Below are 125,737 nucleotides of genomic sequence, written 5' to 3'. Positions count from 1 at the left end.
AGGAAAGGAAAGGAAAGGAAAGGAAAGGAAAGGAAAGGAAAGGAAAGGAAAGGAAAGGAAAAAGAAAAGAACCACATACACACATGTGCACACACACATGCACACGCACAAAACCCACCCTCTCCTGGCCACCCGCATGCACAGCTTTGTTTACTGGTCCTATAGTGTCCTTGGGAGACCCTGCCAAGAAGAAGCTCCATTCAGCTGACAACAGCCATTTCTCATTAAAACCCCAATTGAAGCAAGACCCAGAGTGGAAAATTGCAAAACAGGAAGCTTGCAAATTGCATCAAAGCAATGTTATTAGAGATGCGTGTAAAAGACCCTTTATGATGCTGGTTCTTGGGATGAGACCTCGACTTCTGTAGGGGAAAATTAGGGTTTTGTGTGCCGGGCTTCTGTGGGATCTGGCTCCTGTTCATAGAGTTACATAGATTCTGAAGAAGCGTGTGCCTACTGGCCGGAACTCCGGTTGTTTTAAGAGGTAAAAACGCTGAGTAAAGGTAGAGTGACCATGTGTCCTCATCTGCCAGCAGAAACAGTCTCATATTATGCCTGTTGTCCTAAGGTAATTATTAAGCATACCTCTTTTCCCTCTCAAAGCCTCTCTGTTTAAATAATCAATCATCATGCCATCCTAACTAAAGATCAATGTGGCTGATGAAGCAATAAACGCCTCCTATTCTCATCCGTGCTGGATTGCAGACTTGTTTGGATGGCAAAGAGAAATCTTGCCAAGTTTCAACGGTGTGCAACCACATCTATTGATTGACCTTTGGCTGGCTGGGATCTTGCATAACCCATTTCTGACTGTTTGAATGCAGACTTCCCAGCTTTGGTGTCTCAAAATCTGAAGGCAACCAATCCCAGAGAAGCAGTGACACTTTGCCTCATGAGCCACCCAGAAAACTAAACGTAGACTCTCTGCTCTTTGGTTACTTTCTCCTCTGGAATTATTATTGAGCTCTATGCTGTCCAACACGGTGGCCCCTAGCCATGGATGGCTACTGAATGCTTGACGTGGACTAGTTCAAGTCCATGTAAGTTGGAGTCAAGTTGTAATACAAAATGCACGGTGGAATTTGGAGACTTAGGACAAAAAAAGGAAAATATCTTGTTAATAATTTTTATGTAGATTACATATTTAAATATTGATATTTAGGTAAATTAGGTTAAATAAAATATATTATTAACATTAATTTCACTTGTTTCACTTTTACTTTTGTAATGCAGCTACCAGAAATTTAAAATTACCTGTGTGGCTTACATTATTTTCCTATTAGACAACACTGATCTAGCCGTTTTAATTTCTACCCAGGGAGACCCGCTAAACTGGAACAAAGAAAAAGATTCAGTTTATTTCAGACTGCTGTTTGGCAGTTTTTGTTCTCCTTGTATCAGGTGTTTACTAACACTTCCAGACTTAAGTGAGGTGACAAATATTAATTATCTACCATAGGTAGAGAACTCGAGAACTCAGTAAATGATAATGAACTTCTCCTTTCCTAGAGCAAATGTTTTAATCTCTCTTCAACGATCATAGTGTTTGCTACTTAAAGCACATCCTTCCTATATAATCAGTAAGGAAGAAGCTGCTTAGCGTGAATTCATCTTGTCAATCATTCATTCATACTCCCTTACTTCAGTCTCTATTACTAGCAGCATTTTTAGGTGATTTGTCTTATTTGTACCTATTTTTATGTGGGTGGAATGTGAAATACACATATGTTCTAAAAGTTGCTGAAATTATCAAGTCGGCTAAGCTGTGAGTGTTAAATATAATTCATAGTCAGGGTTTAGTTGGAATCTAGTGAACTGAAGAGCATAAATAAGATGTAAGTTTTATTTCAGAAAGATAATGGTGAATTTCAGAAGAAATGGGAAATCCTTTAAATTTGTACTCAGTAAAATAGGACCTGTGTAGCAGGTCCAATCAAACAGGTTATTGTCAACAGGTCAGAGATTTTGGATTTTATTCTAACTGAAATAGAAAGCCGACTTAATTTAAGAAAGGTCCAACTTATTTAAGAAGATCACTCTGGCTAGTATATAGATAATGAACAAAACATATAATTATGAAAAAGGAGAGATTGGCTAGGGGGCTATTGTAATGGTCCAGGCAGGAGATGATGACGGCTTGGAATATACACTACAATAAAAATAATTTAGGGGGGAAAAATCATGAAAAGAAAATCCCATGCTTGTGGCACCCACACACAATTGGAGATAACATTGAGTAATATTTCTTTCCAGTAATTTTTCTAGATAGAAGGCTTGGCCTGGTTGCATTTATACTTTATGTGTAATTTAGAACAGAGCTTTTAAAACTTAATTTTATAGGATTTTTTTTCATGTTATAAAATGCTCTATAAATATAACCTTTCATATCTGCGTAACATTTTGTCAACAGCTGGCTTTGGCTACACAACTATCTCCTACTAGTGGTTATTTTAGGTTGCACACAACATTATGCTATTTTAAGTTACATTAAGATTTTATTAACATATTCTCAGTGGTGAATGCCAAAAGTATAATTACTAGGCCAGAGGTGATGAACATAGAATGATTAAATGTTATGAATTAATAAAGCCAAAATTAATATATTTTACTTTTGCTACAAATGAAAGTGCTAAAGGCTGTAGTTTTGTCTAAGATATAAATAGTGTCTGTCAATGTAATGACTCTAGCTAATCAAATGAATAACTAAACTTTTATAGACACTGCATATCCAAAATCTGAATTAAGAGCCAGCAGCCACTTGAGTGATGTTTCAGGACACTAACTGACTTTATATTTGAGGCACTAGATTCAAACACCAGGAGCTAAAATCTTGACACAAGGGGCAGAAGCTTTCTCCTTTTACCTCCTACTTTCCCCTTTTCCCCTTTTATTTCCTTAAAGAGAAATTGTTAGTAGACACCAAACAACTCACAAAACTCACGTGTCTTGTTTTTTCTGATTACATCTTTTGCATTTGTTCATTGTCAGAGTATTCTGACATTTTGCAGTTGACATGTGCCTGTACCCATGACTGTTCTTGTGTACGAGGCAGAGGCTCCCTGGTTACTGCACAACAAGGTATTTTAAGAAGTTTTTTTTAATGTTTTTATTCATTTTTTAGAGAGACAGAGTGAGTGGGAGAGGAGCAGAGAGAGAGAGAGAGAGAGAGAGAGAGAGATGCAGAATCCGAAGCAGGCTCCAGGCTCTGAGCTGTCAGCACACAGACCGACACAGGGCTCGAACCCACAAGCCCTGAGATCATGACCTGAACCGAGGTTGGATGTTCAACCGACTGAGCCACCCAGGCGCCCCATTCTCACAGCAAGGTATTTAAAAGAGCTGTAAAATTTTAGGATGAGTTTTTTCTTCTATAAAAAGATGAATGATCCTGAATTGCTTACCATTTCTACCATGACAAGTGGCTGATAGTAAGCTAGCTGTTCTTTAAAAACATGAACACACATATTGTGATGAGGAATGAAACAGTAATTGCTTTTGAGGAAGTATGAGCTACATAGAGAAAATTTGAAAAAAAGATACTTGAAAATGCTCCCGAGTTACATTACATGATCTTGATGCCAAAAACAGTATAGACAATCTATTTTTTAGAAATTGATCTGCACTATTATAAATACTGAAGACTATTTTCTAATCTGTTAAAATCTTTTGGACAGAGTAGAATTTTAAACCCACATTCTAAAAAATAAAAAGTGTAGCACCTTTCAATCTGTGGTAAAAATGGATTGATAGCAGGGAAGGGAGATCCCAGCAACCTGTGCTGGTAATGAGGGGATCTGGAGACCCAGGGAATTATTCCCATTCTTTTGATCCTAAGAGTGTCCCCCCCCCCCCCCCCTGATCATCCTAATTGTCTAGACCATAAACATGAGCTAATAAGAAAGGTATGTAAAATTCAGGGTGGCCAACAATTATTTTATGCCGAACAGAACTTTAGTTAATAAATAAAAATAAAATCTATAAACATCTACCTCATTTGCATTTGAAAGAACAAACCCCTTTAATGGTCATTGTCTATGTGTAAATCTGTTACTGATTCTACTGTGATGTGAGAGTTGGCATGAAGTAAGTCCTTTTTATCAACCACAATTTCATCCGCAAAGCAACAGGAGTGCTCAACTCCAGTCATACCCATTTTCATATTCAGTTAGCATCAGTATTCTTCTGAAGAACTTTTATTTACTTAGTTATTTCTTCTTATTCATAAGTACACTGGATAAAAACAAATTTAATCTCTGCATAAGCAAAATTGGCATTAATCTACCTTTCCGTCTGATCATCGTCTTCCAACATTAGCTATAAATTGCTATAGTCTTTTCAGGCAAAAATGCTTATTTTGCTGTAATTGTTTTGTATACATTTAAGCAAAGACTACTAGAATATTAGTGCTTTAATCCCAATGTGCTTTATTTGGACGAGGACACATCTATTTCTCCTGTTTTTATAGTACAGATGAAAAAGCAGAAGTACTCTAGTGATGGAGAGTTTACCCAGGCTTCACAATGAATGGATAGCAGATATCTTAAATGGAACCCAATTGCTATGTTATTTAGACTTTCCTCATGTATAGTGCCTTTCGCAGGATTTGTAATATATTGTCTTATTTAATTGCTTTTAAGATTTAATTCTGTACAGAAGATGGACTATTGGTTCAAACACAGGCATAAAAAAAATCAGTTACGAATGGCTGTTGTCTGTTATAAAACAGCCTTTTTAATAACTTTGATTCAAGGTGTGACAAACATTATCATAAAGAGTAGGCTTATTTATAGTCCTTTATTACAGTGAGAAAGTCCTGGCATCACATTTGATTTATATGGATTTTCCTGAGCAGGAGGGAGTTGGTTTAATTGCAAAAGTTTCTATTTTAAAACACACAAGAGTTTTCTATTCTCTGGTTTTGAACATGAAGGTCTCGTTGTCTACTGCTCTTCCTGCCTATACTTGATTTTATTAAATGCTGCATAATAAGAGCAGAGATTTCAGATTAGAACGGTACAAGGGTCTCACAATGATTTGAAGAGACAGAATTGTAGCAATTTTATATCAACCCATCCTTAAACATTATAATCTTCTAAAATTTTTTTAATGTTTACTTATTGTTTAGAGAGAGAGAGAGAGAGACAGAGCATGAGCAGGGGAGCGGTAGAGAGAGAGGGAGACACCAAATCTCAAGCAGGCTCCAGGCTCTGAGCTAATAACTCAGAGCCCGATGCAGGGCTTGAACCCACGAACTGCAAGATCGTGACCTGAGCCAAAGCCAGACATTTAACCAACTGAGCCACCCACATGCCACTATAATCTTCTGTATTAAGTGATTTCATGTTTTTGAGCAAAGGCCCAACTCTAGCGCTGTCTCAGAAGAATCAAAAGAACACATTTGTATTAGGACTAAGACCTTGGCCTCATGAAACTACATCAAGCTGTATAGCTGGATTGCACATTTGAGTATACAGCACCGAGTATCCACATTTCCATCAGGAGCTATTTGCTCAAGACAGGGTGCCTGCAAATGTCCTGGGGACTGTGCATAGTGCACTGGAGGCACAAATTTCTTCTGAACGCCAGTTCTAACTCGTGAAGAAGGCTCATTTAAATGGCATCAGATAAATCAGAAACAGACTCAATCCAGTACAAAACCAGCTACAAAGACTTCTCTGCTTCATATTTATTTTTCAAAGAGATGCTGGTTTTTTGTTTTTTGGTTTTTTTTTTTTTTTTTTTTTTTGAAAATCAAAGGTCCTTCTTAATGTGAGCATCCTGCTATCCCGGCTTCCTCCCTCACGGCATCTTTACCCCAAATTTATGTCCCTGCTTTAATGTTTTCTCAGTCCTGTCATGCTTCATCACATTGCTCATTCTCTATTCATGACATCCTTTTGGACTGGAATTCCTATGGCTCCTGCTTCTCCAACTCTGAGCGGCAAATGTCTGTTCATTCTACAACTCAACCTTCAGGTAATCATGAAGGCCTTTCTAAAGCATTTTTACTCTCTATGCCTCCCTGAGAATGGATCCCTTCCTGTCTATTAACCTGCTAGGGCTGCCGTGACAAAAAGTACCCCGGCCTGAGGGCCTTAAACAACTGGAACTGATTGTCTCATGGCTCTGGAGGCAGAAGTCCAGAATCAAGGTGTCAGCAAGGCCGCCTCCCTCTGAGGTCTGTGGGGGGTAGATCTGTCCCAGGCCTCTCTCCTTGGTTTATGAATGGCCATTTTCTCCCCTGTCTCATCACAGTGCCTTCCCTCTACATGTGTCCAAATTTCCCCTTCTTATAAGATAATAGTCCTGTTGGATTAAGGTCTATCCTAATGACCTCACTTTAACTTGATTACCTCTGTAAAGACTCTATCTCTAAATAAGGTTACATTCTAGGGGTACATTTCTAAGGTTACATTCTAGTCTTAACTTGGGGTTAAGACTTCAACATATGAATTTGGGCGGATACAATTCAACCTATAATATCCTCTTTTATTCCTTTCCCCCCATTTATGTTGTAATAATTTCTTGCACTACCCTGTTTTTCTCCTACCTGACATCTCTCACAAGGTCACAAGACTTCACAGAGTGGGACCCACATTTGATTTTTCTATGTACCCGTGACCTAGTGTAATTCCTAGCACATGAGCCTGCTTACTAAAGTCGCCTGGTTGGCTTGCTGATGGAATGATAAATAAACAAAGACTCAAATGATAGTAGTAAATAGCCTCTCATTTAATTTATAGAAAAAAAAACTATGGAAATAAATGTGCGAAATTCCACATTTACCTTTTTTATAGGTCCATCTCTCTCGCCAGACTATGAAATCTTTGAGGACAGAAATCATGTTTTATTCTTGATTGTAACAGAAATCATTAATTAGTTACTTATCTAATATCCTAATAAAGCTATTCCTCCTTTTCACAAATAGAAACTAAATTTTGTTTTGGGGAGGCAATGCATCTCAGGCTGCCTTGCAGGTAAGTGAGACTATGTGATGGAGTTTTGGCCGAGATATAAGTGGAAGTATGGATGGGACTTCCAGGAAAAAAGGAGAGTAACTGGCCTATTTTTTTTTTTTCTTTTGCTGTTTCTCTTTTTCCTACCAGAATACAGAGGTGAAGCAACCGTCCTGCGACAAGGTAAATAGCACGGAGTAAGAATGACTATGCAAAAGGATAGAAAATATCTTTATGTCACCTCAATCTAGAAAGCTGTGTTCTTAGTATAAGATTCCAAATTCACATGTATATTCTCTCAGCTTGAACAAATGATTGTTGCCATTGTTGCCCTTGAAGAGTTAGCCACAACTCTACTTGCTTTAGTGCCGTCTTGCTGGCTGGCTGTTTTTAATCTCTTTCTTTGGTGTTTTGCTTTACTATATGTTTAGATATAAACATTTCTCTTGTTTATCATACTTATGACTCATTTGCCTTTTTGGAAACGGGTATGAAAGTCAGCAATGAGAGAATATTCTCACCCATTACCTCTTCAGATAATGCTTTTTTCTCCGTTATCTTGATTATTGCCCTCTGAAACTCTCATTAACGTACCTCAGACATTCCTACTGTATCTTCTATGTCTTTGAACTCTTTTTCATATTTTCTCTCTCTTCATTTCTCTACACTATATTCTGTATAGCTTCTTTAGCTATATCTTCGAACTACTTCTTTATCTGTGTCTATCTCATCTGCTGTTTATCTTGCCTTATTAATTTCAATTTATATATTCATGACTTCTAGAATTCTTGAAGATTTCTAGTAATTCTTTTGCAAATATATTTGGTTATCCTTTTTAAAATTTCTTATTCTTTTTCGTATCCTCAAGCTTTCTTTTATTTCTCAAAACATGAAATATACTTTTTTATTTTTTAAATTAAAAAAAAATTTTAATGTTTATTTTTGAGAGGGAGAGAGAGAAACAGAGCACAGGCAGGGGAGGGAAAGAGAGAGAGAGGGAGACACAGAATCCAATCCTAGCTCCGAGCTGTCAGCATAGAGCCCGAGGCGGGGCTCAAACTCATGAACCATGAGATCAAGACCTGAGCCGAAGTTGGATACTTACCCTACTGAGCCATCCAGGTGCCCTTAAATATAGTTTTAAAAAAGTTTTTAGTGATAATTCCAATATATGAAGTCTTTGCAAGTCTGAATCTACTGTTTATTGTTTCTGCTGGTTTTACTCATGGTGTCTTGGTTCCTGTTTGTCTTGTGAACTTTGACTGTAGGCTGATCATTTTTCTTGTAACAATATCTGTGGGAATTCTTATAGGCCTCAGTTGAATTTCTTCTGAGGATTTGGATTTTTTTACTTATATAATATGCTTAGGGGCACCATTAACCTGCATCCACATTAGAGTTGACCCTTCAACAATGTGTGTGGGGGAGGGTAGGGGTGCTGACTTACTGGCATGGTTGAAAATCTGTGTATAACTTTTGACTTCCCCCAAACTTAACTACTCATAGCCTACTGCTGATTGGAAGCCTTACTGGTAACACAAACACTTGATTAACACATATTTTGTATATCATATGTATATGCTGTATTCTTACAATGAAACAAGCTAAAGAAAAGAAAGGAAGAGAAAATACATTTATAGTACTGGATGTATATTTATGGAAAAAAAATCCATGTATAAGTGGACCCACATAACCTGGGTTGTCCAAGGGTCAGCTGTGTATTTATTTTTATTTTTGTCTTTTTATGTAAATTCAAGTTAGTTAACATACAATGTCATCTTGGTTTCAGGAGTAGAACCCAGTGATTCATCTCTTCCATATGATACCCAGTGCTCCTCCTAAAAGTGCCCTCCTTAATGCAGTATGAGCTATGTATTTTTGACTTGATGTTTTTTGAAACACAAAGATATCATGAGCTAGATGTCAAACCCACATGAAGTCAGGCTTGTGGTTTTAAACTCTTAGGAGAGATTACCCTCATCTCCTACCATGCACCCAAGTGAATTGTCCCTCCGAGGGACACTGCCACACTGAAGCTATAGTCCTTTGGATGCCAGCTTTATGTTGGGTGTTTTCTATTGGCTTTGGCTCCTTGTACAAACATTAAGTCTTACTTCCTGGCTCCTGCACCTCACCAAGCAGTAGCTCAAATTGTCCAGGCTTCAGTAGAAAACCTCAGAAAGAAAGATAAGTTTGGCCATCTCTTGCTCCACAGGGTCCTTGCTTTCACTTTGTCTTTTGACCCTTGAGTCGCCCTTCTTTATGTACAAGCTGATGTACCCTGTGTTTTCTCCAGCATTCTGATTGTTTCAAGTAGGGCATCATCCAAGTTTACCTATCTGTCATACTACCAGAAATAGAAATAAAAATAATTGTTTACACTGGTGAAAAATTTGAAAATAAACTGAATATCTACCATTAAAAAAATTGGAGGTACAGGGGCGCCTAGGTGGCTCAGTCGGTTAAGTGTCTGACATCAGCTCAGGTCATGATCCAATCCCAAGGTTGGTGGGTTTGAGTCCTATATCAGACTCTGTGCTGACGGCTCAGAGCCTGGAGACTGCTTCTGATTCTGTGTCTCCCTCTCTCTCTGCCCCTCCCCAGCTCACGCTCTGTCTCTCTCTCTCTCCTTCAAAAATAAATAAACATTAAAAAAAAAATGGGAGGTACATATACACCATAAATGTCATGAAGCCTCCAAATGGAATGTGGTAGATGTGTATATACTGATATATATACTGGAAATATCTCTAACATATACCTTAAATTAAAAAAAAAAAGCTAGTGCACAGTGGTATGCATAATATGATTCTGGTTATGTAGAAAATAAGAAATGTATATGCTTTTGCAAGGAAACATTTTTATTTAAATGCACAGAAAAAGATATAGATGTTTATGCTAAAATGAAAGGATATTTTATAGGTTTGTGGGGTTTTTTTACTTTTTAAAAATGAGAATATATTCTTTCACTACTTGGGTTTATTTAAAAATAAATACAGGGGCACCTGGTTTGCTCAGTCGGTTGAGCGTCCGGCTTCGGCTCAGGTCATGATCTCACGGTTTGTGGGTTTGAGCCCCACGTTGGGCTCTGTGCTGACAGCTCAGAGCCTGGAGCCTGCTTCAGATTCTGTGTCTCCTTCTCTTTCTGCCTCTCCCCAGCTTGCACTCTGTCTCTCTCTCTCTCTCTCTCTCTCTCTCTCAAAAATAAACATTAAAAAGATATGAATAAATAAAAATAAATACAAGTTCAAAGTAATAAATGGAATAAAATATCTACAGCACTTAGTACAGTACCTGACACATCATAAGAACTTAATAAATTTTCACTTATATTATTATTTTCATTTAAAAGTTAAAAATATTGGGGTGCCAGGGGGCTCAGCTGGTTAAGCGTGCAACTCTTGGTTTCTGCTCAGGTCACGATCTCATGGTTTGGGTTTGAGCCCTGCATTGGACTCCTTGCAGACAGTGAGGAGCCTGCTTGAGATTCTCCTCTCCTCTCCTCTCCTCTCCTCTCCTCTCCTCTCCTCTCCTCTCCTCTCCTCTCCTCTTCTCTCTCTCTCTCTCTCTCTCTCTCTCTCTCTCTCAAAATAAATCAATAAACTCTAAAAAAAAGTGAAATTTATTAATGAGATATAGCAGGATATAATGGTCATTTGTGATGTACTGCAAATCAGTAGCAGACCTTAAGTTTGAAAGTTTTTCTTTTGATTAAAAGTACTGATCTGCTCCCAAGCTATAGCTTATAGATCATTTACTTCACTTGCTACTTTCAGATATTAGTAAGTATTATTTTTTTAAAACAATGAGTTGTAAAATGTGATCTGTGATCAAATGAGTTTCTGAAATGCTAAGGTTACACGAAGTGCAATAGTTTTTTTCTTTGTTTTGTTAGTTGTCTGAGCTATAAAATTCTATTATGCATTGTGAGTCTCAAAAAGGGAAATCTTGTGTGACACACTCCCCAAACTTACTGAACTCCACAATTCCTTCTCTGAAGTATCTCCAGGGATTTCTCTTCCATGAAGTGCTTTTTGGAAATACTTCACTGGACCATGATACAGATTACAAATATCACAATATCCATTTACTTGCTCCAAACAAATTGTGAGGTTTCACAGTCAGGCTATCATGATGCTTAAAAATGTCCAGCGCACTCTCTTTTGTCCTTTACTTTGTCTAGAACAGATTCCAAGTATAAACATGGACTTGTTTTGTAAGGCAAGAGAACTTTCCTATCCATGCCTCATGCTTTTTTGGATTAGCATTGATTAATGGGTGGAAATATGATGCATCTAGAGCTGTTTCTTGGCAAAATAACCTAAAGCTGAACAAAAAAGGGAGGTCATGAAAAATAAGGAGAGAGGAGAATGAGACCCCTGATGTCCTTATTTCTGCTGTTACCACACACCCAAGGACCCTGCTAATTGGGAAAAATACACTGCCATATGTAATTGGATGAAAAAGTATTTCTGTACATGCTTGGACTGCATAAAAGAAACCTCTATGAGGTCAGAAGATATCAAAACAAAATATGAAATTGCTAAGCTGTAAGCTATTAGTAATGAGTGTATACATGCTGAATATCCCCTTCCTCCACTTTTTACATCTGCCAATTGTGCTACATTTTCAGAGAGCTATTGTCTTGGCATTCTTCAACCCTTTGAAAATATGTCATTCAAATTTGTAACTTTGTTCACACAGTACCAGCTAACCAAAGGGCAGGCGTGGAAAAAAAAAAGACACAGAACAAGAGCCCCGATGTCTTTGTTCTTGCTGATTGTTAGCACCTGCAGATACAGTCACCCCAAGAGCACAAACATTTGAAGAAAGACGAATGACAGAGCTGGAGATGTACAATGGGTATTTGTGATTTAGACAGAAAAGAACTGTTTCCATTCGTAACATCGAGGGTTAGCATAGTTTTGCTTCTACATTATGTTACCTGGGCTTGACTTAGATTATTCCAGATTTTGGAAGCAGGGAGTCCTTACCTTCAAGAGCTGTCTTCAAAGCAGAGAATCCTCTCCTCCTTCTAGAAGGAGAAATCTCTTTGGTCCCATCAAAAGGACTTCCTTACTCTAATCCACAGAGAAGTTGAATTGAATGGAAGCTTCTTCACTGCCTGAAATTAAACCATGACTTTTTTTCTTCTTAATTATGAAAAGCAAAAAAAATTGATGATGTTCTTGATTCTTCAAATATGAAAGTGCTAACTAAATTCATTATTTCCTGTCCCTTGCTTCTGAGTGAGCATGATGTATTGAGGACACCAAGGAGAAGGAGGTATTTGGGTTAACCTGTGGACATCCAGAAAAGTCTCACTTCTGATAAAGCTGAATTTGATCATTCAATTAATAACAAGAAACAGAACCTGGAATATGTCTGGTACTGTCCTACATTTGTTAAAATTTTTCGTCTATTCTCTCTTGCTACCCGTGACAGTGACAGTGAAAAATAGCTGTGCATTAACACAAAAGCAAAACGTAATGCAGTAATGATGCTGAAGCTTCCTGCAGTGCTGGAATTTTTAGAAGTCATGAATAATAAATTACCAGCAATGCCAAGAGAAGCTGATAGCTCTTCTCTTTGGTAGGTAAAACTCTCCATTATAAAATAATAATACACTCGGTCATATGTCACAGCCTCCAGCAATTTTCTTAAAGATATTTTACTTTAATACCAGAGTCACCAACATAGAATTCATTTTACAGACGGGAAAACTAAGACTATTCTATCAAATGATTGTTCAGAATGAATCAGAGTATTTCAACTGAGATCACCAGCTTTAAGTTAAGGCCCCCAACATATTTGTTACTATGTCAGGTACAAGTAGAAGTCATTGGTTCATGAGTTGGGGTTGGAGTGGAGATGGGATTCCATTACTCACAAACTCTGGGTCATTTGTTTCATCCATTGAATTCAAGAATAAGCAACAACATGATAAATTATTAAAAGATAGAGTGGGCCCATTTTTCCCAGTATGTGGTTGGGGGCCACAAGGGGACTAAGCAAGTGTTCTCTTAGAGGAACAGAAACAAACACAAAGCTTGCAAACAAGAAAGCAAAACACCCAAGTCCAACACCCTTGTATATCAGTTCAAGAACTCCATACTCAGTTATCAGTGTATAGGAGGGGTCCAAAGCAAGGAGGAAGTTCAGACAGGCTCTGAGATGCTTCCTTCCTCTCATTTCCCTCAATTCTACTCAGCAATTGTCCAAGAACCTGATGGCATCCTCCAAATTACAGAGTCTGTAGGAACCCAAAATGGAAATAAAATGTCCTAAGCACATCCAAAGCCCAGAACCCCCAGAAAGGGACTTCATATAGGATAGTTCTTTCCAGTGCTATCATTTGAGACTTTCCATTTGTAATATGCCTAATCAGTCTGTTAGAATAAAGACTGGCTCAAGCTCTTGCTTCTTTTCTCTGAAGAAAATTCATAAGAGGATGAATTCTGAGATACAAGTCATGTGATGTTTACTGGGACACCTCCCTTCTGGAATTTGTTCTCCCTATGGGTAATAGGAGGTGGGGAGGATTAAAACCACGATCCCAAATCAGACACTTCAGAAGCCCTTGGACTACCTGATGATTTAAGTGTCTCTGTGCTTCAAAATTCTATGGTGCTTTTTGGTTGAGCAGCATTGGTAGAATCACAACTCCTTGACCTTTCATTTTCTAAAATTTTAAGTTAATGATCCTCAAACAAATCAGAAATACATAAAACCACATAAAATAACAAATCCTGAACATTTACCTCCTTTCCTTTTTTGACAATTGACTTAGGTTCATAGCTTGTGAAATAGCTGTAAATCATCTGTCTCTTACCTTCTTCATATAGTTACAAAATTCAGTGTTCTATTCCAAGCAAGGAAGCAGATCTTGCCCTCAGTTTGACAATTGTTGAAACTGTAGGCAGACTCAATAATAATGATTTAGGACAAAAACCTTAAAACTCAAGCTGTCATAAAGAATACACAACTTAAACCTTATATAATCTATGAAACTTATTCCAATCAGATACCATAACCAAACTTCTTAAAAGGTAGAAATTCCATTTCTTCTTTTAAGTTAAGCCTCAAAAGAATTAAAGGACGGGGAAGAAGGAGGGGGAAAAATGTGTTTGAAAAAGGGCTTGATATACCCTCATAAGGTTGCTGGTCAATGCTGAGACAGAGAGAGAGAGAGAGAGAGAGAGAGAGAGAGAGAGAGGGAAATAGCCATGAATATATATTTCATTTTTCTGGATGGTAACTAACTGTACAGGCTGTCTTCTTCACTTTGTTCTTTCTCATGGAAAGAATTTCAAAACAACTTGCCAACAGGATCTCAACCACCTTGGAGTGAGGGAAATGGCATCTTCTATCCTGGAGTTCTAACAGGAAATTGCTTTGAAAGAGTTGATTGGGCTCTCTTTCACATGACACCTGATTCATATCCTTGACAGATTTAATTTTCAATGAAGGGAGAGTTCATTAATGTTTCTCTGAAATTGCCCTGTGTGTTGAGAGCCAATTCTCCTAAACTTGGCTTGCTCATCCTTGTGCAGCATCTTAAAGAAAAGTGATCCTGCCACATTAAATGGCCTTCGACAACCAGAGCCAGGAAAGTTCTCTGACACATTTGGACTCTAACTGGGGTCAGTGCCCAGCATCCTGCAGGCACTCCTGGGGATCGCAAGAAATTTTCCATCTTCTCTCTTATTTGCATTACTCCCTGGGAAGGTTCAAATTAGGCAAACGTCAATATTTTGATGCAGTGACATGATAAATTTCCACAGTTAGGACTTGGCTATTCCATTTTTGAAATGTTAGACTGCAGGGGGTAAGACAAGCAAATAAAACAAACCAAACACCACAAAGAAAACTCAATTAAGAGCCTTGAGGAGACTTTCTACAGAACAATCTCTAACAGAAACAACCCTCAACCTCAACACACTCAATGCTGAATTTGTGGCTTTCACTCCAAAATCTGGCTCTCTTCCTGATTCTTATCTTGAGAATTGCATCGCTGTTGGACCCATTTGTACAAGCAAGAACCTGAGAAGACTTTCTTGATGTCTCCCTTGCTCCCAGGCACCATGTAGAATCCTTCACTAAGTTCTGTTGCTTTTTACCTCTCAAGTGTCTCTTGAATCTGACTCCTCTCCACCTCCACTGTCTCCACCATCATTGGTCATCTGAGGAATGCTGAATTGTTTGGCCTCCTCTGTTGACTCTGACCTTCCACAATCAATTCTCATGCCACAGCTAGAATAGTCTTTTCTAAACCTGAATCCAATGACAATATAAGCCTGCTTTAGCAATCTTGATTGCTTTCCCATTACTCTCTGAAGGCCAAGATCCATAACATGGCCTGCAACGTTCTCAGTGTTCTGGCTCTGTTCACCTCTCCAGCTTGATTTGGGGCTACTTTCCTTCATATACCGTGCTTCAGTCACTCGGGCCTCCTTCCACCTCCTCAAACTGACATGCTCCCTCCTTACTGGGGGATCTCTGCAGGTGCCACGATGCCTGCTGTGTCAGCTCTTTGCTTCAGACTTCCCTTTCTACTCACCTGATTAACACTTACACATCTTTTAGATCTGAAATCAAGGGTCACTTTTTTAGAAAAGATTTTTTGATTCCCTCGGTTCAAGTCATGTTCGTTGATACAGAATGTCTTCCTTTCCCGCAGAGAACTCAGCCAATGTGCAATTTTACATTCATTTGTGTGCCTGTTTGATTACTGTTTGTGTCCTGTACCCTAATGCAAGTTCAATATGGCAGGGATTTTTCTCACTATTGTATTTTTTGTTCTATCAGGTTCAGTGAGAAATGTGCTTAAATGTTTCTAACTTGTTGTGGGTTTGCTTATTTCTCCTTTAATTCTATCATTTTTTCTTTATATATTTCATTTATTTATTTATTTATTTATTTATTTATTTATTTATTTATTGTTAACAGGTTTTTTTTAATTGTCAAATTGGTTTCCATACAACACCCAGTGCTCATCCCAGCAGGTGCCCTCCTCAATGCCCATCACCCACCCTTCCCTCCCTCCCACCCCCCATCAACCCTCAGTTTATTCTCAGTTTTTAAGAGTCTCTTATGGTTTGGCTCCCTCCATCTCTTTTTTTTTTTTTTCCTTCCCCTCCCTCATGGTCTTCTGTTAAGTTTCTCAGGATCCACATAAGAGTGAAAACATATGGTATCTGTCTTTCTCTGTACGGCTTATTTCACTTAGCATCACACTCTCCAGTTCCATCCACCTTGCTACAAATGGCCATATTTCATTCTTTCTCATTGCCAAGTAGTATTCCATTGTGTATATAAACCACGATTTCTTTATCCATTCATCAGTTGATGGACATTTAGGCTCTTTCCATAATTTGGCTATTGTTGAAAGTGCTGCTATAAACATTGGGGCACAAGTGCCCTTATGTATCAGTAGTCCTCTATCCCTTGGGTAAATTCCTAGCAGTGCTATTGCTGGGTCATAGGGTAGATCTATTTTTAATTTTTTGAGGAACCTCCACACTGTTTTCCAGAGCGACTACACCAGTTTGCATTCCCACCAACAGTGCAAAAGGGTTCCCGTTTCTTCACATCCTCTCCAGCATCTATAGTCTCCTGATTTGTTCATTTTAGCCACTGTGACTGGCGTGAGGTGGTATCTCAGTGTGGTTTTGATTTGTATTTCCCTGATGAGGAGTGGCGTTGAGCATCTTTTCATGTGCCTGTTGGCCATCTGGATGTCTTCTTTAGAGAAGTGTCTATTCATGTTTTCTGCCCATTTCTTCACTGGATCATTTGTTTTTCAGGTGTGGAGTTTGGTGAGTTCTTTATAGATTTTGGATACTAGCCCTTTGTCTAATATGTCATTGCAAATATCTTTTCCCATTCCGTTGATTGCCTTTTAGTTTTGTTGATTGTTTCCTTTGCAGTGCAGAAGCTTTTTATCTTCATGAGGTCCCAATAGTTCATTTTTTCTTTTAATTCCCTTGCCGTTGGAGATGTGTCAAGTAAGAAATTGCTGCAGCTGAGGTCAGAGAGGTTTTTTTCCTGCTTTCTCCTCTAGGGTTTTGATGGTTTCCTGTCTCACATTCAGGTCCTTTATCCATTTTGAGTTTATTATTCTGAACCTATATTATTAAACACTACAAACTTAAGACTAGTCTATTATTCTAGAGGATTAATCCTTTTGTTAGTTTTCAATGGTCCCTTTCTGCCTTACAATTTACTTTGTTTGATACTAATATGCCAATGCCAGCTTCCTTTTGGTTAGGATTTGTAGGGTGTGTCTTTCCTTATTCCTTACTTTTATTATTTCTGGGTTTTTAAAATTTATTTAAGGTGCTTCTCTTATAAGTATTATATTATTGGGTCTTGTTATTTTTAATGCAGTCTGACAATATACATTTTAAAAATTGTTTATAATTGTTAATTATATTTAAACAAATATAATTGCTGGAATACTTGGGTTTAAATTTACCATCTTACTGTTTGTTTTTCCCCCCAATTTATCCCATTTATTCTATGTTCCTTTTTTCCCCCTCTTACCTTCTTTTGGGTTAATCAAGTAGGTTTTACTACTCCAGTTTTTCACATGTTGGCAGTTACAAAATCTTTTGGCATTCTTTCAGAGGCTACTTTAGAGATTCAATATGAATCTTAACTTTATTGAAGTATAATACATAACAGTATATTTTTATCAATTTCTGTACAGTGAAAGGACATGTATAAACACTTTGACTTTACTTACCTTCCTTCTGAATATTATGCTATCATCACCATTTATTTTAATTCGACATATATTTAAAACCCCATGTTATTAGTATTGTTTTCATATAGTCAATATTTATTTAGATTTGCCTACATATGTACCTTTTCCCTTTTCTTTCATATATGTATGTGTGTATATATATATATGTATGTGTGTGTGTGTATATATATATATTTGTCATTTAGCTTCATTTTTTTTCTGCTGAAGACCTTCTTTGTGTTTTTCCTTTAATGCGAGTATCGGTGATGAATTCTTCCAGAAAAATATAGTGTTCAAGACTCTGGATCCAGCTAAAAATTTGCAAGAAACAGAGAAGAAAGGGACTTGTTGAACTGTACCACAACGTTAACAAAATCTAGACTTTGGGAAATTCTATGGGTCAAACAGGCCAGGATCTTCAAGATAGAGTCTAGGAGAAGAAAAACAGAAGGAGCTCCAGGAGATAAAAGAGACTTCCAGAACATGTCAATTTTTTTTTCTTTTTTTTAAGTGGGCAAGACTGCACTATAGTGTCTAGGGATGCATATGTGGATAATCAAAGTATAAATACAAGGAAGAGATTACAATAAAAGTATTAAAGGGTAAGGACTGCTCTTAGGGAAAGCAGTGCATTGTGATTAGGATAGCACACAAGGAGAGGTTTCTGAGTGGCCAGTCAAGTTCTATTTCTTTACAGTGATTACAAAGCTGTTAGGCTTAAAATCACGTATTAAACAATATACTTGATTTGGGTGGTTTCTGTATCTGTGTTTTATTTCATAATAAAAAGATAAAAGTAAAAATAAATTAAAAGTTAGTAAATCTTATATTCGATATTGAAAGGCAATTTTTATTTGTACTTTGTTTCTCTTGAAGGACAATTTTTATAATCCTAGTTTAGAAGGAGTATTTTGCACCTTAGAACAGTATACCAATGTCTTTGGCTTCCATAATTTTTCTTAAGAATTCAGCATTAAGTCTTGTTCTTTTTTTTTTTTTTTTTTTTAACGTTTATTTATTTTTGAGACAGAGAGAGACAGCATGAACAGGGGAGGGGCAGAGACAAAGAGGGAGACACAGAATCTGAAACAGGCTCCAGACTCTGAGCGATCAGCACAGAGCCCGATGGGGGGAGGGCTCGAACTCACGGACCGCGAGATCATGACCTGAGCCGAAGTCGGACGCTTAACCAACAGGCACCCCAAGTCTTGTTCTTTTTGAAGACCACGTGTCTTTCTTCCTCTAACTGCTTTTAACATTATCTTCGTCTTAGGTTTGCAATAGCTTCATTGTGGTGTGCCTTACCGTAGTTTACCTGTGTCTGTCTATCATGGAATTCATAGGGTTTCTTGTGTATGTGGCATAATGCCTCCCTTCAGTTTTGGAAAAATCTCTTCAAATATTGCTACTACCCATTCTTTTTCTCCTCTTTCTGGCACTACCATTCTACATTTATATATAATAATTTACAATATCCCATATATCTCTTTCCTTCTTTTGCTCTATTTTTTGCATCCCTTCTTTTTGTGGTTCAGTATGGATATTATCTACTGACCTACAGTCTGGTTCTTCATTTCTCTCTTCAGCTATGTTCAGTGTGCTCCTAGTTCACTTATTAAATTTCAATTTTATTTATTCTCTTTTTTCAGTTCTAGAATTTCCTTCTTATTTTTAAATTTGATTCCTTTAACTTTTAATTTAATCCCTTCTTGTTTTTTATTTATTTTTGAGAGAGAGAAGGAGAGAAAGAGAGACAGAGAGAGAGCGAGAGAGCGCACACAAGTGGGGGAGGGGAAGAGAGAAAGGAAGACACAATCTGAAGTAGGCTTCAGGCTCTGAGCTGTCAGCACAGAACCTGACATGGGGCTCGAACTCGTGAACCATGAGACCATGACCTGAGCCAAAGTCAGATGCTTAACCAACTGAGCTGCCCAGGCACCACCCCCCCCTTCTTATTCTTTTTTAGATTCACATATAGATTTATAGTAACCTGTTGAAATTCTCCATCTTGCTGTCAATTCTCTTTAATAAATTTCACATAGTATTTAAAATGTGTGTCTGATAACTTCCGTGTCCATATAATATCTGAATACTCTAGAAGTCTGTTTCTACCATCTTTTAATGGTTTTTTTTTTTTTTTGGTCATTATATTGTCCCATTTTTTTTATTCCAAATATTGGACATTATGGTATGAAAAATTATAGGGGTGGCTTGAGGTTCTGGATAAAGTTATCTTTCTTCATAGGGGATAATCTCTCGGTGATTAAGCTACACAAATCACCTTAATTCAACCTCAGCTGAAGCTGCTTTTTTTTGGTGAGAGCTGGTCTGTGTCTACTTTGCCTTTACTCCCAAGACTGTTGCCTTTTACATCTCCCAACTGAAAGCTGGGTGTTTCTCAGTTCCCCTCCTCCTTAGCCGGCCATGAACTCCAATTTTGTCCCATGAGATTGCTGAAAATTCTCCATAGCCACTTAGGATCTTGCCGAAGCTTCCAGGAGAAAGTAGAGCTGCATGTTAATCTGACCTCTTCCCATTTACCTTTGTTCTAGTATCTTCCCTACTAACTAACACCCTTGAAGCCTTGGCAACCCTTGTGTTCCTTCAAACACATTTCTTCTTTTATTTATTTTTTTAATCCAAGTCTTCCCAATTATTCCTTGTGAAAGGTTTTAGTCTGATAGAAACTAATCTGTCACAGTTGCAAAGAAAGTTCTGTCTTGAAATGACTGCTATTTACTGACCATGGGCTTGGAGGCCCTGCTATTTTCTCAGGGGCTCAGAGTTTTTTCTTTGTAGAACACCTCCCATTTTGTAACTAAGTATCTTTATGTTTCCTTGTTTAACATTCCCCCCCCCCCCCAGTCGTGAGCCAGGAGGCATCACATCTGTTTTGTCCAACTTGGTATCTAGCTCATAATCAGCAACTCAAAAACTATTTTTAATGAATGTGTGCAGACTTTGGGGCTAAGGATTTTATATGCGTGGTCATTTAATCCTCATCATAAGCAAGGGAGGCAGGTATTGTTATCCCCATTTTAGAGAAGAGGTAAAGGAAAATTAGACAAGCAAGCCACTTCCCAATGTTACTATATATTGGCTGTTCTGTAAAGCCTCTCTTCTCCGGCACTTAGATCATTATGTTTTTTGCAACCTGTCCATGCAGCCAGCTTTTTATTTTTTAATATGCAGGCCGTTAAAGCATCCTTCAATTCCTTCTCTTCTTTTCCTTTTCCTCCTTCTCCATATTCCGTATGTTGCTTTTTGAGACAGTAGATGCTCATAAACATTTCATTAGCAAGTGACCTGGGGGGGGGGGGGATGGTGGCATTCACCACAGCTGGGCAGGGTGTCTGTGCTCCAGTATACCAAGAGATGTCACATACTCCCCTCCCCTCATGCCTCAGGGGACGGTGTTGGGACCTGCTCTCATTCATTTAAAATAATTTTTTCAAGTTGTTTCATTTTACTTTTTTTTTACAGTAGACTTTATTTAAGAGTAGTTTTAGGTCCACGCAAAACTGAACAGAAAACACAGAGTTCTTAGTACCCCTCCCTCTCTCACACACACACACACACACACACACACACACACACGCTCACACAGAGTGGTACATTTGTTATCTTTGATGAACCCATATTGGCTCATTCATTTTTATCCCGCTGTCTGAAACCATCTGGGACTGTGTGTTTGCTCAATTTCAGCCATCTTGTGTTAGGAGCCCTCTTTTGACCTGCAGTGAAAATTTAAAAACCTCTGCTTCTTTGTCAGCATTTATTCTGTTCTTACCATGCTGCAGTGAAGTTCACTTACCCCTGAACTTTGGCCCTTCTGGCACAATTTCAGTGTTTGCATGCTCAAAACCAGGCAATTAACTTGAATACTTCATTCTTTTTTCAGCGTTTTTTTTTTTTTTTTTTGGGTTTTTTTTTTTTTGGGACAGAGAGAGACAGAGCATGAACGGGGGAGGGGCAGAGAGAGAGGGAGACACAGAATCGGAAACAGGCTCCAGGCTCCGAGCCGTCAGCCCAGAGCCCGACGCGGGGCTCGAACTCACGGACCGCGAGATCGTGACCTGGCTGAAGTCGGACGCTTAACCGACTGCGCCACCCAGGCGCCCCTGAATACTTCATTCTTAAGGGAGATTGGGTACAATCTCTAGAAGCCGTGAATGATCACACTGTCACGTTGACTCTGAAATCTTTGTGATGCCGTTCACACTCACAGTGTTCTTGCATCCTGCCCACCAGACCAGGCTCTGGCTCAGATCCTACCACATCTGTGAAGCCTGGCCTAACAAGCTCCATGCCACAAATTTTTTTTTTCTCTCTTTGGTTCCATATCCAGCATCAAACTGTCTTTGAGAAAGTCATTAAGTCCCTCTCAACTTCAGTTCACTCATTGGAAAGTGTGGCACAAAACACTTCCAGACAAATTTGTAGGTAAATTTGGATGTATCTAAATGTGCCCATGTGCAACACACAGTAGCTATGCTGTAAACACCAGGACTCCTGCTCTCCTTACCTGCCCACTTGTGTCTGGGGGGGTAGGTGCACAGTGTGAGAGACAAGACTATGAGACCATGTAAAAATGTGCCTGGACACAGGGTGCAGCAGACAGCAATACCTCTGAGACATCAAGTCCTTTCTGGGTTTGCGAAGAAAGCGGACTATGAAGGAGCTGAAGGGAAAGGAAGAGTGGGGGACAAGGGGCACCCATATTGGGCAAAGGGAAGCAGAGTGCAAAGTGATAACCCCATGCATATCTCGGGGCGGGGACTGTGCTTTCAGCTCAGGAGTCAGAGGACATGGGTAGGATTTGCCCCCATCGAGGAGAGGAAGGATTTCTGAACAGGGGGGATATAGAAGGATCCATAACTCGAGGCACAAAATGAAGCAATTGCAGGGCTATCATGGGATAAGAAGTAGACCCATTTGATAGCAGTGGGGGCCCCGGAAGGTCAGGAGGGCCCAGATAGTAAAGCACCTCGAATGTCTGGGTGAGAAGGATGGAATTTATCCTGCAATCCCTGAAAAGCTATTGGGAAACTCGGAGCTGACATGTCACGTGATGCCTGAGATACTGGCGGGAGCAACACAGACTGCGAGGGAAACAGCCTGGAGGCTGGGAAACCAGCATGAAGCTCTTGCTAAGGTCCTGTACGAGCTGATACGGCCTCACCGCAAAGACGACGGTGGGAACGGAAAGGAAAGGATTTCTGTCCAAGCACTGCCTTGTAAAAGATTTCTGTGGCCTCCACTTCTTCTGGATTTTTTTTCCCCCCATCTCCATTGTATGAGAGAGTACAGGTGTTTAAATAGGATTTTCATTGGATGAGCACTAAAAAAATCTATTTAAAATAGAAGACAATAAAATGGACCTGGTTCTGGGAGCTTTTTTGCAAAACATTGTAAGGGAGTGAATTAGAAATCCTCCTCTGCCACCACCATCCAGGAGAGATCCCTAAGATAATTATAAATGAGGTAACATCAGAGGGTAAAATATAAATCAGGTTCCATTCAGAGGGTAAAGAGCATAACAGTGACAACTCTTGTGATTTCTCTTCAAAGGTAGACAGGCTCAGCACAGGCAGAAAGAAACAAACCCTTGTTAACGAGAGGGCGCGCGTTGTTCCAAAACGGGCCAAGCGAAGGTCATGGCGGTGGGGAAATTAAGTGACCTGGTGAGAGCATCGGCTATGGCTCTGTCAGGCAAGGAGGAGACAGAAATGTTGCTGGGAGGCCCACAGGCTTCACCCCTGCTCCTGGAACCACAGCTCGCCCCTCCTTCCCTGCACTCGGTGCACAGGGACCCAACAAAGGCGTGTCAAGAAGCACCCCACCGAGGAGTCTGGGGAGGAGCACGTTGGGGTGTATCAGGAGGCAGAAAATGATCAAACTGGAATCATCACTTTTGGGAAAAGACCAACATTTCTGAGGGGAGGGGTTGGGTTATTAACGACTTGGGGGGCTCTCTGGTGAGTAGGCTGGAAGGAAGAGGGTCACACCAGGCATGTGTTGAGATCCCCTCTGTGCCAAGCCCCAGGCCCCTCCCGCTGTCATCCCACCTAATTCTCACCACCACAGGGGATGTGGGGATGCCCTCAAGCCCTGTGTTATGTACGAAAACCGTGAAGCTCAGTGACCTGCAGTAGACCATCCGGGAGCCTATGTGGCAGGGCCGGGTACACGTCCCTCCATGGATCTTTTTGTCTGCCCTGTTATGACATTTAATATTATGACACATGATAGAGGGACAGTGACTCCTCTATGCAGTCTCTGTACTTTGGGTATCGTCAGCCTCATTTGAGTCGTGTTTTTTGGTCCAAAGCAGAACACTCCTCCCCTTTCGCAGCTGCCTCTACCCAGCCCAGGACTTCTTGGGAGAAGCTCTTTGGTGTGGCCGGCAGGCCTTCAGAATTGCATGTGTCTGTTGAGAAAAAACCTGAGTGAGGAATTCAGTGGCGCTTTAGACTCCGTCCTTCGACCTGAACATAGAGAAGGGAGTCCAAAACTCTGCAACCTAGAGAGGGAAGAGCTCTGCTCCTGCAGCTAAGTCAACTGTGACTTTCCAACAAGGGAATGTCCTTTATTGAAGCGAGGGACAGAATCTCTGCTCCCCTGGTGAAACTGCCCGCTTCACTTAGAAAACCATCTCTCCCTTTCTGACATGCAGTAAGTCTCCAGAGAGGGATTGCTCCGCCCCGGACCCTGGCCCCCTCTTCTGACTGGGCCCAGGGCCTCTCCCCGTGTCCCAGCCACTCCACTGCTTCCCCCTGCCATTATGTTGCTGTCTATGTGACTTCACCCCTGCTGAAACCGTGAGCTGCTTAAGGTCAGGGATGCGTCTTCCTCCCCTCAAATTCCCCGTGTAACAAACCCTTAATAACTGTTGAGTAAACACATGAATGAAGCTGGCTAGCCCAAGCCTTTGTGCAGAGTATGAAAGTAGAGTTCCGACCTGAAGAACACAGAGGCGCAGACACTGCCCACCTCAGATTCCAGAAACTTCTTCCCTCCTTCTTTTATCCCTCAGAGTGTGATCCTTTCTCGGCCACTCCCAGCAACGATATCAGAAATAGCTTGGGAGAGCCACCTTGATCTAGGGAGTAGGTGGGTACAGAGGAGCTGAGCTCCTTGCTTTGTGTCCAGGCTTCATTCTAGGAGGCTGTGAGCGGAGAGCCTAGTCCAGGTCTCCCAGCAGGGAGGAAGAAAGGTGCGGCTTCACACTCACACTCGATTATATTTGTTTCAGGCAGTTATGGCTAAGGGTGCTCACGGCTGGGAGACAAGAGCCAGAGGATGCCTCCTTTCCATGCAGTAGCGTGCGTATCCGCGTGACCTACGTGAGTGAATAGCAGGTTTCAGAAGTACGACGTAGAGGTGGCTGGGGAAGCTGGCACGGCCCTGAGCAGACACGGCACAGGATGGGAAGGCAGAGGCTGAGGAAGGAAGGTCATCTCCCTGCAGCACTATGACAAGGTGAAGGGTAAATGAGTGCATGGGGCTGCCCGGCCCAGCCCGGCCATGCCCTGTTCAACTTTCTGCCAAGTGTCTCCTCTGTGCCATCCCCTGGGGCTTGGAGGGAGGCCAGGGCTGCTGCAGCCAGGAAGGTGGGTCGTTTGCCCACTCGGCTCCTCTCCTTTACTGATCTGCACGCTATGGTGCGGCATGGCTGGCCCAGGGTGGGGTGGATCCTCCCAGAGGTCCTAGGTACCCACGGGGAGCCCGTGGCTGCCCTTTCTCCTCTGTGTGCCCTCCCTGCTCACTCTTCACCCAAGGATTCCCTAAACCGTGTGCGAAGCAATACTTCAGAGGGAGGGTTCGTGGCCAGACAGACTCAAGGTTGAAGTTCCTCCTCTTGCACTTGGGCAAATTACTTGTTCTTTCTGGGCTCTATTTTTTTTTTTTTTCCTCATCTCTAAAATAAAGCTGCAAATCCCTGCATTGCAGGTTGCCATGATGATTAAAGCTGTGGTTCTCAACCCTGGCTACACACCAGAATTCCCCCCGGGGGCCTTAAAATGCCCATGCCTGGGCTCCACCCAGATCAATTAAATCAGAGCCCTTGGAGGGTGGGCCCAGGGGTTAGTATTTCAAAGGTCCCCAGGTGATTCATAGGTGCACCAGGCTGTGATGGCAGAGTAGAGGTAATGTATATCACCTGAAAGACATAATGCCCCCAGATATAATATGCCATTAATAAATGAGACCAATATCACTATTATTACGTGTTTATTATTGCTGCCCTTAATCCTCTGCCAAGAAAGAAAATGCGGTCGTGGGAAAGTGTGGTTATAAATCCAAGTGTAAGTAGCAGAGCACATGTAAGTGATGACCGCTAGCCTCCAGGCTGCTCAGCGCAGCGGAGAGAGTGACCAGCCGGTCAGCTGTGAAGACCCCGGTCCCTTAAAATGTGTGCATGTGCTCACTCAGCTCTCCGTGACGTGGCCCTCCATCCATCTTGGGTCTGTGCCAGTGTAAACATTTCCGGTTGAAACCCAGGGCCCTGATTTCCAGGTCCGACGGTCTCCCGGGAGGTGGCTGTCAACCTTTGCATCCCACGTTACCTCCGTTCCGCAGTAAACAGATGAGTCATAGTTGGTCTCAGCAGGTCAACCGACAAGCAGTCCTGGGTTATCCTGTCTGGTGGCTTAGGCTTTTGAGACAATGCCCTTGGTGCCTATGAGGGAGTCATAAAGTTGGGCTTGACACTCTTTAAAGTTATCTTCGTTTGCTGATTGTTTGGCTAGAGGGACTGGTGTTGAGTTCTCTCTGGCTTCTCTGGGGCCCTGCGATGGTAAGCATGATGATAAGCATAATTGGGGTGGAAGGAGGGCAAACAGCCCTTCGTTAGCTGAAGCAATGGGCCAAGCAGATTATCAGATAATTGGCATGGGCAACCCCCTAGCTCCACTTTGGATATCAGTTCCCTTCTTTTTTCTAATCTAAATATGTTCTGGGTATTGTTTGCAGAGGGCAGCCTAAAAGTTAAGGTTTCTACATATCCCATCCCTATCTGGGCAGTGTCGGGGAGTGGGTAGTAGCTTTAGTTTGAAGCCAAATATATAAATTCGTCTCCAATCTATCCATTACTTTGCTTCCAAACTGCCCAAGTCTGGGCCAGAATCATCAAAGATGAGGCATTTATGCCTCCTACCGGGATCCCCACATTCCCTCTTGCCTCACCAAACAGCCAGAATGATGCTTCCTAATCTCAGATCAGACCATTTCACTTCCCTACTTGAAACCTGTCAGTGATTTCCCCATCATTCTCTGGATCAAGCCTCACCTTCTGAGGTTCCTCCAAGCCTACACCAGAATCTGGCCACCGTCCACCTTGCCATCTCCTGTAGCTACAGGCAGGAGGAGACAGCTCCTCTCAGCTCCAGCCTCCTTTTCCTTCCAGATCTTGGAACTTGATGCTCCCACTCACCTGGAGCGCCTTCTCAGGTGTAGTTAACCCTTGAATCCTTCAGTTTTCGGTGTGAACTTCACTGCATTAGGGAAGCTTTCTCTTTCTCCTTCCAGGACATGACACCCTCACACTCTGAGTTTCTGATGCTAACACTTCTCAGGCTTTGTCGTCGCCGCCTGTCTAACCATAATTTAAGTTCCATGAAGGAGGGACTATGTCCCACCTATGTTCCATCTCTCTCTATGCATAGCACCTGGTGGGTAGATGTATTTATTTATTTTTTTAATGTTTATTTTTGAGAGACAGAGAGACAGAGCATGAGCGGGAGAGGAACAGAGAGAGAGGGAGACACAGAATCCGAAGCAGTCTCCAGGATCGAGCTGTCAGCACAGAGCCCGATGTGGGCTTGAACTCATGAACCATGAGATCATGACCTGAGCTGTAGTCGATCGCTCAACCAATTGAGCGATCCGGGCACCCCTGGTATATGTATTTAGAATGATCCCTGTAAGTACTTGCCAAAGGTAGATATTTGTGATCCTTTCAACACGTCGACTGTCGAAATTACTCAGAGACATGTTATCTTTTCACACAGCAATCAAAGGGTCAATAGCAACCTATTATGTCTAAGGGACAATGTAAGATATTTTTTAACAACTTTATTGAAATATAATTAATATACAAAAAGCAAAACCAAACCACAATGATATATATCACCTTATACTAGTTTGCATGGCTACTATAAAAAAAAATAAACAAACAAGTTTTGGCAAGGATGTGGAGAAAATGGGACCGTTGGTGGGAATGTAAAATGGCGCAGCCACTACGGAAAACAGTATGGACATTTCTCAAAACATCAAAAGCAGAACCACCATACGATCCATCAATCCCACTCTGGGTATATATCCTATTAGATGGTTTAGTTATGAGAAATACAATTTTATTAGTATGTGTTTGGTTTTTTTTTCAAAAAATTTATTCACCAGACTGTAAGTGAAGCCATCGTTAACTACTTGAAAACCTGGGCGTTATAGCTGACAATCATTTAGTGCCTACAGTGTTCCAGGCACAAAAAACCGTAAGAGGTAGATGCTGTTATGCCTCAATTTTCTGAACGAGAAAACCGAGAATGAAGCAATTTGCCCAGTGCCGTGGAGACCACATCTGAAACCCGAAGCTGCTCCTCCAGGGCGGGCACCCATCACACTGTCTCCCTGTGGAACTGCCTACCACCTTCCCAAGTTTAGGGTCTCATACATTTGTAGGAAAAAAATCATGGGCTGAGGATGTGTAATAGATTTCATTCCCCTTCCAAGAGTTGGAGCCACTGCTAAGGCCTCAGAACATAAAAGGGTGGGGCTTGATTTCTTATCTGCTTGAATTATTTCTGAAGAGTTTGCTGTATTATCAGTGACTAAATAATAGTGGCCATGAGGAGATAGAAGGGTGTTTCATTACAGAAGGTGTGTGATCTTTCATTTCCTTTAAAGGACCCAGAGCTCTGCGGCTCCCCACCTGTTTCGTGACCCAGAATTGGGCTGATCTGCAAGTGCTCTGTGACTGGGGGGTTGACAGAGCTACAAGCGCCCTCGGCAGGATCCGAGGGGGCCCACAGCGTCAGCTGTTTCCACGCTAGCCTCCTGGTCTGGAGAATTCACACACTGCTCTGCCTCTCCAGTTTGAGTCAAGAGCCCAGTGGGAATGTTTTTATAGTCCTTTCCACTTTAATTACATTTCCTGCAAGGGGCATCTGCTGGGCGTTTTCTGGTTGTGCTGGTGCCTCTCGTATGGTTAATGCCGATCCGCCACCACTGGGCAGTTAGTCGCCAATTCGTTGTTGAAGGCGATTAGGTGCTCCGGCGGCTCAGCTGCCAACAATGTTGCAATTATTACTGTTTATTGGCTGGATGTTCCTCTTCCCCATGCTTTGTAGGTCCTGTGCTCCTGAGTTACTGGAGTCATATTGACTTCCACTAATAAAATCGCCTGCTCTATCAAATCTGATGACAATTTCTGCCGTGATTAACACTTTCCCAGTGTCTTAAATCTGAGAAATATTCTACAAGGGGCTAACAAAATGCCATATATATACGTATGTATATACACGTATATATATGTATGTATACGTGTATATATACGTATGTATATATATGTATGTATATATATGTATATATATACACGTATGTATATATATAGTGTATATATATACACGTATGTATATATATAGTGTATATATATACACTATATATATATACACCTATATATATGTATGTATACGTGTATATATATGTATGTGTATATATATATATATATGTGTATATATATGTATCTCCTCTTGATAATAGCACACTTTTACAAAGTGTCAGACATCTTATATGCACTTTCTCATTTATTCTTCTCAACATCCTTATGCATACTTACTGTTATTACGCTCATTGTATAGGTAGGAACACTGAACACACAGGGTTTGCTTGTCGGTTGGTTGGTTACTTTTTTAAACTGTTTTTTTAATTCCAGTCTTTTAAAACATTGTTTTAATGTTTATTCATTTTTGAGAGAGACAGAGACAGACACAGAGTGCAAATAGGGGAGGGGCAGAGAGACAGGGAAACACCGAATCCTAAGCAGGCTCCAGGCTCTGAGCTGTCAGCCCAGAGCCCAGCGCGAGGCTGGAACCCATGAACCATGAGATCATGACCTGAGCCAAAGTCCAAACGCTTAACAGACTGAGCCACCCAGGCGCCCCACTGTTCGTTTTTAAGTAACAGTTAAATGTCACATAACCAGTAGGTAGCAGAACTGGAATACATCGAGCAACCTGAAGAGCCAACACATTCGACCACTGTGCCATGCTATTCTGTCTTACTTCTCCTAGACTGTTTTTAACGTCAGTTGTTTTATCCATTATAGTTGTAGCCATGAATACTTGATTGCTTGTTTATTAAAAATATGGTCCTGGGGCTCAGTCGGTTAAGCATCCGGCTTCGGCTCGAGTCATGATCTCACAGTATGTGAGTTTGAACCCCGTGTCGGGATCTGTGCTGACAGCTCGGAGACTGGAACCTACTTTGGATTCTGTGTCTCCCTCTCTCTCTGCCCCTCCCCTGCTTCCTCTCTCCTCTCTCTCTCTCAAAAATAAATAAACATTAAAAACATTTTAAAAATATGATCCTGAGAAATCAGGATATATTTTTCAGCATCATTCAATTTCCGTTCCACACATTCTTCCCTCACCCCCAGCACACACACACATAGGTCCGCATATACCCTCAAAAGTCTTCCAAGGTGATCTAGAAACTCTTACTTGTAAGCCTCTTAGGAAGTTACGGTGACTTTTTGAAAAGGGAGAAGTTGCTCTGATAAAATATGGAATCCCAGGGAAGGTATACACAGGGTCTAGAGAGCTGAACAGGTAGTGTTTGTCCCTTCAAATAGGTGAAAATAATGTCTGAAGCCTCTTAGGATTATTTCTTTTCCCCATGGAAACCACATGACATATTGGGTTGGATAAACATATTCTCTGCATCTCTTGGAGAAGAAGCAGTGTGGTGTTTCCCTTCTGTGACAATAACCAGGCAATTGTATGTAATATGACAAGCAGGGGACCTGGGCCAAGCCTCAGTCTCGCCCCTCACTAGTCTTGCAGCCTTGGGCACATAACGACCTGCTACAGCCTTGGTTTTTATTTTTTTAGCATGAGCCTGGCCGTACCTGTTCTCCCTCTAGACTCTTCAAAGTATCAGATAAATCAACCTGGGAAAGCTGCTAGGCATGATGGCTGCCACACACGAGGCCCTCAGGAAACGTGAACTTGTACCCCAGCGTGTTCCTGACGCTCACTCCATACACCGGGAAGTGTCCAAACACTCTTCCAGTAAGATGCGTTGTTAAAGGGAACACATCGCCAGGTCTCAGATCCCCAAACTTCCAGAGGTATAGCGGAAGTGAAGTTCCAGGCACTCCACATGGAACAGCCAAAAAACGAAATGGAAAAATAAATGATTTGAAGACGTCCAGGAAAACAAAAAAAGCATTCTCTAAGAATCATTCTCTTATTTCTGGATTTCTTTCTTTCTTCCTGGATTGGGGATGGGGGGGGTGGATAGGTTATTCTTTTTTCTTTTTTTTAAGTTAATTTAATGTTTTTACAGTTGGACTGCATAGGGTTAGAGGAGTGAGGATAATAGAGGTCAACGATCATTTGATAACTGGACAAAAGTGTAAATCATCGTAACTATTACAGAATAAAATCCACCCTCCCAGGGACAGCGACTATTATGTGGACAGAACCCAGGGAAAACACTTTAACAGCACTGTTTGCCGAATAGAATTCCTGTAACTAAATCAAAAACATTATTTTCATGGGCCGTCTACCAGGACATAGAAATAATTTTGTTATGACAGGCTCAACTTCCTAGAGATGATTTTGTGAGAAGATTTGTGAATGATCATTTTGTCTTTTAAAGATCAATGTTGATGAATACAGTGAGGAGTCAACCATACTCTTCGAGGCCTATGTGAGACTCAGACTCAACACCTACATGATCTGTGTCTTTCTCCCCCCCAGAAAGGGGAACCTCTCCTATGTGTCTGTGATATTGTAATGAAGCAAAATTTCACTTTCTGGGCCACTGCGTACTGGGTAGTATCGTCGAAGGAGCAGACTCCCTGACGTTTGGTCTTCCAGCCCTCTGCCATCTTCCTCCTCCTGGAGGCATTGAGACTCCTTCACTGCACCCATCTACAGAACCTCTGCTCCCAATATTCTGGACTTCCAAAGAAGTAATTCTTATTGTCAGTGGCTCGCAGTTCACTAGAAGAAGGTGAAAGATAATTTGGTAGCCCTGTGACTATTTAGCTTCTTGAGAAGCACTTATATTTATGAAATAAAGCAAGACTGGAGGAGGTGCTCTGTGACAGTGAAAGGGGTCCAGGATCAATGATTTTAATTAGCGGGAGCAATGCTGACGGCTAACTACAGACAGTCACTCCAGGCCCCTATAATTTCCCCGCGTAGATGTCATGGTCGATACTAAATTGTGGGTCAGGTGTCATTTTACCTTCAGGAAAAAGAAAAGAAAAGAGCATCTAAGATATCTCTGCTAGCATTCATTCATTCATTCGTTCATTCGTTCATGAAATATTAATTGAGTGTGTATCGGAGGGTAAAGGCCTGTGCCGGTTGCTATGGTGATCAGACCCAGGGTCAGGGTCAGGCAAGGGAGGCAGTGGCCAGAAGCACAACATTTAAGGGGATGCCAAAAACGTAGGAATCAAGACAAATAACACCTTAATGCAATATATTTTAAAAACTCAAAATGAATGCAAAAATCTATGATGAACAAAATATCAAAATTTCCAATAACCACCGAATCAATGAACAGTGCTTGGCCATAGCAGACCCTCCGGCAAAAGAAAAAAATCTGAAAGGAAAAGGGCAAATAAAAGGAAAAATACTGATCCTGTCTTTCTTGAAAATGTTGATATTTTGTTAATGGAAAAATCATGGATTTTTTTCACTAATTCTTTTTTTTTTTTTTTAATGTCACATTAACAACATGATTTACTTTCACTGGGGTTTGGCTCCTTCCCCTAAATTTGACATCTGACACAAGTCCCTTGTCTTACACAGTCCCAGCCCTGGTGGGGAGATGAAGATCTTTGATCACTTTAAGAAGTGATAAATGCAAGAAGAAAGGTTACGGAGAAATGTCATAGGAGATGAGGAAGAACTTATTTCCACAGTAGGGGGATGGGGTCAGCGAGGGCTTTAGACAAGGCTGTGTTGAAACAAGACCTTACCATGCTCTGACATGGTAAAGCATTAATAGAAAGAAGATCCCAGAAACCCATTCACACTTTAAAGTAAAGAAGGAAGCATTACTAGGTCAGAATCAGAGAAGGGAATCCACAGGCTATAAATGGAGAAAGTGTGCCAGGGATAGATGAAAAGTGTGTGTTTATACAGTGCAGAGCATGTCTGGGAGTCCTTCCTGTGGCCAAGGGGCCTTGTGGGGATGGATTCATTTTACGACACCTTTATATAAACAAGACCCTGTTTTCTAGCTCCGTGGATGAAGACAGAAGCCAGTGTGTGGAAACAAGTGAATAAATCGTGCCTGTGAATGGTGAAGGAGATGCCTTGCACCTCAAAGGTGTGTTCATTCACCAAGTGAATTCTTGCCTCAAGGGCTGGTTTCAGACACAGCAAGAGGCTTCTGTTGTCAAGATTGTGGTGAGGGGCCACACCAACGACAAAATTCCTGACGTGAAAAATCAAACTTTTATAAGCCACAGTTACACACACACAGAGAAGAAAGCATGAATTCAGAATCTTCTAAAAATTCATATCCAACATGGAATCAGGGCTCTTGGCTAGGGGGTTTGATTTCAAATTCTGCAATTCATCCAGAGTCCACTATCCTTTGTTTACTACTAACCGCCTTCATTTGATCAGGTTCAGAAACAGAGATTTCAGGACATTGTTTTGACCCAGTTCTCTGAATGAGCTGAGTCACCTGTGAATCTATACCAACCCAGCCCGGAAGGGGCAGACTGCTGGCAGAGAGCAGGTGCAGTATGCACTCAGTCTGCAGAGCGAAAGGGAGGGTGGAAAATAGTTAGTAGAGATCACCTGATGCACAAAAAGTCATCTAACCTGGACTGTTTTAGGGCAAACAGTGGTATGGTTACTATAAGCAGTTGAAGTAATAAATGAATAACACAAACCTACGGATTGTAGTTTTCTAAAGTTAGTTCACTGTCATGTCATATTTAATTGGGAGGGGGAGAATGAAGCCACCTGAAAATGATATCTGTGGCATTTGATGCCCCCCCAAAGATGTTCACATTCCTTTTCCAGGAGGGGCCATAGCTTTTGCCTTCACCTGGATAGATTTAACACCCATATCATGAAAGCTTTTACCTCACCCAGAGGCTCTACATTCTCAGAAAACCAAACGATCAAGTGACCAGACCAGAAAAACAATCTATTCTAAGAATGAAATAGTTGTGGCCTAAAGGTTATTTATTTTACTTTCAACAATGATAAGAAACAGGTTTTCAAAGATTCCAAGGACATGAGCATTGAAAGAATGTGGACATCACCTAGTCCATGGCTTTTCCCTAACCCCAATGGAAGCCAGCTTAAAAAGAAAGAAAAATCTGTGAAGAAAAAAAATCCTCGAGGAAAGAGAAGTCTAGAAAGTTTAGATGATTTGCTCAAAGTCACACCTACATAACGGACGGGTTTGGAATATAGCTCCTGACTCCAGCCTCCTGGTTTTTCCTGCTGTGCCTACAGGATTTGGTGACACCAAATCCAAATGGAGATATTTCCCATTATAGTGTGTGTGTGCCCACATGTTCATGGTCTTGCCCTATTTGACTAAGTACGGCCAGTGCTTCCCAACTTTTTTCATAACAGGATGCACACGCAGTGTCCATGAAGCACACTGGGTTAACACCCAGAGGCCTAGGGGCTTGGGTGTTTTGAGCCCGGCCCAGATACTCTGAGGGGTGAGAGGAATCCCTCTCTCCATACATCACTGTGGGGACACAGGTTGGGAAACTCTAGGCTCTTCAGCCCAGCTCACTAGTCCTCCAGAGAAAATCAGGAGAGGAAAAGACTTTGACCTGGTCATGTGCTAACTATGCCATCAGTGTCATTTTCTAGCACTTTTTCAGTAGCAAGGTCTAGGCAGGTGGGACAGGGCTGTGTGCTCAGCAAAGTCAGCAGAGTCTTATTGTATTAAGGCATGTAGTCATATTATTTCCACTCCACACAATTTTCTTAGCACCAGTTTGGCCCATTGCCAACTCGAAAGGCGGTGGTGAACATGGAAGGGAATGAGGTCATGAAATAAGTGTCTGATCAATGCTGCCAAAGACAGATGAACCAGGTGACAGATCAATCAGAGCATGGGGAGGCTTCATAAAGAAGGGACATCTGGACCGTCTCTTGGAAAATAAGTAGTGTTTCAACAAGCAGAGAGATTAAGAAGAGCCATCCAGCTGAAAGCAACAGACTGGACAGAGAATTTCCCCATCAGAGTGGGAAGATTCAAGCCTTGTTAAGGGAAAGGTTTGCTTTGTATTTTGCAAAGGAACAGCAGCCATTAGGAGGCATACTGAACAGACGGGGCAAGCCAGGATTATGGAATGCTTATAGTGCTATACCAGGGAGACTAGATTTTCTCCTATATTCGTTCCTAAGACAAGGTATTAGGCATTCATTGGATGCTAGGCACTGCGGTACATGTTGGGAATACAAATGCAAAATTACAGTCTTAGAAGTAAGAGAGAGATGTAAAGAAATAAAATGTTATAGGTACTAGGACTGAAACCTATATCAGAAATAACAGATAAAATTAGGGGTGGTCAACCCTATCTGGAGCTTAGGGTCACCTCCAGGGACAAGGTGGGAGGGGACATTGAAGTTTAAGGTTGACGATTTAAGAAACAGAATAGCTGGGCCAGGACCATGATTAGAGCTGCATTTTAGCAAGATTAGCCTCACTGGGTCAGATGGGACGGTTTGGTGAGAGGAGCAGTTGGAGATAAGGACCCTGGTTGGGAGGTCATTGCATGTTCTGTGAGAGAGACAATGAGGGTAACAGACGTCAGTGATGGGAAGACATCAGTGGCTTTGGCTGGTCCCAGTGTCAAAATAGATCATGCACGGCAAGCCGCTACCTGTAGTAATATCAGATTCACACAATTAACCTATGAGACCAAAGTTTGGTCTGTTTCTCCACCAGCTATGCAAGAGTACCACCAAAGTCTGATTTCATCAGGGACTCCGACTCATAACACTTTCCCCATTGCTGTAATGCTGGACTGTCATTTATCTACTCAATCCCACATAAATGAGTGTTCTTTCTAAATATACCCCTTTTAAGCCCATCTCCCGACATTTTAACTACGAACCTTTACCTAGCTCTCCACTTCTTGCTTCCAAAGTAAATAAATCTTTCCAAATAAGATTTATGGGATACAGGGTGTGATCTTCAAATATTTTAAGATTTAACCATGAGGCTGATACATTTTTTTGTGTAAACGAAACAAGCCTTTCTACCTCTGACTCCCAGGAATTTGCTATGCATTATGATAAAAAATCCAATAAATCTCTCAGCAACCCTCTATGCACCCCCATTACAATGTTATAGCTCAGAAATGAGTGTAGAGAGATACTTTCAAGAAATGACTTGGAAAGCAGAGCTCAGGGCAGAAGTGAGAGAAGCTTGGAGAAGCTGCTGAGAGTATGGACTTAGGAACAGCATTTTTCCTCCTTTATGTGTGAGAAGAAGGTCCCTTCATGGGAAGGTGAGCATACAGGCTGTATTGGAATCAGTGAGAGTGATTTGTGCCTAAAATTGTGCAATTTGCACCTAGTAGTTACTCAATAAATATTTATGGGGGCAAATTTCAGTAGGGCAGGTTTCAGATGAATATGGGAAAAGACTTTTCAACAGTTAGAGCTGTTCAACCAGGGTGATTAAAGAAGCAAATGAGCTCTCTAACCATCTTTTCCTGCAACGTCTCCTCCTCCTCCTCCTTCATTAGCAACAACAACATCACGATTACAATTACCACTGCATGGGAAAGACCCTACTGGAACTATAGGGGATGCAAAATCTCAACCGCCAAGGAAATGATAATTTACTGGGAGATGGGAGTGGGGGAGGGGAGGGACAAAAGACCACAGAACTGGAGATAATAATAGAAATCACAACAAAACACAGCGATTTCTGCTCATTTTATGACAGAGGGTCCAAAGGAAGAACGATTCCATTTGATTGAGAATCAGGAGACAAGTTTTTGGAGAAGGATGAGCAGGGTCGTATTTTAATCAAATACAGAATGGATGAGTAAAGAGAAACACAGTCCTCAGTGACATTCTGGCTGGGGCATCGGGTACAGGTAGTACAAAGCTTGCTGGGATTGAACAACAAGGTTTATTAGGGGCTCAAGTGAGGAGTGGTAGTTTTTTAAGGTTCTGTTACAATAAAATGATATTATTTAAACTGTATTTGGAAAAAATAAAAATAAAAATAAACTGTATTTGGGGAGACTCATCTGGCAGAAGTGAAAATAAAAGATTATAGGAAAAAGAGAAAAGAGGCAGGGAACCAAGTTGACAGAAGATAGTTCGGAAGTCACTACGGATGGAGAAGAGAGACCAGGTCTGAGAGAAATCATGGAGCATGAGGCTGGCACTATAATGGCCCTGAGGTCCTGAGTCTGGACAACTTTGAGTAAACTAGTTCTATTGATGGGAACGGAGCACAGAAAGGAGCAGCACAGAAAAAAAGAAAGGATAAAAAAGAGAGGAACATGCAGAATTGTTCCTTTGGAGATGCGTTGAAATGTGCACGTGCCATGCCTTTTCACGTGTGAAAAGTAAGAGAACCACTGGTTTAAGAGATTAGAGCCTGTGAATTTCTTTGAATAGAGTCAAAGATTGTTGAGTAAACACGTGAGAAACAGTCTGACCTAATTGTAGGCCTTCGTCAGCTGTTCGTTCAGATCTAAGGGCTCTCCGTGTTCTGTTTGTCCATCTAGCAATTACTTGAAAGTACCTGAACTTCCATTTTTTTACACACATGCACATGCATCATTTGAGTTTTACAAAAGCAGCCTGGCCTGGAATTTAATTTAATGTGGATCCGTCTTTAACTAACAGGGGCAAATTATGAGTAACAGAAGTATGGACTGTGGAGTCCATCCTTGGTTTGAAGCCTGGTGTCCCCACTTAGTAGCTGCGAGAAAATGAGTCAGTTGCCTAACCTTTCTGTGCCTCGGTTTCCTCACCTCTAAAAAGAAGATGAGAGCACCACCCTCCGAAGATGGGAGGCGGGATGGGAAGGGACGGTGGCTGCCAGGTATCAGGTTGACACTGGCAGTAGGAGGTGCTCCATGAAGAAGGATTCTGTCCTGCCTCCCAGCCACCCCCAGAACCCAGATCAATATCAGGCTGTAAGTCACGAGGGGGATGTGAAAGCTGCCAGTAAGCCAGGCTTGCCCAAATTGCTTACCAAGAGGAAAAGGAACTTTTACTATAGGCATAACTTTAAGGAGAAAAATTATTTTTCTTTCAGCTAATACAAATGTATTTAGCATGTGAAATATTTGCTAATTATACTCTCACTATTGTTTTAAAAAATTCAAGCAACTGAAGACCAGAAATTGAGAATACAGACTTCTGCTGACCTTGCTAGCTCAGCCACACTGCTTATCCTGTGTGGTTTCCGCTCAGAGATTAACTGTAAGAATTTCACTATATTTCACACTTTCCCATTTAAAGTGCTGTGTGTCTAAGCTAGTGCACTTAACATAGCTATTTCCTGTTTGGATTTCCATTTCTAATTAAATGCCATATAAGATATTGCGCTATTCCCTGTGTGAGCTGTAATCAATAGTTACAATTTTTGCTGTATAAATTTACGAAATGAGTGACCCACAAAGGCATCTGCTTCTAACCAGTTGTGTGACCTTAGAAAATTTACTTGTTTTCCTTGGTCTCGTGTCTTCAGCTGAGAAGATATTGTCCCTTTGTTATGAAAATTAATTGTTGGGAGGATTGAAATATGTATATGAATTTTCTAGTTCACTTCTGAATTATTATTCTGGCACGTTTTGAATGTGCCAGAACTATTCTAAGTGATTTCTGCACCCAAACTCACTTCATCTTCTCAAGGACCTTATGAGCTAGGGGCTATGACTATCCTCAGTTTAGAGAAGAGGAAACTGAGGTGTAAGGAGGTTAAGAAATTTGCATATGGTCACTTACAAGTAAAGGGGCTCCAAGTCCAGGTAACTGGTTCCAGAGGTTGGATTCATATGTTGTATGGCTTTTGTTAAATTTAGGTTCATGACAACATTTTTGGATGATTCCATATATCTTTGATCCATATATTTTTGTGAAAGAAGGCAATCTCTTTCAGTAGGGTCAAAGTGCTGATAGAAGTTTACATTTTCTTTCCATTCGTGTCTTTTCCCAGGTAATACTGCTAGACCCAAATCAAGTCAGTAAATGGCTGCCCAGCCCTGTCTCCCTACTTTACTAAATGTGCTCTCCATTTAACCAAGGCATCAGAGAAAAATAAAATCTGTCTTTTGAGTATTAAATGAATTGCTTTTCATTGCCACCTGAAGGAGCTCGCAAACCTTCTGCTTCTTGGATTCTGGATGCATAAGGAAGGTATGCCTTTCGATATTGCTGATCAGATTCCAGTTCCTCCCATTGACATATTGACTCTGTGTTTCAATATGTGTATCATCTCATTGTCCGCTGTGGGCTTTCTCTAACATGTGGACCTGAATGTAGAAAATCCAGAAGGAGCCCTCGATTTTCACACACACACACACACACACACACACACAGAGTCTTTACATGTACTTTATTGTAATTCATATGTACTTTATGCCCTTTACTTAAATAGAGGAGTTTACATCATACTAGTGCAAACAAATAAAACAGTTAAAAATGATACGACATAAACGTTTTTTCCATCAACTGAGATCTACTACCTGGTAGCTCAACACTCTACCCCCATCCTCACTAACAAAAAGTATTACAGTTTCATTGTTTTGTATAGTCCTCTCTTCGTTCTATTTTTTCCTTCCATAACTTTCCTGGGGCCTAACCTTCCTGCTCAACTCTTCACATCAGGCTGGTTCATCAAGATAGGAGAAATTCTGAAGCCAGCTGCTGAGATTGTGAATTTTCTCCCTATTCGTTTACATTTTCTCCCTATTGTCCACAACTCAAGGGAAGAACACATCTCTGTGAACAGCCCCACCTTGACAATTAGGTGGCACGTGCTAACATCCCTAAATCTCCTTCTTACCACTCCAGGCAGCTACCTCTTGTCCTACATTTGGAAACCCTGGGGGCAAGATTCAACTAGCTACATAATACCCCATCCCAGAGATTTCCTGCTTCTAATCCCGCCTTCCCCCACTCCCATCCTAAGGCCAGTGGCTGGAGGGAAAGAGATAGGATGAGAGATACGGGAGGCCCTTACCCTGGAGGTTCTCAGCACCTTGGGGTGGGAAAGGAAGGGTGCTGATGGACGACGAATGGGCAGAGTAGAGAGGGCATCACTGGAGGCGAATCAGAGAAGGGATCATGGCAGAGAGAGGCCTGGAAACTTCTCTTGGCTGTGAGGCCTACAAGAATAAGAGATCGAGAATCAGGTCCAGCTCTCCTGGATGATCAACCCTGTTTTATCCTTTGCTAACCTGCAGCGAGCTGACATATTTCTCTCCTCTCTTCCATTTCTGCTACCTTGTGGTCAGCATTTCCAATTAATATTTATTTAACACCAAGCATGGGGTAGATATCTGGAAAAGAGATTAAGAAGAAAAGATGGACCCTACCCTGGAAAACTTCTGGTGTCTTTCCCAGAGAAGCATGCTGATTCTTTGGGAGTCGCTGTGCTGGGCTGCTTGAAAACAAGTACAAAACCCATTTAGCTCAGATTCAGTCCGAACTACCTTTCAACCAGGCGAATAAAGAACACGCTAGGAATTGATGAAATTGCCAATTCTGCCAGGTACATGGACTTTGGCACACAATGGAAATATATTGGTGAAAGTTAAAAATGCCTCAAGAAGGTATGCACTTGCTGAGGGGAAAGCCGTTCGTCCCCGTGAGTGCAGCCAGCCTCTGGGGGAGTTTGGGTGCAAGACAAAGGTGAGTAGCTGCTGTGAAGGCTTCCAGCAACACGGGACTCAGTGCCGTCAGCCAGTTTCTCCTCATGGAAACCATTTTGCCATCAAAGAAAAATTACATTTTGCCCTCATTTCACGATGTGGACTTCTGCTAAATTAAATGCACTAAAAGGCTCAGAGCCAACACCTATGAAGGAGCAATCTCAGACTCCTCTGGTTTCTGCTGATCTGTGCTTCCTTGAAAACAGACACCGGGTGATGGAAAATGTGGGAAAAGTTTTAACGTTCCTGCTAAAAGGAAAAACACGTTTTCTTTCTTTATGTTGGCCAGCCGCACCTGGCAAGGCAAAGACCAGCTGGGTGAAAAGTCACTTGTGCAAAATCTAGCTGAGATGTCAGTTGAGTGCGGCAAACGGTGACTTGGAAAGAAAGAAACAAACAAACAAAACCAGGGGAAGGAGCCACCAGCTTAAAGTACAGTGCGTCTCTAGTGCCAGGGTATATACATATATTCAACTTTTTTTTTTGAATTGACAATAGGCCATCCACCTCCAGAGAGATGTTCCCAAAAAAATATATCCCCAAGTACACAATGTTACTTTATGCGATATTAATGCCTGGCACACAATGTGAGAAAACTAAAAGTAGTGAAATCCATTCTTCATAAAGGAGAACATATTTGGCCCCAAATCTTCAATGTGATACCTGTCCTGTGTCAAGATGAGTAGGGGAGATGAGAGGTGAGAGGAGATGGGGACAGCTAATAATTCCTGTACATCTTATCTCTGATTTGGCCAGGAAGGAATTTATATATCTCCTTTGCTCGATCCTGGGACATGTGTCCTCAGGTGGAGAAAGAAGTCTGGTTGTGGGTAAAGGAGGAAATTCTGTGCTTAACTTTTCCACATGGCTTTATTCAAATATTGTTGAACTTTGTTGGAAACAACTAGAAACGCAGATGCTTTCTTACAGACTCTGGCTGTCACATGTCTTGAGATTGAGGTGAAGGAAGGAGAAATGTTTCTACCTGCTCTCAGATGAGTTTGGTGACACCACAGAGTCACTGCCCCATCTCCCAGGCCAACCGGAGATGTACTGGGAGTCTGTATATAGCATTAATGAAGGCTGCAAAAGCTTTCCCTAACGTTCAGTTCCTTAGTCAACTTCTGGGCCCCTTTAAACTGTGAACAAGATGACCCTTGTTCTGAAAATCTATCGCCTCTTGCCAACACACACACATATACAAAAACATGACTGTTGGGCAAATAAATCTTTCCAGAGAAAATAGATTCCTTTCCAATTCAGTCAACTGTACTGAGCTGGAAAGGGAGAGATGTTATTTTTCCAGGACGAAGAGAAAACAAGACCTCTCCTGTTTACCCTGTCTAGCCCCTTTCAAAAGAAGGTCAGTTTAATGCCTTCGTTAAAAAAAAAAAAAAAAAAGCTCAAGTGTTGTTTATCAGAACAACAGTTTATTGGTCCCTTTCAGGCTGGGAATCACAAATTGGAACTCTGTGCCTTTTCTCTTTGAGCTAAGCTGCACATGGCAGGATTGCATTCCCTGCTGCTCTGGACATATCAAGTGTTGGGAATGGGAAAGACAGAGGATGGGGACAGAGTCTGGTGATGTGAGATTCTTTGCTGTTGGCCAGCCTATCGCCGGTGAGCCACCCAAATCACTGAGAATGAAATAATGAGTTTACGAAACGATCTCCACCTCATTCAAGGCCACACGCATATTCTGTGCTTACTTTTACCTATGTTCTCCATAATCCGTGGACCTGAATCAGCCCCTAGGGGAGTGAGAAAACACGCAGTAATGAAGCGCCTGGCTGAGGAGCATGGATGGAATTTAAATTGGACACAATGCGATGTATCCCCTGGCCTGTTGTTCAGAGCTTCCTGGAGTAAGTCTCAAGGAAGTCCCAACCATGGCTACGTTAACTTGAGACGGAATATTCCAGTTTTCAAGCCACTAAACATGAAAATAGATAGAGCATGTAGCAGATAGTGGTTGCCTAGTAAAAGTTTGGTGAATCAAGTCAAATGCATTTTTTAAAATGATAAATCTGGAAAACTAAACTTAAAAAGAATGTTGCCACAGTGTGGATGAACCTTGAGGACATTACGCTGAGTGAGATAAGCCAGTCAGAAGAAGACAGTGTTTGATTCCATTTATATGAGGTATCTGGAGCAGGCTAACTCCTAGAAACACACAGTAGAGTGATGGTTGTCTGTTGGCTGGGGGGTGGGAGGTGGGGAAGGGCGTTTTCATTGAATGTGGACAGAGTTTTGTATTTACAACACAAGAAAACTCTGGAGATTTGTTTCATAATAATGCGAATATACTTAACACTACTGAACAGTACGCTTCAAAGTGGTTAAGATAGGAAACTTCATGTTATGTGTTTTTACCACAAGTTAAAAAAAAAAAAAAAGTTCTCGACATAATTATTTCAAAAACAAGAGAATAATAGACTTAAAATGGATCTGAGAGAAGTCACCCCGTCACTCTCTCACCCAAAGCAGGGTATTCCATTAGATACTGCAGAGAAAGGTAATAATTTCATACATTTTCATGTTTCAAGTATTGTTAATACTTGTCTTATCCAGTTTGTGGTTCCCGTAAGTTTATGTAATATGTATTTCTTTCCTCTCTGTCTCATTCCAAACTAATTCCAAACAGAACAAATGGTCTGCTTGATTGCACTGGAACGTGAGTGAGCCCCACATGGAAAACTTTGCCTCCCTCCTTCCCATTGGTTTAATGGCTACTGTGGTTTGGATCTTCCTAGGTCTGGGAGGGAATAAGATCTCTTTTAGAATTAATATTCTGAACCTCGAGGAGAAGAGTCAGAAAATCCTCAGCCCCTCAAAGTGCAGCCAAAACTGCTCTGTGGGCTGGGCCAAGAGATCCTTCCAAGGCCATGTAGCCGCCAGGAGGGAAAGGGGGGAGATTTGCAAAGACCACTTGCCAGAAGTTCTATACACTTTTTTTAACGTTTATTTATTTTTGAGAGAGACAGAATGTGAGTGGGGGAGGGGCAGGGAGAGAGGGAGACAGAATCCAAAGCAGGTTCCAGGCTCTGAGCTGTCAGCACAGAGCCCAACGCAGGGCTCTAACTCATGAACTGTGAGATCATGACCTGAGCCAAAGTCAGACTCTTAACCAACTGAGCCACCCAGGTACCCCCTCTTGCCAGAACTTCTAACTACCTAATGAGTGTTCCAAAGAATCTCCATTTCTAATGGCTGAGATGGGGGAGAAATGCCATGCTGTTTGTTAGACAAACTCTTACTATCTGAGAACCATACAGAGGAACTTGTTGATTTTTAAGAGAATGTTTAAATAATGCAGGATTTAAACACTGGATGTAGACCCATTTAACGCAGTAACCACTAGTCACATGTGATTTTTTTTTTCAACGTTTTTTATTTATTTTTGGGACAGAGAGAGACAGAGCATGAACGGGGGAGGGGCAGAGAGAGAGGGAGACACAGAATCGGAAACAGGCTCCAGGCTCCGAGCCGTCAGCCCAGAGCCTGACGCGGGGCTCGAACTCACGGACTGCGAGATCGTGACCTGGCTGAAGTCGGACGCTTAACCGACTGCGCCACCCAGGCGCCCCAAGTCACATGTGATTTTTAAGCACTTGAGGTGTGGCTCATCAGAACTGAGGTTATGTTTCATGTATAAAGTACACACCAGATATTGAAAACAATACAAAAACAAAAATGTACAATATCTTATTAATAACATTCATACTGGTTACATGTTGAAATTGTATTTTGCATATATTGGGCTAAAGTGTATTATTAATACCAATTTGGCCTGTTTCTTTTTACTTTCTCAGTATGGCTACTAAAAATTTTAAACATCCTATATGGCTTGCCTTGTACTCCTATCGGACAGTGTTGATGTAGACTATTCTGTGAAATTTAGAATTATTGAAGATAAGGGTCTACAATGGTATAGAAAAAATAATAATTAATAATAATAGCCTTTATGACACATTTATTATGTGTCTGACACTTGATTTATATGATTTTATTTAACCCTAATAACATTACAAAAAGGTAATTTTTATTACTTACATTTATTGAAAGGCTAAATATCTTCCCCCAAGTTGCATGGCTCTCTAGTGGCAGAACTGGTATTTAAATTCAGGTTTTCTGGCACCAAAACACATGAGCTTTTCAGTCTGACATGATGTCTTTTAACCATTCTTTACCTCACTTAAAAAAATATGCCCAAGAGATGCCTGGGTGGCTCAGTGGGTTGAGCGGCTGACTCTTGATTTCGGTTCAAGTCATGATCTCATGGTCCGTGAGACTGAGGCCGACATTGGGCTCTGCACTGGGTGTGGAGCCTGCTTAGGATTCTCTCTTTCCCACCCTCTGCCCATCCCCCCCCCCTCAAAATAAATAAATAAACATAAAAAAATATATACCCAAGAATGTTGACATTCGGTGACTCGGAAAAAGTAGGGATATCTTCCCACTCAGTTCCTAAAAATAGCTTAAAAGTTTTGATGATCTTAAAAATCAGTGTCATCTATTCATTCGTTTATTTTTGAGAAGGTGGGAGTAGAAACGTTGGTCCTTATCAACAAAAAACTAATAGCATTTAAGTTGTAGAAAATTACAAAATAAAATTCAGTCTTTCCTAAACAGAGAAGAAAAAGGGAACTTACTTGATTGGAGAGAAGATAATATCGATTGAGTGTCTACTATTCTCATCAGGCATCCCCTGAGTTCATAATTCTTAACAGATCCAAATTGGAAAACATCATCTTTACCCCCAGACCAGCTCTTCCTCCTTCTTCATTCTGTATCTTGGGTAATGTCACCTGAATCTACCAAGTCAATTAAGCCAGAATCTTTGTTGTTTTCTCTACTCCCATTTCCTTACCCTCCTCTCAATCTTGCCAGCTCATAGGACATGGGTGTTCTTTGCTTGAGTAGTACAGATTGTGCTTTCCAATCACTGTGTTGGTCCTTACTCTCACCAGCAGGACCTAGGTCCATATCCAGCTCACACAGAGTGTAATTCACCTTTTGAAACCTTTGCAGTCAACTGGGTATAAAATTATAGCTCATTGTTATGTCAGTTTGCTGAGTTATTTATGATGTGTTAGCTTTCTGAGTGTATCTCTCTGTAAGTTGCCTGTTGACATACTTTGCCCATTTTTCTATTGAGGTCACTGTCTTTTTCTTGTTGATTTGTTTATTAGATTTCTTATTTGATTTATGTTCTATATTCTAGATGGGAATCCCTCATCCAGTTGACGCATTGTAAAGGCTCTTCTCCCATTTTGAAGTATGTTTCTAACATTATCCATGTTCCCTTTGCATAACATAAATCCTTAACTTTGATGTACTCTCTAATCAACTTTATCCCATGTTTTTTGGAAGTTTTTGCTTAAAAAGTCCTTCACTGCCTCAACACCAGATACATTTTAAAATAAATTTATCATGGATCTCAAAGATCTAACTGGAATTTTGTTGCAACTACAACAAATATGGGGAGAGTTGATATCTTTACAATTTTAAGTCCTTTGGGTCAAGAACAAGGAATGCTACTCATTCACTTGTTTTTGTTTTTGTTTTTGTTTTCTATGTCCTTTATTAGAACTCTTATGTTTTCTCAAAGAGGACTTATATAATCTTGGTTAAGTTAATTACCCAACATTTTTCAGTTGTTGATATGTGAACGGTATCTTGCCTTTTTAAAATAACATTTTATAGCTGTTTGCTGTTGGAAATGCTCTCATAATCTCATCACATACCCATCAAGTTCTTATAATTTACCTGTTGATTCTATTGGTTCTTTTCAGTAGGTAAGTATAGCACCTGAAAAAACTGATAATTTTGTTTCTTTCTTTCCAATTCCTTTATTTCTTTCTTTTATTCAGGGCTGGCCAGGATTTCCAGCATTATAGTGTTGGTTGTAATATATAGTGGGTTTTGACAATATTTCTCTTGTTCCAGTCTTAGCAGGAATGGACTTAAATTTTTTTCCATTAAGTAAAAATGGTTTTGGAATATAACCATCATCCATTTAAGGGAATTAAAGAAATCCTTTTCTACTCTTAGTTTGCTAAGAGTTTTTATCATAAATAAGTAAAGAATTTGTTGAATGCTTTTTCTGCATCAAATGAAATTATCATGAGTTTTAAAATTTTAATCTATTAATGTTCTGAATTATGTTGGCAGAATCCCTAATGACTAACCACTAATTAATCAAGCTGTATTATTTTAAAACATACTGTTGGAATCAAATAGCTGATATTTCGGAAGAGTTTTCATCTAGTTGCATAAGAGAAAAAGGCATATAGTTTTCTTTCTTTGTTTATACTGTGTTCATCTCATTTATACCAAGTTTATGAAATGAGCTTGCAGCACTTGGTTTTGTCTCTTCTGGAATAACTTACAATGCAGATAAAAATGTATTGTTCCTCAAGACTTTGATAGAACTCACCTGAAAAACCATTTGGGCCTACAGTGTTTTGAGAGGGAAAAGTTATCAATTGTCACTTAATTTCTTTAAAACTTATTAGTCTATTCAAGTTCCCTATTTCTTACTTCAGTTTTGACATGTAATATGTTTTCCATTTTCTCTAAATTTTCAAATTTTTTAGGTCATAACATTTCTAGTATTTTAATTTTTTTTGAAAATGTTAGCCGCTGCTAAAGATTTCAAACAACATAGAAAAGTTGAAAGAAGGGGCGCCTGGGTGGCTCAGTCGGTTGGGCATCCGACTTCGGCTCAGGTCACGATCTCACTGTCCGTGAGTTCGAGCCCCGCGTCGGGCTCTGTGCTGACTGCTCAGAGCCTGGAGCCTGTTTCGGATTCTGTGTCTCCCTCTCTCTCTGACCCTCCCCCATTCATGCTCTGTCTCTCTCTGTCTCAAAAATAAATAAACGTTAAAAAAAAAAAATTTAAAGTTGAAAGAAGAAACTGAAAAACCCACTTCAAACCTTATGCCCCTGAAATAATTGTAATGTAAACATCTCAATGTATATAGTTATACAGACATTTTTCTGTATGTACAGAGTTATAATATTATCATTAATAATAATAGCAAACACGTATAGTACTTGATATTATCACAACAGATACAGATAGAACAATCACATACATGTAAAGATAAAAGAATGGATGCCTGGACAGCTAAAAGATGATGGATAGATAGATAACCGATCATATATTTGTATTATAAACCCATAACGAAAAAGGCATTTTTACATTTGTTGATTACAAATGCATCCCCTCCCCATGGTTCTGTTTATCAAACACATGAATGAAAAAATGAATAAATGTGCAATGCTATGTGCAAACACTGTTAGGAACCACATACCTTTTATTTATATAATCTTCCCCAGACCCTTGCAAGAAGATAGTATCATCCCAATTTTACAGTTGAGGAAAATGAAACTGAAGATAAACAACTTGCCCAGGGTTAAAAAAGTGACAAGAAAAGGGCAGGATTCCGGCATCAGGTCTGTCCAACTCTGATACCCGCTCGCTTTCCACTGTACCTCAATGATAATCAGAATAGCCCAGAATAAGGGAAAGACAAAAATGCAGAGGGGCCAAAAGAAATACCAGGAATCTGTAGTTCCTTTTTTGAACAAGGATTTATGAAATTCCTCCTAGACATCAACCCTAGGGACCGGCTTTCAGTGGCTCCTAAACAGGACTCCCACCTTTTATCTCTACGAAGTGAACAGTGTAACCCTTAGCTCTGCTCTGGAGCGTGGGGCGGAACAAAAGGGAGACGTAAAAGAAAAGAGATGGTTCCCAAAGGCTTCCTGTGTAAAAACAGGGGGAAAAAAAGGTAGGTAACTGGAGGAGGGAAGGACAGTGCCCTACATCAACAGTGATGAGCAGAGAAAAGGGCCCTGTGGGGGACAGAAGCAAGCTGTATCCCTGTCACATCCTCTTTCTGAAATAGTACCCATTTAGGTCCACCAGTTAGGAAAAAGGCCCTCTCTGCGCTGACCACATAGAAGTTCCCCCTTCTTCCTGCTGCATGCGCTACACTGGATGCAGTGTATCAACCTGACCGGGTGGCCTTACCAGGGCAAAATTACACCACCGTCCTGCTCCGATAAGGCCGTTCCCCTCATGGCTCACTTTGTATCCGGCCACTTTAACAAGTAATTAGAACACACAGTTGGCTTTATGATATCTATTATTTAAGATGAACAGATACATCAATAAAAAGAATGATAACCCAATTCAGGGGTGGATGGGCAATTATTTTTGGTGATTTGCATATTATCAAAAGCCCCAATTGAAAATTGCAGATTTCTTAACATTATTTTTTAAAAATTTTTTAACGTTTATTTATTTTTGAGAGAGGGAGCAGAGAGTGAGGGAGACACAGAATCCGAAGCAGGCTTTAGGCTCTGAGCTGTCAGCGCAGAGCCCGCGAGGCTTGAACTCATGAACCGTGCGATCATGACCTGAGCCGAAAGTCGGCTGCTTACCCGACTGGGCCACCACCCCAAGCGCCCCTCTTAACATTATTTAAAAATATCACCAACTCTCTAAAAAAGGTATGTGCTCTGGAGGAACACAGTACATATCTGCATTGGAAAAAACTGGGGGGCCCTGCTCATGTCTTTATGTAAGCCTGAATTTTTGTTGAAGTATAAAACATACACACAGAAACGTGCACAAATTATAAGCGTACAGCTCAGTAAATTTTCACAAAATAAGTACATCCCAGTAGCCAGCACTCATGTCAAGAAACAGAGTTAGTGCTAACTCCCCAGAAATTGCTTCACGTTTTCGAGTCACGACTTGCCATCCGTAGACAACCAGTGCTCTGACTTTGAATGCCCCAGGCTCACTTTGTCATAAACCCACATTTATAAACTCTGTAAATGAAACCATTCAGTGTGTATTCTTCCCTGTCTGGCATCTTTCCCTCAACCTTATACTGGTGAGATTGATAGATGTCGCTGCCAATTAGCAATAGTTGATTCGTTCTCTCTGCTGTGTAGTATGCCCTTGTAGGCAACTACCAAAAATTATTTAATTCACTCAATATGGGTGGACATTTGGGTCATTTCCAGTTTGGAGCTAATGTGAATGGTTGTCCGCAGTTTTTTACCATTTGATGGTTGTTAACATACTCCTGCCAAAAGTCACACCACATGTGGATGTGAAATTCCAGGGCTGATAAATTCCTATGGCTATAGGAAGCAAACACAACTGCCAAAGAGCTTTTCCCTTGCCTGGGAAATTTCAAGATATGGTTACTGTATAAGGCAGTTATATGCAATTCACTGCATAATGCTAATAGTCATAAGCCAGTGAGAAGCAAATAAGGTTGGTGAATTTGCAGATAAAGAATATGGATCTATGTGGTCCCAGGAATAGCTGGCTATTTTTAAAAACCCTCTGCCTTTAGCAAAGCTTGGTAAGTTTCTCATGTTATGATAATGTGACACTCCTAGGATTTAACATAACACCACAATGATTGACTTAAAACTCTGCGAGGTAGGTGGCAATGGGCATTGTTCCCATTTTCCAGAAAAGGGAGTTTAGGCAGATCACTTTCTCTCCTTCTCGCACCATTCACGACAGTCAGTATTGGCATCGCATTGTAAGCTGCGAGCTGTCCCCATCGGTCCTCCATGAAGTCAGCCTGGCAGGATGCCCCTCGTGTTGCCTGCAAGGCCGTGGGCGGAGCCACAGCCTTGAGGTGGGAGGAATTCTATTAATACTTTAGACTTTTATAGTACTCTGCCTCTGGAGGACTTAGAGCATCCTTTCACAATTGCTGGCCAAAATTTGTGACTCATATGCCAGCACTGAAGAAATGTCGTTTTGGAGATAGGCTTTCATGTGGCTCTTGCAGGGACTTCCGGGCTCCCTATAGGAGCTGATATCTCATCCTTGGTTATTATGTTCAGAGTCAAAAAACTGATGACCTAGGCAAGGGGTAATTCCCTTTTCTCCTGTAAACGTCACTCACAGCATCCCAGCTCTTAGGCTTTCTGGCGTCCTCACCTTTCTCTTTGGGCCATGCATTCCTTTGGCTGTCTGGCGAAGCCTGCAGACTCTTTCCCAGAAAACTGTCTTAAAACGTATAAAATAAAATGCACGAGGGGCGCCTGGGTGGCTTAGTCAGGGGAGCATCGGACTTCAGTTCAGGTCTTGATCTTGCGGTTCCTGAATTCAAGCCCCGAATTGGGTTCTGTGCTGATAGCCCCGAGCCTGGAGCCTGCTTCGATTCTCTCCCTCTCTCTTTGCCCCTTCCCCACTTGCACTCTGTCTCTCTCCCTCAAGGATAAAATAAACATTAAACACTTTTTTTTTTAAATAAAATGCACTGGACTACAAAGGAAATCAAGTGTATCAAAATGCAGTTATCTAATAAAAAAGTAAAACAAAACAAATTTGCGATATAGTAATATGTGTGCTTTCTTATTGAATATAACAAGATTTAGGGCTGGGAAAATGATTAACATCATTTCATTTCTTTTTTTTTTTTTAATTTTTAACGTTTATTTATTTTTGAGACAGAGAGAGACAGAGCATGAACTGGGAAGGGGCAGAGAGAGAGGGAGACACAGATCTGAAGCAGGCTCCAGGCTCTGAGCCATCAGCCCAGAGCCTGACGTGGGGCTCGAACTCACGGACCGTGAGATCGTGACCTGAGCTGAAGTCGGATGCTTAACCGACTGAGCCACCCAGGCGCCCCAATTAACATCATTTCAAAGTAATAATAGGCATTTACAAAATTTGATGACATCTACAACAATTGTAATATTAAAATATATTTTTTAAATATTTTCATTTCTATTGGTGACAAAGTCATAGATACTAATACTTCTGTGGTTTGTTGTCCATATTTACAGTTGAAAGAAATTTTGAATTTCCATTAAAGGTTCCCATCTAAATTCATAGCCCTCCTAAACGCCATCACACCCCTCTTGAAATCTATTCCCACCTCCGTGCCCCAGAGATGGTCCCTGTGCTAGACACACATATACACATTTCTACACAGCATTAGCTGTCTGGGGCCCACCAACCCTTTTCCAGAAAGTTGGACTCTGAGCCAGTCCTACTTGAGCCTGTGACTATGATTGTCAGACTTGGCTAGTATGGCCAAACAAAAGTTGACCTTGACTTTAATTGCTGCCTTCTCTTGTCAGTTCCCAGCATGACTTTCTGTGATGGGCTGAGAAACAGGCCTTCTTTTAAATGATGTTCTTGCTCTTTGGAAACTAGCAAGGAAGTTGAGAGAATATCCAGAAATCGTTGTTAATTTTAAGTTGATGCTAATCAGGTTGATGAAAACATTGTGGTTATGTATGTAAGAAAATGTCCATATTTTTTAGAGATGCTTACTGAAGTACATAAGGATAAGTAATATAACTGGGATTTGTGATTAAAAATTTTAAATTACTCTCAGTAGAAAGGAGACTGAATGAAATGAGAGTGGTGAAAATTTGAAAATTCTGGACTCTGGGTGATGGCTGTATCGGAGTTAAACTATTTTCTCTACTTGCGTGTATGTTTAAGATTTGTTATTATTAAAATCCTTTAAAAATAGTTTCTGGACCAGGAAATTAGGTAAAGAATGCTTTTTTTATAGTGCTAGTTTGCTTCTTTACAATACTTATTATTTAATTTCTTTCCATGCACAATACAACTTGATTGCATTGTGTCTCTTATATATGCAAATTTTATTTCTATTTTATTTTATTCATTTTTCATTTTTTTAATGTTTGTTTATTATTGAGAGACAGAGACAGAGCATGAGCAGGGGAGGGGCAGAGAGAGAGGGAGACACAGAATCTGAAGCAGGTTCTAGGCTCTGAGCTGTCAGCACGGAGCCCGGCGTGGGGTTTGAACTCACCAACTGCGAGATCATGACCTGAGTCAGACGCTTAACCGACTGAGCCACCCAGGCGCCCCAATTTATTTTTACTTTAGAGAGAGAGAGGAGGGGAGAGGGGCAGAGAGAGAGAGAAACTGACACAGGGCTCGATCCATCCCACGACCCTAGGATCATGACCTGAGCAGAAATCAAGAGTCAGACACTCAACCGAGTGAGCCACCCAGGCACCCCACTTCTATATACAAGTTTTGAAAATTGGTTTCACTCATACCCTTTGCCAGTTGTTGGGCATGGCCTTGCTCTCTAAGAGTTTATATTCAAGGTGGGAAGAAATCATGTATATACATGAAACCATAGTTGGGAAGCAACATAAGACAGAGTACGGTATAAATGCCAAAACATGTAATAAAGATGGGAAGTGTGATAGGAGTTCAGGAAAGGCAAAGTCTGTGAGGACTGGGGGCCGGGCTGGTGACTTCAGGTCAGCAGTAGCTGTCTATCAGTCTCAGAAATTTGCATTCATTGCCTCTTGCTGGTTTAGACTTCTTTATGAGCACTCATTTCTCCAACAGTGGAATTGTTGGTGACTTCCTAAAGCTCAGAAGCGACAACATTCTTGCTCCCCATATCTCCCTGTCCCCTTCCCTCAGAGGCTGTGTTTGACCCATTCTGAGTCTCCATTTACGTGCGCCCTCCTGTTCAGGACTGCTCTGCTTCACCTTTCTGTCCCAGATGGCGAACTACAACCCAGATGCTAAGTACTACCGTGAACATTCTTACCCACTCAACCCAGAGTGGTCCCTGGCCTTGTGTGGTGGTGGCAGGAAGCCAGGGGACTACTGTGCCTGAACCCAAACGTTGCCTCAGAGGACAGCCCCCTTCTTGCCAAGTGCCGGCGAAGGGGACTCTGACCAGCAAGAAAGCTTCACACAGATCTGCCATGAGGGGACAATGAAAGCGAAGGTGTGGATGCCTCAGCACGATGGTGGAGACCGAGTGGCAGAGCCACTGGGACCACAACCACAGCCCTCAGGATGGGCTAGAAATGATCTCTCAGAGCAGGAAAAAAAAAAGAAAGAAAGAAAAGAAAAGAAAAGAAATTACTAGAAGGCATTCAAGAAGGCCTAAGTCCTAGATGATCTAAATTAAAAAATAAATAAGTAAATAAATTTAAAAGTTGTTTTTTCACATTGCTTAGATCATTTAAGCCAAAGTAACTTTTTATTTTTCTTTCTTTCTTTCTTTTTTTAAATCTTTGTTTAATTCTCATTCTGAATTATCTGAGGCATCGTGGCCAGGTTACTTGGCCAGGCTGAGCTAGCAAGGAGAGAAGGGGTATGTCCATATAACTGTGCTGCCATCCACACAAAAGCTGGAGACTGCCTTGGTTGAAATAGCCTTTTGATCCTTTCAGGACTTCTTTCTTGGCTTAGAATGACAATCTTGAAGTACAAGAGAAAACATGAAATCCATGGTACTTAAGAGAGGTAGGATTCAAGGAATCTGCCCAGGACACACGCCCTGACAGATACGCAAAACTTCCACCTATCGGGGCACCTAGCGGGGCCACCACTCTCTGGGACCTGTCTTCCTTGTCTCCACATTGCTCCCCACACCTTCTTGGGTAAGGGGGCTACATAAGAGACTCAGATCTGTATGCCTTCATTTTATTCCATCTCTCACCTTTAAGGGGGCAAAACTCACATCGTCTTAACAACAACAACAAAATGACCGCTGCTGTTCTGTGTCTAGGGGAGAAGCTCCTCAAAGGAAAAGTCATCAGCGTCACCTTGATTTTTGAAAGTGTCCTAGAAGGTGACCCTGATGGCAAGATGGGAGAGGGAAACTAGTTCTTACTGGGAAAGGGGCTATAGTATCAGGAGACACATGGATCCTTGGGTTACATATGAAACAAATCACATTTCCCTGCTTTGGTTGAGAACCCCCTACACACATGTGCACACACATAAAATACAATCATTCCTATTTCTTGGCTTCCCTAAAGTTCTATTTATCTACCGTTAGAGCAATGATCACATTATACTATATTATTTCTGGCATACTTGTATGTTTTTATCATTAAACTTGTGAATGTTTTCTTTGTATCTTTCACCTATAAAATATGGGCATGTGTTAAGAATTGTGTGTTGAATGAATATTTGAGTAAATGGCTACTATACATATTTTTAACAAGATGGAAATCCAACTCACCCGTCGGAGTCAAGTCTTATTTTTCACGAAGGACCTGATGCCAGGTGTGTTCTTACCTCTCTGCTTGTCCCTGAACCATTTAGATGAACCCAGGACTTCAGAAAGCATTACTTCTGTGATGACCCACACATTCCTCCATGTGCTTTAGTTTCTGGCAGAGGAAGAGGTGTGGACAGGCTGGTGTGGGTATGTCACCCTCACTGGGCCTGGCAGAGCTGGCCCGGGTGCACTGCCCAATACAGGGATCAGCTGATTTCCAAGAACAGCAATGACCTGGTGAGTAAAAGAAGTGGGTAGGCATGGCTTTTGAGTCATTTGGCGAATGCCTGGAAGCTTATCCTTCCTGCAGCACCCTCTCCCCCCATATGGAGCTTCCTCTTTCCTGACACTGTATCCAAAATTCCATCATCATTAGTTATTCAGGCTTTGGGGTATTTTGGAGCTTCTAATTAGCAAGTGATTTCTTAACTTGGTATCTGTGTAGGATTTTGGAATGCTGAGGGACATGGGGAGAGGTGAGGAGGACAAAGAAAAAAAAGAAATGAGAGAGAGAGAGAGCGATAGACAGATTTTGTCTCCCTTCCAGTAGTCGTGTGCATAGGATAACACTTCCTAGAACACCGTCAGCCCTTCCAAAATTGTTCAGACAATATTGAGAAGCAGTGTGGGCAGGGGGGGCCAGGGGTGGGAGGAAGGTCAGGACTCACCGCACAAATTCTTAAACACATGCTTTGTCTCCCAGCCTCAGAGCACTTGAAAACTCCAGCACAGAAGAGAAATGAAAGAAAAGAAGGCACTGCAGTGTTAGCATGCCCCAGACACACACTTCCAGGCTCCCCTCTCCATCCAGATGAGATCTGAAGGACAGTCTTTTTTCGAGGTGAAGGCTACGAATTTAAAAGGAAACACAGGACTGTATTTTCCAATCCCAAATCGGAACGTTGGTTCCCACATATCTATAAATTTATCTGTGAAGTCTTAAAAAAAAGGAAAATAAGTTGTGTTTAGTTTACATGTAATAAATCTTCTTTATTGACTAGTGGATTTCATGTTTTTGGCTTCCGTTCCAGGAGAGGGGTCTCAATGCAGTTGCCCACTCTGTCCCTTCTGCAGCTGCTGTTCTTACCACCTAGACCATCAACCATGGCACAAGCTGGCCCCTGGAATCTGCATTTCCCTTGCCTCCCATGCAGGACCAGCCAGTAATTTTGTTGTGCTTTCTTTTCTTGTAAGTAGATATTCACTCTTGTGCCTCTTTTTGTATTTGTGATTTGCACTCCTTTTCATCAAGAGGACCTCCATCTTAGGTGCATTTCCGTCCCCACAGAGTTGGATTTGCCCTTTTATACACCTGCTAACGCAGTACACATTATTAAATAGAAAATCTCAATTTATAAGTGTCCTGACAACCCTGATTCTCAGTTAACTGGAATGTTCTCTGCATAACTTGTCCTAGGGGCAAGTAATGAAATTAGAAGGGAAAAGCAGATGGTAGGGATTTCTAACTTTAGAAACGTAGCAAGTGTTCTACCTGGTTCCCAGTCATTTGTCCACCTCTCTGCACAGAAGTGCATGGTAACATCTAACACTTACCTCGTTAGTAAGCTGGGCACCTTTTAGTCCTCAAGGGCACCCCTTGAGGTGGGTACCCTAACTGTACTCACAGATAAGGAAACTGAGGCATAAGAAGGTCAGCAAATTCCCCAAGGTTACACCTAATGTACAAGGTACAACTGGGATCTGACCAGGCGATCAGGTCCAGGATCCAGGGTCCTCACCTCTAAGCTATATCACCTGTATAGGATCGTTATTTACGTTTGAAATGTTAACTCAGTACTACAGAAACAAAGTCTTTTACTTGGTCCCACAGGGCCATGCCTCACACCCTTGTATTAGGTCCTCCAGTTAATCCCCCTAGATAAAGGAAGAAACTGAGGTCACACAACTACTAAGTGGCAGAGCAAGAATTTAAACCCAGGTCTGTCCAACTCCAAAGGCCATGAACAGAAACACGACACTAGATGGTCACTTCCAACACCTTACATAGAGATTTATTAACCCAAAGAGACAAACTCCAACAATCCTTAATGATTTCTCTGAGGCTAGATTTACTAATTAAACTTTCCTTCTTCGGCCACATCCCTCTCACATTTGGTTATTTATTCGTTCTTCTTAGTGCCACTTAAAAGAAATGAGATCCAAACTACTATCAGCCCATTTTCCAAATGGAGGAAACTGAGACGCAGAAAGTTAGGTCACTTGCTGGGACTCATCCCCCGGAGCCTGGTCCCAGAAAATTTCGCTTTGACCACTATATACTCCTCCAGAATCTCGGTCTGAGTCTATCAGAAATAGCCGGTGACTCTCAGTATTTTTAAGCAGCTTTTAAGTTCGTGGAGTAGGTGTACCAGATCTCTGTGCGCAAAGGTTAATTAAGCCACTATAAAATGCAGAAGCAGCCAGGCCTTTGTCTCCAAGGTAATAAAATCACAAATGATTCCTGTTCAAAATGAAGCTTATAATAATCTGTTGCCAGTGGGTTGTGTGCATTTTTCTCATTTTAACAACATGTACTTCTCTCTTCAACAGAAACATTAGGTCACAAAAGCCGATCTCATCTACATCTTTACAATATTGTTTATCGTCTTTTTGCATACCAGAGATAGAACTGGTAATGAACCAGCCAAATTGGATTCCAGGGAGGATTTGTACTGACTTAGAATACTTTCAGAATCCATTCACAATGCCTCTGATTTATCATTATACCCTCGGAAGCCATTTATCTGGGGGCCGGCTTTTCAGGGATAGCACATCAATTGTGTGCCAGTTATTGGGAATTATAACACAGCTGATGAAGTGTGACAACACAGAGTCCGTTGGATTTGCAGTAGATTACAGGAGAGTGTTATAGAAGTCAGCAGCTATTAAGCTGAAAATGTTTCTGAGCAGAGAGAGCATGAAAATAAGGAAATTGATTCTATCCCGTCATCTGACCTCTGTCCTGTGGTCTCTGGGTTGAGCACAATTCCTTTCATCTCTGCTGCTGCGCTTTTTTTTTTTTTTTTTTTTTTTTGTACCCGCTTCCACCCACCCTCTCTCCCCCCCAAGTAGGTATCATACAAAACTAGGAACAGGGACGGAAGGTAGGTTGATACTTGTGGCTGTGCCATTTTGGGGGGTAAATTCAGCCATGCCACAGACTCAATTATGGTCAGAAAAGGGAAGGCAGTATGTGATCTGATGAGGTTTTAGCCAATCTGTAAAATCCAAAACACCTTAGCAACCATGAATCATAGTCTTGTTATACTCACAACTGCATCGACTTGAAGGTAGCCCAGGTCAGGCTGCCCCTTCCCATAGTACACATGATATTCTAAGGAGGAGCTCATGGGAAGGGCAGTGGTGAAGCGTTTTAACCTTTTTGGAGATATCATCTAAAAGTTAACAATGTACATACTTTGTGATCCAACCATGGCCTTTTCTGATTCTATTCTAAGAGGAAAGAAAAAAATGCCCAAGTAACACACAAGAGTGTTTATGACAGCATAATACTTGGTGGTTAAAATATGGTAGCAGACATTTTGCATTTCCTGCAACAGGAAATGGCTGAAGAAAGCATGGAAATTATATACTATGGAATATTATGCAGGTATTAAAAAGAGTAAGTTAGAGCTATGTACATGAACCTGGAAGGAGGTCCATATAGATCAGTAAGTTACAAAAAGTTGGTTGCAGCCTAATGCACATAAGCACATAATACTAGATGACCAAACTTTACATCACCAGGACTTGGTTTCTCCAGAAAGAGTACCATCATGACGATATCATTTGTGAGTTTGAGGCGGGCTCATCAGCTCATCATAAGGCAGAAGAAGTCTGAATCCTAACTTAGGTTGGTTTTAATCTAGCTAGGGAGCTAGATTTAATAACATGTACATGCGCTGCCCATGTTTATATAACCCTGGTAATCCTCACGCAGTAAAAATATCTTTCATCCTCCAGGGAAATCCCTTAAGGTAGGGTTCCAGTGGGGTGTTAGGTAGAGGGGCAAAATGAAAGAAAGCATTTTAGATATGTTTTTCTTCAAAATGCACATCCCTAAGTTTTACCCAAGACCCACAGAATCTGAATTTCCAGAAGGCTGGAGATAGGAGATGGAAAGGAAGGCCAGAACATGTAAAAGTGCCCCAGGTAATCTCACTACTGTTTTCTCCATTTTTAAAATTTTTTTCATTTTGAGAGAGAGAGAAAGGGAAAGTGCAAGCACGCAAGCAGTGGAGTGGCAGAGCCTCAATCTCACAACTGTGAGATCATCTGAGCCAAAATCCAAAATCAGACGTTTAACCGACTAAGCCACCCAGATGCCCCTCCTCCATTTTTTTATGCAATTGCAAATAACTCTCTTCAAGTAAATGCCTTGCTTCAATGATCAAGAGGCAGGTGTGATGATGTTAGTAACAATAGCATTTACAATATGCCAGAGGGGAGGTGTTAATTATTATTATCCCCATTTTACAGATGCAAATAGGCAGAAAGGTTAAGAATCATGCCCATGATTACAGAGCTAGTTTAGTAGTAGAGTCAGGGTTTAAAACCCAGGATGTCTAGCTTCAGAGTTTAAATGAAGAGATGTGAGCCACATTAAGTGAAATAGGGAAGGCTCATGAGCTCAATAAAACCTTTCCAAGTCCAAATTCGTCATTTATCTTGTCCGTTGGATGAAATCTTGAGGGTTATTCTATTTCTCAGAGCTCACCTACTGCCACACTCCTTGTCACTGAACTGCCCTTGCCCTTTGAATTATTCAGCGTATCTGGAAAAATGATTTTAAGAAAATACATTTTTATCATTTTTTTTCTCTCTTTCCTCCCTCAGTTCCTCCTCTGCCATGGAAACAGGTTCCTTTCATAAGCAGAGAACTGTACTGAATCTTCCATTAGAAGTCAGTGCCAAAATGGGCTGAAATCTCATTATGTCTAGTTCTTCCTTACCATGTTCCTAACAGGTGTCACTTTCCGGACCTGTCTTTAAAATTAGCCTGTGAGTACTGGCTTGCTTCTGAAATCACTTGCTTAGGACAGGAGGAGGTGGTGAAGGAGACAGGCATGTAAGTGTTCTTTTGAAGGCCTGTTCTCAGCCTAAAATGTGGAAATTAAGTCTTTCTTACCTTCAAGAATGATTATGTTGTGAGAAGAAAGATGTCGTAAAAATTAAAGTCAGTTCTGTCACTTTTTAACAGTGTGTATTCCACACCAAGCCACTTAACTTTCTGAGCCTCAGTTTCATCGTTTGTGAAATAGGACCAATAATTGCTGGTCTACTTCAAAAGGTTATTGCGTTGATCCATATAAGAACCCAGATCATCCGGCTTCATGTCCGTTGGTGTCCATCCAGGCATCCATCCCTCCCTCCATCCATCCATCACCCTTTCATTTCTTCATTCATTATCTATTATACCTTCTGATAGTTAGCTAAGTGAAAAGTATATGTTAGGAGGCTAGGGGAAGAAAAGGAGAGATGAATCCCAGATTTGGAAAGAGCACTAAAGGCAGAGACAATGAGGTGATTAAGAACATAGAGTGAGCAAGGACCTACAACAGTCCATAATCCCATATTCTAATATTTTACATGCTATTCCAATTCCTCTGAAAGCAATCATTACATCTCGTACAAAAAGAATTAATTTTCAAAGTTTTCTTAAGACAGAGCCATCTTTATTTTATCCAGGCAGGACTCTTTAGTTGACATCTTCTATCTTACCTTTTCTCTAGGTCCCTCCGTTAAGTACAGTAACAAGTGAGCGTAAGTGGACAAGGCTTGTAAGTCAGGCCTGCTCCTCTGATCCAGCCATAGTAAAAGGTATCCGTGGGGTGCTTTAATCCATGCCTGATATAAAGATAAACCTTAGGTTTACATACACAATGTATATAAAATACAGATTCTATATGACCCAGAAAAATATCTTAAAGGTAATTAATGTTGTATATCTCGTTATGAAGGACATATATTAATAATTTGAATTTATAAAGCCCTTTTCCATGTATTGTTAGATTTATCTTTGAAGTACCTTGAGAAAGTAAAAATAAGAGAGTAAGAAACACGAGGTGCCTGAGTGCCTCAGTCAATTGAGCCGCAGACTCTTGATTTCAGCTTAGGTCATGATCCAAAGGTCATGGGATTGAGCCCTGCATTGGGCTCTGCACTGAGCACAGAGACTGCTTAAGATTCTCTCTCTCTCCCACTGCCCTTCACCTGCTCTTTTGCACACATGTGCTCTCTAAATAAATAAAATCTAAAAAAAAAAAAAAATAGGAAACATTATTTCACTCTCCCTATTTTATAAGCAAAGTAACACAGAGTGAAAGAAACATGCGGCAGATTACACAGTAAAATCAGAAAATGAGCAAGAACTAGATTGGAGGTTTCTTAGATTCCAGACAGAGCTGATATCTCCATTTCAGGTGGTTACTGACCACAATGAGTGTTCAGATTATGGAGGACTTCTCTTCTGACCATACTGCTGAATAATTCTAGAAAGAACTCATTCTTTTACTAATTTCACAAGCCCTTAACCTAGGCAAGGAGTGGAAAGTGTCTGGAGATAGGGCTGGGGCAGGAGGCCAGAACCTCTGTTGCCCTGAAAGCCATGTCCAAACGTTAGGCCTTTATCCTGAGGGCAATGGGAAATCACAGAAGGGTGATGGGATATCACAGAAAGGTTTTACGCAGGGGGAATGTCCTGACCATTTAGCACCAATCACTGTGGACCTCAGTGGGCCTGCTGGCAGACGCACATCTTGGATCAGGAAGTCCAGTCGGAATTATAGCGATAAAAAGCATGTGAGAGAATGGTGGTGGCAGCTGTAAGAAGCAAAGTGAATCGATCATATCAAAACGTGAGAACCAAGATGTCGTCCTTGCCCCAAATCCCACTGTTCTCGGATTTCTCCTTCTAGAATAACTGCACATGTGTTTCTGGTAGGAAAATCGTCCCTGCTCTTTCTCCTGCCTTCCGTAGCTCCCCGTCCGGCCCAGCCCCTGCAACATTCAGGAATGACAGTGGATTCAGAAGGCCCGGGGATCCCTGGCTCTCTATCACAACCACTGACTGCCCAGACACCCGGATTCCACAGCCCTTGAGCCAGCCAGAGGCCATTCGCACCACTTCGTGACTTTGCCTGCTGTCCTCACTAACGAGATTCTGCTAGTCTCCTCACCCGAGGCCAGGCCTCTCAGCGCAGGCGGTGAACGCCAGGGAAGGTGATAAGGCCCCACAGATGCGCGCTCAGCAAACCCCGGGCGGGGCTGAAACTTGCCGCCAGCTTCTGGCCCGCTAGCCCTCTTGCGAGTCCGAGCGCGCCCTGGGGAAGCCCCGCCCCCGGCCGCCTCCGCAGCTCTATTGGCTTACTCTCCTGCCACTCAGCAGAGTGCCCGCCCCTGGGGTCGCGGGGAGGCGGGATCCCGAGTCTCCTCCCCGCGTTGGCGCCTCCTAGCTCGCCTTTCCAGGCGCTTCCCTGGCGGTAGTGTCTCCGACCCCCGTAAACGTTTCAAGGCCTGCAGCCCACTGGCGTAGACGCTTTCTCTTTGGATTCTCACCCTGTGAGATGGACACGGCAGGGAGAATTCAGCTTTACAGGTGGGAGAAGTAAAGGTCACAGAGGTTGAGTGACTCTCCGTAGAAGCACGTGCTGGGATTTTAGCAATGGTTCCAGACAGACCCGTGTTTTCTCCTTCCTAACGTTGGCCCAGTCGTTAATCTTAAGTTCAAAACTTATTTCGTCATCTGCGAAATGAGGAAAATGATAGCCACCTTGTGAAACTGGTGTGAAGAACACAGAAAAGAACAGGAGAAGAATCTAGTGCGAGGACTGGCCTGTGGTGGGTTGTTCATGAATAGTATGTGTGTAAGCCTCAAACATTCCCAGATCTTCTGACTTCCAGTCTGGGACTTTTTGTGCTAAAGCAGTTTCAGAGGTCCAGAGAACTCGGAGGGTTCGGGATATAGTCAAGGGATTCGGTGAGTTGTCACATAGGAGAGACCCCGCAGCAAAACACACTACTCTGAGGCGAATACTAAACATTGTTTTTACTACTACTCTTAATTAGATTATACTTTATTTTTTGTCAACTTTTGTCAGGCACCGTTCCCAACCTTGTTTGTTTACTCTTCACAATGACCTGTGAGTTGCCTCCTATTAAAACGCTCACTTTAGAGAGGGGACACTGAGGCACAGAGAGAGGTTAAATAACACATTCATGCTTAAAAAGCTCAAAGTCGTCAGAGCTGAGATTTATACCCAACCAATCTAGCTCATAAAGCCACGCATACTGATATTTGTGTTTTACGCTGTGACAAAATGGGGTTGTGATAAGATCTGTCTTTGATAATACATACTTTTGTCACCATCCACAAGATGCTGCTGACTTTTTTAAAACTCCTAAAGGGCAGGAGGAAGAAAAAACGAAACAGAGAGGCACCTAACTAAGTCCTTGACTGTGGACAGACTATATATGGGCTGATTATGAGAAACTCACATGCAGGCGCTATGTTTGGAATTCCATTTTAGCTGAATGTTCCAGACTGTCACATCCCTCAGTGTCTCCATGGAAGTGCCCACTATGGGAGAATGGCCGAATGACATGATTGGAATGGAATGCAGCAGTCATCTTATCTGACCACACAGATACCTGCCAGGGGAGGAATGCCTCACATCCTCATGATAATTTTGAAGACTTTCTGAGAAGGTGATAATATTATCCAATTACCTCACGATCATAAGGTGTACTGTGTTGACTGCAAACCCTGTGTCCCTCATTCAGCAGGTATCACAGAACAAGGAAAAAGAAAGATTGAGAGGGAGGTGGGACCTGGTAGCTAGGAGGAGACCAAAGACTCAAACTGAAGGTTAAATCCTGTGAGATAGGAGCAGGGATTTGTCTAGAGGACAAATCTTGGATCAGGAAGTCCAGAAGGGATAATACCTACAGGGGAAAACTACAACTACACGGGAAAACTACGAACAGTTCTCCCTGGGAGCCAGGTCAGAGTTCCTGCTAAAGTGACATTGGCCTCGATAGCTGTGGTGGCCTTGAACTACACAATACGCTTCCATACACAGCTTCTGTTTGTCCAGAACACTCCTTTGACTCTTGCCCAATAAGAATCCCCAAGGTCTTGGGCTTCACCCTGCTCTTCTGTCTTCTCTTCCTCCACCTTTCCTGGTAAACCTGGGAAATTTGGAGTGTGAAGAGGGAGCCGAGTGGAGGCTACGTTTTGGCCAATAGTAGATGTTAGATGACGTTTGAACCTGACTGGTAGCAAAAGGAAGATACTTAGAGGGCCCTGTGTTCCCTTCCCCTTCTCCGTCCATATCTTTGTTAGGGGCAAAAATCACCCATATCTGGGGCTGGGAAAGAGCAGAGAGGTACATAGACAACATCAGACGTGTCGGGGTGGTGCTGGGGGTTGGGTCTCAAGCGCTCTGTCAACATCCTGAGATGATATTCTAAGTGACCAGAGAAAATTCAGTCGCTATTAAAAAGGGAAATCTAGGGCAATCCTGGTAGAGAAATATTGGTTATGAGATTTTAGCAGTGTAATTACAGCAGAGACCGATGAGGCAAGAGGCTGTGAGCTAATGACACCATCTGCTTGGAAAGTGGAGTAAAGGGTGGCATGAGCAATAAAGTCTTACGAGACTGTGGATTAGACAGGTCAGAGGACAGCTCTGGCCTGTGGCTGCTGGACACATGAGACAGGAGCAGGGCAGTGGAGCTAAAGGCCCAGGGACAGATAACCAAGCAGTGTGGTTCCTATTCCAGAAATGAAGGGGCTTCACCAAACCACCATCCCCCAAGCTCCTCCATCCCCACAACTGGTGATTTTCTTCATGATACAAGTCGTGTCTACTGTGTTGCTTAGTATTCATTCCACGAATGTCCATGTACTTTTTCTTGGGCTTTTGTTGTACATCTGCTTGATTTTGGGTACATTTACTTTGTGCTGGGCTTTTAGTAATTGGCTATAAAATGCTAACCTTTCATAAGTGATCCTAAAAACATGATTTCTACACAGTATTCTGAGCATTTATGATCTTAGAAAGGGAGACTACAGTCTTCTTCTTACAAGAAGCAGTGGGCTTAGCAGACCCTTCTGAATAGCTTGGAAGGCATAAGCCAGGGAGACCCAGGCCGAGATAAGGAAAACAGTTCTTTCATTTGGAATCCGGAACATTTAAATATAGACACTTTGATGTTCACCTTGACACCATCATTAGCAAGTGATTTTCTAAGTATTAAGTTGACACATGTGAAGTGCTGATACTCATTTGTTGTTTTTTTTTTAATGTTTATTTTTGAGAGAGAGAGAGACAGAGACAGAGAGAGAGGATGAGCGGGGGAGGGGCAGAGAAAGAGGGAGACAGAATCCAAAGCAGCTGTCAGCACAGAGCCCAACTCAGGGCTCGAACTCATGAACCACGAGATCGTGACCTGAGCTGAAGTCTGATGCTTAATCGACTGAGCCACCTAGGCACTTCCTCAATCATTTTTGATGCACAACAATGGTAACTTCATGTGGCTAAATCTTCTAGAATCTCAAATATACTAGGGGATGCTTAGCTTACCTGACTGAAGGAAAAAGACTGAGGAACTTCGGAGATCTAGATCTCTGTAGAGTGAGTATTCCTAATTGTAAACAATCCATTAAAAATAATCTTGCAGGATATCTAATTAAAAACACTAGTTTTATTCATTTACTCATTCACTGTAACAGTAACAAAAATCATTGAGCATCTCCTATGTCTCAGTCACTGTGCTGGAGATAGAATAAAATGATGGTCCCTGTCCTGAAGACCACACCAAATAGGAGTAAAGGAGTAAGGATGACACTGTGGACAGTGTTATGGAAGGAGGCCTGGGAGAACAGGAGAACAGCACAGAGAAGGAGCCATGAGGGTAGGATTCTGGGGAAAGAGAGGAGGGGATGAAGGAGGGAACGAGGGTGTGCTCTTATTAAAAGGTTTTGATGTAGGAGAGAAGAATTATAATTAACCAAATGGTCCAGGCAGGGAAGAGCATTCTACACAGAAAAGGGCAGAGACGACCACATGATTTAAAGAAACAATTTGTGCTTAGAGTGAGCATGAATTTATTAAATCTACAGAAAGACATTTCTTAAAGGGCTTTAAGTCAGGTGCCTTGTTGTATTCATGTTCGTAGACCCTGTGTTGAGTCTAGGACAGTGCCTAGCACATAGTAGGTGCTCAGTAGATGTTGAATTAAACTGATATGGAAGAATAAGCCTGAAGTTGAAATTTACTACATATTTAAAGGAAATTTTCTTCTCCCCTATTCCCCTTAGTCCATACTGATGAAGTTTCCATGTGTTCCTTGAAATCTTCTGTAAGAAAACATGCACTTCAGCTTATCTCTGAAAAGAGATGTAGTTATGTAACCTTTTAATGTGTGCATCTAAGTAGATATCAGAAGTATGTCTTGCCTTAGGGGCTTTTTCAGTTCCTTATTTGGAATATTTATTGTATACTCTCTATAGGCAAGGCAATATGCCAGGCCCGGGAACATAGTGGTGAATAGGACAAATATAGCCCCTGCATTCAAGGAGTTTAATATTTTGTAGATAAGACAGTTATTAAATAATTAAACAAACATTTTCTAATTATAATTTGCGTTAATAAAATGGAAAACAACACACAGATGCCATGGGAATTTATAACAGAGGGCATAGCCTAGTCTGATAGCAATTAGAAAGGTGCTCAATCAGAGTTTCTTTAAGGAATACATTTAAACCGGAATTAAATGGAGAGGAAGTAAGAGTGTTCTAAGCAGAGGGAACAGCATATGTGAAGACCATGAAGAAAGGGAAGCTGGCCTTCTAAAAGAAGTGATTATGTGACTGCAACTGTATGCTGATGAAAACATCTCGTATGATCCTTGTAAAGCAAAATTGATTTATCTGTCATTTTAATCCAGAAGAACCTAGCACATGAGAAGGAAACCCATTTTGTTCATTTATTCCAGCACATATTAAATAATTGCTATGTGCCTGACACTTTGCTGGGCACTGGAAATTAAGGAGAGAAAAACCTCATGAACCTCTAGAAGTTTGTGGCCTTATGGGGAAACAGGTGAACCAACACACCATTATAATACAGTGTGGTTGTTTCTGTGCTTTAGGTAAAATACCCAGTGCACAGGAGCGATACGATCTTGTTTGCCTGAGAGAGTCAGGGATGGCTCTCAGATGAAGTATCTGAGATCTGAAGGATGAGGCCATTCCAGAGAGTAAAAGCAGCATATGAGGAAAGGGCATGATGTAGCTGGGTAAGAACAGTGAGTCATTGGGAATGACAAGGGAATGGGAAAGGAGGTGAAGTTAGAAGACTGGGCAGAAATTAGATCTTGAAGGATCTCAGAAAGAAGTTTTTCTTTTATTCTGTTGCCAATGAGGAGACTACACAGGAGAATACGAAAGAGAGAAGAATCTAGACAAACTCAGGAAACTGAGTGATAAGAGGCATTCAGAGAGACTATGACCGCTCCTTACTTATTTTTCAGACTTCAACACATGATCACCAAAAGAGCTGACATGTGCATTAAGACCTTGAGGTTTTTGATCACCAGATCACTGGTATTCTTAGGACTTCATATTCTTACAGCCAAAGAAAAGTCTTTGCAAAGACAAAAAAAAAAAAAAAAAAAAAAGTCTCAAGAAAAATAAATTATTTATCAAGTCCCAGCCTCTCCCAAACACCTCCTCCTTTTTGACTCCCCCCAGTTGTATAGCTGAGGCAATATTAGTTGCCATGCATTATGTCATTACCATCGATAGCCAAATAACTACATAACCACCAGAGGGCAAATGAAAATGGCCATAAAGACACAGAGTAGTAATTATTTTTGCATTAGCACCAGCCACACTAATATCAACATAGAACAATTACCATCCCTAACCTCATAGTTATGCTATAACCTCCACAAGTCTTGCAGGAGTAGATTGATGAATGGCATGGGAGGAATAAGCAACAATGGGGCAGTCGTGCAGTGAGACCCCTGCATCCTATGTCTGTGGGCCATCAGCCACAACGCTGGTGGAAAGCCAGTGGGAGAAGTTGGTTTTGATTACCACTGATCTAGCCAGTCCCCGGGCAGAAACCATAATTCAGCTTCCCTTTCTTTGGGCCTCCAGGAAGTGAGCATTTGAGTGGGAGCAAAGCTACAGCAGTAATAACACAGCAGGCAGCGTCCTTTGCATTTATATCTTGTTATTCTTCCCATCACTAGGCAACCATTCTTTGTGCTTAAAACTACACATCTTTCTACAGTGTAACACCTTATTCTTTGAAGTAACCATTCTGGTGTGCAGTGTTCTTAGGGGTTATCTATTCTATGTATTTGTTAGGTTAACACAATAAAAAAACCAAGCCGTTTTGAACCTCCAGCCTGATTTAGTAGCTTTTCTGTGTTCTCCTAGCATCATATTAGAGCATGGATCATAAACTTCATTTACAATCGCATATTTGTTTGTCCATTTCTCCCTCCAGAATGAGTTCCTGGAGGGCAAGTACTATATCCTGTCTATGCTTGTAGCCACATCCAGCATCTAGCACAGTACCTCGCTACTTGAACAATCCTCCATAACCGCTGGCTGGCTGGCTGGCTGGCTGGAGATGAATGAATGTTTTCCCTGAAATTCAAGTTTGGTGGTCAAAAGTATCATTATTTGGTTTATTTTTTATTTATTTATTTATTTATTTTTAATATATGAAATTTACTGTCAAATTGGTTTCCATACAACACCCAGTGCTCATCCCAAAAGGTGCCCTCCTCAATACCCATCACCCACCCTGCCCTCCCTCCCACCCCCCATCAACCCTCAGTTTGTTCTCAGTTTTTAACAGTCTCTTATGCTTTGGCTCTCTCCCACTCTAACCTCTTTTTTTTTTTTTTCTTTTCTTTCCTTCCCCTCCCCCATGGGTTTCTGTTATGTTTCTCAGGATCCACATAAGAGTGAAACCATATGGTATCTGTCTTTCTCTGTATGGCTTATTTCACTTAGCATCACACTCTCCAGTTCCATCCATGTTGCTACAAAAGGCCATATTTCATTTTTTCTCATTGCCACGTAGTATTCCATTGTGTATATAAACCACAATTTCTTTATCCATTCATCAGTTGATGGACATTTAGGCTCTTTCCATAATTTGGCTATTGTTGAGAGTGCCGCTATAAACATTGGGGTACAGGTGCCCCTATGCATCAGTACTCCTGTATCCCTTGGATAAATTCCTAGCAGTGCTATTGCTGGGTCATAGGGTAGGTCTATTTTTAATTTTCTGAGGAACCTCCACACTGCTTTCCAGAGCGGCTGCACCAATTTGCATTCCCACCAACAGTGCAAGAGGGTTCCTGTTTCTCCACATCCTCTCCAGCATCTATAGTCTCCTGATTTCTTCATTTTGGCCACTCTGACTGGCGTGAGGTGGTATCTGAGTGTGGTTTTGATTTGTATTTCCCTGATAAGGAGCGACGTTGAACATCTTTTCATGTGCCTATTGGCCATCCGGATGTCTTCTTTAGAGAAGTGTCTATTCATGTTTTCTGCCCATTTCTTCACTGGGTTATTTGTTTTTCGGGTGTGGAGTTTGATGAGCTCTTTATAGATTTTGGATACTAGCCCTTTGTCCGATGTGTCATTTGCAAATATCTTTTCCCATTCCGTTGGTTGCCTTTTAGTTTTGTTGGTTGTTTCCTTTGCTGTGCAGAAGCTTTTTATCTTCATAAGGTCCCAGTAATTCACTTTTGCTTTTAATTCCCTTGCCTTTGGGGATGTGCCGAGTAAGAGATTGCTACGGCTGAGGTCAGAGAGGTCTTTTCCTGCTTTCTCCTCTAAGGTTTTGATGGTTTCCTGTCTCACATTCAGGTCCTTTATCCATTTTGAGTTTATTTTTGTGAATGGTGTGAGAAAGTGGTCTAGTTTCAACCTTCTGCATGTTGCTGTCCAGTTCTCCCAGCACCATTTGTTAAAGAGACTGTCTTTTTTCCATTGGATGTTCTTTCCTGCTTTGTCAAAGATGAGTTGGCCATACGTTTGTGGGTCTAGTTCTGGGGTTTCTATTCTATTCCATTGGTCTATGTGTCTGTTTTTATGCCAATACCATGCTGTCTTGATGATGACAGCTTTGTAGTAGAGGCTAAATTCTGGGATTGTGATGCCTCCTGCTTTGGTCTTCTTCTTCAAAATTACTTTGGCTATTTGGGGCCTTTTGTGGTTCCATATGAATTTTAGGATTGCTTGTTCTAGTTTCGAGAAGAATGCTGGTGCAATTTTGATTGGGATTGCATTGAATGTGTAGATAGCTTTGGGTAGTATTGACATTTTGACAATATTTATTCTTCCAATCCATGAGCATGGAATGTCTTTCCATTTCTTTATATCTTCTTCAATTACCTGCATAAGCTTTCTATAGTTTTCAGCATACAGATCTTTTACATCTTTGGTTAGATTTATTCCTAGGTATTTTATGCTTCTTGGTGCAATTGTGAATGGGATCAGTTTCTTCATTTGTCTTTCTGTTGCTTCATTGTTAGTGTATAAGAATGCAACTGATTTCTGCACATTGATTTTGTATCCTGCAACTTTGCTGAATTCATGTATCAGTTCTAGCAGACTTTTGGTGGAGTCTATCGGATTTTCCATGTATAATATCATGTCATCTGCAAAAAGCGAAAGCTTGACTTCATCTTTGCCAATTTTGATGCCTTTGATTTCCTTTTGTTGTCTGATTGCTGATGCTAGAACTTCCAGCACTATATTGAACAACAGCGGTGACAGTGGGCATCCCTGTCGTGTTCCTGATCTCAGGGAAAAAGCTCTCAGTTTTTCCCTGTTGAGGATGATGTTAGCTGTGGGCTTTTCATAAATGGCCTTTATGATCTTTAAGTATGTTCCTTCTATCCCGACTTTCTCAAGGGTTTTTATTAAGAAAGGGTGCTGGATTTTGTCAAAGGCCTTTTCTGCATCGATTGACAGGATCATATGGTTCTTCTCTTTTTTTTTGTTAATGTGATGTATCACGTTGATCGATTTGCGAATGTTGAACCAGCCCTGCATCCCAGGAATGAATCCCACTTGATCATGGTGAATAATTCTTTTTATATGCTGTTGAATTCGATTTGCTAGTATCTTATTAAGAATTTTTGCATCCATATTCATCAGGGATATTGGCCTGTAGTTCTCTTTTTTTACTGGGTCTCTGTCTGGTTTAGGAATCAAAGTAATACTGGCTTCATAGAATGAGTCTGGAAGTTTTCCTTCCCTTTCTATTTCTTGGAATAGCTTGAGAAGGATAGGTATTATCTCTGCTTTAAATGTCTGGTAGAACTCCCCTGGGAAGCCATCTGGTCCTGGACTCTTATTTGTTGGGAGATTTTTGATAACCGATTCAATTTCTTCGCTGGTTATGGGTCTGTTCAAGCTTTCTATTTCCTCCTGATTGAGTTTTGGAAGAGTGTGGGTGTTTAGAAATTTGTCCATTTCTTCCAGGTTGTCCAATTTGCTGGCATATAATTTTTCATAGTATTCCCTGATAATTGTTTGTATCTCTGAGGGATTGGTTGTAATCATTCCATTTTCATTCATGATTTTATCTATTTGGGTCATCTCCCTTTTCTTTTTGAGAAGCCTGGCTAGAGGTTTGTCAATTTTGTTTATTTTTTCAAAAAACCAACTCTTGGTTTCGTTGATCTGCTCTACAGTTTTTTTAGATTCTATATTGTTTATTTCTGCTCTGATCTTTATTATTTCTCTTCTTCTGCTGGGTTTAGGCTGCCTTTGCTGTTCTGCTTCTATTTCCTTTAGGTGTGCTGTTAGGTTTTGTATTTGGGATTTTTCTTGTTTCTTGAGATAGGCCTGGATTGCAATGTATTTTCCTCTCAGGACTGCCTTCGCTGCATCCCAAAGCGTTTGGATTGTTGTATTTTCATTTTCGTTTGTTTCCATATATATTTTAATTTCTTCTCTAATTGCCTGGTTGACCCACTCATTCGTTAGTAGGGTGTTCTTTAACCTCCATGCTTTTGGAGGTTTTCCAGACTTTTTCCTGTGGTTGATTTCAAGCTTCATAGCATTGTGGTCTGAAAGTATGCATGGTATAATTTCAATTCTTGTAAACTTATGAAGGGCTGTTTTGTGACCCAGTATATGATCTATCTTGGAGAATGTTCCATGTGCACTCGAGAAGAAAGTATATTCTGTTGCTTTGGGATGCAGAGTTCTAAATATATCTGTCAAGTCCATCTGATCCAATGTATCATTCAGGGCCCTTGTTTCTTTATTGACCGTGTGTCTAGATGATCTATCCATTTCTGTAAGTGGGGTGTTAAAGTCCCCTGCAATGACCACATTCTTATCAATAAGGTTGCTTATGTTTATGAGTAATTGTTTTATATATCTGGGGGCTCGGGTATTTGGCGCATAGACCTTTATAATAGTTAGCTCTTCCTGGTGGATAGACCCTGTGATTATTATATAATGCCCTTCTTCATCTCTTGTTACAGCCTTTAATTTAAAGTCTAGTTTGTCTGATATAAGTATGGCTACTCCAGCTTTCTTTTGGCTTCCAGGAGCATGATAAATAGTTCTCCATCCCCTCACTCTCAATCTAAAGGTGTCCTCAGATCTAAAATGAGTCTCTTGTAGACAGCAAATAGATGGGTCTTGTTTTTTTATCCATTCTGATACCCTATGTCTTTTAGTTGGCGCATTTAATCCATTTACATTCAGTGTTATTATAGAAAGATATGGGTTTAGAGTCATTGTGATGTCTGTATGTTTTATGCTTGTAGTGATGTCTCTGGTACTTTGTCTCACAGGATCCCCCTTAGGATCTCTTGTAGGGCTGGTTTCGTGGTGACAAATTCCTTTAGTTTTTGTTTGTTTGGGAAGACCTTTATCTCTCCTTCTATTCTAAATGACAGACTTGCTGGATAAAGGATTCTCGGCTGCATATTTTTTCTGTTTAGCACACTGTAGATATCGTGCCAAGCCTTTCTGGCCTGCCAAGTTTCAAAGGAGAGATCAGTCACGAGTCTTATAGGTCTCCCTTTATATGTGAGGGCACGTTTATCCCTTGCTGCTTTCAGAATTTTCTCTTTATCCTTGTATTTTGCCAGTTTCACTATGATATGTCGTGCAGAAGATCGATTCAAGTTACGTCTGAAGGGAGTTCTCTGTGCCTCTTGGATTTCAATGCCTTTTTCCTTCCCCAGTTCAGGGAAGTTCTCAGCTATAATTTGTTCAAGTACCCCTTCAGCACCTTTCCCTCTCTCTTCCTCCTCTGGGATACCAATTATGCGTATATTATTTTTTTTTAGTGTATCACTTAGTTCTCTAATTTTCCCCTCATACTCCTGGATTTTTTTATCTCTCTTTCTTTCAGCTTCCTCTTTCTCCATAACTTTATCTTCTAGTTCACCTATTCTCTCCTCTGCCTCTTCAAGCCGAGCCATTGTGGTTTCCATTTTGTTTTGCATTTCGTTTAAAGCGTTTTTCAACTCCTCGTGACTGTTCCTTAGTCCCTCGATCTTTATGGCAAGAGATTCTCTGCTGTCCTGTATACTGTTTTCAAGCCCAGCGATTAATTTTATGACTATTATTCTAAATTCACTTTCTGTTATATTATTTAAATCCTTTTTGATCAGTTCATTAGCTGTTGTTATTTCCTGGAGATTCTTCTGAGGGGAATTCTTCCGTTTGGTCATTTTGGAGAGTCCCTTGCATGGTGAGGACCTGCAGTGCACTTCCCCTGTGCTGTGGTGTATAACTGGAGTTAGTGGGCGGGGCCGCAGTCCGACCCGATGTCTGCCCCCAGCCCACCGCTGGGGCCACAGTCAGACTGGTGTGTGCCTTCTCTTCCCCTCTCCTAGGGGCGGGATTCCCTGTGGGGTGGCGTGTCCCGTCTGGGCTACTTGCACACTGCCAGGCTTGTGTTGCTGGGGATCTGGCGTATTAGCTGGGGTGGGTAGGCAAGGTGCACGGGGGGTGGAGGGGCAGGCTTAGCTCGCTTCTCCTTAGGTGATCCACTCCAGGAGGAGCCCTGTGGCAGCGGGAGGGAGTCAGATCCGCTGCCGGAGGTTTGGCTCCGCAGAAGCACAGAGTTGGGTGTTTGCGCGGAGCGAGCAAGTTCCCTGGCAGGAACTGGTTCCCTTTGGGATTTTGGCTGGGGGATGGGCGGGGGAGATGGCGCTGGCGCCTCTGTTCCCCGCCAAGCTGAGCTCTGCCCTCCGGGGGCTCAGCAGCTCTCCCTCCCTTTGTCCTCCAGCCTTCCCGCTTTCCGCGCAGAGCTGTTAACTTCTGACCTCCCAGACGCTAAGTCGCGCTTGCTGTTGGAACACAGTCCGTCCGGCCCCTCCGCTTTTGCCAGCCAGACTCGGGGGCTCTGCTTGGCCGGCGAGCCGCCCCTCCGCCCCGGCTCCCTCCCGCCAGTCCGTGGAGCGCGCACCGCCTCGCCGCCCTTCCTACCCTCTTCCGTGGGCCTCTAGTCTGCGCTTGACTCCTGAGACTCCCTTCTGCTAATCCTCTGGCGGTTTTCTGGGTTCTTTAGGCAGGTGTAGGTGGAATCTAAGTGATCGGCTGGACGCGCTGTGAGCCCCGCGTCCTCCTACGCCGCCATCTTCCGGAACTCTCATTATTTGGTTTAAAGAGCAAGCCAGGCTAATTGGATAGACTTGGCCAGAAAGAATTAGGCAAAATGTAAGATAAAGAGATCTTGGCCTCTCTGGTTGGGGAGGTCTGACGTGGATGAGCCAGGTACCAGCTGCAGAGGCAAAGCCATTTTACTCTTCTGGCTAGGAATATCAAGTGACTTACCCAAGGATCTGAATAGCAGAATCACAATGAGCAGAATGGCTCATTATTGCTTAGGCCAGGAAGAAGAGCTCTCTCCAAGTAACTATTTGTGTCTTAAGTTGGATACCCTAGAAGCAGAGCTTGAGACAAGGAGTCTTGTCTAAGTGATTTATTGAGGACATGCTCTCAGAAGAAAGGGAGTGAGCAGAAAAGGGCAGAGGAAATGCCAGGATGTGACCCCAGCTGCAATTTGATTACCGTGAGCTTTAGGATTGGTACCATCTTAAGACAAGGAAGATAACTCTTTGTTTCTCCTATACGCCAGTCTCTGGCTGTGAATTGTTGTTGGGAGGAGGGAACCATAACTGCCTGGTGAATACAACTTTTGTTTTAATGGAGAGCAATTCTCTGGGGAAGGGGGCAGCTGTGAGCTGTTAGTACTCAATTCCCAGAGCTGGGGGATGGGTACAGTGGCTAGTAAAAGTAGTCTAGGTATGGCACCAACAGCAGCTACTAGAATTGGGTAGTGTGAAATGATGTGGATTATAATAACCACTACCATTTATTGAGCACCTATTATATGTCAAGTGCTGTGCTAAATGCTACATCTATATCGGTCTATCTATCTACCCATATAGTCCTTAGAATACAGCTATTAAATAGGTGATATACTACCATTTCCATTGGACTGATGAGGAAACCCAGAAAATACCATATTTCATGCTTAAAAGATTTCCTTTTTGCATCTACATTCCTATGGATAGAATCAGGATATTGCATATCCACCTAGCCTAAATTCCATGCATTCATTCAATTCATGAATTCCACCAGTGCTTTCGAGCACCTATTACATACCACAACCGGGCTAGGCCCTAAAGAGTTATCAGTGAACTGATAGTCTTGGATCCTATCCTCAAAGGGTGGAACTAAGCCTCAGGCTCAGTTCTAATACCCATTGTAACCCATTTAAAAATATTGTTTGGACACCTGTTGTGTACCTTATGCTCCATCAGGCCTTGATCAACAAAGAATCTAGACCCCAGGCCTCTGTAGCAATCCCTTTGAATTCCTCACATAAAACATACTTCTGGGTTGGGAAAATCAGTTTTCAAGATTTTGTGCAAACCGAGCACCACAGGCCCTTTCCCTGTGTGTGGAAGGATTGAACTTGGTGGTCTCCAAATCCCCTTCCAGCTCTCACAGCCTAGGATACCTTCTGATCATCCACTCTGCTCATGTCCACATCCTTTGTGGGGGACTGTTGTGGTCAGAGTCATGTGTCTACTTGGCCAGGCTGTAGTCAGGTACTGAACACTAATCTAGGGGTTGCTGTGGAAGTATTTTGTAGATGTGATTAACATCTACCTAAATTGATTTTAAGTAATGATTATCTTTGATAATCTGGGCTTTATGTAATCAGTTGAAAGGCCTTTAGAGCAAAACTAAGGTTTCCCTGAGGGAAAAAAAAAAAGTTCCATCTGTGGACTGCAGCATCAGCCCCTACCTGAGAGTTTCCAGTTTGCTGCTGACCTGCCTTATGGATTTCAGACTTCCCAGTTACCCTTAGAATTCCTTAAGCCAATTCCTTGCAATAAATCATTTTTCTCTTTGTCTCTGTCTCTCTCCATATATACATATGTATACATATACATACATATATGTAAATGTATGTGTATATATACATATATATACAAAATCTCTCTTTCTGTACATATGTATGTGTGTGTGTGTATATATATATATATATATATATATAATATACATATATGTGTACTATAAATGTACTATATATACCATATATATATATAAATATATATATATAAATAAATATATATATATATATATATATATATATATATATATAATCTACTAGCTCTGTTTCTCTTGAGAACTCTGAGTGACACAGGGATCCACCATGTCCTTTTTTTCTTATAATATTGTCTGATATGGATCAGTCTCGTATCTTGTGGTGTGGATATTTAAGGCCCCCATCTGGGTTACTAGGAGGCAGACAAAGCACATGCTTTAATCAATAACACAGGGGCACAAAAACATGAGAAAAGTTCAGCTTCTATTCAACTAACTTGTCCAGTATTTTGCAATCAGAAAATCATGCATGCAGTTCTGTGTTTTACACTTTGCTGTGATCTTTAAATTTTTGATCTGTATATGGGTGGGAGGGACTGTATCTTCTCATGTTAGGACCTATAAAGGTTTCATCCAGCTCTGTGTGTCCTCAAGTAAAATGTAAGCCCTATGAGGTCAGAGGCCAAGTCTTGTTTTTGTGTGTGTGTGACCCTACGGTATCTATACGGTGCTTAATAGACACTCACATACACAGGACATGCTGCATCAATGTAGTTTCATTTTATTTTATTCTCCAGAGTATGTTACCTTTGGGAAACAGAAAACTGGCTCAGGTAAATGTAGGTTTGTTTGTTTTTAGGCAAATCAGTGTACCATCTCCAGGGAGAAGTTCTCCTCAGTTGGAGATTTATATCTGAAAAGCATTTGAGAGACTAGCCCTTCTCTTGTTTCTCTGGCCATTGACAGGGAGCAGGTTACTGATATGCATCAGGCTTTGCAAGCATTTAAAGAAAGATTATTTTTCACAGCAGCACATGGGCTGTTCTAAGATAGGGACAAGCATTGCTGGCAGTGGGAGGAATTACAAGGAGCTTTTGCTGAGACTCAGTCTAGGCTCTTTCTTGAACACAACCTGGAATAGTAGTGTGATACGTAAACAGCAGGTGTCCAATAAATCCGTGATCATAGGTGGGCTGATTATTAACCCCTGGATTATTAACACCCTTGGTGGAGAAATTAGGGAAAGGTCGAGGTCCAGAGCAGAGCTTTCTTCGAGGCCTCCTGGAGAGCACTTCTATTTATCCCCTTTCACGGAAGTTGTTTGGAAACGACATGACAGTTATCCCAGGCAGGTGTTTGTGTGTATGGAGTCTGAGGATACTGAGTGATCAGAGGTCCTCCAAGCAAGTGAGCACGACTTTGCAGAGGGACAGATGTTCACCATCAGCTCAAGGTGGATGAGGTCAGCACCAGGTAGGGGCTGCCTATTGCTATGAACACCTGACCTGAGCCTTCCTCATGGTCTGAACCTTCCTTTGGCTATTGAACACAACACATAATATTGATGTGACCCAATATTTAATATTGGGTAAACAGCAGACGTCCAATAAATCAGTGTTCATAGGCCAGCTGAGACGTGATTCCTGGATTATTAACACCCTTGAAAGAGAAACTAAGGAGAGATCCATGTCCTTATACAAATAACTTCAGCTTCACGTGAGAAGTTGTCAACTCAAAAAGACAAAGCATATTTATGGAGATCATAAGGGAGGGACTTCAAGTTGAGTCTAACCTATTATATGAAACATCCATTAACCTGAGTGTGCACCCTGGGGTCTCCCATCCCTGGCTAAGGACAAAAAATAGTGTGCACCCTGAAATTGTGAAAATAGAGGCTAGATCTCGAGGCCCAAGAAGAATGTAGGGGCAGGTTTCCAGAATAAGCAGTTCCAGAGGATCAATAAGAAAATATCTCTGTGGAGGCGCCTGGATGGCTCAATCTGCTGGGCGTCCGACTTCAGCTCAGGTCATGATATTGCAGTTCACAAGTTCGAGCCCTGTGTTGGGCTCCGTGCTGACAGCTCAGAGCCTGGAGCCTGCTTCGGATTCTGTGTCTCCCTCTCTGTCTGTCCCTCCCCCACTTGTGCGCGCTCTCTCTCTCTCTCTCTCTCTCTCAGAAATAAACATTAAAAAAAATTTAATTAAAAAAAAAAAGAAAGAAAACATCTCTGTGTAACAGTGCCCCCAAAGCCCTGAAAAGACAAAGAAAGAAACAGGAAGGTCGAATAGCCTCCACCTCATAGGTCTCTGGAAGTTCCTTCTGCCGCACAAATTCTGTCACTTTCCTACTTGTCTCTGCTTCCTGCCTTCCCCCTTTCAATGGATTCCCCTCCACACTGGCAAGAGTGAATCTCTTAATGCCCTCTCCCCACTTAGCGCCTTTGAAGTAAAAGCCCACATCCATCACAGGATACTCAGAACCTTCCAGAACTAGCCCCAACCTCTTTCCAGCCACATTCCCTCTGTGCCTCCCTTCACATTCTCTTTGGTCACAATGGTTTCACATTCTTTTAATGACTCCTTATTCTTTCAGCTTCTAGGCCTGAAATGCCCTCAGCAAAGTTATCAGAAGCTCACCAACCCTTCTAGGCCCAGTTCAAATGGGGTTTCCACCTCCGTGGGCTGAGTCCATCTGTCTTTCCTCGGTGCTTTCCTAATATTCCTCCTTTCTGTGTGCTGTTGTACTCTAATTGTACAGTACATTCATACTTCAATTCTCACCAGCGTGTGAGCTTCTCAAAGCCAAGGGCAGTGTTTTATTCTTTTTGAAAACTCTCTTTGCCTCATTTGGTCCTTGTCACTTAATAGATCCTCAATAAATAGAGTTGGACAAATGAACCAAGTAATCAGTCCAGCAGCTTAGATCTCCAAGCCCGACCTTCTGACCTTCAGCTCACACTCAGGTATTTTTCTCAAGCATTTTCCATTTGACTGTTGCTCTGAAAATCCATACTCATTGCTGCGTCTGACTTGCACCGCTCCCTCATATTTCCATATATTTTGTATATTCATGGTGCCTCAATGCGTAATTTGTACTCCTATTGCAGGAAATGATACAGTCTTCTCAAAGACTATATTGCATCCAGCATTAAGCAGTGAATACTCCTTAAGTCAATGATTTGTGATATTTTTCTGTCATTCAATTCTGTGCTCTGAAAAAAAGAGATAATGGCAGGCAGGATCAAAGTCTGGTTCAGAATTCCAGGAATATCCACTATTAGAGGGATGGGGACTTGGATACCCTCACTACCTTCCTGCACTTATTCTGTATTTGAGAGTTGCCCTCAAATACACACGGACCCCGCTTTGATTCCTTGTTCAGGGAAAGGCTGATTAGTGACCTCCCAGAAGTCAGGTGCAGCCCTTGGGCCAAGACAGAGGCAAGAAATATGCTGTGACACCCCCTCCCGGCCTCCAAAGACCTTGCTTAGTAGGGGTGGGGTGTGGGTGCTCTGCTCTTCAGAGGAGAATCATGTTTGTAACCAAGGCGTAATTCAGCTTGAATCAACACCCAGAACAAGCAATAACAAACGAGAGCTTTTTGTCATTGCTGTAGCTCCATGAACAAGATTATCTAAGCAATTAGAAGATAATTATTGTCTACATTCAGAAGGACAGAAGTGGCAGAATGAGAGCAGCAGAACCAGTGACATGGTGGATAATTTATTAGTTGTTGAGTGGCTGTTTTTCTCTCTCCAGGCCTTTGTGAGAGAAACATCCAAATGCCACAAGTACATCCCCGGGGAGCCGCAGGGTGGCAGGAGCCCAGGGTGTGGGAACATAACTGCCTTTTATCTGCTCTGATTTGGGCTTTATCAAATCTTTTGGCTCCCAAGGCATTCTGCGGCAGCAATGTTCATGATGTCCTGGGACTGGGCCCATTCTGCCAGCTGCAGAGCACACGAGAGCCCAAGGGTCTGCAGAGGCTTCTAGCTCTTCCTCCTCCTGGGCCTCAGAGTCTGTGCTGGCCGCACTTCGGATAAGCTCTGACCAGGCTCCTTTCTAAGTTCTTCTGAGACTCCAGCCTCGTCTCCTTTCATTCCAGATTGATTTCTTCTGGGCTCTGTGCCTGTGGGAGACTGTAAGGCTAATGATAAACAAATACAGGGGTAACGATGGGTTTTGCCCCCTTAGGAGAGAGTGGTGGGGCGTAAAGACTTTTGTAGGACTCTAGACATCTACCTGTCCATCTGTCTGTTCATCTATCCATCCTCACCTGAATCTATACATCCATATATGCATCTATACACACGTACATTTGTTCAGTAAAGCTCTGTTGTGCTCATTCTGCTCAGAGACCAGGGAGATTTTGCACTGAGGTTGCTCATAGCAGAGAGGAACACAGACAAGAAACCACATAAGCATCACAGATCATTCTCTCCCATCAGCTTGGAGGCTCTAAGGAGACATGGAGATACCCACACACTCCGCAAAGACCAAGCAATAGTTTATACATAAAGTTTCACTGTTGCCAGTGTTTGGTCATATAAAGGACACTCTGAGCCCTGTGGCGACCATCCAGAGCTCTCTATCTTGTCTGTGTTTTCTCGCACCAAGGCCCCTACTTTCCCTGTATCCCCACGTTCCTACACACACGCAGACACACACACACACACACACACACACACACACACACACACACACCCTTTCCATTTGCACCAGCCATACCCAGGCATTGCAGCTCTCTGACACAATGAGTTGTTTCATACCTTTGTTGTCCTTCTGTTCTGTCTTCCAGGGCCTGGTGAGACCAACACAGCTCCTGGACAGGGTCCACCACCTCCATCACTGTGCCTTGTCCCTGTCTTCCTTGCACTAGTGTGTGTGTGTAATCACAGGTCACCTACTGACTATGTGCATGGAGAGCTCACTTATCTTTGCATCTGTGGGACCCAGAACAAAAGCCATGAAGTATTTTGAAACGTAAGTAATGTTAAATATTCAAGTATCTTTATTGTTCATTATATTTCTCTCCTATTCATTTGTTCACTAATACAATGTCAGATGCTTATTGAACACCTACTGTGTGTCAGGCTATATGCTCAATCCAATTTTCATGGTCTCTTCCCTTAAAACTGTCCTAAACCAGCATCTTAAAGGGTTGTGCTAATAATGTGTGTTCAGGTTTTGGGGTGAGTAGGAGAAAAAAATTACCAGCTTATATTTACACAAGTGATTTATGCTTTTTACAAAGCATTTTAGAATCCTTTGATCAAGATCATGCATGGTCAGGTAAGTAGGGTTTTGCTTATTCCAACTCGGTGACACTGGGAGGCAACATGGTTCTAAAATCTGAGCTATGTGTCCTCTCTGGAGCGAGTATATGTGCTCACCAGCTCTGGATGCCACTTTGAAACAGGGGTGGGTAACAGATGGCATTTGTGCCACTCAAAGCATTGCAGGTGGCACTCGGCCACTTTGCCACATTACTATCACTTTGTACTCTTTTTCTCCCTTTCCCTTCTTTCCCTCTCCTATTTGCTGTCTTTCCTTTCCCTTCCCCTTTCTCTCTTCCAGATGATAGTATTATCCCATTCATAGGTACCCTTAGGTTTTGCTTAGCATCTGACACTTGATTTACTTTCATTCCTAAACTGGATTACACTGAAACTGCAGAATATGAAATGAGGGGAGGGAAGAGACAAAACTGGTCCAGCTTCTGTGTCCCTCAGGATGACTCTATTCCCTGCCCAACACCCTGAGGTGAAGGAGCTGCACCAGCTGCTCAGCCTGGGCCATAAACCAAGAGGGACCCAGGAAAGGGATAGTATGGCATTGTCCAGTTTAAGCTGAAGAACTTCAAAGATGCACTCAGCTCTGTGCAGACAAGGGTCTGGAAACGGAGCCTAGGCTTTCTCCTTAGGGCTTCACATTGTTGCAAAGCCAGGGAACAGGAGCAGAAAGGCAGTGCTTGCCGGGTGCCTGGGTGGCTCAGTCAGTTAAGTGTCTGACTCTTGGTTTCTGCCCAGGTCATGATCTTCAATTTTGTGAGTTCCAGCCCTGTATCCGGCTATGCACTGACAGTGCAGAACCTGCTTGGTATTCTCTCTCTCTCTCCCTCTCTCTCTCTGCCCCTCCCCTACTTGTGCAGTCTCTCTCAAAATCAATCAATCAATCAATAAATAAACTTAAAAATTTTTTAAATAAAGAAAGGCAATGCTTGCTTTCACCCAACACACACAGAAAACCCCTTTCTCCCAGCAGTGGTTTCTCCAAACCCTGCCCAGGAATAGTGAATCTTGACTGACCCTGATTTATTGGAGCAGAAGAGGAAAAGAAACAGCAGGCCCTAAATGTCAAGGTGAGGAGTGTAGCCTGGCAGAACGAGAGCCAAGAGTGTTCTGTGGGGTGGAGCACGTGACTAGGATCCTCAGGCCCAGAGGGACCAGGAGCCAGTTCAAGTGGGAGGTGTCGGGAATGCAAAGTCGGCTGTAGACTCAGCACATTAAAAATGTCAAGAACAAGGCAGAGAATAATGCGAGGGGAAGAGCGCCTTCTGTTTTGTGGGAGGCAGGTTACGAAATGTTAGAAGCGCACGTTTGCTTTCACGTGTCTGCTTGGTTGCAAGTCCAATGTGCTGTCTGCTGAGACCCAGGAGAACTGATGGGGAAGTGGCACCCAGGAACCTGCTCTCATTCCAGGGAGTTCTGGCTCTGCCTTCCTGTGCTCCAGAGATTCTCCTGCTGCTGCGTAAAGAGGAATTTACAGAGCAAGTTGATGCAGGCATGCTCAACGAAAAGTGAGCATTTATGGTGCTACTCACCAGGCCTGAAAGCTAGTAAGGAGTAGCTGACCCTGCACCTGCCCAGAAGTCCATGTGGCTGGCAAAACAAGATAGAATAGGGAAACTCCAGGCTTACTTCAACTTGGCATCATTATTAAAGGCATTGAGGGGTGGGGAGCCTGGGTGGCTCAGTTAGTTGAGTGTCTGACTCCTGGTTTCCGCTAAGGCCGTGATCCTGCAATTGGTAGAATCCAGCCCCACACTGAGCTCTGCACTGACAGTGCAGAGCCTGCTTGGGATCTTGCGCTCTCTCTCTGCCTCTCTCTCTCTCTCTCTCTCTCTCTCTCAAAATAAATGGATAAACTTTAAAAAAAAATAAGGACAGTGAGGTCAGTTCTCTATATTTCTTACCCCTGCAATCCTGATGCAGGGGCCCTCCTGGATATGTAAGAGAAGAGATTCTTCCAGCCTGAAAAACTCTATAATTTATGACTACCATAGTCACAGTCTTCATGTCCAGTGGCTGAAAAGGAGCAATACCCAACCAGGAAATGCACCCTTGCCACTCTCAGCAGGAACCTGGCTGTGTTGACGGCCCCCACATTTGAGGTGCCCCTGGGAGGAAGGAGCTGGGCCACTGTCTTAGGGCCAACCAACAGAACTTAGTTTCCCCATTGGTAAAACTGGAGTAACAACACCTGCCCCATTCACCTCCAAGAGTTGTAGGCAGACTCAAAGAAGCCCACTCATGTATCTGGAAGCACCTTGAACTGGAAGGGATGCTCATTGCTCAGCTTTGGCCTATTACACTGGTTTTGGGCCCTGAGGCAGCCGTCTAACTAACTGATCTCTCAAAGGGATCTTTCCCTCATCCCTGAGTGCAGTATTCTGCCCTGGGAGGGCTGGATGTCCTTTGGTCTAGAGCACACTAGGCCATTGTTTGCCATAGGTCCAGGCAGACCAAGTCCAAGGCCAGGACACATTCAGGGGACTTCTCAGAACCCCCTCTGGGGATGGGCCGAGCAGGTCTGCTTGCTGCCTGGGTGGTGCCCAGCCCCTCCTATCTCTTCTTTTACCTCTGTGTCAAACAGCAGATTCCTGAATCACTATACAAAGTGGTGGTTGGAGCGATGTAACTTCCCCCAAACATGGCTCGGGACCAGTGACAACACCAGCCACCGTGCTTAGCATGTGTTATTAAAGCCCCTGTGATGTCAACAGAGAAGCACATGTCAGTTGGACCCAATCTATCCAGCTAAGTCAGGGAATGCTTGCCAGTCCCTCAGGATGGGCTGCCCTAAGGGTGAACTTGATGCCCGAGGAGTGGAAAAACTAACCATTCTGGAAGAGGACTGAAGGTTTATCACACAAGCAAACAGTGGGGACAATGCTCGGGTCTGTAACAATGGTAACAATATCCATTGTAGTATTCAGTGTGGGCTCAGCCAAGGTCCTTGGGGAGTAATAGTGTGGGGAGGTGCACTGAGCCCTACACCCAGGCTTCCAAAGAAAAGCTCTTATCGTTACCCACTTGAAAACAATGTAAGCAAAGCAACTCTGCGATGGAAACATGTTGACGGTGAGGGAGAGACTTGAGGGAGACGCTGAGCAGTTCCCAGAATAAATTCCCACGTAAATTCAAAGAATGCTAATGGAGAGAAGCCACTGCTCGCTCTCCTTTAAGCCAAACAATATCTTCCTGCCGGAACAGAGTTGTTCTTGGCAATTGGAAGTAAATGTGAGGAGGGAATCAACACATGATGCCTGAGAAAGGAATCCATAAGAAATCTGAAGGCAGGGACATGGTGAGATATAACAAAGAAAGATGAGTTGGTGGCAGGAACAAAGGTTAACTGTGGTGGTGGCGCATTGGCTCTTAGGATAGGGTTGGTGACGGCATGCACTTGGTAGTAAGGCTGGGGCAGGAAGGCTGCCCTTGCACCTCCATTCTGAGGGCTCAGCGGAGGGTCCCTGTCCAGCCATGGTGACCTCAGGTCGGATGTCCGGAAGCTGAGGCCCTAGCCTCCGCTGCCTCCTTGCACCATTTCTGAACGACACTCCAGGACCGAATCAGTGAGGCCTCACCTTGAGATGCAAAAGGTCAACACAGAAGGTAGTGAAGCCTGGCAGAGAGTACTTCCTTCCCTCCACCTTCAGTTACTGGAACTGCCTCTGGTGGACTTTGGCAAGTTTGACAAATGGCAGGAGAATCTGGAAGAATTTCTTGGCTGGCAAAGGAGAATGGATGGTTGGGCACAGACCTGCTGCTGTAGTTCTTTGTACTAAAATTGTAGATGGCGGGCAGAAAGGGCAGCTTCCTTTCACTTCTTGTCACAGCTAATCCCCTCCTGCCTATGTGCAAGCTCCCCAGGTATTAGCATTTGGGTAAAGATGAAGTTCTCTGTGGTGGAAAGAACAAATCCATCCCAAACCCTATACATTCCAGCTTAGAGGCATCACGGTGTTCGGGTGAATCACCAGGCAGAGACGACTACCCTTGCCCAACTCCGACATCCTTGACTCACAGAGCCACTCATGTACACTAATACCCACTGTTCATGCAGGCACCTTTCTCCCAAGTGGCTGGAAGTGGTTTACAAGCTGCTGGCTCATCCTCAGCATGTCCCCTGCAGGGAGAGCAAAAGGTGGGGAAGGATGAAGGGTAGACATAATCGTCTGCATTTTCTGTGGGGAAACTGAGGCTCCAGCAAGCCCTCGAGTGAAATGTGCAGACGTGTGTGAGTCAGACACTGCCCGTGGAAGAGCAAAAATGAGTGATTCTGAATCCTACGTGGACTGTGTTCTCATACAGCCTTAAAACGGGTGAGCCAAAATGCAGAGTCACTGTATTTTATGTTTATAACCCATTTCCCAGCCCTCATACCATCCGTGACTTCTGCTCCATCTCAGACACTTGTATTAACTTTAGAGGCCTCTTGACCATCCTTTCCTCCTGACCTACCCCCAGCTCTGACAGGTACCCCATTCCTGACATTTACTTCATTCTTGGCCATCACCTGATCCTCAGTATTTCTCCCGTTTCGACTCTCTACCATATCCTTTCCCCTTACCTGTTCCTGATCCATATACCTTAATCCCCCCGGGTGGGAATGGCAATAAGGTAAAGATTGGGCCTGGAGGGAAGTTCACAGACGGGGTATAAAATGTCCATGTTACTCACCACTTGTTTCTGAAAATCAGAACATTTATTGGCTGAAAATGTAGGCCAAATCTAAATATCTTCATGTCAAAATAGCTGTAATAAAGCAGCTCTATTAAAATAGCTGCATTCAGGGGCACCTGGGTGGCTTAGTTGGTTAAGCGTCCAACTCTTGGTTTCAGCTCAGGTCATGATCTCACAGTTTGTGAGTTTGAGCCCCGCGTCGGGCTGTGCACTGTCGGTGTGGAGCCTGCTTGGGATTCTCTCTCTCCCCCTCTTTCTCTGCCCCTCCCCCACTTGCTCTCTCTCTCTGTCTCTCTCTCTCTCAAAATAAATAAACTTAAAAATTAAAAAAAAAAAAAAAGCTGCATCCAAAGGACTGAAAATCTAGATGTCACCTGCTTCTGGCACCTGACTGTGGTCCTCTTTCTTTGTGGCCCTGTCTTCTGTTCTGCTGTATTTTAGTGTGTGGTTATTCAGAAGACGAGTTAGCACCAGGGCAGCTTTATACTGTGTTGTTCCAAGCAAGGACTATGTAGGCCTCCCAGATGAAACCCGTCTAGAAGCCGAACAGGAGGCTAATGGCATGGTCATGTGTGTCTAGCTCCCCATGAGGCAGCCAGGCTGGCATCAGTCCTTTCCCCAACCTCCTTCCTGCCCCCATCCACCCACGAGCTCTTGTTGGGTCAAAAATGCAGTTCTCTGGTGGTGCCAGACAGCCAGATGATGCTGGAAAAAAGAAAGAAAAAGCAAAAGCAGATTTCTAAATTAAGCACAAGTCTCATTTATAAAAATAAATAACCACAGCCTAGCAACATGCTGACAGCTCAGCTTCCCTTCGTGATGTAACCTCTGTGGCTGGAGCCGGGGATGACACAGCCTTCAGAGGGCCCCACACCCTGGCCCCTCCCCATGCAGAGTACTCATCTGGAGAGTGCTGACAGTAGCACTTTGAGGACCCAGCTTCGCATTCAAGGCCAACCAAGGGCCAGGCTCCATAGGGAGCAGAGAAGAGCCAGAGCTTTCCAGAGCTTTCCAAGCTTAACGAGGCTCCTAAACACCTACAAACTCTTGGCAGTAACTAACACACCTGAAGCAAAAGCAGATGAAGTTGTTTGGGCCGTTCTGTTGAAACAGACGCCCCTCCTTGAGACCACGACTTCTCTGTTCACCACTGAACGCCCAGTATCCAGCTTAGCACACGGCACATGCTGGGCCCTCAATAACTGTGACGGAAGACTGGATGGAGGTGGACATGAATGGGTGGGTGCTTCCATCCCATCATCTCTGCCCCTCCAGCTCTGCTCTAAGTGGTGTGAACCCCAGAACATGAAGAGAGGCATAATCTCCCAACTATGACAGGTACCAAAGAGGCAGTGCTCCCTGGGACTTGAGCCAGCAGCTGGGGCGAGCACCTGCAAGGTGATTAAAGGATTTAGTCTTTTACTTCCCCAGGGGCAGGCAGTGTGGTCTTCACACATGGAGAGGGGCACAGGGGGTGGGATGTGCAGTCGGTAGGAATTGTCAGTTCTCCTGCACCTTCTCTCATCGTTTAGGCAGTATCAGCTCCATGGGTGAGGTATGGCTAAACAGAGAAGCTACCGAACAAAACAGTACATGAGTTTCGGGTGTTAGTCCTTTGGGAAACCAAGTGGAGTCCATAATGCCCTTGGAGTCTCAATGGGCCAAACGCATCAGAAATGGAGACAGTACAGAAGATTATATCCCATCTCCGACCCTCTCAAGTAATGAAATTATTAGGTGAGGCCAGGGTGATTCTGACAGTCCCCAGAACACTGAATATTAAGTTATCTTCTGAATCCCATGAGGATCCTGGTGAGGTTGGAAGGGACAGCCTTGGCTCCTGGGAACAGTGTTTCTGGTGATGTTTCACAGACTCCCTAGTGACCAGAGAGTGGTTGAAGACAGCATGCCAGAGTCATAAGTCACCATCTCAGAGCAGGGGCCCTAGGTTAAAAAGATCAGAGAAATTAGCCCACATTTCAGAAATCTGTCTTCAGACACCCATGTCTGGTCTGGCCAGAAGCAGTAAAACCACATCTGTGTCACTAAGAAGAAGGTTCTTAATTAAATTCAGATGTACAAGAATATATTACCAGTCTATTTTCAGAATAATAATCTATAATGGACAAAAAAAATCTAAACAGCAGCATAAGTGGTATAATAGCATTGGGCTATTAGCACACAACAAAAAAGCAGGACGCCTCACAGGCTCAGATCATTTCAATCCCACAGCCTTCCGGAGCATCACAGCTGTGGCACTCAGACATTTAGGAAGAGGGACCCCAGCAGTGACCTGATTAGGGGTGTGACCACAGGGACACAGCCCCAGCATATAGAGGGTAAGCATGTGGACTGGTCAGGGTACCCTCAAATCTACAGTGACATCTCTTTGGTGACTCTAAGAGTGATCCTCTCCAGAGCAGACCAACTGTGGCCTTCACAACCACAGTCCTGGGCTCTAGCCTGGGGAGGGCACAGTGTGTCCCATGGGTTCCTAACGCTCTTGCCCAGGGCTCCCACTTGTGAAATGGCTGCATAGTGATAACATGCCATTTACCCCATTCTCTATAGGTGTTACAAAGATTTGTGAGAACGGAATCCAAAAGTCAGCTTTGTGACCTTAACTACTTGGAAACTCAGTTTCCTCATCTGTAAAATGGGGAGAATAGAAACTCTGCCATCTGCCTCCCAGGATTGTGTGGGGATCAAATGGTATACTGTTCTGTTCAAATACTTCTCAGTCTGCAAGCTCTCGTTCTGTGTGGTGATATTGTCTAAATTGTAAAGGTATACAATGAGAAGTTTGTTTCTGATGTGGGTAATGAGACTTCCTTCATCAAAAAGTTTCAGGGTGCTGCCTGGTTTTCAGTGTGTTGGGGCTTGGTCCATTCTAGGCATATTTCTTCTCTCTTTTTTTTTTTGTTTTTTGTTTTTGTGGAGACCCTTGGCCTCTTCCCTTGGCTTCACATACAAAAGACTTCTAACATTTGTGTGTGTGTGTGTGTGTGTGTGTGTGTGTGTGTGTGTAGCTGTTTCTCTCCCCTTACAATCCCTGAAAAAGTGCTAGGATTCTAGAATGCATGTGAAACTTTGAGGGGCAACTTGGTCTACCCCTTCACTCTGCAAATAAAGGCCCAGGGCACAGACACTTCCACACTTATGGCAGTCATACAGTCATACTCATGCATGAAACTCATGGAGTTTCACTCGCCCTGTTCCTGGCTTCTCTTACAGCCTGGTGATGCCTGACCTTCACTGGGTCTTTGAGGCCACGGCTCACATTCAGGTCCTCCCTGCCTTCATAATAGCCACATTTCCCCCAATTTTGAGTGGGTAACTATGACTTAAGTTAGGTTGTTATTTAGGATATGGGGGAGGGCTCACTGAGTGACAGTTTCTCTACCATCTGTTTACCTTCCTCTCCAGCAGATGAACTTACATCAATATTTTTACTAAAAATTGAGGTTATTTTGTGTGAAACTCTCCCCTGGTTTTCTTCATACTTACCTGTCCATATGAAGAAGGGTCTTTTATTTTGTCTGTGACAACAACTTTACATGTTTGCTAGGCATAGGGTGACTAATTATCCTGGTTAACCCAAGACTGAGGAGGGAGTGCATGGGACTTTCAGTTCTAAAAATGTCTCAGGCAGACCAAAACAAGTTGATTTCCTCAGTAGACCACATACCCTGTCCCATTTCCAAACTCAAATTATTGAGTGAATTGATACCAAATAATACCACATTGCTATGTGAGATTGGAAGCCACGAAGAAAACTGGAATGGATGGATGAATGAATGAATGAATGAATGAAATTATTTGTTTTTAATAAAAACATCCATGAATGGGGGAGAGAGAGAACCAGGAGGAGAATATCCTACTATCCAGGTGAACAGAAGAAGACAAAATTTCCATTAAAGGATTCATGTAAAAATGTAGATCCCATTCATCAAGAAGAAAAAAGCTTGATGGTAAATCAGGGCAATTCATATTACATAAGAAATAGACCGCAATAGTGCCTCCCAATTGTGTTAACTTCATGGTGCACATTTTTAAAAATTGTAATGTCTGCAGCATGGAGTCCACTGAAAGGAGGAGCTACTTATGGCCAGGTGACCAACGAGGGACTTCAGGACCACAGAAACTCTGAGCCGGCTGAAAGCTGAAAGGGTCAGTATCTCAGCTCACTTGTAACCCACTGACCTCTTTGAACCATAGGACTACAGCACTTTGGCCTAAACACATACGTCTAGACTCTGCTCCATTACAAATCCGAAATCCACTTCTGGGTTTCTGGTGAAACTAGTAAAGCCTAGTCAGTCAAACTCCCTCTGTTGACCCAATATTTCAAAGCTTCCTTAACAGGCATTTACTGCAATGGGACTAGTGTGGGTTCCTGTTTACATTTCTACTTCTTTCATCTAGGTTTATCCCATATGTACACAGAGTTACAGGTTGAGCAATGACCCAATGACTGGCAAGAAGGAAGTGATCCTAGATTACATTCAGCCTGCATTCGGTTGCTGACCTGAAATAAGTGTAACAGAAACATTAAAAAAAAATAAAGATATTGCCAACAAGTTAAATTTAAATATTCAGATATTTCTTATTAATGGATCCAAACCAACTGGCTTCCTTGAAAAATGGGAAGACCTGACAACACAGAGCCCAGTTCCCCCCATGAGACTAAGGGCCCAAGTACAGTGCACAGGGGTGCTGGCTTCCAGGATTCAGATCCCATCCCTGCTACTTCTAGGTAACTGTATTCGTGAATTTAACTCTCAAAATCTCAGTTTCTCATTTCTAAAGACAATATTCAACTGATAGTATTTATTTTTGTGTACAGAAAAATCCTCAAAACAGTGGCTAACATATAATAATCGTTCAGTAAATGCCAATGATTCCCCCACCTCACGTCCCTTACATAGGTAGCTTTGCTATTTTTCCTGGCCCCGTGAGCATAACTCTTAGCCTGGATAGTTCAACCAAATGAGTTTGGCAACCGTGGTGCCTCAGGTCACTAGGTAATAATAACTCAAGTCTACATCCTTTCTGGGTTGATTGGCCCCATCCCCAGCCTGACACATACCCCTTCTTCCTCTCTGAGCTTTCTCCCACATTCCGCTGGGGCCCATAATGAAACCTGACAGTAGGGCAAAGGACACACAGCCATGCTGAGTCTTCAGACTTCCTAATTAGAGGTTTCTGGATAGAAGAAACATGGTTCTCCCAGTTGCTTCAAGGTGTCTCACTCACTTTCTAATATCACGTCTTTCCTAGCCATTTTGCCCCCTAGGTACCCCCAACACATATAAAGAGAAAATCTTTTGAGTAATTCAGTTAGCAAGTCGGTCAACAAGAAGACATGAATCCACAGGAAAATGCGGGGGTGCTTTCCTCACAGAAAGTTGTTTTTAATAAACCAATTTCTGCTGCTAAGCAACTTTGATGAAGCTAAAGAGAATCCTTGATTGTCTACAGTGGATTAGGTAGATGTTCTTATGAGTCAGAAGAAGGTACCAGAGAAAGTTTAACTCAGGCTGGGATGAGTGTAAAATATTTTGTAAGAAGCAAAATAGGAGTGGCATACACAGGTCGTGATGTCTAAGGGCTGTAGTTATTTTACTCACACTTTGGGGTGTCACGCTTGTTTGGGGAGTTCACTGCAAAGAGCTGGATTGTTCATTCATAGCTGAGTGGATGGAGTAATGGTGTGAGAGACAGTCTCCCTGGTTCTCTCAAGAAGACTAATAATTAAAGTTGTGGTTAGATCTTACACCAGACTAAGGGAGGTCCAGTGGAACTCCCTGGAAGTGAGAAAGAGGCTTTGAGGCAGATTCGATGTTGCAACTGTCAAGTCCCACAACATAGTCACTATGCTAAGGAGATGAGGTGAACTATGAGCCAGCCAGTAAGAACAGCTGGAGAGTGGTACCATTTCCGATTGCTCCAGTCTCCTGGCTCCATTTGGAGAGGTAAGGCAGGGGCAAAGTCAGCGCCACAGTTCCTTTTGCAAAATGTAACACACTGGGTGTCTACACTTCCCATTGCTGAAAACATGGAAAATCCTCTGGTGTAATTTCCTAAGCCTCTAAATATATATTTCCCCTAAGAACTAGATGTGGCTATTTCAACAAAGCCAATCAGTTAACATAAAGAACAACATTTGGAAGGAGGAATGTTTGTAGTGGGGAAGGGGGATTTCTTAGAAAATTCAATGACTTCTTTTAAAAAAAAGAAAAGAAAAAAAGAAAACTCAGTGACTTCTTTATAAATCTTTTAGGCATCTTTCTGATACTGAAAGAGTCTAATTAAAAATGTCTAGGGGCGCCTGGATGGCTTAATCGGTTAGGCGTTTGACTCTTGATCCCAGCTCAGGTCATGATCTCCCAGTTCCTGAGTTCAAACCCCACATCGGGCTCTGCGCTGATGGCACAAAGTGTGCTTGGGATTCTGTCTCTTTGTCTCTCTGTCCCTCCCCCACTTGTGTGCTTTTTTTCAAAATAAATAAACTAAAAAAATGCCTAAATAAACTATAAGCTTAATAATTATAAGTTGAATATACAACTGCAAGAAGTGTTAAGAACTGCTATTGTGACTACTTTTTGATCATCTTTGACTCTTGGTTCTTTCTCCTTTGCTGCTGATCTCTAACAACATCAACAAGACCCAGGGCTTCTCATACTATATCTCTGTCCCTTCCTACTGCTTCACCTCCCTCCAGGCCGCTCTTTCCTCACACCTGAACTATGGAATAGCCTCTCAAACAGAGGTGAGAAAAATTGGGAGGCTTAAAGAGATAACCACCTTCTGAACTCCGCCATACTCTCCTTCCTGCTGAAGGAGATAAAACAAACTCATGGCACCAAGCTGGGCCATATAATTCTGAGTTAGTGCCAGTCTCATTGGTCAGGAAGCCATTTACCTTCACTTTGCTTCAAGGTTTCCATCTGTAAAAGCAAAGGATATGACTTGCTCCCTACTCAATATTCAGGACTATGCTGGAAAGATTCATGAACAAAGGTTTGGAGAGCTCCCGGAAGGAGTGGGGAAATCTGATCACCATGTGTGTTCAAGGAAAAAATGGAAACAGCCCTTCTCTGGGAAAATGAAAGAAGTCACCTCCAATCTGATGACAACTGTGTGCCATGAGGTTCAGCAGAGAGAAGGTGCCATGAACGCCAGTGGAAGTTGCCAGAAAGTAATGGAGATAAGAAGAGTGAAGCAGACACCAGGATCCATTAGCTGGCCAGCTCTCTTGGGAAGCTGAGCACACTGTCAAGGACAGCCAAACATTCAAGAGACTTTTCCCACATAATCCCTGCTTTGGATGTCTTGTATATCTTGATCAGTTTGTTGGGTACATGGGTGAGTTCATCAAACTGCACACCTATGTAAATTTTATCTTAATTTAAAATCTATCTATCTAATTCCACACAAATAAATGAGTTCCCTGCCCATCAACAGCTATACTCCAATTACCGATTTTTTAATAGTCCTCATATTTATATTTAACAAGATTAATGTATGCAAATATGAATATTCATGTATATCATAATCTACAGATTAAAATTGGCTGTCATTCTCTAGTAACTTATCTCTGAACATTTATAATGCACTGATAACCTTTCAAATGTCAGATATCTTTGGAATTATCAGAAATAAAATTAAACTGTGAGCAGCACACTTTTAGTGTTAAATATTGTTTTATTGTTTTCTAATTCATTAAAAATTGGTAAAGCATGTATGGAAATGTAACAACTCTATCAGAATACTGGTTTGCCCAGGGGTGCCTGGGTGTCTCAGTCGGTTAAGCGTCCAACTTCGGCTCAGGTCGTGATTTCCTGGTTTGTGAGTTCAAGCCCTGCATGGGGCTCTGTGCTGACAGCATGGAGCCTGGAGCCTGTTTCAGATTCAGTGTCTCCCTCTCCTCTGCCCCTTCCCTGCTCTCTCTCTCTCTCTCCCACCCCTTCTCAAGAATAAATAAACATTAAAAAAAATTTAAAAAAGAATATCGGTTTGCCTAAATCATCCTATACTCTTACTAAGCCTAGTAATAAAGTTTGCCATATATATGATTTAGTCATGGAGAAAAAATATATAACAACACTTATAACTGAATCCATGAATTAGTTGTTGTTTGGTTTGCAGTTCTAACACAAAAGATAAATATTGCCTAAGGTTCATGTGTGATTTTCCTGAGAACAACCAATTTCTGAAAGGAGTCTGAAGCTGGGTCCTTATTAAAGAAAGATCACACTTTTGTAAATCATACATACTTGTGAAATTCGAGTTTGTGTGTTTTCTTTCTAATAGGAAAATCAAATAAACAAAGAAATAACTTATTTGAGAATAAATAATAAATAAACCCCAGCCAATTAATTTGCTAGCTGTTTAATATTCTTGTCAGTATGAGTTCAGGTTTGTTCTTTAAAGGTGGTGAGGTATAATCACCACACCATCTTTCTCCTCATCATTACAGCTTGGGTCATCTAAGACTCTGAGATTTTCATGCTGAAAACTTACCCAGGACTACTCTAGGGAAAGTGTAGACTACGTCTGTGGGAAAGCCCCAGAAATGGGATTGGAAGAAGCTGAGCCCCCTTGCAAGGAAAAAAATGGAAACAGCCCTTTTCTGGGAAAATGAAAGAAGTCACCCCCCTTTGTTGCCTGCAGTGGCAACAAAGACCCTAACTGATCCTCAGGAGGAACTTTGAAGATGGAAAGAGACTTTTCTAAAGACCCTTTTGGGGTAAAGGGGACCAGAATTTGTATTCCCACATCAGCTTATCATTGAATGTGGGCTGCCCCAGAAAAGTGTCATGACCTTGAGCAAGAAAGCATCCTTTGGCATAGGGAGCCATTGGTAGCCAGGAGAATAAATGCCTCAGATGTGAAGGGGAATCTGATGTTGCACCACAACATCCACTACAATTCTCATGATATGAGTCTACTAAATGCCTGGCTATGTGCTAGCTTCTGACTATTGTCCTATTAGGGACAGAAATTTTAATCCCTTTTGTAGTTGGGGAAACTGAGGCTTAGGAAAGCTGAATAATTGGCTCCAAGATCACCCAGCTACTGCTTAGCAGTACAATCAGAGTTCAGACACAGGCCACATGTCTCCAAGGCCTTTGCATTTGACCAAAACTGTCAGGGGGCTGGGGTCCCCTCCCACTGATCCGTTGTGTAGTCTTCACTAAACAATAGTTTTGAATCTCTTCTTAACCTGCATATGGAGACATCTTCCTGAAGCATCCACGGACCATCTAGGTCATCAGAAAGTAAGTAGGAAGGGGCCGCTGGGCCAGAGATAGAGGAATAACTTTCCTATGGATCTGCTTTCCAGGGCTGATAGTGTCTAACCATCAATTTGGAGGTGTCTACAGGGGGCAGTGAACTTGAGTGCCCGTAAGGCCAATGTCAATATCCAAAGAGCTTTTGGGCAGTACTGGTACCTGCAGTCAGATGGATGGGAGGGCCATAGCTCTGGGTTGTCCATCCACCTGGAAGCAAGCCTCCAGGCAGTAGACAGGGGCAAGGAATATAGCAAGAGGAGGATGTTAAGGGTCCCAGCTGACAGGTGCCCATAGGGGAGAGTCTAGTCAGGCTGGACTAATAAACATTAATCCTGGCTTAAAAGGCCAAGATGACCTTTACTTGCTGACATATTTTTCCCACTACATTTATTACTGCTCCTGCTCCTGCTCTGCCCCCAGCTATATTAAGCTGCTTTCCCTTTCTACAACATTTACCATGTGCTTTCTCAGCTTCAGGCTTCTGCCTGCAAGACCTTTCTCTCTGGCTCCCTTCTTTATCTGGCTAACTCCCACTAATCCCTTAGGATTCTTCCAGGAAGCCTTCCTTGACCTTTCAAGACTAGGTTAGGTGACCCTCCTGTGTTAAGCCAAAGCAGCATGTGTTAGGAGGATTATATAATGACTGGCACATAATAAGCATTCTAAAAAGAGTGGCTGTTAATATTATTCTTCCTTGATGGTACCTATCACTCTGAATTGGAGACTATACATGCGTTGCCTGAGATTAAGCCTTTACTCTGTCTCCAGCCCGAGATTAAGCTTTTACTCCAGCACCTAATAATATTTGTTGAAACAATAAAAAACCTCAGTTACACAACTGGGTAAACACAGACAGGAGAGTATGCAGGAGGGAATGGGGAAGGGTGGGTAGGGCTCTCTTGCAACCTTCCAGATATTGTCCCACAAAACCAATGCCAGTCTCTCCCCAGAGGTGGGTCTGAGCTTCTATCTATTTTGGCTATTCTGCTCAAGATTGTGAGCAATAGGGAGGAATCAGGCCTCTTGGCTGAAGACCTCAGAGCCTATAACTGGTCATGTGGGCAGAACCGCTGTTCACAAAGTGATTTCACCTCTCTTTTTTTTAAAAGGCAGTGCAGCTTATGGAATAAACATGGGATTTTGGGTCAGACACACATGGATTCCAATCCAACCCCCCCCCCTTTTTTTTAACTTAGAACTGTGGGATAACTTTAAGAATCTTTGGGACAAAGATTTGAATCCCAGCTGGATATGAATCCCATCTCCTTCACTTCCTTGCTGTGGGACATTAGACATGCTATATAACCTCTCTGTGCCTTAGTTTTCTCATCTGTAAAATGGAAATAATTCTTCTTTCACAGGTTATTATGAGGATTGAATTAGTTAATCATTGTAAAGCTCTTAGAACAGGGCTTGGCATATTGTAAACACTGTGTCAAGGTTTATCATTCTAAGCCTCAATTTTCTCATTGGAAAAGTGGATATATGTAGAACAGTTAGTTCAGTGCCTAACATAAGGCATTATCTCAGTAATTATTATTATTATTATTATTATTATTATTTCTATTACTATTACTTCTATAAGTGGAAGATACTTTCTTAGGGTGAACTTCATTGCATAACAGAAACGTTTTCCAATGGATGCTTTTGGTCTCTGTTGATGATTTGGGGAGAAAAAGAGCTGTTTCTGTGTGGTTTTGAACCAGTCTCTTCCCTTGTGCCTTGCTTGTCTCACTAGTCTTCTGAAAGCCTCCTTTATGGACCCAAACACTCCAATGCATACTTCTTTTTCTGATCTATAAGCAAAGGAGGAGTGTATTAATTTTCTTGGACAACCATAACAAAGTACAGTAAACCTGTTGGCTTAACACAGCAGAAATTCATATTCTCACAGCTCTGGAGTCAGAAGTCTGAAATCACAGTATCAAGAGGGCCACACTCCCTCTGAAAGCTCTATGGGAGAATCTTTCCTTGCCTCTTCCAGTGTCTTCTGACTCCAAGCATTCCTTGGCTTGTGGCAGCAAAAATCCAATCTCTGCTTTCGTTTTCACATGACCTTCTCCCTCTGTACGCCTCTGTCCCAAATCTCCTTCTGCCTCTCCCCACTAAGGACATCTGTCATTAGATTTAGGATTCACCTTAAATTCTGTAATTTTTTTTCCTGATATCCTTAATTATATCTGTGTCTGCAAAGACACTTTTTTCCAAATAGCTTTGCTTTCATAGGTACCAGGGGTTAGTGCATAGACATGTCTTTTGGGCCCAACTGGTCAACCCACTGTAAGGGGTAACGGGGTTCTAACTGGGTCTAAATAGAACCCATCCCTGTTCCTTTTCCTTGTACACTTGTTCCAGTCTCATCCATACCTCTTTAATGGTCCCTCACAGCCAGAGGGACCTAGCAACAAATTCACTCCTTCCTGGCCTCTACTCTGGCCCACATCTGCACCTGTTTCCTGCCTCAGGATTCACTGTGAGCAGCACACGGACACTTGAGCCCATGAAGGCTTATTCTGCTCTGCCCACTCAGTTGCCTTGCAGACAGCAAGGAGAACCAGATGTCACACTGGGACCTTGCAGTGCCAGTTTGCCCCACCTGGCTCTTCACCAGGGTCATTTTGGCCACACATCAGGTTTCATAGATGAGCCCAAAGCAGGAGGCCCTGGTGAGCTGGAACAAGTAGAGGCAGTGGATCTGGGTCAGATCAGGAATTATGTTTGCACTTGGACCTGGAAAATAGGCTCAGAGAAAGAATCTGGGTCAGAAGCTTGGCAGACTGGCAGGAAATACGAGGCCTGATACACAAATTAAAATAGAGACTAGTTTTTATCCACACAGGCCATTTCTTAGTCTCCAAAGTCTTCTTGGGGTGGGCCTGTGATATGTGGTATATGCTGTATTATAAGGACCAACTAAATTTAGCATATATTCATGGAGCATTTGCTACATGCTAGGATCTTGGAAAACAGAGAGAGGTAAGACATAATCTTTGTGTCTTCAAGTTCATTAAAGAATAGGAGGGGACACATACGCATAAAGAATTGTCATAAAATGTGATAATTCTATGTGCACAATGTTATAAGAAGTCCAAGGAGAGAGTAACTCATTCTGCCTGAGTTAGGGAATGCATCACGATGGGGGCACAGAGGAGGTCACATTTGAGTGGGAGTCACATTGTAAGGAGAATCTGGGAAGAGCAGGAAGTGTACTGTCCATCCAGCTGATCAAGTGAGAGCCTCTTCTCCTCCTTCTATTTGCTGGCCTCATCCAAAACCTGGACCTTGCATGAAAAGAACCACTTTTTTTGATTAACAATCTGGAGACAGATATTAAACTTGTCCTGCAGATAGGCTATGGCCCAGGGAAACAACCAACTAAAAAGCCTCTGGTTTTGAGGAAGTGTTTTGGTGGGTACTGGCTCAAACAGTAGAGACCCCATAGCCACCACTGATGCTATCCAGATAGTAGTAAACTTTAGAGCCTCAGCATGTTATAATCATGTATCACCACTGAGATTATCATGTGGCCTATTTGGATATTTTTCTTCTTAAAAATGCTTTCTAGGAGCACTCGGATGGCTCAGTTGGTTAAGGGTTGACTTCCGCTCAGGTCATGATCTCACGGTTCACGGATTCGAGCCCCACATCAGGCTCTGTGCTGACAGCTCAGAGTCTGGAGCTTGCTTTGGATTCCGTGTCTTCTTCTCTCTCTGCTCCTCCCCCACTTGCGCACGCTCTCTCTCTCTCTCTCTCTCTCAAAAATAAACATTACAAAAATTTTTAATGCTTTCTATGTATTTTACATATAACATTGATGTCTCTAAAACCCAAGAGGCATTTATGATCTCAGTCTCTAATAAAAGGTAAGAAGGCTATTGCTCAATGCTCCCTGTTCCATATATTTTCAGTATTCAATGGATATCTCTTTGAACTTTCTTGGATGTGTCTTGCAACCAACATCTTTGTAATTAGTAGTAATATTTCTAAATTAGTAAATGGGGCCTCAATTTTATCTTTTTTAATTAATTTTATCTAATGGGATATTAATTTTATCTAATTATTATTGGGTCACATTAATAACCTAACTGGGTAAGTAAGTTCAAATGTATAGCAATATTAAAACAAACATGGATATATTATTCAGCATTTTATACATGCACACACACACACACACACACACACACACATATATGTATGGGGGTATATCCATCATTGAATATATATTTTATTGATATATTGAATTGAACATATTGAATATATATATTTTATATATGTATGTACAAATCTATATCAGCACTGCATATAAAATTCAAATAAATTTTAGAATCAAAACAATAGACTTCAAAAAACATGAAAGAAGCCAGACATAAAAGGCTACATATCATGTGAATCCATTTATATGACATTCTGAAAAAGGCAAAATTATAGGGTTAAAATTCATATCAGTGGTTTCCAGGGACTGGGAGTGAAGAAAGGAAATTACAGAGGAACATGAGGAAATTTGAGATGACGGAAATGTTCTATATCTTGATTGTGATGGTGGTTACATGATTGTATATACTTGTAAAAATTTAACCAACTGTACAGTTTAAAAGGATTAATTTTACTTTATGTAAATTAGATCTCAATAAACCTGACTTTACAAAGAGTCAGGTTACTTTGGACTCCCTTTCCAGGCTAATTCACTGCTGCATCCATTCTTTCTTATCTGATTTTAGAAATACCTGGTGAGAAGAATTTGAGAATTACCCAACTAATGTCTCTTCTCTCTAAAGAAGGGGGTTTGAGTACGATTTGAGTGATATGGACTGCCAAACCTTGACCAATTTAAACTTGAGCAAGCATTTCAGGAGTAGGAGATACAAGGTGCCTTCAGATATATATAAAATACCAACAGAATTACACACAATATTTTAGAGATACATAATTATTTATCCCAGATTTCCCAAACTTCTTTATTTGTGAAAATGCTCACCTGCTGCTGTATACCAGTAAGGCATTTGTATCAGTTTCCTGTGGTACAAAACACCATGGACTGGGTGGCTAAAACAACAGCAATTCATTTTCTCATAGTTGTAGAGGCTAGAAGTCCAAGATCAAGGCGCCAGCAGAGTTGGTTTCTTTGAGGCCTCTTCCCTCAGCATGGAGATGTCCATCTTTCCTCTTGTGTCTTCCAATTGTCTTCCTTTTGTGTGTGTCTGTCTTAACCACCTCTTTTATAAGGGTACAGTTGTATTAGATGGAGGCCCATCTAAATGATGTCATTTTGACATCATTACCTCTTTAAAGACCCTATCCCCAAATGCAGTTACCTTCTTAGGGGTTAGGACCTCAACATATGAATATAGGGGATCCATTTCAGCTCATGGTAGCACGTTTCCCACGCCTTACTTCCTTTACCATATGTTCTTCTTTTACAATCCTAGCCATCCCTCTGGCCATACGATTTCTCCCAAGATGTAACTTGCTCTCTCTTTTTTTCTACTTGGTTACTTCCATGCTCTGGTCAAACATTTGCAAGAGATGGAAGGCAACTCAAGCATTAAAATACCCTAGGGATGCCATGACGCTGTCTGCAGACCCAGATGGAAACGTGTATCATTGAATGTTTTTGTTTGTTTGGGTTTATACCCTACAAATTCTCTCCTCAAAAGGTTATGTGGAGCTGCTTTGAACTCTTAAACGATGTCAGGAATGTATCAGCCATGTCAGAAAGTACTTCCCACGGTGCACATAGCCTTATAATTGCTGCTACCGCACATGTAAGTGGTGAGAAATGGTTGAAGAGCAAATCAGCAGCAAGAAAACAATTGTCCAGTTTTTAACTCCAGCTTCTGCAGCTAGCATGGATAATAAATGGTCACACAAAAGTCAGATCCTGAAGTAACTTATTTCTGAGCAGTGTAATCATCGCAAGCTGAAAATATTTCTCTTCCCACTGAAAGGCAGGGAGACTTTATTGAACTTCTGGCAGAAGGAGCATCTGCTGGCTCAGCTTCCTCTACCACAAGACGGTATTCCCAGGCAGATCTTGGAGAATTGGAAGCAAGTCTCTCCTTCAGTATTTGCACAGTCTCATAGAGCAGAAAATGGAAATATAAATAACTCAGACTGTACGTCTAAAAGCAGTTGATGCAGACTCTGTACTTTTAGGTTCCACTTTTGAGCAAACAAAAGGCTGAGAACTCTTTAAAATTAATACTAGGACTAAGAAGTGATGCAGCTGGCAAGGTTTCATGTGAGGTATGGGTGGGGATCGGTGAATGATACAAATCAGGATGGTAAAAACCAAGAGGACCTAGATAGGAAGGCAGGCAGAAACATCTGAGATTGCAACACCACACTCCATAAGGAAGGGAACAAAACAGTAACCATGGTACAGCTACCCTCTATTGAGCAAGGCCTGCACTAGATTCTCTACCTATTATGGGCCCAATCCTCAAACTGCACTGCCGTTTGCCTCTTATCACCCCCTAGTTTGCCGATGAGGACAGTGAAGCCTTGTAACATGTAGTACACCACAGAAGTAGAGCCCAGGTATCAAATCTTTTTTATGCCCAAGCCCATTTTCTTCTTCAGCCATGATAATGGCTATTTACTCATTCATAGCTTATTGTATTGAGTAAATGGAATAATTTGAGGAAACTGAAAAATTTATTTCTTCATAGTTCATCGTATTGAATACATAGAATAAACTTTGAGAAAACTGAACACTTAATTTCTAAGTGTGGTTTTATTTCTGCTCAAGTGATTTTTTTCAATTGTCTTTATAAAGTTCAAAAAAACAACATCACAGCAGATTCTGCTAAGAGGTTGATGCTTCAAACAAGGGAACACAGTTGATTTTTGTGTTCCAAGGTTCTGATGTCCAGAGCATACCAACTTTATTAAAGAGTGTAGCCCCCTATTGAAAGGGGTGCGATTCACCCCTCTCCACTCAATTCACAGCAGTTGGGGAAGTGTGATCTCTCCAGGGATGGGGTTGCTGTCCAATGGGAGACAGGACAGACAGGGTTTCTGAACAAGAAGTGCACAGATAGATTTGATTACAATATGCCCAAAGTGAGTAGGGGATTGCTGTAATGCTTGGTGCAAATTGGAAAGGTTGTAGGGACAACTGGGAAGAGTTCAGGAGGGAAAAACCTGATGAAGGAAAGTGAGTAGAAGAGAAGAAGGAGCACCGAGTGATGGCAGTTGTGGTAGTTTGAAGTGCTGTTTGGCCTAGCACTTACCCAAACATGGTTGGATTAGTAACAAAGCTTTTGATCCCTGGGTTGGATTCTGAAACTTCTAGCTAGATCTGCCCTGACTCTGGTGCCTTGGCTTCTGAGTTCCCACAGCCTGTGACTCAGGCCTGGTGTTTTCTTGGGTGGGGAGGGGATAGGACAAATGACTAGATCAGTAGGAAAAAGAAGGATGACTGGCTACCATTATACCTGCAACCTCGAAGGAGGCCCTGCTTCTGCTCTGACTCATGCAGTTGCTGTCATAGTGTCTCTGACTCAACCAGCCTAGAAACCCAAGAATCAACTTTGACACCTCTGACTCCCACAGGCATTATATCTGGTCTCCAACACCTAAGGATTTTATCCCAGATTATTATTAGAACCCATTCCCCTACTCCATCCTACTGCCAGTGCTTTGGGCCAGGCCCTGATCCTCCTTCATTTGGACCTAGTGCCTCCTAACTGGTCTTCCTGCCACTAGTCTACCCATTACAGTCCAGTGTCTAAACCACCACCTATGTGATCTTTCTGAGAAAGAAATGATTCCTCTGCTGTCCGTTGCCAGAGTAGTGGTTCTCAACTGGATGCTGCCTTAAAGTCCAAGAAACCAGGAGAGAAATTGCACATTTATGCTATGTGGCAGAGACCGTTAATGATGAACAAATATTCTGCGTGCACCCCCATGTGTTCTACCCTCTCCTGGGGTTAGGTTGTAGCATGTGACTAGTTTTGTCTAATGGACTGTGAACAAAAGTGAAAATGTGACTTCCAGGCTGAGATAGGGTACCTCCTCCATGTCCAGGAACCTTGGAAGAAGTGTTCTCAGTGGCTTTCTACAGCATGGAGGAGGGCTTCCCAATCCACAATGGACCTCACTTGAGCAAGAGTAAACCTACATACATTAAACCACTAAGATTTGGGAGTTTGTCTGATACAGCAGCTGAAGTTGTATATCTGACCAATACACCCCATGATATGGCTCATCAGTGTGGCTTTTCTCTCGAATGATGTTTTATCAACTCAATTTGGTAACACACTGTGTCTCATACTTACCCATGACTCTGATTGGATGTCATGGAGGTTGGATGACCATTTAAAAATGGGAAACAAATTAGTTCCTTCTTAATAAATGTAATATTTGGGAAGATTAAAAAGAAATCTATGAAGACACGATCAATTAGGAAGAAAGTGTAAAGAGGCAGTCCTTAAGAGTGAATATTGGGGACCACTGGGCTACAGGATAAAGTCCAAACATGAAGCTCATGTCAAAGCAGAGAGGACACAAAAGCCTTCCTGGCTTTTTTAGTAATGACTTCTTGTGCCTGTGTTTCAGTCAACCTGGACCTCAATTCATTCCCCGATCACACTTTGCCTTTCATGTGACCTTGCTAATCCTTCATCCTCAGCCTGTCCAACTCCTCCTCATCCTTCAAGACCCAGCTGAAATGTCACCTTCTTCACTGAACTCCCATGTCCCTCAGCCATGATCTCAATCATAGCACCTCTTTCATAATATTGGAGTTTTTTCTCAATCAGATCTGACTCTTCATTAAAATGCAAACTTCTTTGCACAGGTAGTGATGTAGTGATTCCTTTTTTCATCTCTATGCCCCAGAATCCTAGAATAATGCCTGGCACGCAGGAGGTATTCACCAGCTTCTTTGGGAAGAAGTGCCTTCTAGGCACCCCAGGTGGTGATTGATAAACTATTTATGTAAGTGGCCCCCTTGCTGTTCCTTAAGCATGTCAAAATTGTTCTCTCCTAAGAGACTTCACATTCGCACCCACCTCTGCCTGGAACCTCTTCTCCCAGACCCCACAGAGCTCTCTCCCTCTCATCAGTCAGGACAGACACCTCTTTCTTAAAGAGGAGCTTTCCCTCGTCACTCTGCCCCTCTCTCTCCTTACTCTGCTTTATTTCTTCATGGTATTCACCATCTGGCACATTATATTTTATATTTCTTGTTTGTTTGTTTACTATTTATCTCTCCCAGGAGACTATAAGTTTTGTGAGGCCAAGGGCTTTGTTTGTTCATTGTACAAGACTAGTCCCTGAAACCTCATGGGTACTCAAAACTCTCAGAATGAATAAATAATAAAAGTTATCATACTTTAAGAAATCAAATCTGAAACCTAGCCTTACATTCTCAAGTGCTGTCTTTGTGAAGCCATAAAATTCGAGAGTGAGAAAGGAATTTAGTAGGTTTGCTTTAGCCCAGTATTTCCATTCAACTGAAGCAGAGACTTCAGGAGAGTTGCTCACAGAGTTGAAGCTAGACCCCTTGTCCAACCCCTGGGTTTTGACCCTAGTGCAGTGCCTTACATGTGGTGAACATTTAGTTAGTCAATGAGAGTTAAGTCAAATTAAAAGGGGAAAAGCCTGAAAAAAGTTTGTTGTCTATGTGGTATACCTTTCTGCCTCAAAATAAATTGAACATCAGAGGATATAGACCTCTAAGAGAGTTGCTTGAGAAGGCAGAATTGTGGCAGGTGGGGACCCAGGCTCTCACCCAGGACATGATGGGTAGAGTCAAACCAGTTAACCACACAACTACCTGACCCTACAGAATGGAAGCCCCCCAAAATCAGCAGACATGGCTAGCTTTGTTTGCTGGTCACCAAGAGCTGTTAAGGGCCATTAGAGAAAAGAATCTCTCTTTTGACCCATAGGCCAGACGACTGCCAAGGAAAAATGAGAAATACAGTGTCAGTTCGGTATGATAGTAGTGATGGAGATGCCCAGAAACTAAAGCTCATTCTCTCCTCAGCTACTTTGCATACTGGGTCAGTCACTGATATTGTGGAGACCTTCACTTGTGAAATAAATCCTACAGTTAGGAATAATCAATGTCTCATCACCAAGCACATATTCAAGGACTATAAGACCTAAATTATATGTGCTAGTGCTGCAAATTGCCAATCAAACAATGCCTTCCATAATGGAAGAACAAACATAATGAAGCCCTAGTTGCTAGAATCTAACAAAACTGGTCATACTATTTCTTCATCTTTCCTCTAGATTGAAAATCATCGCCTTTTCTATATGTTCTATACGCCTTTCAGCCTCTGCCATCAGACAGCCAGAAATACAAAGAGCTTTTTGGCTAAATACCCACTATTAAACAAATGAGGAGATTTCATAGCCTGATGCATGATCCTCTAATATGCACCCCAATACAACCAGTCCCCTCACCTGTAACCATCGCAGAGGACCTCAGTGACCACAGGGTGGTCTGAGCCTGGAGGCTACCTCACAATCCTATACATCCAAAAAGCTTCTGCTAGGCAGTTAGACCTGGCATTTGAAATGAAATGGTTCACTATCCTAGGTTTTAGTTGTATAAAGCCAGGACCTAAATGCATAAGCTGTCCTAAATCTTCTATCTATCTCTGGGTCATGTATTTCTGAATGAAAGATAGTTGCCTGTCTTGCAGGATTTGTATTCCTTCTTCCTTCCCCTCCCTTCCCTCCCCTCCCCCCTTCTCTTCCTTTTTGTCTTTTTTCCCCATACACATACAAGGCATAATACAGAACTCAACCATTTTTTCTCAGTGAACTGAACATTAAATTATAAATTTTCAAGTCCCTCATGATCTGCCATTTCTCACTCCCTCTTTTCCTATTAAACAAAGCCAATCTATGTGTGGCACGGGGCCCTTAACCTGTGTCCTCAATCTACTTGGTTGTGCAAGATGCAATGTTTTGGTGAGTCACTAGGTGGCATCTAATGGAGGCATTTGGAGGACTATCCCAGAAAGCGCATTTTTAGAGCACTCCACAGTTCTCCATGTTGGCTGCCATTGTCTGGTGGGCGTGTTGGAGTTAATCCATTGCCATCTGTCTTTATTTTGCTAACTTACTCAGTCGGACGCCACACAATTGAGTTCTGCAAATGTCGGCTCTCCAGTACAGCAATTACAAAGTCTCTTTCTAAACAATATCACCGCACGGCATTCTTCCTGCCTTACATAGAGCTTGAAGCATTTAGGCTCATTTTGATTTGCTTTGCTTCTAAGGCTCTTCATCTTCAAAGATTAAGAAAAATTAGTCTGAACTCAAAGCCGCAAGAAGGCATGGTTTCTCTTTCCAAACTGAGAACATGCTAGTCGACATGTTCCTATTACACAAAAACCCCATGCAGCATAGCAGAGGACTTGGGCTGTGCTCATACAGCCCACACCAGCACCACTGCCTCCTCCAGGATGCAGACACTCTGAATCCATTGTGTGGTTTTTGAGAAGGTTGTTATTTTAATATTTGAGGGGCTGGTGGGAGGGGTGAGGAGTGAAGCATGTGGTAGTAGGAAGAGAAGCGGAAAGGAAAAAAGGAAAGAGAAGGGAGGGGAGAATGAGCTGGTATCTGAATGACATGTTTCCATTGCTGTTCCAAAGAGGGGTGAGGTAATAATCTCAACAGGCTGGAAATGGTATTTGTTCTTCCATTGCTTGCTTATTCGTTCCTCCATCATGTATGGAAGACTCATTGTCTGTGTGAGGCACCATATGAGATGCCCCAGGTCAGGGTAGGAGCAGCTCACCTAGAGTCACGGCCCTCTTGGAGCTCACATCTTGTATGCAGGCAGAAGTTAATCAAACACAAGGGTGATGGCTATTGTGAATGAGAATGTTTCACAAGCACATGATGGCAGCCCTTACCTCATGTGGGGGTCAGAGGAGGGTCTCTGAGATAGGTGAAGAGGAAGGAGGTTATAGAGTATCGTTCTTTCTGTGCTCCCATATGCTCGCTATTGTGATTTGCAGTTAGCAGATGCTAAATTAGGACCGATCGATTGGGTGACTAAGTAGCAAGTTTTTATTGGACACAGAGTGAGGGAGATCTAGCAGCATGGGAACCGCAGTGAGAACACAGCCCAGCCCCTGAAGAAGAGGCAAGAGGTTCTCTCACACAGCACAGAGTTCCGTTCTCACTGCTCTGTTTGCCTATTTCTTAGCTGGGGCTTGTAAGCTGGGGCTTACAACCTGTTTCCTCCTTAATTACTTGTGTTTGCCCCTATTTCGCCACCAAAATTATATTAAGATCTCCTTTTGCCATTTAAGTCCATTTTGTTCAAAGTTATAAAGTACTGACCAACCAAAAGTGAATTAAACATTAGGGTAGTAGTTTACCCTACTTTTTTGAAGAGAGTTCTTCAGATTTGATTCACTAAGTTTTAGAAAACATGAGGCAAAGAAGAAACAAGGAAAAAGGAAACCTCCTCTGATCATGTTTATTTGCCTCCTTCATTGTATTTCTCTGCTTTCAAGAGTAACTTCCAATTTATTCTACTTTACTTTTCAGCTATAAATAAAGCAAAGGGAGCCTGTGTCCTGACACATTGGCATATGATTTAAGCAAAGGAAGGCCTACTGAACTATAGTTTTTAGGAACTGTAAGTTCCCTGAATTTTGTTATAGGTGCTGGAATAGATAGACATTTTAGTAGTTTAATATGGTCTCATTGCTTACCAGTGCCTTTATAAATGACCCAGTGTCATAGGACTTTATCTTGATAACCCTATTTATTTGTCATTCAATATTTGAGGTCTGAGTCATTTAAGGTCATCTCCTGGGAGAATTGTACCAATAGGTAATTTGAAGACCAACCTCAGCAACAATAATACGAGAAGGCTTTGTTTTGCTTTATTTCGGTTACCAGATTCCTGGAGGGGGTGAAATTCTTCTGCATGGACGTGGTAACCATAAGAAGTTCAGGTGGGTGAGGCTGTCCTGGGAGAGTGGCTTGGTCTGTGTGGTGGCTATGGGTAGAGTGGTGTGCCCTGTTGCTCCCAGATCTCTGGGATCTGCCTACACCGTGAACCTGGAGAGGGGTGTGCGCAGGGGACAGTGAGGATGCCAGGGGAAGAAGAAACATTTCTGGAGCTGAACAGACCCTGGAGAGACAACCCCTTAGAGTGGCCACAGGTTACCATGGAAACCTCTGAGGAGGATGCTGAAGGCCCCTGGAAGCAGTTCTGAGAATGTTCTTCCAGTTTTGACATCTCATTACATTTGACATATCTGACCACACTCATTCTTGAGAATTTTCCTTCCTCATCGTATATGACATGAACCCTCTTGTTTCTGCTCTTTACCCTGAGTGACCTTTGTCAGCCTCTTCTGCAGATGCTTGCTTTACTCCCTCTTCATTCACTCATTAACCATGGTCATAAAATCCTTGGTCTCAGAACCCCTGCCTTCTTTCCCCTCTCTTTTCTGAGGCATTCCTCCGTTCTTGGTTTGAGCTATAAGTTGTCTAGAGAAGACACAGCTGGGATTCAGCAAAGACAGGGAGAAGGCTAGCGTTTGCTGATTTGTTGAGTGCTTACTACGCACTTTGCAGGTCCTTGTCCTGTGCATATATGGTGCTTCAGTCCGTCCCTACAATAACTCTGCAAGGAAGGCGTGTCATTATCCTTTGTCCTTTTACACACTTGTACCTTTTGTCTGAAATTCTTTTTCTTCCTCTGTATTCTCATCTTCCAAATTTATTCTCCTTTTTAAAACCCAACTCAACGACCATTTCCTTTATGGCATCTCTCTTAACTCCCCAGACCCCACTAAACTCTTCGTGTGAGTTCCATGGCACTAACATCATCTTTCTATTAGATTATTTACTACATTATATTACACAGTACAGTTTACAAACTTATTTATCCCCCAAAGTTGTCTTTGGGATGCTAGAGGACAAGATGGGGTCTTCACTATCTGTGTCTGTGTATCCTAATATCCCTAAGTGCTTAACACATAGGCAGGTGCTTAAAGCATCTTCAATTATTATATGATAGCTAGCCTTGGTTTGCTCCGTGTATTATCTCAGAGAATTCCCACAATAACTTTGTGAGGTAGGTTATCATCCCTGTGTCACAGATGAAGAGAGTGAGGTTTGGAGAAGTTAAATAAATTACCAAAAAGCACCCAGGCAGAAATGGGGCATGAACCAGCAGAAACTGAAGCCAGAGTCCACACTATACTGCATGGTCACTCTCTGGCTGGGGCGTATGCTGCCACTGTTTTCTGACAGTGAGCAGAGAAGAGTGCTTAGCAGGGGCCCTGGCACAACCCAATGCTGAATAAAGCATACCTGAATTCATGACAAAGGAGTAAATGAATGAATCGACATCTATAAGTCTTTCATATATTCCAACCTGATTCCTGCTCATTCAGCTTCCCCCTTGGTTCCTCCCTTTTATTTCCATAAATGTTCCTTCAGTCCCAATCCCTTTCATCTCATGCCTACTACCTATGACACCTTCTTGGTGAGTCCCTCAGCCCCCCAGCCTCCTTCCTTCTCTCCCTGCACCCAGCCATTCTAAATACACCTTCTGAAAATTAATTCTGAAATACTATTGTTGGATCTACACTAAAGGGTTGATTCCAGCCTCTGACTCATGGTTAAGTACAATCCAAGTACTCAAGGCTAACCATCAAGGTATCGCCCTCCCTTATGCCTCCATCATTTTGAACCAAGCAATTTTGTTTACTTCCCCTGGCACACAATTTGCCTGTTTCGCCTCCAGATCTTTGCTGAAGTCATTCTTCTGTGTTTTGAACACCTACTGTATATCAGGAACTTAGCTGGGTTCTGGGAATACAGAGATTAAAGCTTCAGTCTCTGAAGCTCATAGATTAGTGGAGAGATGGCTGCAAGAGCAATTACAAGGCACTGTAATTGTGGTAGACAATTCACAGGAAAGCCCGGTTGCTATGGAAGCACATAGGATGGCCTCCTCCCACATCTCCAGTAATCTCATCCCTCAGCTCTCCCAGGGCGCTCTCTGGGCCTGTCCCTCATTTGCTCCCTCAGGCCTTCTTCCTCACAGATGCAATCAGATTATTCTACACTTACCTGTATGTTTTGATTCATTCATCTACAAAAAAAATATTTTTTTGAACTTGGTCTCTTCAGCTGGTGAACTGTAATGGGGGAGGAGAGGACAAAAGGAGGCCAACTCAAAGGAAGAACGGTGTGCCTACTAAGGGAAAATGCATCCCAGAGAAGAACAATGTGGGTGAAAAGCATGGTTTGCCCTAACTATCCCCTTTGGTGTGCCCTGAAGAGAAAGGGTCATATATAACTCAAACCTGATCCACTAAACTTTGTAGGGGTCCCTTTAAGGAGTGGGTCACAGAAGACAGGGTGCTGTTTCCATGCAGCTGGACAGACTATGAAGCATACAAGACACATCCTCAGAACTCCAAGAGATATTAGAGGAGCCAGAACTAGACAACATCCCATGGAGGATACAGTTGAGCAAACAAAATTTTCTCCTAAGGGTTGACAGTCTCATTTGTGCCCCAAGCTGATGAAACTTAGGGAATATTCACGCGTAGTTTGCTTGCGACTCTGTAATGATTTGCTAATCAACTAAAGGGAAGCAGGTTCCACAAGAGATGATCCCAGGAAAAACATAAAAACTGGCAAGACTCACCATGGCCTGGCTGGTCCCACAAGCTTCCCCACCATCCTGCCAGAAGAACCCTGTCTTTCTAGTACCTGGATTCCAGGCACTTGGTTGACATGTAAACATGTCAGCGGCATCTACGGTTCAGCCTTCTTGCTCTCAGGTCCAGCATGTTTCTCTGTGGCTCCAAGCCCCTCTCACTTCAGCCTCCCCAAATCACCTTTTTCCACTACAGTCACCTGTCCCTTGAACCAGCCAGTCAGCAAGCCGAGGAAGTCTCTGCTTTCCTCACAGTCCTGAGGAGTGGGTGCTGGGAACTGGGATGTGGGTGTTCTCTTGGCTCCGCGCTATCATTCTGGGGGCTCAACGACATCAGTCAGAGTCCCCTACTGGCTGAAACTCCCTTGCCATGAGGGATTTCATTTTATGTCTGCAGTTCACAGGTTGAGGGGGTGATAGTGAGAGGAGGAATGTGGAAAGAAGAGAGGATGCCACACATCACTAAACTCACTATAGCTTTGGGGCAGAGATACAGAGATTTGGTAAAGGTCCAGAAATCCACATGCTGGGTTGTGCTTACTAAGTCTGCCTGTGTGTTGAGCTAAGCAAACAGATCTCCTGTCTCCTTGACAACCAGAATACAAGCATGTTTACCTATATTATCTACCCTCTTTGCTGAAGCCAGTGCATAATTAGTGGAGAAAAAACTATAGGGTTTTCACCTGCTGAAGCTAGGTGAAAGAGCCCACATCTCTTAAACGTCTATCTTTCACTCCTTTCTAGGCCAGGAGTTACCTACTCAACTTCATTCACATCTCACTTGTCAAATTAATCATTCCTGCCTTTTACTTACCGGTGGAAAGCTAATATAGGTTTGCCTCTCCCTGTCAGTCAACACTATTGAAGGGCCTGGTAAGAAAATTTGCTTGGAAGGTTTTTCTGGAAATTTCTATTTATAAAGGCACACCTCAGTGGCCCTAGACAGTAACCATAAAGAACCTCCTTTGTGTGGGAAGAATAGGGCCGTGTTGTCACCATCTTGAACAAGAAGGAGAGGCCTATCCTCCTCTTGATAGACCCCACACCCATGTTTGCTGTATTGACATGTAAGACATACTGCATTAGTTACAACGTGTTTGAAATGAACTGAACCCGGAGATTTGCCTAATAAGTGGGACCATCTCAAGGATGTGGAAGGCAGCAGGCTCTGAATACTTAGGGATCCCAAGAACACTGTCTCCTGAGATAAACAGCAACTAAAATAAAGAAGGCATCCTGGGAGGATGGAATCTTACCCCTTAAGTCTGGAATGCCCTTTCCCTGTGACTGTCCTAATCACCACAGCCCCAAGCCAGTGGAGAGGATGGTCAGTATGGGAGGACAGTATCTTGACTTCCTCCTGACTGGACACAAAGGGCCTATGAGGCTGTATTTGGAGTGACTCATCATGTTGAACATGGTGCACACCCACACACCTGAGCTTATACTCACAGGGTGGAGGAGGACAGGATGGAAGCCAATTGGGGAGAGGGAAAGAATGAACATGAGTATAGAGGCCCTGATTTTTCAAAAACAGTTATAAAGCAAATGTGATGAGAGGAGTAAAGTGACTTGCTTCTCTTCCCTTCTCTCCCCATGCCAGGTCTTTTCAGGATGTTTGCAGACTGTGTGGAGAATAGGAGGGGCTTGTAAACACACGTAGTCCTATTGAGTCCCCGTGTGCACCACCCCATGTAGATCTGTATGGGTATGCTGGTGCCTCTGGGCACGTGTGTGGAAACCCATGTGATGCTGCAAAACAGTACAAGCACCACGCATGTAAGCCTAACCACAAGACAATTGCCAAACCCAACTCTGATGGGAAAAGCTATTATTGTCCAAGAGTCAACAAGTACCCTGTTCTCATGCCAGCTCCCCTTCTGGGAATCACCTAACATAGTTGGGGAGGTAAGAGCATGTAAAGTCATGAGATGGAATGGAACAAAGGAGAATGTCTACCAAATGTCATACTTGACATCCTGATGGGGAGGTCACTTAGAGTGTAAAAAATTGGACTCATTAGGAATGAGTTGGGACTGGAGCTCAGGCTCCCTTCTCAGAAAGTGTCCTGCTGGCTTTTGCCAAGAAGTGAGAATAGGAGATGGAGGGGCTGTCTGTGTGGACCTCCTTCAACCCTGCTGGGAGTGGCTCAGTGTGAGGTGCAGGGGGATTCATTGACAGAGATATATTTGGAACAGCAATAGATTTATGGCAACTGATTACATGATAATAGCTGGCCTGGACAGAGTTCTTGTGCAATTACCAGAACCCTGTACTACTACTAATTTACATAACAAACATTTCACACCTACTTGATGAGGGTAGCTAATGTTTATTGAGAGTCAAGTACTGTTCTGAGCTCTTTATACCTATTAATTTAATCTGCACATGAGCTCTATGAGGTGGGTACTGTTATCACCATTTCCATTTTATCGAAGAGGAAACTGGGGCAAGTGAGTTTAAGCAACTTCCCTAAAGTGTTTCACTGTATGCAAGAGCCAGGGTTTGAACACAGGAAGTTTTATTCCAAATTCAACCCTTGTAGTCACCAAATGTATCCGCTGCCTATGTTTACTTTTGTGTGAAGCACTATAGGGGTTTGAAAGAGGCTAAGGGAAAGGGCATAGTCTCTACTTTAAAAGTGTTTATGGTCTTGTGGAGAGACAGACAGCATTGTGAAAGATTTGTGGAAGACTGAATTAAGCAAATTTGGCCATTCTGCAAATATAAGCATTTTCTGGTAACTATTGGTAGGCTCTTGAGGTCAGAGGTAGATGGGGAACTATAAATCCCCTCTCCTACAACCTCAAAAGTGTTGAACTGAACCCCACCAGACACAGATACATATTGGCAAGGAAGCACAGAGATAGTCATTCAATCCATTCAGTAGTTTGGGGAAGGCCCCAGCAGTACAGTGAGCATGGTGCATGAAAGGCTGGCATGGGGACAGACAGTGGGCCGTTCTGGGTTAGATTAGGCAACAGGGTCCTCTGTGAAGGGAAGGACAAAAGACCAAGGGGCTGGTGGCAGGCATAGGTCTGCCACCTTCCTATGTCTTATTCATGAAAGGGAGTAGAGCCTCTATAGTATACCTAACCAATCACCAGTCTTGACCCTATTAATTGCACCAAAAACTTGATTTCACAGAAGATATAGGAAGTGCTAGATAGCCCCCTCTGAAGATGCTGATTTACAGTTGGGTACCTCATGTGCTGGTGAGCCATCTGGAATGTTGCTTCCTGACCCGGCGCTCATGCCTCCTGCTTCCCGAGTCCCATCAAATGACCTTTGTGTGTCCAAAACCATCATCCATTATGTCATTTTGGTCTAGTGTGTCTTTCCAGATGGTATGTTGTCTTTCATAAATCAAATAACGGAGAGAACATCCCATAATACAAGAATCTTTGTAAGAACCTGAACGTAAGGCAAAATTCTCTACATCAAAGGGTAATTTGGAGGGAAATATGTCCTGTCTTTGTGTATTTACTATCACATAAAAGCACCTAGTTTGTGTATGGCACATAGCAGATAAGCACAATACATTTGAGTTTCCTTCCTACATCACTATCTCATTTAGTTTTCACCAAAAAAAAAAAAAAAAAAAAAAAAAAAAAAAAACCACAATGAGAAAGTTATTATAGTTTTTATTTTATAGGTGAGGAAATAAAAGTTTAAAGTAACTTGTCTATTTCACATGACAGCAGGTGGCCATTCTGGGTTTATGCTAGAATTCCATGCCTTTCTAGTATCAACACTGCTTCTCTAACACACATAACTGGGCTTTGCAGAAATTGCATTTACAAAGCACTTTCACATACCCCATTACATCAGATCCTCAGCAAACTCCTGTAACATGAGGATTATTATTTCCTTCATTTCCAAGTAGAGGAAACAGCTAGAGGAGTTACACCAATTTGCCCAGGTTTTCTGAAATGATGAATGGGTCTGTCAGAATTCAATCCCATGCTTTATGATGTCCATACCTTTGCAATGGGCACCACACCATGTGACATCTCAGCACAGAAGCCGAGATGGCCAAAGGGCTGGATGTGAACTGCATGCCAGAGCACCCATTCATGAGCAAGGAGGATCCAGTTGGCTCTTTGGTATTCCAGAGCTGCCCTTAAATCCCAGCTCAGCAGCATGGAGAGGCCACTTGTAATGAGAGTGATAACCAATATTTTCATAGATTTTCATAGTTTCTAAAGTACCTATCTCATGTGTTCTAATTTTCAATGCAACCACTGCATTCAACACTACATTAAAAAACAGAACAGTGAGGTAGCTATATTTTTCAGGCTGACTACATCTAGCCTTGACTGTGTTCTTAGGTGCAGGAATCAATTCCCACGTCCTGTGGAGGCCACTTTCCTAAATGACACTCTGCATTTTTCTTGCATCGCTTAATCTCCTTGAGACTACCTTGATCTTCTAGGTATAATTTTCTCAGGACCCCTTTAAAATATATTTGCTGTAGATTATAACAATAGTATACGGCCTTGAAAATAATTTAGAAAACATAAATGGTATACATAAAAAATTAGCATTAACAAATTACTCATTTACCAAGATAAGCTAATATCTTGCTACACACACACACACACACACACACACACACAATGTTTCATCACATGTACATGTATGTAGGTACCATTATTTGTGTATTAATGAAGATTTACTATTTGGATTTTTTTTTAATGTTTATTTATTTTTGAGAGAGAGAGAGAGCACACGAGTGAGCAGGGGAGGGACAGAGAGAGATGGAAACACAGAATCCGAACAGACTCCAGGCTCTGAGCTGTCAGCGTAGAGCCCGACATGGGGCTCAAACTCACAAACTGGGAGATCATGACCTGAGCCGAAGGCACTTAACCGACTGAGCAACCCAGGCGCCCCACTTGGATTGTTTTTAATATATATACAACATTTCAGTGAAAATCCTTGAACACATATGTCTATATCCTTGTCTAATTTTCTAGAAGTGGAATTGCTGTTCATGAGAATATACTTTTTAAGAGATTTTAACATGTATTGATAAATTACTCTCCAGAAAACTTGAATCTATTTGTACTCTCACCAACAAAACACAAGACATACCTTTTCTACACCTTTGCCAACAGTGAGAATTAACAAACTTTTATTCTTTAACAAGCTAATAGGAGAAAGCAATGACTTGTTTTTTCACATTTCTCTCACTACTTATAATGGTGAACATCTTTTGAGGGACCTGGGTGGCTCAGTCAGTTAGGTGTCCGACTTCAGCTCAGGTCATGATCTCAGGGTTCATGGGTTTGAGCCCCAGGTCAGGCTCTGTGCTGACAGCTCAGAGCCTGGAGCCTGCTTCCGATTCTGTCTCTCCCTCTCTCTCTGCCCCTCCCCTGTTCACACTCTGTCTCTCAAAAATAAATAAACATCAAAAAAAATTAAAAAAATAAAGGTGCACATCTTTTTATCAGTTTATTGTTCAGTCTGGAGTGTGTCAAGAATCAAAAGGGGCACTAACCAGAAGGGAGGCATATGGAATTCGTGGTCACACTACTTACTGGCCATTTGCATTTCTTAGTTTGAGAGTTACTTGTTCATAGCTTTTATTTTTCTATGTACTTGTCTATTCTTAATGATTACATAAAGATCATGTTACAATAATAATATTAACCTTTTGTAATTTATGTTAAATATATTTCCCCAGTAGGTTATTTTTATTTTATGTTTTTAAAAGTTTATTTATTTATTGGGGTGGGGGGGAGAGAGAGCAAAGGAGGGGCAGAGAAAGAGGGAGAGAGAGAATCCCAAACAAGGTCTGCACCATCAATATGGAGATTGATGTGGGGCTTAAACTCATCAACTGAGAGATCATGACCTGAGCCGAAATCAAGAGTCAGACACTTAACTGACTGAGCCACCCAGGTGCCCCTGTTTATTTTTATTTTTTATTATAAAAGTAATTTAAAAAATACAGGTTTTTTGTAGTTTGTTTCAGGCTTTTCAAGGAAACTTTTTGAGGTAATTATAGATTTACATGCAATTCTTAAAAATAACACAGAAAGGTCCCCTTTATCCTTTAGCCAGTTTCCTGCAATGCTAACATCTTGGAACATTGTAATACAGTATCAATGGGGATATTGACTTGGGTACAGTTAAGACAAGGATCCTTCATGTTGTCCTTTTATAGCTACACCCTCCCCTTAACCCCTGGGAATCAGTAATCTATTCTCCATTCCTATAACTTTGTCATTTCAAGAATATTATAGAAATGCAGTCATACAGTCTATAACCTTTTGGGATTGGCTTTTTTCATTCAACACAATTCTCTGGAGATTCCTCCAGGCCATTGAGTGTCCTGATAGTTTGTTCCTTTTTATTGCTAAGTGGTATTCCAAGATAGGGAGGCATCACAGTTGGTTTAACTGTTCACATACTACAGGACATTTGGGTTATTTCCAGCAGTTGTAGTTTGACTACTAAAAATGAGGCTGCTATAAATATTCATGTACAGGTTTTTGTGTGAACCTAACTCTTAATTTCTCTCAGATAAATGCCTGAGGGTGTGATTGCTGCATCGTACGGTACTTACATGTTTGGCTTTTTTTTTTAATGCCAAATTGTTTTCCAGAATGGCCATACCATTTTACATTCTCACCAGCAATGTGAGAGTCATCCATTGTCTGTGTATCCTCACCATCATTTGGTATTGTCATTCTTTTTTATTTAAGCCATTCTGATAGGTGGGTAGTAATAAGTTATCGTGGTTATAATTCTCATTTCCCTTCTGGCTAATGATGTTGAGCATTTTTTCATGTGTTTATTGCTATTTGTGTATTCTTCTTGGTAAAATGTCTCTTCATCTCTTTTTCTCCATTTTCTAACTGGATTCTTTGGGATTTTTTACTGTTCCGTTGTGAGTGATCCTTGTTTATACTAGACACTAGTCCTTTGTCAGCTATGTGGCTTGGAAATATTTTCTCCCCAATATATAACCTGTCTTTTCTTTTTCTTAACAGGGTCTCTTCACAGAGCATATTTTTTAAGGTTTCTGATTTATCAAATTTTCCTTTTATACATTATATTTTTGGAATCAAGTTTAATAACTTTTTTTATAGATCCTGAAGATATTTTCCTATTTTTCCTAGTAGTTTTATAGTTATATATTTTACATTTAGGCTCATGATCCATTTTGAGTTAATTTTGTAAAGAATGTGAGACTTCGGTTGGATTTCATATATTTTCCTATGGATATCTAATTGATCCATAACAATTTCTTCTTTTTTCCTTTCTTTTCTTTTTCTTTTTTTTTTTTTCCCATCTTTGTCAAAAACCAGTAGGGCATGTTTGTGAGAGTCTATTCCTAGGTCCTCTGTTGTGTTCCACTGGTCCATCTTATCTATCCCTCCACCAGTATCACACAATCTTGATTACTGCAGCTATAAGTCTTGAAATTCGATAGACTGATTCTTTTCATTTTATTCTTCCTTTTCAAAATTGTTTCAGCTATTTTAAATTCTTGGCCTTTCCATATAAATTTTAGGATACTCTTGTCTATGTCTACAAAAATCTTGCTGAGATTTTGATAGAACTGAGCTAAACTTTACAGTGGGTTGGATGGTGTTCTCTCAAAAGATATACCCATACCTTGATCATTGGAATAAATCAATGTGACCTTCTATGGAAAAAGAGTCTTTGCAAATGTCATGAAGTTAAGGACGCTCAGGTGAGGAGATCGTCCTGAATTATCAGGTGGGACCCAAATTCAACAAGTGTCCTTATAAGAGATCTACAGAGGAGACAGATAGAAAAGAAGAACACATTGTAGTCAGGGAGACAGAGGTTGGAGTGAAGTGGCCACAAGTCAAAAAAAATGCCAACTGCCACTAGCCACTGGAAGAGGCAAAGAACAGATTATCCCCTAAAGCCTCCAGAAGGAAAGCTGCCCTGCCAGCACCTGTATTTCAGACTCCTGGCCTTGAGAAATATGAGAGAATGACTCTCTGTTGTCTTAAGCCACCCAGTTGTGGCCATTTGTTACAGCAGCCATGGGAAATCGAGAGAGAAAACTCGATTTATACCTAAATATAAGACCATACCTAAATATGAGACTCTGGATCTGATTTAAACTTCTATTTTTAAGTGGCTTTTTCTGATACTGTTCTTGCAGGAGGTGGCAGGGTTTGGGGGTAGGGGATGGAGAACTACCTTGTCATTGCTAGGGGGAGGTGGAAGTCCAGGCTCCCCACTTGGCCTCTGTTGACACATGGGAGGGAGCTCCTTGCTACTGCTGGGTAATCTCCATGGGCCCTGAGAGGTGGGATGGGGGGATGTCTTTACAGGCCAGTGGGGATGAAAGTCCTGGCCCCTACATGGCCTTCTCTGCTAATCCCCCAGTGGAGGGCTCGGGAGCACCTTGATACTGGCTCATGAGTGTCAGAAGTATAGGCTCTTCTGCTCTTCACTGGCATGGGTGGGAATGGGACCACAGCTTTTTCTGTGGTGTTTGGCTGAAGGAGCAGTTAATGCCTAAAAATTGTCTATCTTTCCAGACTGCTCCTTTCCTCTTCCTTTGGCTAGAGAAAGCAGGCTTTTCTGAGGGCTTTTTGCCATCGTTGACTGCTCCTATTGGCCTTTCTGGGTTGCTGGCTTCTTGGGTTCCAAGTCTGGGCTATCTGAGGCAAAAAGAAAATGCAGAGAACTCGTGGCCGTGTCATTTCTCGGGTCTCCGGGGGTGTAGCAGCCCTGCCTTCTGATTTCTGTGTTTCAAAACCATGTAATGTTTATTTTAGATATAATGTCCAGGGACTTTAGTTGTCCTTAGTGAAGAAATAGGCAAAAGTACATCTACTCCAAAGCAGGAGTCTGTTTTATTAAAAATAGAATAATAATAATAACTAACAGAACCTAAACCCAACATCTAAGTGTCTCACTTCTCCTGCCTTCCCCTCGCTCCACTTTCTTTAAGTAACTCGTGGTTCCTCTAGTGCCTCTGTAATAGTAACAGAATACAAATCAGAAGCCTCACACTCTCCACTTTAAATTTTAATTAGGTAAATATTTTTACTAGGTGCCATATTTCCTTAGATCTCATTTAAAATATTCAACAAGGCATATAATTGAAAAATCTCCCTCTCATCCTTATTCCTCAGACACCCAGATCTCTTCCCCTAAAAGCAACCAATGTTCTCATTTCCTTGAATATCCTTCCAGAGATATTTTAGTCATATATTATCAAAAACATTACGCTTTTATGATCAAATGTATTATAATTCCCAACTATTGATGTCCTCTTTCCTAGTAAGGGAATTATCTATCCCTGCCTATGGTAGTGCCTTCTTGTGGAAGGATTATCCCTACATGCCCCATAAACAGATTTCACCACGTGGTACTTGCTTTGACCAATGAAAGGTGAGCATCAGTCATGTACACCAGTATTAAGCAGCAGATTTAACACCCTTGTGGGTTTTCACTACCTGCTGGCTCTTCTCTGAAATGAGAAGAGGTGTTCTAAGGGCTATCCCTTTCTCCTGGGTCTCATAATGAGAACTTATATGTCAGTAAACTCACAGCCACTATATTAGTTATCTACTGCTGCATAACAAATAGCTTTAAAATGTAGCAGCAGCTTAAGATAAAAATAATTGCCATACAAATATTTTAAAAATTATTTACTAGATGAAAATATTACTATCTCACAAAATTTCTGAGGGTCAGGAATCTGGGAGCAACTTAGTAAGGTGATTCTGGCTTAGGGTCTCATGAGGGCTATAGTCAAGCGGTCAACTGAGTCTGCAGCAATCTGAAGGCTTGACTGGTGCTGGATGAATGACATGCTTCCAAGATGACTCACTCACGTGGCTATTTGCAGGAAGCCTGTCTCAGTTCCTCACCACAGGTGCCTCTCCACAGGGCGGCTCAACATGGCACCTAGTTTCCTCCAAAACAAGTGATCCAAGAAAGAATGATACACCATGTGCCCACAATGGAAGCCATTGTGCCTTTTAAAACCCAGTCTCAGAAGTTATATGGGATCACTTCTCTAGCATTGGATTGGTCACATAAACCAACTCTGCCACCATGTGGGAGAGGAGTACACGGGGGTGTGCATACCATGAGGCAGGACCACTGGGAGCCATCTTGGAGACTGCCGGCCACAGCCAGAGACGTGATTTATAAGCAAAACAATACATCATTGTTTTAGTATTTGGGCAGTGTTGGTTGCCTCAGAATAACCCATCACAAGCTAAACCGATAAACTTACATGTCTTTATTTATAAGGTTTAAATAGTTGGCTTTTTGTTTTTTTTTTTTCGTTTGTTTGTTTACTTCATGTTCTGAAAGATGAACAATGAATACTTCTTATACTCTCTTTGACTTTCTTACCATCCTGCCCATTTCTTAAGTGTGGTTAGTTTTATTATTTTTTTAGGTTTTTATTATTGTTTTTAAGTTTTTCTATTTTTAAGTTTTCTATTGTGTGTATAACTCTAAATTATGTGCTTAGATCTGGCTCCATCAGCTTTGATATAATTGGCTTACTCCTCACTATATAAGATTAAGAAATCAGTGCTTTTACAGCTCTTCTAACATCATCTCCCTCCAAACTTCTGTCAGTGATACCATTTATTTTTATTTTTTTAATGTTCTTTTTGCCTCTTCATATCCTTCTCTTCACACCATGTTGTTACCCTAAGACTTTACTAAGCTGAGTCACCACACAGAGCAGAAGGCTAATGAAAGGTTCTTATGTCCATCAGGGAAACATAAAAACAGTGGGTGCTGAGAGGAGCAGTGGATTTGATGCTATAAGACCTGACTCTGAGGCAGAGGACTGACTGGAATCTAGAGGATTCCTGACCTGTGCTCACATGTATTTTCTTTCAGGTCCTTATCCGGGGCGGACAACATTTCCCACTTGGGGCCAAATTCCCCAAGCTTCCACAGCATAGGAGCATCAATCCTGGTGCTTATGCGAAGGGAGCCCCTGATGCAAACAGGGGAGTTGAGGAGAGGGCAGCCTGATAGAGCTTTTCTAACAGACACCTTTTGTGTCCTCCACCTTGCGCTTGCTATTTTTCCTGAATCAATCCAACCTCCCAGGGTGTAGTTAATTCCTCTTAACTACCTGTTAGTGTGAGTATCCTGTGGAGTTCACCCGTGGGCCCTTACAAAATGAGGTGCTGGGATACAAATATAGTGCAGGACATTCAGTTCGATTTCAATCTCAGATAAACAATGGATTTTTTTTTGTATAAGTGCATGCCAAATATTGCATAAGACATACTAAACAATTCTTCATTGTTTATTTGAAATTCTAATTTAACTGAGCATTCTGTATTTTTACTTGCTAAATCTGCAACTCTACAAGGGTGGGGCTGAGCTCCCTCTTATCAGCAGGGACAGATGCAGAGCCAGGAGCCCCATACAGAAGCCCTGATCAATCCAAGACCGTCATGAAGACCTCAAAAAGCCTGCCTATGTTCAGAGATATGTCTTGTAGAGAGGCATCCACATGCAAGTTTCTCAGAGTTTCCTTGAGTAGCTTTATCTGCCAGCCCACAAATTACCTCATATGCAAATGATTCCACATCTATTTCTCAGCCCTAGAGAAGCAGTTTGCATTCAATGTATCTGCATTTGTTTATACTTTTGTATGTGTTGTCCTTTTTTCTAACAGATCCAGATTCAATATTTCCTGAATGCCAGTTCTGTGACAGCACACTGTATTAGGTGTTTTCTCATCTCCCCTCTCCTTATCTTCACAACCCCATGAAGGAAGCATCGTTTATTAGTGTTGTTGTTCTTGTTTTCCAGATGTGGAAACTGAGTTTCAAAGGGTCCCTGAAGGCCGAGGGACTCATCAGAACAGTGTTGCCTGCGGCCACTACTAAGAAATGCTGCAGTGGGGATGGAAACTCCTTCCTACAGGGGAACGGCTCCCTTAACGTCCTGGAGGCCTCCCTGCTTTTCCGTCTTCACCCAAGGCACCTACCACTCACTGCTCCCACCAATAACCAGATACCAGTTTCTCACCCCCATTGGAACTCTTAAAAAGCTGAAGCTCAGTAAAAGGAGAGAGGAGAGAACATTCCCTCCCACAGGATGGTGACGTGGAGCTTCTGTGATTTACTATGAAAACCATGGAGATCCATTCATTAGTCCATAGAAACAAAGTTGCAAAAGGAGGATAAATCCTACACTTGTCTGAATAAGTAAATGGGCTGTGGTTTGGCAGCTCGAGAACTTATTGAACCTTTAGGTTATAATTTACGTTGGCAAATGCGATCTAAATTCAAGCCATGATTTAAAAATGAACTTGCACAGTGCTCACCTTGGAGTTTGTGCCTGCCTTTCCCAGGTAGATGAATGTATGTGACTGGTTTTGCTTTCTACTAGAATTTCAGTGAGGGGAGGGACCATGTCTTTGGTGATTTATTGTTTCCCTGGAGGACTAGAGCACTGCTTTGGCCAGAACTGAGTTCAGTCCATGCTTTCCAATGATGGAGAAGCATGGGAACCTCGCATATTTCTATCTGTAGCGGTGATGCAGCTCAAGAGATTTGCAATCACTTGCAATCATTATTAACTGCTGGCTAACATTATTATTATTTTTTATTTGAGAGAGAGGGGGGCAGAGAGAGAGAGAGAGAGAGAATCCCAAGCAGGCTTCACACTGAGCATGGAGTCCAGTGTGGAACTCAATCCCACAACTGTGTGAGATCATGAGTCAGGTGCTTAACTGAGCCATTCAGACATCCTTAGGCCATTATTTTTCTTAACGGCATAAACCCCTATTAGCTTTTAGTTTGCCCTTTTGAGAAAGCACTGAAGTTTACATCTTCCCAATTCTCTGAAAGAACCCAGAAAAGTGTGAAGAAGGGAAAACCATTTAGGTAGGTATCAGCTCAGGGCCTTCAAAATAGCTGGGTTGGGTCAAGCTTCAGAACTCAGTTTCTGCCGTGAAATATGAAAATGATGCAGATATGTACCCTTGGACTGAGGCAATATTCAATTTCACTCTGGTGGTTAGGGAAGAAGGACATCCTAGTCTGAAATCCTACCCATAAAAAGACTGAAGAGAAGTTCCTCCAAAACAAAATAAAATATGTATTGTTTAGGCTAGTGTTATGGTCAGATGACATTTTGATTTGAGTCCGCTCCACTTAATGCCTTCATCTCCTACTCTGAGGGATGAAATCAGCTCTCCCATCCCACAGGTTCAGAAGAAAGCTCCCCTTTGCAGGCTGAGATGCCATTTTCGGCTTTGGAAGGGAAACAAATCATGTTATTGTCAAGGCTGTTATTGAGAACATCGTGCTCTCAGCCCTACTGGCTGGGCCATAGTCAAAAGACTCAAACAAAGCTGTTTGCCATGAATTTCATCACTCTGCCTTGCCCAGCTGGGATCTCCCCCACCCCTACCTAATCCGCTCTCATTTTGAATGTGCCAGAATTTATTCCAGGAACAAGTTAAAATTCTTGCTACTTTGAGACCTACAAACAGTGCAAATCTTTTCTTTCCTTTCCCTTCCTTTTTTTAAGAAAATAAAATCGCTTGCTGGATGATCCTGGGTAGATAGCTCCAGCGTATAAAGCCCCTCAAGAGTAGCAGGGGATGGAGTGATCACTTTGCCAGACTGGAGGATATACATAAGGTATAAGCCACTGAGCAAATACCTAATTGCCTTCCAGGGCACAGAGGCCCCAGGGCCCCGTGCCTGGCTCTGACACCTGTCACCATTGCTGAGTGGACCCAAGAGAGTTTGTCTACTCAATAAAGGCACTGGAGTCCTACCTGTTAATCTCTTGCCTTAGGGCCTGTACATAGGTCCCTTATCCATTATGCTGTCAACTTCTTCACCTCTGAGGCAGGATAGGAATGCAGTGGTTGTCCTGAGGAATTGGGAAAATACAAAGAATAATGTGTTCCCCCAAACAATGTTATTTAAGAGTCCACTGGATGGGGGAGAAAATGCACTGGCAGCTTTCATTACTTTTGTTTTGAGCATTTGTGTGTTTGAGTTGGGAGGGTGAGAGGGAGAGCTTTATTTCTTTTTAGAGTTTATTTTGTTACTAAATTTTCCTTGAAAAGTACTGTTGGCTAGAACAGTCTTTCTAAAAACCTCCAAAATAGAACACAAGAGTCAGTATGGGTAAGAGACACTGCTTAAAAAGCAATACCTTTGGATGCGGAAATTGTAATATTAAAATTCTTGCTCAGACTCAGAGTCTGTGATTTGAGGCAAGTGAATTTGGATATCTGAGGCTTTCTTTCCACCCCACCTCTGGGAGATGAGTATACTATAATAAAACCTATTTGAAAGCATGGGTGTGAGCACAAAATAAAATAGAATATATAAAGTACACAGCACAGAACCTGGCACGTAGTGGGTGCTTAAAAACAGCAACAGCCAACATTGATTTACTTATCGGTTACCATCATCTGTGCCTTACCTAAAGGATGTCATTTAAACCTCACCACTACTCCAAG

General features: G+C 42.1%; 1 protein-coding gene and 2 long non-coding RNA genes across 4 annotated transcripts; 1 reads left to right on the top strand and 2 right to left on the bottom strand.

Moving 5' to 3' along the window:
• Positions 1–25,857: 25,857 nt before the first annotated feature.
• On the bottom strand, positions 25,858–58,354 carry LOC125934139 (uncharacterized). Of its 2 annotated transcripts, none has more exons than XR_007461239.1 (4): positions 58,185–58,354; positions 54,930–55,146; positions 40,150–40,294; positions 25,858–26,495 (listed from the first exon to the last, which is right to left on the bottom strand). It is a non-coding gene; the product is annotated as an uncharacterized LOC125934139 (long non-coding RNA). The 2 variants fall into 2 exon arrangements; XR_007461238.1 differs by lacking the exon at positions 25,858–26,495 and adding an exon at positions 30,762–31,080.
• Positions 58,355–78,935: 20,581 nt separating this feature from the next.
• Positions 78,936–94,253, top strand: LOC125934137 (uncharacterized). The gene is made up of 4 exons (XR_007461236.1): positions 78,936–79,290; positions 81,126–81,310; positions 90,370–90,465; positions 92,963–94,253. It is a non-coding gene; the product is annotated as an uncharacterized LOC125934137 (long non-coding RNA).
• SMIM2 (small integral membrane protein 2) lies at positions 86,447–87,039 on the bottom strand. The gene is given in 2 exon segments (XM_049647464.1): positions 86,447–86,697; positions 86,699–87,039. Coding segments are annotated over 2 exon segments (276 nt in total). The 5' UTR covers positions 86,936–87,039; the 3' UTR covers positions 86,447–86,658.
• Positions 94,254–125,737: the final 31,484 nt, after the last annotated feature.

Source organism: Panthera uncia (assembly GCF_023721935.1).
Source record: "Panthera uncia isolate 11264 chromosome A1 unlocalized genomic scaffold, Puncia_PCG_1.0 HiC_scaffold_16, whole genome shotgun sequence".
NCBI lineage: Eukaryota > Metazoa > Chordata > Mammalia > Carnivora > Felidae > Panthera > Panthera uncia.
Note: the sequence above shows the minus strand (reverse complement) of the source record. Positions and strands in the feature narration are given on the sequence as shown.